General features: G+C 42.1%; 1 protein-coding gene across 1 annotated transcript; it reads left to right on the top strand.

Moving 5' to 3' along the window:
- The first annotated feature begins 78684 nt into the window (after nucleotides 1–78684).
- Nucleotides 78685–110371, top strand: IDS (iduronate 2-sulfatase). Its single transcript, XM_066248797.1, has 9 exons — nucleotides 78685–78898; nucleotides 79402–79538; nucleotides 80222–80399; nucleotides 83682–83770; nucleotides 87600–87800; nucleotides 89221–89391; nucleotides 92382–92508; nucleotides 95075–95248; nucleotides 105312–110371. Exons 1-9 carry the CDS (start codon nucleotides 78805–78807, stop codon nucleotides 105779–105781), a joined length of 1641 nt encoding a protein of 546 aa, XP_066104894.1. The 5' UTR covers nucleotides 78685–78804; the 3' UTR covers nucleotides 105782–110371.
- The last annotated feature ends 27226 nt before the right edge of the window (nucleotides 110372–137597 follow it).

The following is a 137597-nucleotide window of genomic DNA, read 5'->3' as shown; positions in this document are numbered from 1 at the left end:
TTTTGCCATTGTGCGAATACCATCAAGAGCTCTTAAAGGAACCTAGACAGTATAGCCTACAGCATACCTGGGCTATAGTCTGTTGCTCCTGGATACAAACCCGTATAGCATGTTACTGTACTGACTACTGTAAGCAATTGTAACACAGTGGTTAGTTAGCTCTTTATGTATCTAAATATAGAAAAAGTACAGTTAAAATACAAGAAAAATATTCAGAAAAGTGTACTTTTCTAGAGAACATTTACCATGTGTGGACCTTACAGCTCTTGAAGTTGCTGTGGGTGAGTCAGTGATTGAGTGGTGTGTGAATGTAAAGGCTTAAGACATTACTGTATGTTACTGTAGACTTTATAAACATGATTCCTCAAGCCCTCTCCCTTCATCCTTTCAACAAGTTCAGATATGGAATATCAAAGCTGTCAATGCTGCTCTGTGTACACAGATGCAGACTGAATGAATTGGAAAATTTGAGGAGAAACTGGCTGGGTAAAGTTCAGTGGTTTACAATGGCAGGTATGCCAGAAATTTCATGCCAATCCCGAAAGAGTTAACCACCCAAAGATTATAGAGTCTACATCACTATAAAAGTAATTATCTAGGGGACATGAAAGGTGGCCTGAGGATCAGTAGGAATAAGAAATCATGATGGGGAGATAAAGGAACATAGGGGATTGTCAGAGCAGTGTGGTTTTGGCTATTACATGTGGAAGCAGTGGTCAGATTTAGGAACTTTGTGATACTGATTTTGAAAATAGTTGTTTGGGAGATGACGTCAGAGTAATGGCAGGGTAGGAAGTGATATCGGTAAATCTCCCCCAAAACTGAACAAGATCTTCAACCAGAAACAGAAAAACCTATACTTGGAGCCTCCAGATGCTTCACAATATACCCGAAGGTATGGTCGAGTGAAAAATTGGCTAATATATAACCAAACCCCGAAGGAAATAGGGAGTAAGAAATGCTCCGCCTTCCTCACTAACCTAAACAGGGCGGCTTTCTCTGGTAACTGTGAATATAGAAACTGAGGCGGGCAAAGGGGATGAATAGATCCAGGCCGCGGTACAAACTGCCGAACCAGGCTGTGGCATGGAGATCCAAGCCGAGGAAAAACTGATCCTGTGGCAACCCGGGCAATACAAGCTAACACTCGTGCCAAACCCAAACAAAGAAAGACAAGCGGGGCAGCCATTTTACCCGATCTCCTGGTTGGTGCGAAGTTAGTGGGCGAGAGATTTCTTCCTAAGCCCCGGGAGTGGGTGTCCATGTTACCCCACAGAGAGGCCGAGTAAGAGGCCTTTCTATGGGCGGAAAGCTGAATCTCTAGGTAGCCCCAGCGCCCTGGGAAAGCCGCGCACGGGTGGGAGCGAGAACTAATTCCAATGGTGGAAATTTTCCGTGCTGGTGGGGGTTTCACTCAGAGGGAAACGCGGGCGTCCTCATATCCTGGTCTGCGCGCGCAGATAGGGAGTGAGAGATTCTTCCGAGTGACTCGGCAGTGCACGCCCGTGTTATCGCACAAAGGGGCAGAGTCAGGGGCCTTTGTGTGGGCCAAAGCGGAATCTCGGGCTGCCCCAGCGCCTTGCAAAAGCCGCACACGGGGACCGAGCGAGACTCAATTCCAACGCTGCAACTTTTCCCTGCGGTTGAGGGTTTCACTCAGAGCGTGAGACTGCCGGCCTGATATCCTGGTCTGCGCACGCAGACAGTGAGTGAGACTTTCCTCCAAGCGCCCCGGAAGTGGGTGCCCGCCTGTGTTACCGGACAGAGTGGCAGAGCCAGAGGTCTTTGAGTGGGCGGAAACCCCGCCTGATTATGCTAGCAGCTCTGACTGACTGAGCCTTACCCAGAGCCCTGTGCTGAGTGGAAATAGAGTGGGGAGTTGCCAGCTCTTTGAGCCTCGTACTATCCAGGCAGAGGCAGCAGCAACCCCATAGCTGGATTATCAGGCTACTAATTGAGGAAGGAAAGACTAGGAGAAAGGCTCCAGGAACACGGACTCTCTCACTGTCGGAGCCTATAAATGCTAATGAGCCTCGACTCCCAACGAGACTAAAGCACAATACATGACATTGCCATAGAGACTTATCAACTGCAAACATCTACCTGAGCATGCCAAAGGGGTAGAACCCGGGTACAGAGTCACCGACCAGGAAGAGGGAGAGAAAAGAAAAAGCAAGAAGATAACCTCTCAAAATCAAGAATAATCTGCAGATTTTATAACCTATCCCATTTTATTATATTTGTTCGTCTGTGTCTCTTTTCTTCTTTCTTGATACTTTTTTTCCTCCTCCAATTTGGCCGATTAACTCTCTGCCGGTCTTACTCTCTCCTCTCCTTGAACTACACTACCCATAAGTGTTACATCTCCCATTATCTTTTCTCTCCTCTTCCTTTCTCTCTAGGAGGGTTGCACTCCAAAACCCTTAACTCTCTCTCTCTCTCTCTCTCTCTCCTTTCTTTTAGTGGTTCCCTCTTTTTCTCTCTCTCTCTCTCTTTCTTTTCTCCCTCTATATTAGTTTCTTCCTTTCTCCTTTACATCTCCTCTCATTCAAACCTCAATAACAAACAAATTATCTTAGCTGGGACTCAAACTTATGTTTGTGGCATTTTGGGGGGTTTTTACTTCACCTTTTTAACTCACTAGCAGTGCTCCCATCCCTGGCTCTCCATTTTATCTAGTTCTTGTTCCACTAAATACAATAGTAATTTTTTTAATTTGTCCCCCCATTTTTCTGTTTTTCTCTTATTCCTCTCATCATAACTCTTAGACAACCAACACCTAAAAGCAAATCATTTTATTCTTGACCCAAATTTTTCCTTATTTGCTTTTTGTGGGTCCATACCCCCTTCTTTTTTTCTTTTTTTTCTTCTTTTCTTCTTTTTTTTGCCCGCTTATTACTTTTCCCCAATTCAGACCCTCCATCACAGGCATTGTTTGTTATAATTCACAGTTCACCACAAGATTTTCTCAAGAAAGAGGGGAGAGGAGAGGAGAGGAAAAAAGGAGGGGGGGAATAATTTCCTTTTTAAAAAAAATTTATATTTTATTTTATTTTTTTATTTCATTATTAATTTTTTTAAAAGAAAACAATGCTTTTCGATTTTTTATTTTTTTAACTTTTTATTCTTTATTAAATATCATTAATACTATCAACAAAACCACCCTCAGATGCCATTAAGGAAGAGAAAATCAAGTATCATGGATACAAAAGAAAGAGAGGTAACACAGCTAGATGAGGAAAAAATCTATGGAGAAAAAATTTAATATATTGGAAACCTTGGAGTTAAATGACAGAGAATTCAAGATAGAAATCCTAAAAATCCTCCGAGATATACAAGAAAACACAGAAAGGCAACTTAGGAAGCTCAGAAAACAACTCAATGAACACAAAGAATATATGTCCAAGGAAATTGAAATTATAAAAACAAATCAAACAGAGATGAAAAACTCAGTTCACAAGCTGAAAAACGAAGTAACAAGCTTAGCTAATAGAACAGGTCAGATAGAAGAGAGGATTAGTGAAATAGAAGACAAGCAACTTGAGGCACAACAGAGAGAAGAAGAAAGAGACTCAAAAATTAAAAAAAATGAGATAGCCCTACAAGAATTATCTGACTCCATCAAAAAGAATAACATAAGAATAATAGGTATATCAGAGGGAGAAGAGAGAGAAAATGGAATGGAGAACATACTCAAACAAATAATAGATGAGAACTTCCCAAGCCTGTGGAAAGAACTAAAGCCTCAAATTCAAGAAGCAAACAGAACACCGAGTTTTCTTAAGCCCAACAAACCTACTCCAAGGCATATCATAATGAAATTGACACAAACCAACAGCAAAGAAAAAATTCTCAAGGCAGCCAGGGAAAAGAAGAATACAACATATAAAGGAAGGCCCATTAGATTATCATCAGATTTCTCAGCAGAAACTCTCCAAGCTAGAAGAGAGTGGACCCCAATATTTAAAGTCCTGAAAGAGAGGAACTTTCAGCCATGAATACTATACCCATCAAAGCTATCCTTCAAATATGAAGGAGAAATAAAAACATTCACAGATACAGAAAAGATGAGGGAATTTATCATCAGAAAACCCCCACTCCAGGAATTACTAAAGGGGGTTCTCCAATCAGATACAAAGAACAAAAAAAAACAGAGCCACAAGTAAAAGCTCCAAGAGGAACACAATAAAACCAAATTTAAACTGTGACAACAACAAAAGGAAAGGGGGGGAGAAGGTGGAGATTAACAGTAGCAAAGGACGATGGAGTGCAAAAGTACTCACAAAATAGTTTGCTACAATGAACAGGGTAGGGACCCTTTTCATTACTCAAAGGTAACCACCATTGAAAAAACCACCACAGAAGCACATGAGATAAAAGAGATAGCAACAGAGGAAAGATGTATGGAATACAACCAAATAAAAACAAAAGATAGAAAAACGAAAGAGAAGGATCAAACAAGACACAAAACTAACAGAAAGCAAGATATAAAATGGCAATAGGGAACTCACAAGTGTCAATAATTACACTAAATGTAAACGGATTAAACTCACCAATAAAAAGGCACAGAGTAGCAGAATGGATTAAAAAAGAAAATTCAACTGTATGCTGCCTACAGGAAACTCATCTAAGTAACAAGGATAAAAACAAATTCAAAGTGAAAGGCTGGAAAACAATACTCCAAGCAAATAACATCCAAAAAAAACCAGGTGTAGCAATACTCATATCGGATAATGCTGACTACAAGACAGGAAAAGTACTCAGAGAAAAAAATGGCCATTTCATAATGGCTAAGAGGACACTGAATCAAGAAGACATAACAATTCTTAATATATATGCACCAAACCAAGGAGCACCAAAATATATAAGACAGCTACTTATTGATCTTAAAACAAAAACTGACAAAAATACAATCATACTTGGAGACCTCAATACACCGCTGACGGCTCGAGATCGGTCATCCAAACAGAGAATCAACAAAGACACAGGGGCCTTAAACAAAACACTAGAGCACCTGGATATGATAGACATCTACAGGACATTTCATCCCAAAGTGACTGAGTATACATTTTTCTCCAGTGTACATGGATCATTCTCAAGAATTGACCATATGTTGGGCCACAAAAACAACATCAGCAAATTCAGAAAAATCGAAGTTGTGCCGAGCATATATTCTGATCATAAAGCCTTGGAACTAGAATTCAACTGCAAAAAAGAGGAAAAAAATCCCACAAAAATGTGGAAACTAAACAACATACTTTTAAAAAATGAATGGGTCAAAGAAGAAATAAGTGCAGAGATCAAAAGATATATACAGACTAATGAAAATGACAATACGACATATCAGAATCTATGGGATGCAGCAAAAGCAGTGATAAGAGGGAAGTTCATATCACTTCAGGCATATAAGAACAAACAAGAGAGAGCCCAAGTGAACCACTTAACTTCCCACCTTAAGGAACTAGAAAAAGAAGAACAAAGAAAACCCAAAACCAGCCGAAGAAAGGAGATCATAAAAATCAGAGCAGAAATAAATGAATTAGAGAACAGAAAAACTATAGAAAAAATTAATAGAACAAGGAGCTGGTTCTTTGAAAAGATCAACAAAATTGATAAACCCTTGGCAAGACTTACCAAGGAAAAAAGAGAAAGAACTCATATAAACAAAATCCAAAATGAAAGAGGAGAAATCACCACGGACACCGTAAATATACAAAGAATCATTGTAGAATACTATGAAAAACTTTATGCCACTAAATTCAACAACCTAGAAGAAATGGATAAATTCCTAGAACAATACAACCTTCCTAGACTGAGTCAAGAAGAAGCAGAAAGCCTAAACAGACCTATCAGTAGAGAAGAAATAGAAAAAAAACATTAAAAACCTCTCCAAAAATAAAAGTCCAGGCCCTGACGGCTATACCAGCGAATTTTATCAAACATTCAAAGAAGACTTGGTTCCTATTCTACACAAAGTCTTCCAAAAAATTGAAGAAGAAGCAATACTTCTGAACAAATTTTATGAGGCCAACATAACCCTTATACCAAAACCAGGCAAGGATGGCACAAAAAAAGAAAACTACAGACCAATATCTCTAATGAATACAGATGCTAAAATACTAAACAAAATACTAGCAAATCGAATACAACAACATATTAAAAAAATAATACATCATGATCAAGTGGGATTCATCCCAGAATCTCAAGGATGGTTCAACATACGTAAAACGGTTAATGTAATACACCATATCAACAAAACAAAGAACAAAAACCACATGATCTTATCAATAGACGCAGAAAAGGCTTTTGATAATATACAACACAATTTTATGTTTAAGACTCTCAACAAAATGGGTATAGAAGGAAAATATCTCAACATGATAAAGGCCATATATGATAAACCATCAGCTAACATCATATTAAATGGCACTAAACTGAAGGCTTTCCCCCTTAAATCAGGAACAAGACAGGGTTGTCCACTCTCTCCACTCTTATTTAATGTGGTACTAGAGGTTCTAGCCAGAGCAATCAGACAAGACAAAGAAATAAAAGGCATCCATATCGGAAAAGAAGAAGTAAAGGTATCACTTTTTGCAGATGATATGATCCTATACATCGAAAACCCCAAAGAATCCACAAAAAGACTACTAGAAACAATAAGCCAATACAGTAAGGTCGCAGGATACAAAATTATCATACAGAAGTCAATAGCCTTTCTATATGCCAACAATGAAACAACTGAGAAGGAACTCAAAAGAATAATCCCCTTCACGATTGCAACAAAAAAAATAAAATACTTAGGAATAAACATAACAAAGAATGTAAAGGACTTATATAATGGAAACTATAAACCATTGTTAAGGGAAATCAAAAAAGATATAATGAGATGGAAGAATATACCTTGTTCTTGGCTAGGAAGAATAAATATAATCAAGATGGCTATATTACCCAAAGCAATATACAAATTTAATGCAATTCCCATCAAACTTCCAATGACGTTTTTTAAAGAAATAGAGCAAAAAATCATCAGATTTATATGGAAGTATAAAAAACCCCGAATAGCCAAAGCAATCCTAAAGAAAAAGAATGAAGCTGGGGGCATTACAATACCTGACTTCAAACTATATTATAGGGCCACAACAATCAAAACAGCATGGTATTGGCAGAAAAATAGACACTCAGACCAATGGAACAGAATAGAAAGTCCAGAAATAAAACCACATATATATAGTCAAATAATTTTTGATAAAGGGGCCAAGAACACACAATGGAGAAAAGAAAGCCTCTTCAATAAATGGTGCTGGGAAAACTGGAAAGCCACATGCAAAAGAATGAAACTGGACTACAGTCTCTCCCCCTGTACAAAAATTAACTCAAAATGGATCAAAGATCTAAACATAAGACCTGAAACAAGTACATAGAAGAAGACATAGGTACTCAACTCATGGACCTGGGTTTTAAAGAGCATTTTATGAATTTGACTCCACAGGCAAGAGAAGTGAAGGCAAAAATTAATGAATGGGACTACATCAGACTAAGAAGGTTTTGCTCAGCAAGAGAAACTGATAGCAAAATAAACAGAAAGCCAACTAAATGGGAAATGATATTTTCAAACAACAGCTCAGATAAGGGCCTAATATCCAAAATATACAAAGAACTCATAAAACTCAACAACAAACAAACAAACAATCCAATAAAAAAATGGGAAGAGAATATGAACAGACACTTCTCCCAGGAAGAAATACAAATGGCCAACAGATATATGAAAAGATGCTCATCTTCTTTAGCTATTAGAGAAATGCAAATCAAAACGGCAATGGGATACCACCTCACACCTGTTCGATTAGCTATTATTAACAAGACAGGTAATAGCAAATGTTGGAGAGGCTGTGGAGAAAAAGGAACCCTCATCCACTGTTGGTGGGAATGTAAAGTAGTACAACCATTATGGAAGAAAGTATGGTGGTTCCTCAAAAAACTGAAAATAGAACTACCTTATGACCCAGCAATCCCTCTACTGGGTATATACCCCAAAAACTCAGAAACATTGATACGTAAAGACACATGCAGCCCCATGTTTATTGCAGCATTGTTCACAGTGGCCAGGACATGGAAACAACCAAAAAGCCTATCAATAGATGACTGGATAAAGAAGATGTGGCACATATACACTATGGAATACTACTCAGCCATAAGAAATGATGACATCGGAACATTTACAGCAAAATGGTGGGATCTTAATATGATACGAAGCGAAATAAGTAAATCAAAAAAACCAGGAACTGCATTATTCCATAGGTAGGTGGGACATAAAAGTGAAACTAAGAGACATAGATAAGAGTGTGGTGGTTACGGGGGGGGGGGAGGGGGGAATGGGAGAGGGAAAGGGGGAGGGGGAGGGGCACAAAGAAAACAAGATAGAAGGTGACAGAGGACAATCTGACTTTGGGTGATGGGTATGCAACATAATTGAACGACAAGATAACCTGGACTTGTTATCTTTGAATATATGTATCCTGATTTATTGATGTCACCCCATTAAAAAAATAAAATTAAAAAAAAAAAAGAAAATAGTTATTTAACATGAAGGGGGTATGGACCTGAGGACTTGATAATTTCAGTTTGGAAACTTGATTTTGTCCCATTTACTTTCTCTGGCAAAAAGGGCTTTCTCTGGCATTGAATTTATGGAAGAAATATAACTTACCTATACTTTGCATCATTACAACCTGAAATCATTTCCAAAGTACAGGGACAGATTGGCTCCATGCGACTGCAGAAAGTTTTTACTTAAGTGGTCCTGGTATTTAATACTTGTTAAAGTAGCTCCTGTGGATCTGTGTCCTTAACAGGATCTTTAGTCCTCAACAAAGAATTTACAGCAATGTACTCTGAAGACCATCAGACTATATCTGGAAGGCCTGTAGTGCCCTCTGAATATGTCAAACTGAGGGGACAGGCTTTTCTGTGTTCAAACAGCTCAGTAGCTTACTGATTTTATGCACTCAAAAGTGACGTGTTTTAGATGAGAGGGAATCTATTGCCAAGACCCACAGATATTGCTCCTGTTAAAGAAGAAAATTCCTCCTGAACCACATATTCTTTCATTTCTTAAAGGAAGTTAAGCTCCATTATAATCTTATGGGACCACAATCCTATATGCTATCCATTGTTGACCAAAACATCATTCTGTGGCACATGGCTGTACAGGATATATGTTATAATATATATTATCATATATATAATGTAATATGTAATATTATTATATGTATTATATATAGCACATATATTTTTATTGATAGTGGTGCTAGTGATGGTAATTTTCCATGCTTCTTTGGGTTGCTAGTCTACATCCACAAGTAACCTCCTAAGAAAGGGTTGAATAGGTGGTAAGTTTTTCGATTCTTGAATGTCTGAAAACATCTTTATTATATTCTCATCCTGTTTGACTGTTTAGCAATGTATAAAACTTCACACTGAATTATTTTGAAAAATTTTTTAATTTCTGAAAGCTTTTAGAACCCTTTTTATCCTTGGTGTTCTGAACATTCACAGAAATCTGCATGATTGGATATGTTTTCATTCATTGTGCCACACACTTAATAAGCCATTTTATACTGAACTCAGTTTTTTTATTTAGCTCCGAAGTTATTTTTCTAATGTATATTTAATAATTTTCCCCTTCCACCTTTTCTTTTCCATTTCTATAACTTAAAAAGAGGTTGCTCTTCTTAATTGAATCTCATATTTTGTTTCCTATTTCCTACACTTATTATACCTATGTTATTGAGGCATAACTTACGTACAGTAAAATGTACAAATCTTAGGTATAGAGCTTGATTTTTTTTCATATGTAAACATTAATGTAACCACTGATCAGATAAAATATTTGGATATTTCCAGTATCCATGAATATTTTCTCATGTCTGCCTCATGTAACCTTATCATGTGATAAGGTACCAAGGAATTGCAAAAATTGTTAACATTAGTATTTTAAAACGAAGAGTCAGGTCCCCTTACCCCTCCTTTCTGAGGAAAAAAAAAACAAGAAGAAGATAGAGTTTATATGAAAACTTCCTCTTCCCCTTCCTTAAGAGCCTTTTGGAAACAATGTTTACATATATTAATTAAAATTTACTCTTCCTCCCTCCTGGAATCACTAGAGGGAGAGTGAAGTATACCTCTAGACAAAGATATCATGAGCCCATTCCCATTGCTTGAAAAACCTGTTTTCTGTAACATTTTATATGCTTTCTAATAATCATCCCTTTTGAAATTCTTTATATGTATAAAACTTGTAAACTGGCCCTGGCCAGTTAGCTCAGCGGTAGAGCATCGGCCTGGCGTGCGGGTGACCTGGGTTTGATTCCCGGCCAGGGCACACAGGAGAAGTGCCCATTTGCTTCTCCACCCCCCCTCCTTCCTCTCTGTCTCTCTCTTCCCCTCCCGCAGCCAAGGCTCCATTGGAGCAAAGATTGCCAGGGCGCTGGGGATGGCTCCTTGGCCTCTGCCCCAGGCGCTAGAGTGGCTCCGGTCGCGGCAGAGCGACGCCTGGAGGGGCAGAGCATCGCCCCCTGGTGGACAGAGCGTTGCCCCTGGTGGGCGTGCCGGGTGGATCCCGGTCGGGCGCATGCGGCAGTCTGTCTGACTGTCTCTCCCCGTTTCCAGCTTCAGAAAAATACACACACACAAAAAAGTTGTAAACTAAGCAAGTGGGGCTAATAAGCTATCCCCAACACTTTTAGCAAAGGTAATTTCATTTAGCTTCTCTCCTTATCCTAAGCTAAACATTCCATTTCCCACTATTGTGGCGACAGGGATAGGTGGTAGACCCTAGAAGATTTGGGGATGTCTTTGATATGTATAACATTTACTGCTACTGTGTTGATATGTAAAATATTTATCATTACTGTGTTATCTTGTGGTCTTGTGAACAAAGTCCTGTCAGGGACAGGTCTTCATTCCCTCCCTCGCTGGTGATCTTGGCAGGCAGGTTTGCCTTCTCCTCCCAGACCTGGGCCACTCCTGTCTTTCACTGCTTGGCCCTTCATGGTGCCCTGAAGACCCACAGGCTGTCAGAGGATATTGAGGACTTCTTGGGACTTTTCCTCCTCCTTCCCAGCAACTGTGCCTCTGCTGCTCCGACTATTACAGCAATCACTGGTCTCCCGGGGCTGGGGAGAGACTCCTTCTCAAGCTCTGCTTCTCCCCCAGCCTGCAATTCCATCCCCATAACTCAGCCTGTCTTCCATTTAGGAAGTCTCTGCCAGGGCCGCCATTGCATTTTGAGGTGACTATGCCATGGACATAGCCTCCTTTTTGGAGCTCAGGGCACCTCCCGAAAGTCAGCCTCCCTTTCCTGTCCTCCTGGTAGCACTCTGCAGAACTCCCGGTCCGCCATGGCCCTCTGAGCACTTGACTTCACAATGTGTTCTGCCTCTGCACCCCACCATGGTTGCCTCTTTGGCTCTGAGGTCCTGAGATTGTTCCAGTTTGCTCCCGACACAGGTTTTGTGGCAGCACCAGGCTGCTTGACTCAACTTCCTGGTTTCCCCCCTCTACTTCTTGGCAGGTGCCACTTCCTCCTCCAAGAACTGCCTGTGGCCCATCATCCACTGAGCTGCTCTTTTGCGTTTCGCATTGTGGACACACATTGGGAAGCTTGTGTGCTAATCCCGCCTTGGTGGTTTGTGTTTCAGATTCCTCCTCCTGCCTCTTAGGGACTGGTTTCTTCTTTGCAGACCTGCTTTGGACTCCAAATTGTGAGGGACCCCACAGGTCAGAGACTGTCCCACTGCCCTTCCTGCTGGAGGCTGCCCGCAACCTCCCATGAGAGGTCCCCTGGGAGGTGGTGCCCTTGCGTCTAGCACTCTGCCTGTGGGGAAGGGCTCCTTGTCTCTGTACTTCACTGGGTCACCACTTGGCCTTAGTTCTGGAATGTCCTGGAATGATGCAAGAGGCCCGGGGTAGGCTTGCAGTTGTGTGAAGGCAGCAAGCCTTGTTTCCTCTGCCCCAGCTCTCCCATTTGGATTCCTGAGCCTCCTGTGGCCTGTTTCAAGATGCGTGCACCACTGGCCCTGCCATCCTTTCTGTCCTCTGGGCAGCTCTGTTTGGTCGTGCCCCTCCTTGCACATGCCAGATCAAGTGGCCTAACCTGAGAGCCATATTTAATTCTGGTTCTGCCCTCCTGGCACTCCATGGCTATGGGAAGAAACTGCACCACAGGGAACCTGCAGATACAGACAGGTGACTTGGATGTATTGGTTAGGTGTGGGGCCTGCTCACAGAACATGGCTCAGCCAAGTCGGAAGCTTGGAAGTGTCTGTAAACTGGCACCCCCTCACTTGGGGGGGTACTCATTCCCACGTTTCCATTATTCCTGGTCTCTTCTTCTGAGTGTTCTTTACTCTCCTAGTCTCTGAACAAATAAGCTGGTGCTCCAGGCCCTCCCTAGCTTGTGGGTGGTTCTCCAAACATCATGCTGGGGCTCAGCCAACATACCACCCTGCTGATTTGTTGACAGCTAGGTTGTGTGGGACCTGGAGCATGCAGTGCCTTCACATAACCATGGTTACAAGCTTCTAGTGGGTGGACTAATTCGCCCTGTGCAGAAGACCTATTCAGCTGACTCTTTTTTTTTTTTTTTTTTTTTTTTTTGTATTTTTCTGAAGCTAGAAAGTGGAGAGGCAGTCAGAGAACTCCCACATGCTCCGGACCGGGATCCACCCTCATGCACACCAGGGGCGACGCTCTGCCCACCAGGGGGCAATGCTCTGCCCCTCCGGGGCATCGCTCTGCTGCGACCAGAGTCACTTTAGCGAGCCTGGGGCAGAGGCCTAGGAGCCATCCCCAGCGCCCGGGCCATCTTTGCTCCAATGGAGCCTCGGCTGCGGGAGGGGGAAGAGAGAGACAGAGAGGAAGGAGAGGGGGAGGGGTGGAGAAGCAGATGGGCGCTTCTCCTGTGTGCCCTGGCCGGGAATCGAACCCGGGACTTCTGCACACCAGGCCGACGCTCCACCACTGAGCCAACCGGCCAGGGCCTCAGCTGACTCTTGAGTGTCTGCATGGTCTCGGTGGACACTATGGAAAGGACACAAAGTGCATGAAGAATCAGGACAAAGGATGCTCATAAGCTGTTACCCAGAGGCAAGAACATTCACAATTATGTGTATTCTCCCTGTTCTTTTTCTATGGATCTTTTCTTTACTCAGCTGAGTTCTTGCTGTATTACCATTTTGTCTTCTTCCTGAATGATTCCTCAGAAGACATCTCACTGAGCTCAGCACCTCATTCTGGAGTCTGTTGGATGCAATTCAATTGGATGAAGTCCTGGGGCATCATTTCGGTGTCTTACTGCCATGGTACTGCAGGGTCCTACCACCTGGGCACCCAGGCACCTCCCTAGTTCATGCTTCCAGGTCTGAAAACTAACTCAAGGTCAAAACCTGTGCAAGGAATAATGATGTCTTTATTGGGGTAGCTGCCTCCTGTTGTCTGCTTTTGCTCTTTTTATTTTTATTTTCTGTCCTAGATTGTACCACTGCCACCACCCTATGTGAACCTCCTTGCTAATGGTGTTTATCATCATGAGCCTGTTTCTTGCTCTTCAGTGCCTCCCAGGACCTCTATTGGAGTTTCTGGGTAGTGGAGGTGTGGTCCCTTTCCTCCCTTAGGAGGGCCTGCACATCCTGGCTTTGTATGGTGACTTCACTCTGGTTGGGTCCTGCCTGGCAGTAGGCTGCCACCTTCTTGGTTTTCCTGATATCTTCCCAGTAGTAGCACTGCCAGTCCCTTCCTCCAGGGTTGGAGGGCACCTGTGGGGAAAGATAATGCATCACTTTTTGCTCCCTCAGGTGCGGGGTGAGTGCCTCAGCTCTTTTTGGGGAGTGTTGTGCTCCTGTCACAGATTCAGACTTTCAGAGAAATCTGGCGTGTCCATATCTTCTCAGGCCTTTGCCCTGATTACCCTGGTCCTTGTGTCATGGATGCACGTTTTCCCAGTTGGGCTTCTGGTGCTGGGCCTGCCTTGCTTGAATGTTCAACTGTCTTTGAGCATTGTTGAAGTCCAGGCACTCCAAGCAAATCCTGGCTTTGACCTTTGTCTGCCATCTGAGATGGGGACGACCTTATGAGCTATGGAGAGGAGTTGGGGCAGTCCCTTAGTTTTCTCTTTGTCATTCACCCTAAGCTTCTCATCCCCCTGCGGGCTATCAAAGCACAAAAGTGCCCTTTCTCAATTCACATATGTTCCACACACCTGGATTCTCTCACCTGCCAGGAAATTCCTCTTAGCCTTCAAGTCCAGTGAAGAGGTCCGACGTGACATTTCTAGCAGCTGTGCTGTTTGTCACGTTGTGCTCAGGCTGTCTGCAGAGCGCCTGTCCCCAGGATGGAGTCCTCATTTCCAGTGGGGTGGGTGCGGAGCATTCATGCACCATGACCCTACCTTTACATCCTTTTTGGGGACCACTCTAGAACCAGCCATCTTCAGTTGATTCTTTCAGGAAACCGATGCTGAGAGGGAGTTGGGAATCCAAACGCTTATTGGAGACTGATACCCACTGAGGGAACAGGGAGGAAGCAGGGATAGGCAAGATGTCCTCTAAGCCTGTGATGTCTACCTGACAGTCTCTACCAGCCCCTCAGGGAGCCGCACAGCCAGGGTCATCATCAGAGTTCCACACTGGGCTCAGTGATCAGCCCTCACAGCATCTGAGTACTTACAGTCTGTATTGAGGGAGTGGTTGAACCAGCAGCTGGAATTGCTATCCCAGGAATGGGTGTATGCCAAGTAGCACATATAGGGAAGCAGCCTCCTTTGCATGGGTAGAAGTCCACTCTACCCCATGGCCGGCATCTTGTGCATTGGGCAGTTCCTGGGCCAGGAAGAGCTTCTCTTCCCAGGGCCTGTATAAGCAGACATCTGAGTATCCCTGTCAACATGCCCAAAAGGAGAGCGAAGGTCTGGTTAGAATTGATTATTTTAGCTCACAGGTGCCCTTTAAGAGACTCTTTGAAGGTACTTGTACACAAGTGTGTATTCCTTTCTGTGTCACTCAGGGCTGGAGGGTGTACCTTTCAGTCAGACCTTTAAACTGCAGAATGTGAAACGAGGTTGAATTAGGTTAGGTGACAGGAAGAGAAAGAAACTTCTGGCTCAGGGCAAGATGATGTGGAAGGCTTCAGAGACAAGGGCCATTTGTACTGGACCTTGAAAATAAAAAGGGTCATCTTAGGTGTGACATGGGAGAAATGCTGCCTGAAAGGGCCAGATACATTCAGAGAACTGAGAATGTTCGTCTCTGGAGCAGACACTTTTGTGGTGTGTTCCCAATCTGGAATGAGGAATTCAGGTCTACTGCTTGATTGCTGACATAGGAGCTATTGAGATTTTGAAATGTTGTGATGTTTCATTTACTGCCTATTCAGGGGTGTGTGTGTGTGTGTGTGTGTGTGTGTGTGTGTGTGTTTTGCAAATGCTTGAGTTCTTTATCTACTCAGAGAAGGCTGGTCAGGCTCCCGTTCTGCGCAGAAGCAGCATGGCAGGAAACAGAATTTTTATTCTAAGGTTACAAACCTGGTATTGATTCCTGGAAACACCACTGCAGGAATGTGTCTGAGCAAATCGCTTTATTTGTCTGAGTCTGATTTTCTCATCTGGAAGATGAGTACTGAGTACAATGTAAAAATATCCCCCTAGGAAGCAATGATATTTTTCATTCTGTCTTATGGGGATGAGGAAAACATGGCATGAGTCATGTAGTAGCCATGTGTAAAGCATAAAGCACTCAACTACTAATTGTGATTGAAAAGATCTCTGTTTTCCCTAGAAGGATTTGTGAGGTAGAAAAGAACACAAGTGTGTGGCCTGTGTCATGAAGCCTGTAGATGAGAGATAGGCAGACAGTGGAAAGCGTCTAGCTTAGAAAGGATAATGAAGAACATTGACACCATCGAACCCTTGATCTAAGGTATGGCCTGCTTGGGGAGTCATGTACTCTCCATGGATTATGACCAAAGATTTTAGTGGCTTCTGAGGCCAATGGGAAGGTAGTGTAAAACTGACTCAAACTGAAAGGATTTGAGAAGTGAGGGTTGTATCAGTGCTAGGAATAAATAAAGCTTAAGCCTCTTTCCTTGTCCATGTGGGAAGCATTGTGAGCCCACTTCCTTGGATATTATAGGTACATAATCTTCTAGCTGTAATTCCATCATCCATAAAGTTTTGGTAACCAAAAGTGGTTTTGTAAGCTTGACAAATTCTTTTGATGGTAAAAGCCAAAATGGATGATACAAAGCAGTTTGTAGAATTCTGAATTTTCTTTATCTGACCCACATGGTGTTAATAGTTGTATGTTTCACTGCGGAGATGTCAATGTGTTTGCTAAACCCTGCAAAAGTTGTTACTGATGTGTTGTCTGTGCCCCTTGTCGTCTTTCTGATTCTGAAATTCACTTGGCCCCAAGAATTTTGGGTGAGGCATTGTGCACAAGTGAAACTAATTCCAGTAAGAGCCAACATTTGCTGAGGACTTCACAGAGGGCCAGGGTCTCAGTCATCAGAATTGCTCTTCCTGAGAGAGGCAGGACTGAGGTCCTGACCGAGTCATCTTAGGTGGCTGGATACCTCAATCCTGCTTAACTGCATTGAGATGTGAGATGTCCTTTGGGATCAACCACAGTTTCCATTGGTGGAAATGGGATGAAAAAGGCCCTTGGCAAGCATGGGTATGCGAGTCATTTATATCTGTTACAATCTGCTCACCATCTTGTTTCAGGAAATCCCCAGGCCTTTATGATTCTTAGTGGAGTCACATAAAGTCTGAGTCCAACCACACAATTCTGGGGTGTTGTGTGATTTAGAAGTCTCTGATTTTGAAATATAGCCTTCGTATATCTGTAGCCATAATGTCTTTCAGCTTCTTGGTTTATGTTTTAGAAACCATTCGTCTTTCTTTATTTACTTTTATTTTTTATTTTGCTTATTTATTTTGAGAGAGGCAGGGAGAGAGAGATACAGGAACATCAAGCCTTACTGGGGAATCAAACGGGTAACCTCCACACTCTGGGATGACACTCCAACCTACTGAGCTATCTGGCCAAGGCTTAATTTTTATTGATTTTAAGAGAGACATAGAGAGGAAGAGAGAGAGAGAGGAGGGGGAAGGGAAGCATTTGTTCCACTCAGTCGTGCAATTTTTGGTTTCTTCCCGTGTGTGCTGTGACTGGTGATCGAACCTATAACTTTGTTGTTTTAGTATGATGCTCTTAACCAACTGAGCTAATCACCCACTATCCATCTAATTCTGAAATACATACATATATTGATTTTTAGAGAGAAAAGAAAAGGGAGAGAAAAAAACACCAATTTATTGTTTCACTTATTTATGGCTTCATTGGTTAATTCTTGTGTGTGTGACCTGACCGAGGATTGAACTGCAACCTTAGTGTATCCAATGGATTTTCTTACCAAATGAGTTACCCAGCCAGGCAAAAACCATCCCATTCCTACTGGGAGTCACTGACTTCTGTTCCAATTTGAACTGGTTGCTTAGTATTTGTACAGACACGTTTAGAGACTTTTGTTGTTTAATTTCAGGCACTCTATGCTTGTGGCATATACTTGAATTCTTCCAATATCTCAGTTGTATTATCTGTTCAATGAAATCCTTTGATTTCCTGGAGATCTTGCTCTCAGAGTGTCTAATTTATATATATATATATATATATATATATATATATATATATATATATATCATTATACTTTTTTATATAAATCAAGTCTGGACTGGTTAATATTTAGGCCTGATGCTCAGTTACTGTACATGGAGGATTTTATATATATCCATATATGTGATGTATGTGATATATATGGTAATATACAAACATGCATCCCTTAAAGACAGGGATACATTCTGAGATGCTTAGTTAGGTGATTTTGCCATTGTGCAAATACCATCAAGAGCTCTTAAAGGAACCTAGACAGTATAGCCTACAGCATACCTGGGCTATAGTCTGTTGCTCCTGGATACAAACCCGTATAGCATGTTACTGTACTGACTACTGTAAGCAATTGTAACACAGTGGTTAGTTAGCTCTTTATGTATCTAAATATAGAAAGAGTACAGTTAAAATACAAGAAAAATATTCAGAAAAGTGTACTTTTCTAGAGAACATTTACCATGTGTGGACCTTACAGCTCTTGAAGTTGCTGTGGGTGAGTCAGTGATTGAGTGGTGTGTGAATGTAAAGGCTTAAGACATTACTGTATGTTACTGTAGACTTTATAAACATGATTCCTCAAGCCCTCTCCCTTCATTCTTTCAACAAGTTCAGATATGGAATATCAAAGCTGCCAATGCTGCTCTGTGTACACAGATGCAGACTGAATGAATTGGAAAATTTGAGGAGAAACTGGCTGGGTAAAGTTCAGTGGTTTACAATGGCAGGTATGCCAGAAATTTCATGCCAATCCCGAAAGAGTTAACCACCCTGATGTTGTACAAAGGTTATAGAGTCTACATCACTATAAAAGTAATTATCTAGGGGACATGAAAGGTGGCCTGAGGATCAGTAGGAATAAGAAATCATGATGGGGAGATAAAGGAACATAGGGGATTGTCAGAGCAGTGTGGTTTTGGCTATTACATGTGGAAGCAGTGGTCAGATTTAGGAACTTTGTGATACTGATTTTGAAAATAGTTGTTTGGGAGATGACGTCAGAGTAATGGCGGGGTAGGAAGTGATATCGGTAAATCTCCCCCAAAACTGAACAAGATCTTCAACCAGAAACAGAAAAACCTATACTTGGAGCCTCCAGATGCTTCACAATATACCCGAAGGTATGGTCGAGTGAAAAATTGGCTAATATATAACCAAACCCCGAAGGAAATAGGGAGTAAGAAATGCTCCGCCTTCCTCACTAACCTAAACAGGGCGGCTTTCTCTGGTAACTGTGAATATAGAAACTGAGGCGGGCAAAGGGGATGAATAGATCCAGGCCGCGGTACAAACTGCCGAACCAGGCTGTGGCATGGAGATCCAAGCCGAGGAAAAACTGATCCTGTGGCAACCCGGGCAATACAAGCTAACACTCGTGCCAAACCCAAACAAAGAAAGACAAGCGGGGCAGCCATTTTACCCGATCTCCTGGTTGGTGCGAAGTTAGTGGGCGAGAGATTTCTTCCTAAGCCCCGGGAGTGGGTGTCCATGTTACCCCACAGAGAGGCCGAGTAAGAGGCCTTTCTATGGGCGGAAAGCTGAATCTCTAGGTAGCCCCAGCGCCCTGGGAAAGCCGCGCACGGGTGGGAGCGAGAACTAATTCCAATGGTGGAAATTTTCCGTGCTGGTGGGGGTTTCACTCAGAGGGAAACGCGGGCGTCCTCATATCCTGGTCTGCGCGCGCAGATAGGGAGTGAGAGATTCTTCCGAGTGACTCGGCAGTGCACGCCCGTGTTATCGCACAAAGGGGCAGAGTCAGGGGCCTTTGTGTGGGCCAAAGCGGAATCTCGGGCTGCCCCAGCGCCTTGCAAAAGCCGCGCACGGGGACCGAGCGAGACTCAATTCCAACGCTGCAACTTTTCCCTGCGGTTGAGGGTTTCACTCAGAGCGTGAGACTGCCGGCCTGATATCCTGGTCTGCGCACGCAGACAGTGAGTGAGACTTTCCTCCAAGCGCCCCGGAAGTGGGTGCCCGCCTGTGTTACCGGACAGAGTGGCAGAGCCAGAGGTCTTTGAGTGGGCGGAAACCCCGCCTGATTATGCTAGCAGCTCTGACTGACTGAGCCTTACCCAGAGCCCTGTGCTGAGTGGAAATAGAGTGGGGAGTTGCCAGCTCTTTGAGCCTCGTACTATCCAGGCAGAGGCAGCAGCAACCCCATAGCTGGATTATCAGGCTACTAATTGAGGAAGGAAAGACTAGGAGAAAGGCTCCAGGAACACGGACTCTCTCACTGTCGGAGCCTATAAATGCTAATGAGCCTCGACTCCCAACGAGACTAAAGCACAATACATGACATTGCCATAGAGACTTATCAACTGCAAACCTCTACCTGAGCATGCCAAAGGGGCAGAACCCGGGGTACAGAGTCACCGACCAGGAAGAGGGAGAGAAAAGAAAAAGCAAGAAGATAACCTCTCAAAATCAAGAATAATCTGCAGATTTTATAACCTATCCCATTTTATTATATTTGTTCGTCTGTGTCTCTTTTCTTCTTTCTTGATACTTTTTTTCCTCCTCCAATTTGGCCGATTAACTCTCTGCCGGTCTTACTCTCTCCTCTCCTTGAACTACACTACCCATAAGTGTTACATCTCCCATTATCTTTTCTCTCCTCTTCCTTTCTCTCTAGGAGGGTTGCACTCCAAAACCCTTAACTCTCTCTCTCTCTCTCTCTCCTTTCTTTTAGTGGTTCCCTCTTTTTCTCTCTCTCTCTCTCTTTCTTTTCTCCCTCTATATTAGTTTCTTCCTTTCTCCTTTACATCTCCTCTCATTCAAACCTCAATAACAAACAAATTATCTTAGCTGGGACTCAAACTTATGTTTGTGGCATTTTGGGGGGTTTTTACTTCACCTTTTTAACTCACTAGCAGTGCTCCCATCCCTGGCTCTCCATTTTATCTAGTTCTTGTTCCACTAAATACAATAGTAATTTTTTAATTTGTCCCCCCATTTTTCTGTTTTACTCTTATTCCTCTCATCATAACTCTTAGACAACCAACACCTAAAAGCAAATCATTTTAATCTTGACCCAAATTTTTTCCTTATTTGCTTTTTGTGGGTCCATACCCCCTTCTTTTTTTCTTTTTTTTCTTCTTTTCTTCTTTTTTTTGCCCGCTTATTACTTTTCCCCAATTCAGACCCTCCATCACAGGCATTGTTTGTTATAATTCACAGTTCACCACAAGATTTTCTCAAGAAAGAGGGGAGAGGAGAGGAGAGGAAAAAAGGAGGGGGGGAATAATTTCCTTTTTAAAAAAATTTATATTTTATTTTATTTTTTTATTTCATTATTAATTTTTTTAAAAGAAAACAATGCTTTTCGATTTTTTATTTTTTTTAACTTTTTATTCTTTATTAAATATCATTAATACTATCAACAAAACCACCCTCAGATGCCATTAAGGAAGAGAAAATCAAGTATCATGGATACAAAAGAAAGAGAGGTAACACAGCTAGATGAGGAAAAAATCTATGGAGAAAAAATTTAATATATTGGAAACCTTGGAGTTAAATGACAGAGAATTCAAGATAGAAATCCTAAAAATCCTCCGAGATATACAAGAAAACACAGAAAGGCAACTTAGGAAGCTCAGAAAACAACTCAATGAACACAAAGAATATATGTCCAAGGAAATTGAAATTATAAAAACAAATCAAACAGAGATGAAAAACTCAGTTCACAAGCTGAAAAACGAAGTAACAAGCTTAGCTAATAGAACAGGTCAGATAGAAGAGAGGATTAGTGAAATAGAAGACAAGCAACTTGAGGCACAACAGAGAGAAGAAGAAAGAGACTCAAAAATTAAAAAAAATGAGATAGCCCTACAAGAATTATCTGACTCCATCAAAAAGAATAACATAAGAATAATAGGTATATCAGAGGGAGAAGAGAGAGAAAATGGAATGGAGAACATACTCAAACAAATAATAGATGAGAACTTCCCAAGCCTGTGGAAAGAACTAAAGCCTCAAATTCAAGAAGCAAACAGAACACCGAGTTTTCTTAAGCCCAACAAACCTACTCCAAGGCATATCATAATGAAATTGACACAAACCAACAGCAAAGAAAAAATTCTCAAGGCAGCCAGGGAAAAGAAGAATACAACATATAAAGGAAGGCCCATTAGATTATCATCAGATTTCTCAGCAGAAACTCTCCAAGCTAGAAGAGAGTGGACCCCAATATTTAAAGTCCTGAAAGAGAGGAACTTTCAGCCATGAATACTATACCCATCAAAGCTATCCTTCAAATATGAAGGAGAAATAAAAACATTCACAGATACAGAAAAGATGAGGGAATTTATCATCAGAAAACCCCCACTCCAGGAATTACTAAAGGGGGTTCTCCAATCAGATACAAAGAACAAAAAAAAACAGAGCCACAAGTAAAAGCTCCAAGAGGAACACAATAAAACCAAATTTAAACTGTGACAACAACAAAAGGAAAGGGGGGGAGAAGGTGGAGATTAACAGTAGCAAAGGACGATGGAGTGCAAAAGTACTCACAAAATAGTTTGCTACAATGAACAGGGTAGGGACCCTTTTCATTACTCAAAGGTAACCACCATTGAAAAAACCACCACAGAAGCACATGAGATAAAAGAGATAGCAACAGAGGAAAGATGTATGGAATACAACCAAATAAAAACAAAAGATAGAAAAACGAAAGAGAAGGATCAAACAAGACACAAAACTAACAGAAAGCAAGATATAAAATGGCAATAGGGAACTCACAAGTGTCAATAATTACACTAAATGTAAACGGATTAAACTCACCAATAAAAAGGCACAGAGTAGCAGAATGGATTAAAAAAGAAAATTCAACTGTATGCTGCCTACAGGAAACTCATCTAAGTAACAAGGATAAAAACAAATTCAAAGTGAAAGGCTGGAAAACAATACTCCAAGCAAATAACATCCAAAAAAAACCAGGTGTAGCAATACTCATATCGGATAATGCTGACTACAAGACAGGAAAAGTACTCAGAGAAAAAAATGGCCATTTCATAATGGCTAAGAGGACACTGAATCAAGAAGACATAACAATTCTTAATATATATGCACCAAACCAAGGAGCACCAAAATATATAAGACAGCTACTTATTGATCTTAAAACAAAAACTGACAAAAATACAATCATACTTGGAGACCTCAATACACCGCTGACGGCTCGAGATCGGTCATCCAAACAGAGAATCAACAAAGACACAGGGGCCTTAAACAAAACACTAGAGCACCTGGATATGATAGACATCTACAGGACATTTCATCCCAAAGTGACTGAGTATACATTTTTCTCCAGTGTACATGGATCCTTCTCAAGAATTGACCATATGTTGGGCCACAAAAACAACATCAGCAAATTCAGAAAAATCGAAGTTGTGCCGAGCATATATTCTGATCATAAAGCCTTGAAACTAGAATTCAACTGCAAAAAAGAGGAAAAAAATCCCACAAAAATGTGGAAACTAAACAACATACTTTTAAAAAATGAATGGGTCAAAGAAGAAATAAGTGCAGAGATCAAAAGATATATACAGACTAATGAAAATGACAATACGACATATCAGAATCTATGGGATGCAGCAAAAGCAGTGATAAGAGGGAAGTTCATATCACTTCAGGCATATATGAACAAACAAGAGAGAGCCCAAGTGAACCACTTAACTTCCCACCTTAAGGAACTAGAAAAAGAAGAACAAAGAAAACCCAAAACCAGCCGAAGAAAGGAGATCATAAAAATCAGAGCAGAAATAAATGAATTAGAGAACAGAAAAACTATAGAAAAAATTAATAGAACAAGGAGCTGGTTCTTTGAAAAGATCAACAAAATTGATAAACCCTTGGCAAGACTTACCAAGGAAAAAAGAGAAAGAACTCATATAAACAAAATCCAAAATGAAAGAGGAGAAATCACCACGGACACCGTAAATATACAAAGAATTATTGTAGAATACTATGAAAAACTTTATGCCACTAAATTCAACAACCTAGAAGAAATGGATAAATTCCTAGAAAAATACAACCTTCCTAGACTGAGTCAAGAAGAAGCAGAAAGCCTAAACAGACCTATCAGTAGAGAAGAAATAGAAAAAAAACATTAAAAACCTCCCCAAAAATAAAAGTCCAGGCCCTGACGGCTGTACCAGCGAATTTTATCAAACATTCAAAGAAGACTTGGTTCCTATTCTACACAAAGTCTTCCAAAAAATTGAAGAAGAAGCAATACTTCCGAACAAATTTTATGAGGCCAACATAACCCTCATACCAAAACCAGGCAAGGATGGCACAAAAAAAGAAAACTACAGACCAATATCTCTAATGAATTCAGATGCTAAAATACTAAACAAAATACTAGCAAATCGAATACAACAACATATTAAAAAAATAATACATCATGATCAAGTGGGATTCATCCCAGAATCTCAAGGATGGTTCAACATACGTAAAACAGTTAACGTAATACACCATATCAACAAAACAAAGAACAAAAACCACATGATCTTATCAATAGACGCAGAAAAGGCTTTCGATAAAATACAACACAATTTTATGTTTAAGACTCTCAACAAAATGGGTATAGAAGGAAAATATCTCAACATGATAAAGGCCATATATGGTAAACCATCAGCTAACATCATATTAAATGGCACTAAACTGAAGGCTTTCCCCCTTAAATCAGGAACAAGACAGGGTTGTCCACTCTCTCCACTCTTATTTACTGTGGTACTAGAGGTTCTAGCCAGAGCAATCAGACAAGACAAAGAAATAATAGGCATACATATCGGAAAAGAAGAAGTAAAGGTATCACTTTTTGCAGATGATATGATCCTATACATCGAAAACCCCAAAGAATCCACAAAAAGACTACTAGAAACAATAAGCCAATACAGTAAGGTCGCAGGATACAAAATTATCATACAGAAGTCAATAGCCTTTCTATATGCCAACAATGAAACAACTGAGAAGGAACTCAAAAGAATAATCCCCTTCACGATTGCAACAAAAAAAATAAAATACTTAGGAATAAACATAACAAAGAATGTAAAGGACTTATATAATGAAAACTATAAACCATTGTTAAGGGAAATCGAAAAAGATATAATGAGATGGAAGAATATACCTTGTTCTTGGCTAGGAAGAATAAATATAATCAAGATGGCTATATTACCCAAAGCAATATACAAATTTAATGCAATTCCCATCAAACTTCCAATGACGTTTTTTAAAGAAATAGAGCAAAAAATCATCAGATTTATATGGAAGTATAAAAAACCCCGAATAGCCAAAGCAATCCTAAAGAAAAAGAATGAAGCTGGGGGCATTACAATACCTGACTTCAAACTATATTATAGGGCCACAACAATCAAAACAGCATGGTATTGGCAGAAAAATAGACACTCAGACCAATGGAACAGAATAGAAAGTCCAGAAATAAAACCACATATATATAGTCAAATAATTTTTGATAAAGGGGCCAAGAACACACAATGGAGAAAAGAAAGCCTCTTCAATAAATGGTGCTGGGAAAACTGGAAAGCCACATGCAAAAGAATGAAACTGGACTACAGTCTCTCCCCCTGTACAAAAATTAACTCAAAATGGATCAAAGATCTAAACATAAGACCTGAAACAAGTACATAGAAGAAGACATAGGTACTCAACTCATGGACCTGGGTTTTAAAGAGCATTTTATGAATTTGACTCCACAGGCAAGAGAAGTGAAGGCAAAAATTAATGAATGGGACTACATCAGACTAAGAAGGTTTTGCTCAGCAAGAGAAACTGATAGCAAAATAAACAGAAAGCCAACTAAATGGGAAATGATATTTTCAAACAACAGCTCAGATAAGGGCCTAATATCCAAAATATACAAAGAACTCATAAAACTCAACAACAAACAAACAAACAATCCAATAAAAAAATGGGAAGAGAATATGAACAGACACTTCTCCCAGGAAGAAATACAAATGGCCAACAGATATATGAAAAGATGCTCATCTTCTTTAGCTATTAGAGAAATGCAAATCAAAACGGCAATGGGATACCACCTCACACCTGTTCGATTAGCTATTATTAACAAGACAGGTAATAGCAAATGTTGGAGAGGCTGTGGAGAAAAAGGAACCCTCATCCACTGTTGGTGGGAATGTAAAGTAGTACAACCATTATGGAAGAAAGTATGGTGGTTCCTCAAAAAACTGAAAATAGAACTACCTTATGACCCAGCAATCCCTCTACTGGCTATATACCCCAAAAACTCAGAAACATTGATACGTAAAGACACATGCAGCCCCATGTTTATTGCAGCATTGTTCACAGTGGCCAGGACATGGAAACAACCAAAAAGCCTATCAATAGATGACTGGATAAAGAAGATGTGGCACATATACACTATGGAATACTACTCAGCCATAAGAAATGATGACATCGGAACATTTACAGCAAAATGGTGGGATCTTAATATGATACGAAGCGAAATAAGTAAATCAAAAAAACCAGGAACTGCATTATTCCATAGGTAGGTGGGACATAAAAGTGAAACTAAGAGACATAGATAAGAGTGTGGTGGTTACGGGGGGGGAGGGGGGAATGGGAGAGGGAAAGGGGGAGGGGGAGGGGCACAAAGAAAACAAGATAGAAGGTGACAGAGGACAATCTGACTTTGGGTGATGGGTATGCAACATAATTGAACGACAAGATAACCTGGACTTGTTATCTTTGAATATATGTATCCTGATTTATTGATGTCACCCCATTAAAAAAATAAAATTAAAAAAAAAAGAAAATAGTTATTTAACATGAAGGGGGTATGGACCTGAGGACTTGATAATTTCAGTTTGGAAACTTGATTTTGTCCCATTTACTTTCTCTGGCAAAAAGGGCTTTCTCTGGCATTGAATTTATGGAAGAAATATAACTTACCTATACTTTGCATCATTACAACCTGAAATCATTTCCAAAGTACAGGGACAGATTGGCTCCATGCGACTGCAGAAAGTTTTTACTTAAGTGGTCCTGGTATTTAATACTTGTTAAAGTAGCTCCTGTGGATCTGTGTCCTTAACAGGATCTTTAGTCCTCAACAAAGAATTTACAGCAATGTACTCTGAAGACCATCAGACTATATCTGGAAGGCCTGTAGTGCCCTCTGAATATGTCAAACTGAGGGGACAGGCTTTTCTGTGTTCAAACAGGTCAGTAGCTTACTGATTTTATGCACTCAAAAGTGACGTGTTTTAGATGAGAGGGAATCTATTGCCAAGACCCACAGATATTGCTCCTGTTAAAGAAGAAAATTCCTCCTGAACCACATATTCTTTCATTTCTTAAAGGAAGTTAAGCTCCATTATAATCTTATGGGACCACAATCCTATATGCTATCCATTGTTGACCAAAACATCATTCTGTGGCACATGGCTGTACAGGATATATGTTATAATATATATTATCATATATATAATGTAATATGTAATATTATTATATGTATTATATATAGCACATATATTTTTATTGATAGTGGTGCTAGTGATGGTAATTTTCCATGCTTCTTTGGGTTGCTAGTCTACATCCACAAGTAACCTCCTAAGAAAGGGTTGAATAGGTGGTAAGTTTTTCGATTCTTGAATGTCTGAAAACATCTTTATTATATTCTCATCCTGTTTGACTGTTTAGCAATGTATAAAACTTCACACTGAATTATTTTGAAAAATTTTTTAATTTCTGAAAGCTTTTAGAACCCTTTTTATCCTTGGTGTTCTGAACATTCACAGAAATCTGCATGATTGGATATGTTTTCATTCATTGTGCCACACACTTAATAAGCCATTTTATACTGAACTCAGTTTTTTTATTTAGCTCCGAAGTTATTTTTCTAATGTATATTTAATAATTTTCCCCTTCCACCTTTTCTTTTCCATTTCTATAACTTAAAAAGAGGTTGCTCTTCTTAATTGAATCTCATATTTTGTTTCCTATTTCCTACACTTATTATACCTATGTTATTGAGGCATAACTTACGTACAGTAAAATGTACAAATCTTAGGTATAGAGCTTGATTTTTTTTCATATGTAAACATTAATGTAACCACTGATCAGATAAAATATTTGGATATTTCCAGTATCCATGAATATTTTCTCATGTCCGCCTCATGTAACCTTATCATGTGATAAGGTACCAAGGAATTGCAAAAATTGTTAACATTAGTATTTTAAAACGAAGAGTCAGGTCCCCTTACCCCTCCTTTCTGAGGAAAAAAAAAAACAAGAAGAAGATAGAGTTTATATGAAAACTTCCTCTTCCCCTTCCTTAAGAGCCTTTTGGAAACAATGTTTACATATATTAATTAAAATTTACTCTTCCTCCCTCCTGGAATCACTAGAGGGAGAGTGAAGTATACCTCTAGACAAAGATATCATGAGCCCATTCCCATTGCTTGAAAAACCTGTTTTCTGTAACATTTTATATGCTTTCTAATAATCATCCCTTTTGAAATTCTTTATATGTATAAAACTTGTAAACTGGCCCTGGCCAGTTAGCTCAGCGGTAGAGCATCGGCCTGGCGTGCGGGTGACCTGGGTTTGATTCCCGGCCAGGGCACACAGGAGAAGTGCCCATTTGCTTCTCCGCCCCCCCTCCTTCCTCTCTGTCTCTCTCTTCCCCTCCCGCAGCCAAGGCTCCATTGGAGCAAAGATTGCCAGGGCGCTGGGGATGGCTCCTTGGCCTCTGCCCCAGGCACTAGAGTGGCTCCGGTCGCGGCAGAGCGACGCCCGGAGGGGCAGAGCATCGCCCCCTGGTGGACAGAGCGTTGCCCCTGGTGGGCGTGCCGGGTGGATCCCGGTCGGGCGCATGCGGCAGTCTGTCTGACTGTCTCTCCCCGTTTTCAGCTTCAGAAAAATACACACACAAAAAAAAATTGTAAACTAAGCAAGTGGGGCTAATAAGCTATCCCCAACACTTTTAGCAAAGGTAATTTCATTTAGCTTCTCTCCTTATCCTAAGCTAAACATTCCATTTCCCACTATTGTGGCGACAGGGATAGGTGGTAGACCCTAGAAGATTTGGGGATGTCTTTGATATGTATAACATTTACTGCTACTGTGTTGATATGTAAAATATTTATCATTACTGTGTTATCTTGTGGTCTTGTGAACAAAGTCCTGTCAGGGACAGGTCTTCATTCCCTCCCTCGCTGGTGATCTTGGCAGGCAGGTTTGCCTTCTCCTCCCAGACCTGGGCCACTCCTGTCTTTCACTGCTTGGCCCTTCATGGTGCCCTGAAGACCCACAGGCTGTCAGAGGACATTGTGGACTTCTTGGGACTTTTCCTCCTCCTTCCCAGCAACTGTGCCTCTGCTGCTCCGACTATTACAGCAATCACTGGTCTCCCGGGGCTGGGGAGAGACTCCTTCTCAAGCTCTGCTTCTCCCCCATCCTGCAATTCCATCCCCATAACTCAGCCTGTCTTCCATTTAGGAAGTCTCTGCCAGGGCCGCCATTGCATTTTGAGGTGACTATGCCATGGACATAGCCTCCTTTTTGGAGCTCAGGGCACCTCCCGAAAGTCAGCCTCCCTTTCCAGTCCTCCTGGTAGCACTCTGCAGAACTCCCGGTCCGCCATGGCCCTCTGAGCACTTGACTTCACAATGTGTTCTGCCTCTGCACCCCACCATGGTTGCCTCTTTGGCTCTGAGGTCCTGAGATTGTTCCAGTTTGCTCCCGACACAGGTTTTGTGGCAGCACCAGGCTGCTTGACTCAACTTCCTGGTTTCCCCCCTCTACTTCTTGGCAGGTGCCACTTCCTCCTCCAAGAACTGCCTGTGGCCCATCATCCACTGAGCTGCTCTTTTGCGTTTCGCATTGTGGACACACATTGGGAAGCTTGTGTGCTAATCCCGCCTTGGTGGTTTGTGTTTCAGATTCCTCCTCCTGCCTCTTAGGGACTGGTTTCTTCTTTGCAGACCTGCTTTGGACTCCAAATTGTGAGGGACCCCACAGGTCAGAGACTGTCCCACTGCCCTTCCTGCTGGAGGCTGCCCGCAACCTCCCATGAGAGGTCCCCTGGGAGGTGGTGCCCTTGCGTCTAGCACTCTGCCTGTGGGGAAGGGCTCCTTGTCTCTGTACTTCACTGGGTCACCACTTGGCCTTAGTTCTGGAATGTCCTGGAATGATGCAAGAGGCCCGGGGTAGGCTTGCAGTTGTGTGAAGGCAGCAAGCCTTGTTTCCTCTGCCCCAGCTCTCCCATTTGGATTCCTGAGCCTCCTGTGGCCTGTTTCAAGATGCGTGCACCACTGGCCCTGCCATCCTTTCTGTCCTCTGGGCAGCTCTGTTTGGTCGTGCCCCTCCTTGCACATGCCAGATCAAGTGGCCTAACCTGAGAGCCATATTTAATTCTGGTTCTGCCCTCCTGGCACTCCACGACTATGGGAAGAAACTGCACCACAGGGAACCTGCAGATACAGACAGGTGACTTGGACGTATTGGTTAGGTGTGGGGCCTGCTCACAGAACATGGCTCAGCCAAGTCGGAAGCTTGGAAGTGTCTGTAAACTGGCACCCCCTCACTTGGGGGGGTACTCATTCCCACGTTTCCATTATTCCTGGTCTCTTCTTCTGCGTGTTCTTTACTGTCCTAGTCTCTGAACAAATAAGCTGGTGCTCCAGGCCCTCCCTAGCTTGTGGGTGGTTCTCCAAACATCATGCTGGGGCTCAGCCAACATACCACCCTGCTGATTTGTTGACAGCTAGGTTGTGTGGGACCTGGAGCATGCAGTGCCTTCACATAACCATGGTTACAAGCTTCTAGTGGGTGGCCTAATTCGCCCTGTGCAGAAGACCTATTCAGCTGACTCTTTTTTTTTTTTTTTTTTTTTTTTTTGTATTTTTCTGAAGCTAGAAAGTGGAGAGACAGTCAGAGAACTCCCACATGCTCCGGACCGGGATCCACCCTCATGCACACCAGGGGCGACGCTCTGCCCACCAGGGGGCAATGCTCTGCCCCTCCGGGGCATCGCTCTGCTGCGACCAGAGTCACTTTAGCGAGCCTGGGGCAGAGGCCTAGGAGCCATCCCCAGCGCCCGGGCCATCTTTGCTCCAATGGAGCCTCGGCTGCGGGAGGGGGAAGAGAGAGACAGAGAGGAAGGAGAGGGGGAGGGGTGGAGAAGCAGATGGGCGCTTCTCCTGTGTGCCCTGGCCGGGAATCGAACCCGGGACTTCTGCACACCAGGCCGACGCTCCACCACTGAGCCAACCGGCCAGGGCCTCAGCTGACTCTTGAGTGTCTGCATGGTCTCGGTGGACACTATGGAAAGGACACAAAGTGCATGAAGAATCAGGACAAAGGATGCTCATAAGCTGTTACCCAGAGGCAAGAACATTCACAATTATGTGTATTCTCCCTGTTCTTTTTCTATGGATCTTTTCTTTACTCAGCTGAGTTCTTGCTGTATTACCATTTTGTCTTCTTCCTGAATGATTCCTCAGAAGACATCTCACTGAGCTCAGCACCTCATTCTGGAGTCTGTTGGATGCAATTCAATTGGATGAAGTCCTGGGGCATCATTTCGGTGTCTTACTGCCATGGTACTGCAGGGTCCTACCACCTGGGCACCCAGGCACCTCCCTAGTTCATGCTTCCAGGTCTGAAAACTAACTCAAGGTCAAAACCTGTGCAAGGAATAATGATGTCTTTATTGGGGTAGCTGCCTCCTGTTGTCTGCTTTTGCTCTTTTTATTTTTATTTTCTGTCCTAGATTGTACCACTGCCACCACCCTATGTGAACCTCCTTGCTAATGGTGTTTATCATCATGAGCCTGTTTCTTGCTCTTCAGTGCCTCCCAGGACCTCTATTGGAGTTTCTGGGTAGTGGAGGTGTGGTCCCTTTCCTCCCTTTGGAGGGCCTGCACATCCTGGCTTTGTATGGTGACTTCACTCTGGTTGGGTCCTGCCTGGCAGTAGGCTGCCACCTTCTTGGTTTTCCTGATATCTTCCCAGTAGTAGCACTGCCAGTCCCTTCCTCCAGGGTTGGAGGGCACCTGTGGGGAAAGATAATGCATCACTTTTTGCTCCCTCAGGTGCGGGGTGAGTGCCTCACCTCTTTTTGGGGAGTGTTGTGCTCCTGTCACAGATTCAGACTTTCAGAGAAATCTGGGGTGTCCATATCTTCTCAGGCCTTTGCCCTGATTACCCTGGTCCTTGTGTCATGGATGCACGTTTTCCCAGTTGGGCTTCTGGTGCTGGGCCTGCCTTGCTTGAATGTTCAACTGTCTTTGAGCATTGTTGAAGTCCAGGCACTCCAAGCAAATCCTGGCTTTGACTTTTGTCTGCCATCTGAGATGGGGACTACCTTATGAGCTATGGAGAGGAGTTGGGGCAGTCCCTTAGTTTTCTCTTTGTCATTCACCCTAAGCTTCTCATCCCCCTGCGGGCTATCAAAGCACAAAAGTGCCCTTTCTCAATTCACATATGTTCCACACACCTGGATTCTCTCACCTGCCAGGAAATTCCTCTTAGCCTTCAAGTCCAGTGAAGAGGTCCGACGTGACATTTCTAGCAGCTGTGCTGTTTGTCACGTTGTGCTCAGGCTGTCTGCAGAGCGCCTGTCCCCAGGATGGAGTCCTCATTTCCAGTGGGGTGGGTGCGGAGCATTCATGCACCATGACCCTACCTTTACATCCTTTTTGGGGACCACTCTAGAACCAGCCATCTTCAGTTGATTCTTTCAGGAAACCGATGCTGAGAGGGAGTTGGGAATCCAAATGCTTATTGGAGACTGATACCCACTGAGGGAACAGGGAGGAAGCAGGGATAGGCAAGATGTCCTCTAAGCCTGTGATGTCTACCTGACAGTCTCTACCAGCCCCTCAGGGAGCCGCACAGCCAGGGTCATCATCAGAGTTCCACACTGGGCTCAGTGATCAGCCCTCACAGCATCTGAGTACTTACAGTCTGTATTGAGGGAATGGTTGAACCAGCAGCTGGAATTGCTATCCCAGGAATGGGTGTATGCCAAGTAGCACATATAGGGCAGCAGCCTCCTTTGCATGGGTAGAAGTCCACTCTACCCCATGGCCGGCATCTTGTGCATTGGGCAGTTCCTGGGCCAGGAAGAGCTTCTCTTCCCAGGGCCTGTATAAGCAGACATCTGAGTATCCCTGTCAACATGCCCAAAAGGAGAGCGAAGGTCTGGTTAGAATTGATTATTTTAGCTCACAGGTGCCCTTTAAGAGACTCTTTGAAGGTACTTGTACACAAGTGTGTATTCCTTTCTGTGTCACTCAGGGCTGGAGGGTGTACCTTTCAGTCAGACCTTTAAACTGCAGAATGTGAAACGAGGTTGAATTAGGTTAGGTGACAGGAAGAGAAAGAAACTTCTGGCTCAGGGCAAGATGATGTGGAAGGCTTCAGAGACAAGGGCCATTTGTACTGGACCTTGAAAATAAAAAGGGTCATCTTAGGTGTGACATGGGAGAAATGCTGCCTGAAAGGGCCAGATACATTCAGAGAACTGAGAATGTTCGTCTCTGGAGCAGACACTTTTGTGGTGTGTTCCCAATCTGGAATGAGGAATTCAGGTCTACTGCTTGATTGCTGACATAGGAGCTATTGAGATTTTGAAATGTTGTGATGTTTCATTTACTGCCTATTCAGGGGTGTGTGTGTGTCTGTGTGTCTCTGTGTGTTTTGCAAATGCTTGAGTTCTTTATCTACTCAGAGAAGGCTGGTCAGGCTCCCGTCCTCCGCAGAAGCAGCATGGCAGGAAACAGAAATTTTATTCTAAGGTTACAAACCTGGTATTGATTCCTGGAACCACCACTGCAGGAATGTGTCTAAGCAAATCGCTTTATTTGTCTGAGTCCGATTTTCTCATCTGAAAGATGAGTACAATGTAAAAGTATCCCCCTAGGAAGCAATAATATTTTTCATTCTGTTTTATGGGGATGAGGAAAACATGGCAGGATTCATATAGTAGCCATCTGTAAAGCATAAAGCACTCAACTACTAATTGTGATTGAAAAGATCTCTATTTTCCCTAAAAGGCTTTGTGAGGTAGAAAAGAACACAAGTGTGTGGCCTGTGTCATGAAGCCTGTAGATGAGAGATAGGCAGACAGTGGAAAGCGTCTAGCTTACAAAGGATAATGAAGAACATTGACACCATTGAACCCTTGATCTAAGGCAGGGGTCCCCAAACTTTTTACACAGCGAGCCAGTTCAGTGTCCCTCAGACCGTTGAAGAGCTGGACTATAAAAAAAACTATGAACAAATCCCTATGCACACTGCACATATTTTATTTTAAAGTAAAAAAAACAAAACTGGAACAAATACAATATTTAAAATAAAGAACAAGTAAATTTAAATCAACAAACTGACCAGTATTTCAATGGGAACTATGGGCCTGCTTTTGGCTAATAAGATGGTCAATGTCCGGTTCCATATTTGTCACTGCTAGCCGTAACTAGTGATATGACGTGCTTCCGGAGCCGTGACACGTGTGTCCGGCGTCACTGGAAGTACTACTGTACATGAGCGATGCCGCCACATACAGGACTCCAGAAGCACAGGATGCGGATGACCACTAATGAAAGAGGTGCCTCTTCTGGTAGTGCAGCGGGGGCCGGATAAATGGTCTCAGGGGTCCGCAGTTTGGGGACTCCTGATCTAAGGTATGGCCTGGTTGGGGAGTCATGTACTCTCCATGGATTATGACTAAAGATTTTAGTGGCTCCTGGGGCCAATGGGAAGGTAGTGTAAAACTGACTCAAACTGAAAGGATTTGAGAAGTGAGGGTTGTATCAGTGCTAGGAATAAATAAAGCTTAAGCCTCTTTCCTTGTCCATGTGGGAAGCATTGTGAGCCCACTTCCTTGGATATTATAGGTACATAATCTTCTAGCTGTAATTCCATCATCCATAAAGTTTTGGTAACCAAAAGTGGTTTTGTAAGCTTGACAAATTCTTTTGATGGTAAAAGCCAAAATGGATGATACAAAGCAGTTTGTAGAATTCTGAATTTTCTTTATCTGACCCACATGGTGTTTCACTGCGGAGATGTCAATGTGTTTGCTAAACCCTGCAAAAGTTGTTACTGATGTGTTGTCTGTGCCCCTTGTCATCTTTCTGATTCTGAAATTCACTTGGCCCCAAGAATTTTGGGTGAGGCATTGTGCACAAGTGAAACTAATTCCAGTAAGAGCCAACATTTGCTGAGGACTTTACAGAGGGCCAGGGTCTCTGGAGGTGTGTCCTCTTTCTAGCCCTCTGTCATCAGAAATGCTCTTCCTGAGAGAGGCAGGACTGAGGTCCTGACCGAGTCATCTTAGGTGGCTGGATACCTCAATCCTGCTTAACTGCATTGAGATGTGAGATGTCCTTTGGGATCAACCACAGTTTCCATTGGTGGAAATGGGATGAAAAAGGCCCTTGGCAAGCATGGGTATGCGAGTCATTTATATCTGTTACAATCTGCTCACCATCTTGTTTCAGGATATCCTCAGGCCTTTATGATTCTTAGTGGAGTCACATAAAGTCTGAGTCCAACCACACAATTCTGGGGTGTTGTGTGATTTAGAAGTCTCTGATTTTGAAATATAGCCTTCTTATAGCTGTAGCCATAATGTCTTTCAGCTTCTTGGTTTATGTTTTAGAAACCATTCGTTCTTTCTTTATTTACTTTTATTTTTTATTTTGCTTATTTATTTTGAGAGAGGCAGGGAGAGAGAGATACAGGAACATCAAGCCTTACTGGGGAATCAAACGGGTAACCTCCACACTATGGGATGACACTCCAACCTACTGAGCTAACTGGCCAGGGCTTAATTTTTATTGATTTTAAGAGAGACATAGAGAGGAAGGGAGAGAGCGAGGAGGGGAAAGGGAAGCATTTGTTCCACTTAGTCGTGCAATTTTTAGTTTCTTCCCTTGTGTGCTCTGACTGGTGATCGAAACTACAACTTTGTTGTTTTAGTATGATGCTCCTAACCAACTGAGCTAATCACCCACTATCCATCTAATTCTGAAATATATATATATATATATATATATATATATATATATATATATATATATATATATATATAGAGAGAGAGAGAGAGAGAGAGAGAGAGAGAGAGAAGAAAAGGGAGAGAAAAAAAACACCAATTTATTGTTTCAAAAATTTATGGCTTCATTGGTTAATTCTTGTGTGTGTGACCTGACCGAGGATTGAACTGCAACCTTGGTGTATCCAATGGATTTTCTTACCAACTGAGTTACCCAGCCGGGGAAAAACCATCCCATTCCTATTGGGAGTCACTGACTTCTGTTCCAATTTGAACTGGTTGCTTAGTATTTATACAGACATGTTTAGAGACTTTTGTTGTTTAATTTCAGGCACTCTATGCTTTTGGCATAAACTTGAATTCTTCCAATATCTCAGTTGTATTATCTGTTCAATGAAATCCTTTGATTTCCTGGAGATCTTGTTCTCAGAGTGTCTAATTTATATATATATAATTATCCTTCTGTATATAAATCAAGTCTGGACTGGTTAATATTTAGGCCTGATGCTCAGTTATTGTCCATGGAGGATTTTATATATATCCATATATGTGATGTATGTGATATATATGGTAATATACAAGCATGCATCCCTTAAAGACAGGCATACATTCTGAGATGCTTAGTTAGGTGATTTTTTCATTGTGCAAATATCATCAAGATCTCTTAAAGGAACCTAGACAGTATAGCCTACAGCATACCTGGGCTATAGTCTGTTGCTCCTGGATACAAACCCGTATAGCATGTTACTGTACTGACTACTGTACGCAATTGTAACACAGTGGTTAGTTAGCTCTTTATGTATCTAAATATAGAAAAAGTACAGTTAAAATACAAGAAAAATATTCAGAAAAGTGTACTCCTCTAGAGAACATTTACCATGTGTGGAGCTTGCAGCACTTGAAGTTGCTGTGGGTGAGTCAGTGATTGAGTGGTGTGTGAATGTAAAGGCTTAAGACATTACTGTATGTTACTGTAGACTTTATAAACGTGATTCCACAAGCCCTCTCCCTTCATCCTTTCAACTAGTTCAGATATGGAATATCAAAGCAGTCAATGCTGCTCTGTGTACACAGATGCAGACTGAATGAATTGGAAAATTTGAGTAGAAACTGGCTGGGTAAAGTTCAGTGGTTTACAACGGCAGGTATGCCAGAAATTTCATGCCAATCCCAAAAGAGTTAACCACCCTGATGTTGTACAAAGATTATAGAGTCTACATCACTATAAAAGTAATTATCAAGGGGACATGAAAGGTGGCCTGAGGATCAGTAGGAATAAGAAATCATGATGGAGAGATAAAGGAACATAGGGGATTGTCAGGGCTGTGTGGTTTTGGCTATTACATGTGGAAGCAGTGGTCAGATTAAGGAACTTTGTGATATTCATTTTGAAAATAGTTGTTTTACATGAAGAGGGTATGGACCTGAGGACTTGATAATTTGAGTTTGGAAACTTGATTTTGTCCCATTTACTTTCTCTGGCAAAAAGGGCTTTCTCTGGCATTGAATTTATGGAAGAAATATAACTTACCTATACTTTGCATCATTACAACCTGAAGTCATTTCCAAAGTACAGGGACAGATTGGCTCCCTGCGACTGCAGTAAGTTTTTACTTAAGTGGCCCCAGTATTTAATACTTGTTAAAGTAGCCCCTGTGGATCTGTGTCCTTAACGGGATCTTTAGTCCTCAACAAAGAATTTACAGCAATGTACTCTGAAGACCATCAGACTATATCTGGAAGGCCTGTAGTGCCCTCTGAATATGTCAAACTGAGGGGACAGGCTTTTCTGTGTTCAAACAGGTCAGTAGCTTACTGATTTTATGCACTCAAAAGTGACGTGTTTTAGATGAGAGGGAATCTATTGCCAAGACCCACAGATATTGCTCCTGTTAAAGAAGAAAATTCCTCCTGAACCACATATTCTTTCATTTCTTAAAGGAAGTTAAGCTCCATTATAATCTTATGGGACCACAATCCTATATGCTATCCATTGTTGACCAAAACATCATTCTGTGGCACATGGCTGTACAGGATATATGTTATAATATATATTATCATATATATAATGTAATATGTAATATTATTATATGTATTATATATAGCACATATATTTTTATTAATAGTGGTGCTAGTGATGGTAATTTTCCATGCTTCTTTGGGTTGCTAGTCTACATCCACAAGTAACCTCCTAAGAAAGGGTTGAATAGGTGGTAAGTTTTTCGATTCTTGAATGTCTGAAAACATCTTTATTATATTCTCATCCTGTTTGACTGTTTAGCAATGTATAAAACTTCACACTGAATTATTTTGAAAAATTTTTTAATTTCTGAAAGCTTTTAGAACCCTTTTTATCCTTGGTGTTCTGAACATTCACAGAAATCTGCATGATTGGATATGTTTTCATTCATTGTGCCACACACTTAATAAGCCATTTTATACTGAACTCAGTTTTTTTATTTAGCTCCGAAGTTATTTTTCTAATGTATATTTAATAATTTTCCCCTTCCACCTTTTCTTTTCCATTTCTATAACTTAAAAAGAGGTTGCTCTTCTTAATTGAATCTCATATTTTGTTTCCTATTTCCTACACTTATTATACCTATGTTATTGAGGCATAACTTATGTACAGTAAAATGTACAAATCTTAGGTATAGAGCTTGATTTTTTTTCATATGTAAACATTAATGTAACCACTGATCAGATAAAATATTTGGATATTTCCAGTATCCATGAATATTTTCTCATGTCCGCCTCATGTAACCTTATCATGTGATAAGGTACCAAGGAATTGCAAAAATTGTTAACATTAGTATTTTAAAACGAAGAGTCAGGTCCCCTTACCCCTCCTTTCTGAGGAAAAAAAAAAACAAGAAGAAGATAGAGTTTATATGAAAACTTCCTCTTCCCCTTCCTTAAGAGCCTTTTGGAAACAATGTTTACATATATTAATTAAAATTTACTCTTCCTCCCTCCTGGAATCACTAGAGGGAGAGTGAAGTATACCTCTAGACAAAGATATCATGAGCCCATTCCCATTGCTTGAAAAACCTGTTTTCTGTAACATTTTATATGCTTTCTAATAATCATCCCTTTTGAAATTCTTTATATGTATAAAACTTGTAAACTGGCCCTGGCCAGTTAGCTCAGCGGTAGAGCATCGGCCTGGCGTGCGGGTGACCTGGGTTTGATTCCCGGCCAGGGCACACAGGAGAAGTGCCCATTTGCTTCTCCGCCCCCCCTCCTTCCTCTCTGTCTCTCTCTTCCCCTCCCGCAGCCAAGGCTCCATTGGAGCAAAGATTGCCAGGGCGCTGGGGATGGCTCCTTGGCCTCTGCCCCAGGCACTAGAGTGGCTCCGGTCGCGGCAGAGCGACGCCCGGAGGGGCAGAGCATCGCCCCCTGGTGGACAGAGCGTTGCCCCTGGTGGGCGTGCCGGGTGGATCCCGGTCGGGCGCATGCGGCAGTCTGTCTGACTGTCTCTCCCCGTTTTCAGCTTCAGAAAAATACACACACAAAAAAAAATTGTAAACTAAGCAAGTGGGGCTAATAAGCTATCCCCAACACTTTTAGCAAAGGTAATTTCATTTAGCTTCTCTCCTTATCCTAAGCTAAACATTCCATTTCCCACTATTGTGGCGACAGGGATAGGTGGTAGACCCTAGAAGATTTGGGGATGTCTTTGATATGTATAACATTTACTGCTACTGTGTTGATATGTAAAATATTTATCATTACTGTGTTATCTTGTGGTCTTGTGAACAAAGTCCTGTCAGGGACAGGTCTTCATTCCCTCCCTCGCTGGTGATCTTGGCAGGCAGGTTTGCCTTCTCCTCCCAGACCTGGGCCACTCCTGTCTTTCACTGCTTGGCCCTTCATGGTGCCCTGAAGACCCACAGGCTGTCAGAGGACATTGTGGACTTCTTGGGACTTTTCCTCCTCCTTCCCAGCAACTGTGCCTCTGCTGCTCCGACTATTACAGCAATCACTGGTCTCCCGGGGCTGGGGAGAGACTCCTTCTCAAGCTCTGCTTCTCCCCCATCCTGCAATTCCATCCCCATAACTCAGCCTGTCTTCCATTTAGGAAGTCTCTGCCAGGGCCGCCATTGCATTTTGAGGTGACTATGCCATGGACATAGCCTCCTTTTTGGAGCTCAGGGCACCTCCCGAAAGTCAGCCTCCCTTTCCAGTCCTCCTGGTAGCACTCTGCAGAACTCCCGGTCCGCCATGGCCCTCTGAGCACTTGACTTCACAATGTGTTCTGCCTCTGCACCCCACCATGGTTGCCTCTTTGGCTCTGAGGTCCTGAGATTGTTCCAGTTTGCTCCCGACACAGGTTTTGTGGCAGCACCAGGCTGCTTGACTCAACTTCCTGGTTTCCCCCCTCTACTTCTTGGCAGGTGCCACTTCCTCCTCCAAGAACTGCCTGTGGCCCATCATCCACTGAGCTGCTCTTTTGCGTTTCGCATTGTGGACACACATTGGGAAGCTTGTGTGCTAATCCCGCCTTGGTGGTTTGTGTTTCAGATTCCTCCTCCTGCCTCTTAGGGACTGGTTTCTTCTTTGCAGACCTGCTTTGGACTCCAAATTGTGAGGGACCCCACAGGTCAGAGACTGTCCCACTGCCCTTCCTGCTGGAGGCTGCCCGCAACCTCCCATGAGAGGTCCCCTGGGAGGTGGTGCCCTTGCGTCTAGCACTCTGCCTGTGGGGAAGGGCTCCTTGTCTCTGTACTTCACTGGGTCACCACTTGGCCTTAGTTCTGGAATGTCCTGGAATGATGCAAGAGGCCCGGGGTAGGCTTGCAGTTGTGTGAAGGCAGCAAGCCTTGTTTCCTCTGCCCCAGCTCTCCCATTTGGATTCCTGAGCCTCCTGTGGCCTGTTTCAAGATGCGTGCACCACTGGCCCTGCCATCCTTTCTGTCCTCTGGGCAGCTCTGTTTGGTCGTGCCCCTCCTTGCACATGCCAGATCAAGTGGCCTAACCTGAGAGCCATATTTAATTCTGGTTCTGCCCTCCTGGCACTCCACGACTATGGGAAGAAACTGCACCACAGGGAACCTGCAGATACAGACAGGTGACTTGGACGTATTGGTTAGGTGTGGGGCCTGCTCACAGAACATGGCTCAGCCAAGTCGGAAGCTTGGAAGTGTCTGTAAACTGGCACCCCCTCACTTGGGGGGGTACTCATTCCCACGTTTCCATTATTCCTGGTCTCTTCTTCTGCGTGTTCTTTACTGTCCTAGTCTCTGAACAAATAAGCTGGTGCTCCAGGCCCTCCCTAGCTTGTGGGTGGTTCTCCAAACATCATGCTGGGGCTCAGCCAACATACCACCCTGCTGATTTGTTGACAGCTAGGTTGTGTGGGACCTGGAGCATGCAGTGCCTTCACATAACCATGGTTACAAGCTTCTAGTGGGTGGACTAATTCGCCCTGTGCAGAAGACCTATTCAGCTGACTCTTTTTTTTTTTTTTTTTTTTTTTTTTTGTATTTTTCTGAAGCTAGAAAGTGGAGAGACAGTCAGAGAACTCCCACATGCTCCGGACCGGGATCCACCCTCATGCACACCAGGGGCGACGCTCTGCCCACCAGGGGGCAATGCTCTGCCCCTCCGGGGCATCGCTCTGCTGCGACCAGAGTCACTTTAGCGAGCCTGGGGCAGAGGCCTAGGAGCCATCCCCAGCGTCCGGGCCATCTTTGCTCCAATGGAGCCTCGGCTGCGGGAGGGGGAAGAGAGAGACAGAGAGGAAGGAGAGGGGGAGGGGTGGAGAAGCAGATGGGCGCTTCTCCTGTGTGCCCTGGCCGGGAATCGAACCCGGGACTTCTGCACACCAGGCCGACGCTCCACCACTGAGCCAACCGGCCAGGGCCTCAGCTGACTCTTGAGTGTCTGCATGGTCTCGGTGGACACTATGGAAAGGACACAAAGTGCATGAAGAATCAGGACAAAGGATGCTCATAAGCTGTTACCCAGAGGCAAGAACATTCACAATTATGTGTATTCTCCCTGTTCTTTTTCTATGGATCTTTTCTTTACTCAGCTGAGTTCTTGCTGTATTACCATTTTGTCTTCTTCCTGAATGATTCCTCAGAAGACATCTCACTGAGCTCAGCACCTCATTCTGGAGTCTGTTGGATGCAATTCAATTGGATGAAGTCCTGGGGCATCATTTCGGTGTCTTACTGCCATGGTACTGCAGGGTCCTACCACCTGGGCACCCAGGCACCTCCCTAGTTCATGCTTCCATGTCTGAAAACTAGCTCAAGGTCAAAACCTGTGCAAGGAATAAAGTCGTCTTTATTGGGGTAGCTGCCTCCTGTTGTCTGTTTTTGCTCTTTTTATTTCTATTTTTTATTCTAGGCTGTACCACGGCCACCACCCTATGTGAACCTCCTTGTTAATGGTGTTTATCATCATGAGCCTGTTTCTTGCTCTTCAGTGCCTCCCAGGACCTCTACTGGAGTTTCTGGGTAGTGGAGGTGTAATCCCTTTCCTCTCGTAGGAGGGCCTGCACATCCTGGCTTTGTATGGTGACTTCACTCTGGTTGGGTCCTGCCTGTCAGTAGGCTGCCACTTTCTTGGTTTTCCTGATATCTTCCCAGTAGTAGCACTGCCAGTCCCTTCCTCCAGGGTTGGAGGGCACCTGTGGGGAAAGATAATGCATCACTTTTTGCTCCCTCAGGTGCGGGGTGAGTGCCTCAGCTCTTTTTGGGGAGTGTTGTGCTCCTGTCACAGATTCAGACTTTCAGAGAAATCTGGGGTGTCCATATCTTCTCAGGCCTTTGCCCTGATTACCCTGGTCCTTGTGTCATGGATGCACGTTTTCCCAGTTGGGCTTCTGGTGCTGGGCCTGCCTTGCTTGAATGTTCAACTGTCTTTGAGCATTGTTGAAGTCCAGCCACTCCAAGCAAATCCTGGCTTTGACCTTTGTCTGCCATCTGAGATGGGGACTACCTTATGAGCTATGGAGAGGAGTTGGGGCAGTCCCTTAGTTTTCTCTTTGTCATTCACCCTAAGCTTCTCATCCCCCTGCGGGCTATCAAAGCACAAAAGTGCCCTTTCTCAATTCACATATGTTCCACACACCTGGATTCTCTCACCTGCCAGGAAATTCCTCTTAGCCTTCAAGTCCAGTGAAGAGGTCCGACGTGACATTTCTAGCAGCTGTGCTGTTTGTCACGTTGTGCTCAGGCTGTCTGCAGAGCGCCTGTCCCCAGGATGGAGTCCTCATTTCCAGTGGGGTGGGTGCGGAGCATTCATGCACCATGACCCAACCTTTACATCCTTTTTGGGGACCACTCTAGAACCAGCCATCTTCAGTTGATTCTTTCAGGAAACCGATGCTGAGAGGGAGTTGGGAATCCAAACGCTTATTGGAGACTGATACCCACTGAGGGAACAGGGAGGAAGCAGGGATAGGCAAGATGTCCTCTAAGCCTGTGATGTCTACCTGACAGTCTCTACCAGCCCCTCAGGGAGCCGCACAGCCAGGGTCATCATCAGAGTTCCACACTGGGCTCAGTGATCAGCCCTCACAGCATCTGAGTACTTACAGTCTGTATTGAGGGAATGGTTGAACCAGCAGCTGGAATTGCTATCCCAGGAATGGGTGTATGCCAAGTAGCACATATAGGGCAGCAGCCTCCTTTGCATGGGTAGAAGTCCACTCTACCCCATGGCCGGCATCTTGTGCATTGGGCAGTTCCTGGGCCAGGAAGAGCTTCTCTTCCCAGGGCCTGTATAAGCAGACATCTGAGTATCCCTGTCAACATGCCCAAAAGGAGAGCGAAGGTCTGGTTAGAATTGATTATTTTAGCTCACAGGTGCCCTTTAAGAGACTCTTTGAAGGTACTTGTACACAAGTGTGTATTCCTTTCTGTGTCACTCAGGGCTGGAGGGTGTACCTTTCAGTCAGACCTTTAAACTGCAGAATGTGAAACGAGGTTGAATTAGGTTAGGTGACAGGAAGAGAAAGAAACTTCTGGCTCAGGGCAAGATGATGTGGAAGGCTTCAGAGACAAGGGCCATTTGTACTGGACCTTGAAAATAAAAAGGGTCATCTTAGGTGTGACATGGGAGAAATGCTGCCTGAAAGGGCCAGATACATTCAGAGAACTGAGAATGTTCGTCTCTGGAGCAGACACTTTTGTGGTGTGTTCCCAATCTGGAATGAGGAATTCAGGTCTACTGCTTGATTGCTGACATAGGAGCTATTGAGATTTTGAAATGTTGTGATGTTTCATTTACTGCCTATTCAGGGGTGTGTGTGTGTGTGTGTGTGTGTGTGTGTGTGTGTGTTTTGCAAATGCTTGAGTTCTTTATCTACTCAGAGAAGGCTGGTCAGGCTCCCGTTCTGCGCAGAAGCAGCATGGCAGGAAACAGAATTTTTATTCTAAGGTTACAAACCTGGTATTGATTCCTGGAAACACCACTGCAGGAATGTGTCTGAGCAAATCGCTTTATTTGTCTGAGTCTGATTTTCTCATCTGGAAGATGAGTACTGAGTACAATGTAAAAATATCCCCCTAGGAAGCAATGATATTTTTCATTCTGTCTTATGGGGATGAGGAAAACATGGCATGAGTCATGTAGTAGCCATCTGTAAAGCATAAAGCACTCAACTACTAATTGTGATTGAAAAGATCTCTGTTTTCCCTAGAAGGATTTGTGAGGTAGAAAAGAACACAAGTGTGTGGCCTGTGTCATGAAGCCTGTAGATGAGAGATAGGCAGACAGTGGAAAGCGTCTAGCTTAGAAAGGATAATGAAGAACATTGACACCATCGAACCCTTGATCTAAGGTATGGCCTGCTTGGGGAGTCATGTACTCTCCATGGATTATGACCAAAGATTTTAGTGGCTTCTGAGGCCAATGGGAAGGTAGTGTAAAACTGACTCAAACTGAAAGGATTTGAGAAGTGAGGGTTGTATCAGTGCTAGGAATAAATAAAGCTTAAGCCTCTTTCCTTGTCCATGTGGGAAGCATTGTGAGCCCACTTCCTTGGATATTATAGGTACATAATCTTCTAGCTGTAATTCCATCATCCATAAAGTTTTGGTAACCAAAAGTGGTTTTGTAAGCTTGACAAATTCTTTTGATGGTAAAAGCCAAAATGGATGATACAAAGCAGTTTGTAGAATTCTGAATTTTCTTTATCTGACCCACATGGTGTTAATAGTTGTATGTTTCACTGCGGAGATGTCAATGTGTTTGCTAAACCCTGCAAAAGTTGTTACTGATGTGTTGTCTGTGCCCCTTGTCGTCTTTCTGATTCTGAAATTCACTTGACCCCAAGAATTTTGGGTGAGGCATTGTGCACAAGTGAAACTAATTCCAGTAAGAGCCAACATTTGCTGAGGACTTCACAGAGGGCCAGGGTCTCAGTCATCAGAATTGCTCTTCCTGAGAGAGGCAGGACTGAGGTCCTGACCGAGTCATCTTAGGTGGCTGGATACCTCAATCCTGCTTAACTGAATTGAGATGTGAGATGTCCTTTGGGATCAACCACAGTTTCCATTGGTGGAAATGGGATGAAAAAGGCCCTTGGCAAGCATGGGTATGCGAGTCATTTATATCTGTTACAATCTGCTCACCATCTTGTTTCAGGAAATCCTCAGGCCTTTATGATTCTTAGTGGAGTCACATAAAGTCTGAGTCCAACCACACAATTCTGGGGTGTTGTGTGATTTAGAAGTCTCTGATTTTGAAATATAGCCTTCGTATATCTGTAGCCATAATGTCTTTCAGCTTCTTGGTTTATGTTTTAGAAACCATTCGTCTTTCTTTATTTACTTTTATTTTTTATTTTGCTTATTTATTTTGAGAGAGGCAGGGAGAGAGAGATACAGGAACATCAAGCCTTACTGGGGAATCAAACGGGTAACCTCCACACTCTGGGATGACACTCCAACCTACTGAGCTATCTGGCCAAGGCTTAATTTTAATTGATTTTAAGAGAGACATAGAGAGGAAGAGAGAGAGAGAGGAGGGGGAAGGGAAGCATTTGTTCCACTCAGTCGTGCAATTTTTGGTTTCTTCCCGTGTGTGCTGTGACTGGTGATCGAACCTATAACTTTGTTGTTTTAGTATGATGCTCTTAACCAACTGAGCTAATCACCCACTATCCATCTAATTCTGAAATACATACATATATTGATTTTTAGAGAGAAAAGAAAAGGGAGAGAAAAAAACACCAATTTATTGTTTCACTTATTTATGGCTTCATTGGTTAATTCTTGTGTGTGTGACCTGACCGAGGATTGAACTGCAACCTTAGTATATCCAATGGATTTTCTTACCAAATAAGTTACCCAGCCAGGCAAAAACCATCCCATTCCTACTGGGAGTCACTGACTTCTGTTCCAATTTGAACTGGTTGCTTAGTATTTGTACAGACACATTTAGAGACTTTTGTTGTTTAATTTCAGGCACTCTATGCTTGTGGCATATACTTGAATTCTTCCAATATCTCAGTTGTATTATCTGTTCAATGAAATCCTTTGATTTCCTGGAGATCTTGCTCTCAGAGTGTCTAATTTATATATATATATATATATATATATATATATATATATATATATATATATCATTATCCTTTTGTATATAAATCAAGTCTGGACTGGTTAATATTTAGGCCTGATGCTCAGTTACTGTACATGGAGGATTTTATATATATCCATATATGTGATGTATGTGATATATATGGTAATATACAAACATGCATCCCTTAAAGACAGGGATACATTCTGAGATGCTTAGTTAGGTGATTTTGCCATTGTGCAAATACCATCAAGAGCTCTTAAAGGAACCTAGACAGTATAGCCTACAGCATACCTGGGCTATAGTCTGTTGCTCCTGGATATAAACCCGTATAGCATGTTACTGTACTGACTACTGTAAGCAATTGTAACACAGTGGTTAGTTAGCTCTTTATGTATCTAAATATAGAAAGAGTACAGTTAAAATACAAGAAAAATATTCAGAAAAGTGTACTTTTCTAGAGAACATTTACCATGTGTGGACCTTACAGCTCTTGAAGTTGCTGTGGGTGAGTCAGTGATTGAGTGGTGTGTGAATGTAAAGGCTTAAGACATTACTGTATGTTACTGTAGACTTTATAAACATGATTCCTCAAGCCCTCTCCCTTCATCCTTTCAACAAGTTCAGATATGGAATATCAAAGCTGCCAATGCTGCTCTGTGTACACAGATGCAGACTGAATGAATTGGAAAATTTGAGGAGAAACTGGCTGGGTAAAGTTCAGTGGTTTACAATGGCAGGTATGCCAGAAATTTCATGCCAATCCCGAAAGAGTTAACCACCCTGATGTTGTACAAAGATTATAGAGTCTACATCACTATAAAAGTAATTATCTAGGGGACATGAAAGGTGGCCTGAGGATCAGTAGGAATAAGAAATCATGATGGGGAGATAAAGGAACATAGGGGATTGTCAGAGCAGTGTGGTTTTGGCTATTACATGTGGAAGCAGTGGTCAGATTTAGGAACTTTGTGATACTGATTTTGAAAATAGTTGTTTGGGAGATGACGTCAGAGTAATGGCGGGGTAGGAAGTGATATCGGTAAATCTCCCCCAAAACTGAACAAGATCTTCAACCAGAAACAGAAAAACCTATACTTGGAGCCTCCAGATGCTTCACAATATACCCGAAGGTATGGTCGAGTGAAAAATTGGCTAATATATAACCAAACCCCGAAGGAAATAGGGAGTAAGAAATGCTCCGCCTTCCTCACTAACCTAAACAGGGCGGCTTTCTCTGGTAACTGTGAATATAGAAACTGAGGCGGGCAAAGGGGATGAATAGATCCAGGCCGCGGTACAAACTGCCGAACCAGGCTGTGGCATGGAGATCCAAGCCGAGGAAAAACTGATCCTGTGGCAACCCGGGCAATACAAGCTAACACTCGTGCCAAACCCAAACAAAGAAAGACAAGCGGGGCAGTCATTTTACCCGATCTCCTGGTTGGTGCGAAGTTAGTGGGCGAGAGATTTCTTCCTAAGCCCCGGGAGTGGGTGCCCGTGTTACCCCAGAGAGGCCGAGTAAGAGGCCTTTCTATGGGCCGAAAGCAGAATCTCTAGGTAGCCCCAGCGCCCTGGGAAAGCCGCGCACGGGTGGGAGCGAGAACTAATTCCAATGGTGGAAATTTTCCATGCTGGTGGGGGTTTCACTCAGAGGGAAACGCGGGCGTCCTCATATCCTGGTCTGCGCGCGCAGATAGGGAGTGAGAGATTCTTCCGAGTGACTCGGCAGTGCGCGCCCGTGTTATCGCACAAAGGGGCAGAGTCAGGGGCCTTTGTGTGGGCCAAAGCGGAATCTCGGGCTGCCCCAGCGCCTTGCAAAAGCCGCGCACGGGGACCGAGCGAGACTCAATTCCAACGCTGCAACTTTTCCCTGCGGTTGAGGGTTTCACTCAGAGCGTGAGACTACCGGCCTGATATCCTGGTCTGCGCACGCAGACAGTGAGTGAGACTTTCCTCCAAGCGCCCCGGAAGTGGGTGCCCGCCTGTGTTACCGGACAGAGTGGCAGAGCCAGAGGTCTTTGAGTGGGCGGAAACCCCGCCTGATTATGCTAGCAGCTCTGACTGACTGAGCCTTACCCAGAGCCCTGTGCTGAGTGGAAATAGAGTGGGGAGTTGCCAGCTCTTTGAGCCTCGTACTATCCAGGCAGAGGCAGCAGCAACCCCATAGCTGGATTATCAGGCTACCAATTGAGGAAGGAAAGACTAGGAGAAAGGTTCCAGGAACACGGACTCTCTCACTGTCAGAGCCTATAAATGCTAATGAGCCTCGACTGCCAACGCAACTAAAGCACAATACATGACATTGCCATAGAGACTTATCAACTGCAAACCTCTACCTGAGCATGCCAAAGGGGCAGAACCCGGGGTACAGAGTCACCGACCAGGAAGAGGGAGAGAAAAGAAAAAGCAAGAAGATAACCTCTCAAAATCAAGAATAATCTGCAGATTTTATAACCTATCCCATTTTATTATATTTGTTCGTCTGTGTCTCTTTTCTTCTTTCTTGATACTTTTTTTCCTCCTCCAATTTGGCCGATTAACTCTCTGCTGGTCTTACTCTCTCCTCTCCTTGAACTACACTACCCATAAGTGTTACATCTCCCATTATCTTTTCTCTCCTCTTCCTTTCTCTCTAGGAGGGTTGCACTCCAAAACCCTTAACTCTCTCTCTCTCTCTCTCTCTCTCTCTCTCCTTTCTTTTAGTGGTTCCCTCTTTTTCTCTCTCTCTCTCTCTTTCTTTTCTCCCTCTATATTAGTTTCTTCCTTTCTCCTTTACATCTCCTCTCATTCAAACCTCAATAACAAACAAATTATCTTATCTGGGACTCAAACTTATGTTTGTGGCATTTTGGGGGGTTTTTACTTCACCTTTTTAACTCACTAGCAGTGCTCCCATCCCTGGCTCTCCATTTTATCTAGTTCTTGTTCCACTAAATACAATAGTAATTTTTTAATTTGTCCCCCCATATTTCTGTTTTACTCTTATTCCTCTCATCATAACTCTTAGACAACCAACACCTAAAAGCAAATCATTTTATTCTTGACCCAAATTTTTTCCTTATTTGCTTTTTGTGGGTCCATACCCCCTTCTTTTTTTCTTTTTTTTCTTCTTTTCTTCTATTTTTTGCCCGCTTATTACTTTTCCCCAATTCAGGCCCTCCATCACAGGCATTGTTTGTTATAATTCACAGTTCACCACAAGATTTTCTCAAGAAAGAGGGGAGAGGAGAGGAGAGGAAAAAAGGAGGGGGGGAATAATTTCCTTTTTAAAAAAATTTATATTTTATTTTATTTTTTTATTTCATTATTAATTTTTTAAAAGAAAACAATGCTTTTCAATTTTTTATTTTTTTTAACTTTTTATTCTTTATTAAATATCATTAATACTATCAACAAAACCACCCTCAGATGCCATTAAGGAAGAGAAAATCAAGTATCATGGATACAAAAGAAAGAGAGGTAACACAGCTAGATAAGGAAAGAATCTATGGAGAAAAAATTTAATATATTGGAAACCTTGGAGTTAAATGACAGAGAATTCAAGATAGAAATCCTAAAAATCCTCCGAGATATACAAGAAAACACAGAAAGGCAATTTAGGGAGCTCAGAAAACAACTCAATGAACACAAAGAATATATGTCCAAGGAAATTGAAATTATAAAAACAAATCAAACAGAGATGAAAAACTCAGTTCACAAGCTGAAAAACGAAGTAGCAAGCTTAGCTAATAGAACAGGTCAGATAGAAGAGAGGATTGGTGAAATAGAAGACAAGCAACTTGAGGCACAACAGAGAGAAGAAGAAAGAGACTCAAAAATTAAAAAAATGAGATAGCCCTACAAGAATTATCTGACTCCATCAAAAAGAATAACATAAGAATAATAGGTATATCAGAGGGAGAAGAGAGAGAAAATGGAATGGAGAACATACTCAAACAAATAATAGATGAGAAATTCCCAAGCCTGTGGAAAGAACTAAAGCCTCAAGTTCAAGAAGAAAACAGAACTCTGAGTTTTCTTAAGCCCAACAAACCTACTCCAAGGCATATCATAATGAAATTGACACAAACCAACAGCAAAGAAAAAATTCTCAAGGCAGCCAGGGAAAAGAAGAATACAACATATAAAGGAAGGCCCATTAGATTATCATCAGATTTCTCAGCAGAAACTCTCCAAGCTAGAAGAGAGTGGACCCCAATATTTAAAGTCCTGAAAGAGAGGAACTTTCAGCCATGAATACTATACCCATCAAAGCTATCCTTCAAATATGAAGGAGAAATAAAAACATTCACAGATACAGAAAAGATGAGGGAATTTATCATCAGAAAACCCCCACTCCAGGAATTACTAAAGGGGGTTCTCCAATCAGATACAAAGAACAAAAAAAAAACAGAGCCACAAGTAAAAGCTCCAAGAGGAACACAATAAAACCAAATTTAAACTGTGACAACAACAAAAAGAAAGGGGGGGAGAAGGTGGAGCTTAACAGTAGCAAAGGACGATGGAGTGCAAAAGTACTCACAAAATAGTTTGCTACAATGAACAGGGTAGGGACCCTTTTCATTACTCAAAGGTAACCACCATTGAAAAAACCACCACAGAAGCACATGAGATAAAAGAGATAGCAACAGAGGAAAGATGTATGGAATACAACCAAATAAAAACAAAAGATAGAAAAACGAAAGAGAAGGATCAAACAAGACACAAAACTAACAGAAAGCAAGATATAAAATGGCAATAGGGAACTCACAAGTGTCAATAATTACACTAAATGTAAACGGATTAAACTCACCAATAAAAAGGCACAGAGTAGCAGAATGGATTAAAAAAGAAAATTCAACTGTATGCTGCCTACAGGAAACTCATCTAAGTAACAAGGATAAAAACAAATTCAAAGTGAAAGGCTGGAAAACAATACTCCAAGCAAATAACATCCAAAAAAAACCAGGTGTAGCAATACTCATATCAGATAATGCTGACTACAAGACAGGAAAAGTACTCAGAGACAAAAATGGCCATTTCATAATGGCTAAGAGGACACTGAATCAAGAAGACATAACAATTCTTAATATATATGCACCAAACCAAGGAGCACCAAAATATATAAGACAGCTACTTATTGATCTTAAAACAAAAACTGACAAAAATACAATCATACTTGGAGACCTCAATACACCGCTGACGGCTCTAGATCGGTCATCCAAACAGAGAATCAACAAAGACACAGGGGCCTTAAACAAAACACTAGAGCACCTGGATATGATAGACATCTACAGGACATTTCATCCCAAAGTGACTGAGTATACATTTTTCTCCAGTGTACATGGATCATTCTCAAGAATTGACCATATGTTGGGCCACAAAAACAACATCAGCAAATTCAGAAAAATCGAAGTTGTGCCGAGCATATATTCGGATCATAAAGCCTTGAAACTAGAATTCAACTGCAAAAAAGAGGAAAAAAATCCCACAAAAATGTGGAAACTAAACAACATACTTTTAAAAAATGAATGGGTCAAAGAAGAAATAAGTGCAGATATCAAAAGATATATACAGACTACTGAAAATGACAATACGACATATCAGAATCTATGGGATGCAGCAAAAGCAGTGATAAGAGGGAAGTTCATATCACTTCAGGCATATATGAACAAACAAGAGAGAGCCCAAGTGAACCACTTAACTTCCCACCTTAAGGAACTAGAAAAAGAAGAACAAAGAAAACCCAAAACCAGCCGAAGAAAGGAGATCATAAAAATCAGAGCAGAAATAAATGAATTAGAGAACAGAAAAACTATAGAAAAAATTAATAGAACAAGGAGCTGGTTCTTTGAAAAGATCAACAAAATTGATAAACCCTTGGCAAGACTTACCAAGGAAAAAAGAGAAAGAACTCATATAAACAAAATCCAAAATGAAAGAGGAGAAATCACCACGGACACCGTAAATATACAAAGAATTATTGTAGAATACTATGAAAAACTTTATGCCACTAAATTCAACAACCTAGAAGAAATGGATAAATTCCTAGAAAAATACAACCTTCCTAGACTGAGTCAAGAAGAAGCAGAAAGCCTAAACAGACCTATCAGTAGAGAAGAAATAGAAAAAAAACATTAAAAACCTCCCCAAAAATAAAAGTCCAGGCCCTGACGGCTATACCAGCGAATTTTATCAAACATTCAAAGAAGACTTGGTTCCTATTCTACACAAAGTCTTCCAAAAAATTGAAGAAGAAGCAATACTTCCGAACAAATTTTATGAGGCCAACATAACCCTCATACCAAAACCAGGCAAGGATGGCACAAAAAAAGAAAACTACAGACCAATATCTCTAATGAATACAGATGCTAAAATACTAAACAAAATACTAGCAAATCGAATACAACAACATATTAAAAAAATAATACATCATGATCAAGTGGGATTCATCCCAGAATCTCAAGGATGGTTCAACATACGTAAAATAGTTAACGTAATACACCATATCAACAAAACAAAGAACAAAAACCACATGATCTTATCAATAGACGCAGAAAAGGCTTTCGATAAAATACAACACAATTTTATGTTTAAGACTCTCAACAAAATGGGTATAGAAGGAAAATATCTCAACATGATAAAGGCCATATATGGTAAACCATCAGCTAACATCATATTAAATGGCACTAAACTGAAGGCTTTCCCCCTTAAATCAGGAACAAGACAGGGTTGTCCACTCTCTCCACTCTTATTTACTGTGGTACTAGAGGTTCTAGCCAGAGCAATCAGACAAGACAAAGAAATAAAAGGCATACATATCGGAAAAGAAGAAGTAAAGGTATCACTTTTTGCAGATGATATGATCCTATACATCGAAAACCCCAAAGAATCCACAAAAAGACTACTAGAAACAATAAGCCAATACAGTAAGGTCGCAGGATACAAAATTAAATACAGAAGTCAATAGCCTTTCTCTATGCCAGCAATGAAACAATTGAGAAAGAACTCAAAAGAATAATCCCCTTCACGATTGCAACAAAAAAAATAAAATACTTAGGAATAAACATAACAAAGAATGTAAAGGACTTATATAATGAAAACTATAAACCATTGTTAAGGGAAATCGAAAAAGATATAATGAGATGGAAGAATATACCTTGTTCTTGGCTAGGAAGAATAAATATAATCAAGATGGCTATATTACCCAAAGCAATATACAAATTTAATGCAATTCCCATCAAACTTCCAATGACGTTTTTTAAAGAAATAGAGCAAAAAATCATCAGATTTATATGGAAGTATAAAAAACCCCAAATAGCCAAAGCAATCCTAAAGAAAAAGAATGAAGCTGGGGGCATTACAATACCTGACTTCAAACTATATTATAGGGCCACAACAATCAAAACAGCATGGTATTGGCAGAAAAATAGACACTCAGACCAATGGAACAGAATAGAAAGTCCAGAAATAAAACCACATATATATAGTCAAATAATTTTTGATAAAGGGGCCAAGAGCACACAATGGAGAAAAGAAAGCCTCTTCAATAAATGGTGCTGGGAAAACTGGAAAGCCACATGCAAAAGAATGAAACTGGACTACAGTCTCTCCCCCTGTACAAAAATTAACTCAAAATGGATCAAAGATCTAAACATAAGACCTGAAACAAGTACATAGAAGAAGACATAGGTACTCAACTCATGGACCTGGGTTTTAAAGAGCATTTTATGAATTTGACTCCACAGGCAAGAGAAGTGAAGGCAAAAATTAATGAATGGGACTACATCAGACTAAGAAGGTTTTGCTCAGCAAGAGAAACTGATAGCAAAATAAACAGAAAGCCAACTAAATGGGAAATGATATTTTCAAACAACAGCTCAGATAAGGGCCTAATATCCAAAATATACAAAGAACTCATAAAACTCAACAACAAACAAACAAACAATCCAATAAAAAAATGGGAAGAGGATATGAACAGACACTTCTCCCAGGAAGAAATACAAATGGCCAACAGATATATGAAAAGATGCTCATCTTCTTTAGCTATTAGAGAAATGCAAATCAAAACGGCAATGGGATACCACCTCACACCTGTTTGATTAGCTATTATTAACAAGACAGGTAATAGCAAATGTTGGAGAGGCTGTGGAGAAAAAGGAACCCTCATCCACTGTTGGTGGGAATGTAAAGTAGTACAACCATTATGGAAGAAAGTATGGTGGTTCCTCAAAAAACTGAAAATAGAACTACCTTATGACCCAGCAATCCCTCTACTGGGTATATACCCCAAAAACTCAGAAACATTGATACGTAAAGACACATGCAGCCCCATGTTTATTGCAGCATTGTTCACAGTGGCCAGGACATGGAAACAACCAAAAAGCCTATCAATAGATGACTGGATAAAGAAGATGTGGCACATATACACTATGGAATACTACTGAGCCATAAGAAATGATGACATCGGAACATTTACAGCAAAATGGTGGGATCTTAATATGATACGAAGCGAAATAAGTAAATCAAAAAAACCAGGAACTGCATTATTCCATAGGTAGGTGGGACATAAAAGTTAAACTAAGAGACATAGATAAAAGAGTGTGGTGGTTACGGGGGGGGGGGGAGGGGGGAATGGGAGAGGGAAAGGGGGAGGGGGAGGGGCACAAAGAAAACAAGATAGAAGGTGACAGAGGACAATCTGACTTTGGGTGATGGGTATGCAACATAATTGAACGACAAGATAACCTGGACTTGTTATCTTTGAATATATGTATCCTCATTTATTGATGTCACCCCATTAAAAAAATAAAAAAAAAAAAAAAGAAAATAGTTGTTTAACATGAAGAGGGTATGGACCTGAGGACTTGATAATTTCAGTTTGGAAACTTGATTTTGTCCCATTTACTTTCTCTGGCAAAAAGGGCTTTCTCTGGCATTGAATTTATGGAAGAAATATAACTTACCTATACTTTGCATCATTACAACCTGAAATCATTTCCAAAGTACAGGGACAGATTGGCTCCATGCGACTGCAGAAAGTTTTTACTTAAGTGGTCCTGGTATTTAATACTTGTTAAAGTAGCTCCTGTGGATCTGTGTCCTTAACAGGATCTTTAGTCCTCAACAAAGAATTTACAGCAATGTACTCTGAAGACCATCAGACTATATCTGGAAGGCCTGTAGTGCCCTCTGAATATGTCAAACTGAGGGGACAGGCTTTTCTGTGTTCAAACAGGTCAGTAGCTTACTGATTTTATGCACTCAAAAGTGACGTGTTTTAGATGAGAGGGAATCTATTGCCAAGACCCACAGATATTGCTCCTGTTAAAGAAGAAAATTCCTCCTGAACCACATATTCTTTCATTTCTTAAAGGAAGTTAAGCTCCATTATAATCTTATGGGACCACAATCCTATATGCTATCCATTGTTGACCAAAACATCATTCTGTGGCACATGGCTGTACAGGATATATGTTATAATATATATTATCATATATATAATGTAATATGTAATATTATTATATGTATTATATATAGCACATATATTTTTATTGATAGTGGTGCTAGTGATGGTAATTTTCCATGCTTCTTTGGGTTGCTAGTCTACATCCACAAGTAACCTCCTAAGAAAGGGTTGAATAGGTGGTAAGTTTTTCGATTCTTGAATGTCTGAAAACATCTTTATTATATTCTCATCCTGTTTGACTGTTTAGCAATGTATAAAACTTCACACTGAATTATTTTGAAAAATTTTTTAATTTCTGAAAGCTTTTAGAACCCTTTTTATCCTTGGTGTTCTGAACATTCACAGAAATCTGCATGATTGGATATGTTTTCATTCATTGTGCCACACACTTAATAAGCCATTTTATACTGAACTCAGTTTTTTTATTTAGCTCTGAAGTTATTTTTCTAATGTATATTTAATAATTTTCCCCTTCCACCTTTTCTTTTCCATTTCTATAACTTAAAAAGAGGTTGCTCTTCTTAATTGAATCTCATATTTTGTTTCCTATTTCCTACACTTATTATACCTATGTTATTGAGGCATAACTTACGTACAGTAAAATGTACAAATCTTAGGTATAGAGCTTGATTTTTTTTTTCATATGTAAACATTAATGTAACCACTGATCAGATAAAATATTTGGATATTTCCAGTATCCATGAATATTTTCTCATGTCCGCCTCATGTAACCTTATCATGTGATAAGGTACCAAGGAATTGCAAAAATTGTTAACATTAGTATTTTAAAACGAAGAGTCAGGTCCCCTTACCCCTCCTTTCTGAGGAAAAAAAAAAAAAACAAGAAGAAGATAGAGTTTATATGAAAACTTCCTCTTCCCCTTCCTTAAGAGCCTTTTGGAAACAATGTTTACATATATTAATTAAAATTTACTCTTCCTCCCTCCTGGAATCACTAGAGGGAGAGTGAAGTATACCTCTAGACAAAGATATCATGAGCCCATTCCCATTGCTTGAAAAACCTGTTTTCTGTAACATTTTATATGCTTTCTAATAATCATCCCTTTTGAAATTCTTTATATGTATAAAACTTGTAAACTGGCCCTGGCCAGTTAGCTCAGCGGTAGAGCATCGGCCTGGCGTGCGGGTGACCTGGGTTTGATTCCCGGCCAGGGCACACAGGAGAAGTGCCCATTTGCTTCTCCGCCCCCCCTCCTTCCTCTCTGTCTCTCTCTTCCCCTCCCGCAGCCAAGGCTCCATTGGAGCAAAGATTGCCAGGGCGCTGGGGATGGCTCCTTGGCCTCTGCCCCAGGCGCTAGAGTGGCTCCGGTCGCGGCAGAGCGACGCCCGGAGGGGCAGAGCATCGCCCCCTGGTGGACAGAGCGTTGCCCCTGGTGGGCGTGCCGGGTGGATCCCGGTCGGGCGCATGCGGCAGTCTGTCTGACTGTCTCTCCCCGTTTTCAGCTTCAGAAAAATACACACACAAAAAAAAGTTGTAAACTAAGCAAGTGGGGCTAATAAGCTATCCCCAACACTTTTAGCAAAGGTAATTTCATTTAGCTTCTCTCCTTATCCTAAGCTAAACATTCCATTTCCCACTATTGTGGCGACAGGGATAGGTGGTAGACCCTAGAAGATTTGGGGATGTCTTTGATATGTATAACATTTACTGCTACTGTGTTGATATGTAAAATATTTATCATTACTGTGTTATCTTGTGGTCTTGTGAACAAAGTCCTGTCAGGGACAGGTCTTCATTCCCTCCCTCGCTGGTGATCTTGGCAGGCAGGTTTGCCTTCTCCTCCCAGACCTGGGCCACTCCTGTCTTTCACTGCTTGGCCCTTCATGGTGCCCTGAAGACCCACAGGCTGTCAGAGGATATTGAGGACTTCTTGGGACTTTTCCTCCTCCTTCCCAGCAACTGTGCCTCTGCTGCTCCGACTATTACAGCAATCACTGGTCTCCCGGGGCTGGGGAGAGACTCCTTCTCAAGCTCTGCTTCTCCCCCAGCCTGCAATTCCATCCCCATAACTCAGCCTGTCTTCCATTTAGGAAGTCTCTGCCAGGGCCGCCATTGCATTTTGAGGTGACTATGCCATGGACATAGCCTCCTTTTTGGAGCTCAGGGCACCTCCCGAAAGTCAGCCTCCCTTTCCTGTCCTCCTGGTAGCACTCTGCAGAACTCCCGGTCCGCCATGGCCCTCTGAGCACTTGACTTCACAATGTGTTCTGCCTCTGCACCCCACCATGGTTGCCTCTTTGGCTCTGAGGTCCTGAGATTGTTCCAGTTTGCTCCCGACACAGGTTTTGTGGCAGCACCAGGCTGCTTGACTCAACTTCCTGGTTTCCCCCCTCTACTTCTTGGCAGGTGCCACTTCCTCCTCCAAGAACTGCCTGTGGCCCATCATCCACTGAGCTGCTCTTTTGCGTTTCGCATTGTGGACACACATTGGGAAGCTTGTGTGCTAATCCCGCCTTGGTGGTTTGTGTTTCAGATTCCTCCTCCTGCCTCTTAGGGACTGGTTTCTTCTTTGCAGACCTGCTTTGGACTCCAAATTGTGAGGGACCCCACAGGTCAGAGACTGTCCCACTGCCCTTCCTGCTGGAGGCTGCCCGCAACCTCCCATGAGAGGTCCCCTGGGAGGTGGTGCCCTTGCGTCTAGCACTCTGCCTGTGGGGAAGGGCTCCTTGTCTCTGTACTTCACTGGGTCACCACTTGGCCTTAGTTCTGGAATGTCCTGGAATGATGCAAGAGGCCCGGGGTAGGCTTGCAGTTGTGTGAAGGCAGCAAGCCTTGTTTCCTCTGCCCCAGCTCTCCCATTTGGATTCCTGAGCCTCCTGTGGCCTGTTTCAAGATGCGTGCACCACTGGCCCTGCCATCCTTTCTGTCCTCTGGGCAGCTCTGTTTGGTCGTGCCCCTCCTTGCACATGCCAGATCAAGTGGCCTAACCTGAGAGCCATATTTAATTCTGGTTCTGCCCTCCTGGCACTCCACGGCTATGGGAAGAAACTGCACCACAGGGAACCTGCAGATACAGACAGGTGACTTGGACGTATTGGTTAGGTGTGGGGCCTGCTCACAGAACATGGCTCAGCCAAGTCGGAAGCTTGGAAGTGTCTGTAAACTGGCACCCCCTCACTTGGGGGGGTACTCATTCCCACGTTTCCATTATTCCTGGTCTCTTCTTCTGAGTGTTCTTTACTGTCCTAGTCTCTGAACAAATAAGCTGGTGCTCCAGGCCCTCCCTAGCTTGTGGGTGGTTCTCCAAACATCATGCTGGGGCTCAGCCAACATACCACCCTGCTGATTTGTTGACAGCTAGGTTGTGTGGGACCTGGAGCATGCAGTGCCTTCACATAACCATGGTTACAAGCTTCTAGTGGGTGGACTAATTCGCCCTGTGCAGAAGACCTATTCAGCTGACTCTCTTTTTTTTTTTTTTTTGTATTTTTCTGAAGCTAGAAACGGGGAGAGACAGTCAGACAACTCCCGCATGCGCCCGACCGGGATCCACCCGCTCGCCCACCAGGGGCGACGCTCTGCCCACCAGGGGGCGATGCTCTGCCCCTCCGGGGCATCACTCTACTGCGACCAGAGTCACTTTAGCGAGCCTGGGGCAGAGGCCTAGGAGCCATCCCCAGCGCCCGGGCCATCTTTGCTCCAATGGAGCCTCGGCTGCGGGAGGGGCAAGAGAGAGACAGAGAGGAAGGAGAGGGGGAGGCGTGGAGAAGCAGATGGGCGCTTCTCCTGTGTGCCCTGGCCGGGAATCGAACCCGGGACTTCTGCATACCAGGCCGACGCTCCACCACTGAGCCAACCAGCCAGGGCCTCAGCTGACTCTTGAGTGTCTGCATGGTTTTAGTGGACACTATGGAAAGGACACAAAGTGCATGAAGAATCAGGACAAAGGATGCTCATAAGCTGTTACCCAGAGGCAAGAACATTCACAATTATGTGTATTCTCCCTGTTCTTTTTCTATGGATCTTTTCTTTACTCAGCTGAGTTCTTGCTGTATTACCATTTTGTCTTCTTCCTGAATGATTCCTCAGAAGACATCTCACTGAGCTCAGCACCTCATTCTGGAGTCTGTTGGATGCAATTCAATTGGATGAAGTCCTGGGGCATCATTTCGGTGTCTTACTGCCATGGTACTGCAGGGTCCTACCACCTGGGCACCCAGGCACCTCCCTAGTTCATGCTTCCATGTCTGAAAACTAGCTCAAGGTCAAAACCTGTGCAAGGAATAAAGTCGTCTTTATTGGGGTAGCTGCCTCCTGTTGTCTGTTTTTGCTCTTTTTATTTCTATTTTTTATTCTAGGCTGTACCACAGCCACCACCCTATGTGAACCTCCTTGTTAATGGTGTTTATCATCATGAGCCTGTTTCTTGCTCTTCAGTGCCTCCCAGGACCTCTACTGGAGTTTCTGGGTAGTGGAGGTGTAGTCCCTTTCCTCTCGTAGGAGGGCCTGCACATCCTGGCTTTGTATGGTGACTTCACTCTGGTTGGGTCCTGCCTGTCAGTAGGCTGCCACTTTCTTGGTTTTCCTGATATCTTCCCAGTAGTAGCACTGCCAGTCCCTTCCTCCAGGGTTGGAGGGCACCTGTGGGGAAAGATAATGCATCACTTTTTGCTCCCTCAGGTGCGGGGTGAGTGCCTCAGCTCTTTTTGGGGAGTGTTGTGCTCCTGTCACAGATTCAGACTTTCAGAGAAATCTGGGGTGTCCATATCTTCTCAGGCCTTTGCCCTGATTACCCTGGTCCTTGTGTCATGGATGCACGTTTTCCCAGTTGGGCTTCTGGTGCTGGGCCTGCCTTGCTTGAATGTTCAACTGTCTTTGAGCATTGTTGAAGTCCAGCCACTCCAAGCAAATCCTGGCTTTGACCTTTGTCTGCCATCTGAGATGGGGACTACCTTATGAGCTATGGAGAGGAGTTGGGGCAGTCCCTTAGTTTTCTCTTTGTCATTCACCCTAAGCTTCTCATCCCCCTGCGGGCTATCAAAGCACAAAAGTGCCCTTTCTCAATTCACATATGTTCCACACACCTGGATTCTCTCACCTGCCAGGAAATTCCTCTTAGCCTTCAAGTCCAGTGAAGAGGTCCGACGTGACATTTCTAGCAGCTGTGCTGTTTGTCACGTTGTGCTCAGGCTGTCTGCAGAGCGCCTGTCCCCAGGATGGAGTCCTCATTTCCAGTGGGGTGGGTGCGGAGCATTCATGCACCATGACCCTACCTTTACATCCTTTTTGGGGACCACTCTAGAACCAGCCATCTTCAGTTGATTCTTTCAGGAAACCGATGCTGAGAGGGAGTTGGGAATCCAAACGCTTATTGGAGACTGATACCCACTGAGGGAACAGGGAGGAAGCAGGGATAGGCAAGATGTCCTCTAAGCCTGTGATGTCTACCTGACAGTCTCTACCAGCCCCTCAGGGAGCCGCACAGCCAGGGTCATCATCAGAGTTCCACACTGGGCTCAGTGATCAGCCCTCACAGCATCTGAGTACTTACAGTCTGTATTGAGGGAATGGTTGAACCAGCAGCTGGAATTGCTATCCCAGGAATGGGTGTATGCCAAGTAGCACATATAGGGCAGCAGCCTCCTTTGCATGGGTAGAAGTCCACTCTACCCCATGGCCGGCATCTTGTGCATTGGGCAGTTCCTGGGCCAGGAAGAGCTTCTCTTCCCAGGGCCTGTATAAGCAGACATCTGAGTATCCCTGTCAACATGCCCAAAAGGAGAGCGAAGGTCTGGTTAGAATTGATTATTTTAGCTCACAGGTGCCCTTTAAGAGACTCTTTGAAGGTACTTGTACACAAGTGTGTATTCCTTTCTGTGTCACTCAGGGCTGGAGGGTGTACCTTTCAGTCAGACCTTTAAACTGCAGAATGTGAAACGAGGTTGAATTAGGTTAGGTGACAGGAAGAGAAAGAAACTTCTGGCTCAGGGCAAGATGATGTGGAAGGCTTCAGAGACAAGGGCCATTTGTACTGGACCTTGAAAATAAAAAGGGTCATCTTAGGTGTGACATGGGAGAAATGCTGCCTGAAAGGGCCAGATACATTCAGAGAACTGAGAATGTTCGTCTCTGGAGCAGACACTTTTGTGGTGTGTTCCCAATCTGGAATGAGGAATTCAGGTCTACTGCTTGATTGCTGACATAGGAGCTATTGAGATTTTGAAATGTTGTGATGTTTCATTTACTGCCTATTCAGGGGTGTGTGTGTGTGTGTGTGTGTGTGTGTGTGTGTGTGTGTTTTGCAAATGCTTGAGTTCTTTATCTACTCAGAGAAGGCTGGTCAGGCTCCCGTTCTGCGCAGAAGCAGCATGGCAGGAAACAGAATTTTTATTCTAAGGTTACAAACCTGGTATTGATTCCTGGAAACACCACTGCAGGAATGTGTCTGAGCAAATCGCTTTATTTGTCTGAGTCTGATTTTCTCATCTGGAAGATGAGTACTGAGTACAATGTAAAAATATCCCCCTAGGAAGCAATGATATTTTTCATTCTGTCTTATGGGGATGAGGAAAACATGGCATGAGTCATGTAGTAGCCATCTGTAAAGCATAAAGCACTCAACTACTAATTGTGATTGAAAAGATCTCTGTTTTCCCTAGAAGGATTTGTGAGGTAGAAAAGAACACAAGTGTGTGGCCTGTGTCATGAAGCCTGTAGATGAGAGATAGGCAGACAGTGGAAAGCGTCTAGCTTAGAAAGGATAATGAAGAACATTGACACCATCGAACCCTTGATCTAAGGTATGGCCTGCTTGGGGAGTCATGTACTCTCCATGGATTATGACCAAAGATTTTAGTGGCTTCTGAGGCCAATGGGAAGGTAGTGTAAAACTGACTCAAACTGAAAGGATTTGAGAAGTGAGGGTTGTATCAGTGCTAGGAATAAATAAAGCTTAAGCCTCTTTCCTTGTCCATGTGGGAAGCATTGTGAGCCCACTTCCTTGGATATTATAGGTACATAATCTTCTAGCTGTAATTCCATCATCCATAAAGTTTTGGTAACCAAAAGTGGTTTTGTAAGCTTGACAAATTCTTTTGATGGTAAAAGCCAAAATGGATGATACAAAGCAGTTTGTAGAATTCTGAATTTTCTTTATCTGACCCACATGGTGTTAATAGTTGTATGTTTCACTGCGGAGATGTCAATGTGTTTGCTAAACCCTGCAAAAGTTGTTACTGATGTGTTGTCTGTGCCCCTTGTCGTCTTTCTGATTCTGAAATTCACTTGGCCCCAAGAATTTTGGGTGAGGCATTGTGCACAAGTGAAACTAATTCCAGTAAGAGCCAACATTTGCTGAGGACTTTACAGAGGGCCAGGGTCTCAGTCATCAGAATTGCTCTTCCTGAGAGAGGCAGGACTGAGGTCCTGACCGAGTCATCTTAGGTGGCTGGATACCTCAATCCTGCTTAACTGCATTGAGATGTGAGATGTCCTTTGGGATCAACCACAGTTTCCATTGGTGGAAATGGGATGAAAAAGGCCCTTGGCAAGCATGGGTATGCGAGTCATTTATATCTGTTACAATCTGCTCACCATCTTGTTTCAGGATATCCTCAGGCCTTTATGATTCTTAGTGGAGTCACATAAAGTCTGAGTCCAACCACACAATTCTGGGGTGTTGTGTGATTTAGAAGTCTCTGATTTTGAAATATAGCCTTCGTATATCTGTAGCCATAATGTCTTTCAGCTTCTTGGTTTATGTTTTAGAAACCATTCGTTCTTTCTTTATTTACTTTTATTTTTTATTTTGCTTATTTATTTTGAGAGAGGCAGGGAGAGAGAGATACAGGAACATCAAGCCTTACTGGGGAATCAAACGGGTAACCTCCACACTCTGGGATGACACTCCAACCTCCTGAGCTATCTGACCAGGGCTTAATTTTTTTTTTTTTAGGTACAAAAGTAAATATTTATTGAGAATTAGAAAATAAATTATTACAACAAATGGAATAGTTTAAAAGCTGAGAAATACCATTAGAATCACAAAATCCCCAAAAGATAATATTTTCATTAATTAACTGCCTGAATGACCTGTATAATAATTATTATTACATTTTTTGGCTGCATACTCTTTTGTTACTTTTATTATAACTTTATATTGTTTTAGTAGATGGAAAAGAAACAAATTTTTTTTCTTTTAACATGGTCAGATTTGTTTTTATTAGTAATGTTAATGTCACATTCATATTTAAAATTATTGTCAATTTTGTACAAATCTCTATTAAATTTCTGCCGTATATGACCTGTAAGGAGAATTATCTAGGGACTGGCTTTCAACTCTGTATATTTAAAACCTTGTTTCTCCTCTTCAATCCATTGAACAGAGCTTAATTTTAATTGATTTTAAGAGAGACATAGAGAGGAAGGGAGAGAGAGAGGAGGGGAAAGGGAAGCATTTGTTCCACTCAGTCGTGCAATTTTTGGTTTCTTCCCGTGTGTGCTCTGACTGGTGATCGAACCTACAACTTTGTTGTTTTAATATGATGCTCTTAACCAACTGAGCTAATCACTCACTACCCATCTAATTCATATATATATATATATATATATATATATATTGATTTTTAGAGAGAGAAGAAAAGAGAGAGAGAAAAACACCAATTTATTGTTTCACTTATTTATGGCCTCATTGGTTAATTCTTGTGTGTGACCTGACCGAGGATTGAACTGCAACCTTGGTGTATCCAATGGATTTTCTTACCAACTGAGTTACCCAGCTGGGGAAAAACCATCCCATTCCTATTGGGAGTCACTGACTTCTGTTCCAATTTGAACTGGTTGCTTAGTATTTGTACAGACACGTTTAGAGACTTTTGTTGTTTAGTTTCAGGCACTCTGTGCTCTTGGCATATACTTGAATTCTTCCAATATCTCAGTTGTATTATCTGTTCAATGAAATCCTTTGATTTCCTGGAGATCTTGCTCTCAGAGTGTCTAATTTATATATAATTATCCTTGTATATATAAATCAAGTCTGGACTGGTTAATATTTAGGCCTGATGCTCAGTTATTGTACATGGAGGATTTTATATATATCCATATATGTGATGTATGTGATATATATGGTAATATACAAGCATGCATCCCTTAAAGACAGGCATACATTCTGAGATGCTTAGTTAGGTGATTTTGCCATTGTGCAAATATCATCAAGAGCTCTTAAAGGAACCTAGACAGTATAGCCTACAGCATACCTGGGCTATAGTCTGTTGCTCCTGGATACAAACCTGTATAGCATGTTACTGTACTGACTACTGTACGCAATTGTAACACAGTGGTTAGTTAGCTCTTTATGTATCTAAATATAGAAAAAGTACAGTTAAAATACAAGAAAAATATTCAAAGAAGTGTACTTCTCCAGAGAACATTTACCATGTGTGGAGCTTGCAGCACTTGAAGTTGCTGTGGGTGAGTCAGTGATTGAGTGGTGTGTGAATGTAAAGGCTTAAGACATTACTGTATGTTACTGTAGACTTTATAAACATGATTCCACAAGCCCTCTCCCTTCATCCTTTCAACAAGTTCAGATATGGAATATCAAAGCTGTCAATGCTGCTCTGTGTACACAGATGCAGACTGAATGAATTGGAAATTTTGAGGAGAAACTGGCTGGGTAAAGTTCAGTGGTTTACAATGGCAGGTATGCCAGAAATTTCATGCCAGTCCCGAAAGAGTTAACCACCCTGATGTTGTACAAAGATTATAGAGTCTACATCACTATAAAAGTAATTATCAAGGGGACATGAAAGGTGGCCTGAGGATCAGTAGGAATAAGAAATCATGATGGAGAGATAAAGGAACATAGGTGATTGTCAGAGCAGTGTGGTTTTGGCTATTACATGTGGAAGCAGTGGTCAGATTAAGGAACTTTGTGATATTCATTTTGAAAATAGTTGTTTAACATGAAGAGGGTATGGACCTGAGGACTTGATAATTTGAGTTTGGAAACTTGATTTTGTCCCATTTACTTTCTCTGGCAAAAAGGGCTTTCTCTGGCATTGAATTTATGGAAGAAATATAACTTACCTATACTTTTCATCATTACAACCTGAGATCATTTCCAAAGTACAGGGACAGATTGGCTCCATGCGACTGCAGAAAGTTTTTACTTAAGTGGCCCCGGTATTTAATACTTGTTAAAGTAGCTCCTGTGGATCTGTGTCCTTAACGGGATCTTTAGTCCTCAACAAAGAATTTACAGCAATGTACTCTGAAGACCATCAGACTATATCTGGAAGGCCTGTAGTGCCCTCTGAATATGTCAAACTGAGGGGACAGGCTTTTCTGTGTTCAAACAGGTCAGTAGCTTACTGATTTTATGCACTCAAAAGTGATGTTTTTTTTTCATGAGAGGGAATCTATTGCCAAGACCCACAGATATTGTTCCTGTTAAAGAAAAAAATTCCTCCTGAACCACATATTCTTTTATATCTTAAAGGAAGTTAAGCTCCATTATAATCTTATGGGACCACAGTCCTATATGCAATCCATTGTTATGTGGCACATGGCTGTACATGATATATATTATAATATATTATCATATATATAATATAATATATTATGTTATATTATTATATGTATTATATATAGCACATATTTTTATTGATAACGGTGATAGTGATGGTAATTTTCCATGTTTCTTTGGGTTGCTAGTCTACATCCTCAAGTAACCTCCTAAGAAAAGGTTGAATAGGTGGTAAGTTTTTCGATTCTTGAATGTCTGAAAAAGTCTTTATTATATTCTCATCCTGTTTGACTGTTTAGCAATGTATAAAACTTCACACTGAATTATTCTGAAAAATTTTTTAATCTCTGAAAGCTTTTAGAACCCTTTTTATCCTTGGTGTTCTGAACATTCACAGAAATTTGCATAACTTGGATATGTTTTGTTCATTGTGGCACACACTTAATAAGCCATTTCATACTGAACTCAGTTTTTTTACTTAGCTCTGAAGTTATGTAAAGCCAGGAGCCAGGGCCACCATCACAGCTTCCTGGCCCATGCAGGTTTGCATTGGATTCAGACAGTCAGTAAAGAAACAACAGAGCCAAGAACTGGTGGGCCATTATGTTTAATCCTATCTTGCACCCGGCGGGCAAGTAAAAAACACACTCTGGGCTCCAAAACCCACTCACATTCAGTGCTCACAAAGCTACTGACTTATCCGAGTTTCCTAGAAGCAAAGGTTTCTAGCTCTCCAGAGTTTATTCACCTCTCTTCCCCATCTCCTTCCTTCTCCTTGCACAAACTCTGCACAAACTGGCTGCTCACTTAGCACTCCACCATCTTGGCTGCTTCTCCTGGCCTCCTCCACGTGGCCTTTCTCTGGTCTCCTTTCTGCTCTCTCCTCTAATGATAATCTCAGGAACCAAGAGAGCAAGCTTCCTTTCTGCCCCCATTTTATCGTGTAGAAATCAAAACCTTTAATCCAATATACAAAATAGGGAAGTCTCTAATACAAAATCACTTCTGAGGCATGATTGGATTGTACCACCCCACATCAAAAAGGGTGGGAAAGGCTTAGTTCTAAAACCAAGCCCCAGGCTATAAGGATCCTGCCTGCCCACAGCCCGCCCCCAACACACATTAATATCACCTGGGCGATGGCTTCCACGTGGGCAGTGCCATCTTTAACAAAGTGAGCATAATATATATATTTTATCTGCCCAACAAGTTATTTTTCTAATATATATTTAATAATTTTTCCCTTCCACCTTTTCTTTTCCATTTCTATAACTTAAAAAGAGGTTGCTCTTCTTAATTGAATCTCATATTTTGTTTCCTATTTCCTACACTTATTTTACCTATGTTATTGAGGCATAACTTACGTACAGTAAAATGTACAAATCTTAGGTATAGAGCTTGATTTTTTTGCATATGTAAACATTAATGTAACCACTGATCAGATAAAATATTTGGGTATTTCCAGTATCCATGAATATTTTCTCATGTCCCCCTCATGTAACCTTATCATGTGATAAGGTGCCAAGGAATTGCAAAAATTGTTAACATTAGTATTTCAAAAGGACGAGTCAGGTCCCCTTACCCCTCCTTTCTGAGGAAAAAAAAAACAACAAGAAGAAGATAGAGCTTATATGAAAACTTCCTCTTCCCCTTCCTTAAGAGCCTTTTAGAAACAATGTTTACATATCTTAATTAAAAAATTACTCTTCCTCCCTTCCTGGGGTCACTAGAGGGAGAAGTATACCTCTGGACAAAGATATCATGAGCCCACTCCCATTGCTTGAAAAACCTGTTTTCTGTAACATTTTATATGCTTTCTAATAATCATCCCTTTTGAAATTCTTTATATGTATAAAACTTGTAAACTAAGCAAGCGGGGACAAGCTAGCCCCAACACTTTTAGCAAAGGTAATTTCATTTAGCTTCTCTCCTTATCCTAAGCTAAACATTCCATTTCCCACTATTGTGGTGACAGTGATAGGTGGTAGAAGCTAGAAGATTTGGGAATGTCTTTGATATGTAAAACATTTACTGCTACTGTGTTGATATGTAAAATATTTATCATTACTGTGTTATCTTGTGGTCTGGATGCATAGGAATGTTTTTCCTTTTAATAGATCCTATAGATACATGCTGTAAGCTTATCAGTAAATTACTTTTGTACCATGCTCCCCCTCCTTTTTTTTCTCCGTGACCAGTATGTGATCATGTCTATATAATTAGCCTCAGAGCTAGATTCTGGGCTGCATGATTTGGGTGAGCTATACTCCATGTATGCCTTTTCGGCTTAATATTAATATTAATAAAAGTTCCTCCTGAAATTTCTTCCGTAACCTGCCTTGGTGTCTCTATATAACCTGTGGACTACACTACTTTATAACAATCATATTAGATTAGTTTTGCTGTTCTTCAACTTCATATAAAGCTAGTTAAACATTATGTACTGTCTTTTGTCTGGCTTCTTTCAATCAACATATTTTGGGAATTCAACTATATTGTTGCGTGTATTGGTAGCTCTTTCTTATTGCTGCATTGCATTACATTTTGTGACAATATTACAGTTTGTCTATTAAAATTATTGGATACTGTTGAAGTTCATTTTGGTGGCTTCTAGTTTGGAACTACTATGAATATTCTTGTACATGTCTTTTGGTGACCATAAGTACTCGTGTCTGTTGGGTATATGCATTGGAATAGAATTGCTGGTTCATAGGGTAGGCAGATGTTGAGCTTTAGCTTTAGTAAATACTGCCACAAATTTTTCCAAGGCAGTTGTATCAATTAACAACTCCATCATAAGATGTATGGAAGTTTGAACTGCTCCACATTCTTGCCAGACACTTGGTCATATCCTTTTTTATCTTTCTATTCTACATTTCACAAGTTTCTTTCAATTTGATTTTTAAATTATTTTACTGGATTTTTAATTTTGCAATTGTAGTTTTAATTTAAAGAGATCTTTCATGTTCTACTGTAATTTTTGTAGTAATTCATTTTTGGTTTATATATTCAAAATCTTCTCAAATTTTTCTGAGGATAATAAAATTTATTTTTGTTTGTCCTCTTTTAATCATTTTGCCCCTTAATCATCTTTTTCCTCCAGGGGCAACTTTGCGAATTGTTTTTCTTGATAGTTCTCTGTCATCCATTACCTGAGTGGTTAACTCTTCCACGGACCAGCATGGAATTTCTGGCTGAGTGAAACCTGTCTGCCAACCAGTGGTTGAAAAACAGTGCTATACACCATATTCAAATATTTGACCTTTGTTATCTGATTACGCTTAAGATTAAGGCTGACTGGTTGCTCTGTGTACACGAGTGGGGCTTAATTAGCAGGCTTTGTGTTAAGATAAAGAGTCAATGTGCTCATGGAAACAACCAAAAAGCCCTTCAATAGAAGACTGGATAAAGAAGATGTGGCACATATACACTATTGAATACTACTCAGCCATAAGAAATGATGACATCAGATCATTTACAGAAAAATGGTGGGATCTTGATAACATTATAAGGAGTGAAATAAGCAAATCAGAAAAAAACAAGAACTACATGATTCCATACATTGGTGGAACATAAAAATGAGACTAAGAGACATGGACAAGAGTGTGGTGGTTACCAAGGGTGGGGGGGGAGGGAGGACATGGGAGGGAGGGAGGGAGGGAGAGAGTTAGGGGGAGGGGGAGGGGCACAGAGAACTAGATAGAGGGTGACGGAGGACAATCTGACTTTGGGCGAGGGGTTTGCAACATAATTTGATGACAAAATAACCTAGACATGTTTTCTTTGAATATATGTACCCTGATTTATTAATGTCATCCCATTACCATTAATAAAAATTTATTAAAAAAAAAAAAAAGAGTCAATGTGCTGATAGTTTTTTAGGGGCCCTCCAAATATCATAATATAGAGAATATTTTTGTGGTTTCAATACCCACTCCTACTTTCTAGTCCTTCCTAGATATTTTACTCAATTTCTTTAGAGAAGAACTCTTTTTTCTTCTTTTTTTCATTCTTGGGTTAAATACTGGCTTTTAAGCCTTCTGGGTGAAAGTACCATCCATATAGACATTTCAGTTAACCTCTGGTTCACTTCTTATTCCTGCCCTCTGTCATCTTGGCTATCTCTGAGTCTTTGAGAGACTATCTAGGCTAATTTTGTTTCCTCCTTAGTTGAAGTCCTCTTTGGAGGTATTCTAGACTGCCAGCTTCATCAGTCTTGATGTGGAAGTTTCCAGAACCTTGGTGGAATTTTTAAGCCATTGCAGATCTTCCACTTTTTAAAAAAATAATTATTATTATTGAGATAAAATTCACATAACATAAATGTAACCGTTTTAAAGTGAATGATTCAGTGGCATTTAGTATACTCACAATGTTGTATAACACCACCTTTATCTAATTACAAAACATATTAATCACCTCCAAAAGAAACCCCATACACATTAAGCAGCTGTTCCTCAGCCCCTCTCCCCAAACCCCTGGCAAACACCAATCTGTGTTCTGTTTCTATAGATTTACCTATTCTGAATATTTTTTTTTATAAATGGGAATTATACAATATGTGACCGTTTGCATCTGGCTTTTCTTCAATTAGCATGATGCTTTTAATAGTCATCCATGTTCTAGCATGTGTCAATACTTCATTCGTTTTTATGACTGCATGATATTCTAGTTTATGTATATATCACACTTTGTTTTTTCATTAATCTGTTGTTGGACATCTTGGCTAGTTCCACCTCTGACTATTGAGAATAGGGCTTGTATGGCCAGTAGATGTGGCCACCATCACAGCCACCTGGCCCGTGCAGGTTCACGTTTGATTAAAAAAGATGATAATGAAACAATGGAGCCAAGAACTGGTGGGCCATTACCTTTAATCCTAGTTTGCACCCAGCGGGTGAGAAATACATACAGTGGGAAAACACTTCCCTTTCCATTCAGGGCTCCCAAAGCTGCTGACTTATCTGAGTATTCCTAGAATCAAAGGTTTCTATCTCACCAGCCTTATTCACCTCTGCACAAACTCTGCACAAACTGGCTTCTCCTTCAGTACTCCACCATCTTGGCTGCTTCTCCTCTGCAATGCTAATAGCAGGAACTGAGAGAGAGAGAGAGAGAGAGAGAGAGAGAGAGAGAGAGAGATCCTAGTCTGCCTCATTTTATATTGTAGAAAATTAAAGCCTTTAAGCTAATATGAAAATAAGGCAGTCTCTGATACAAAGCCACTTATCTGAGGCATAAATGGGATTTCTCATAAGAGTGTACCACCCCACATCATGCAACAGTCAAGGGTGTGGGGAAAATCTTAGTGTTGAGAAGATCTTAGTACTAAAAGGGTGGGAAAGGCTTAGTCTTAAAACTAAGCCTTACTTGAACACAGGCTCACCAGCTTGAGTTCAGGGTCACTGGCTTGAGCATGGGATCATAGACATGACCCCATGGTCGCTGGCTTGAGCCCAAGGTTGCTGGCTTGAGCAAGGGGTCGCTTTTTCTGCTGCAGCCCCCTGGTCAAGGCACATATGAGAAAGCAATCAATGAACAACTAAGGAGACTAAACAACAAAGAATTGATGCTTCTCATCTCTCTCCTTTCCTGTCTGTCTGTTTCTGTCTCTCTCTCTGTCTTTGTCACAAAACAAACAAACAAACAAACAAACAAACCCACCAAGACTTGGGTTTTACCAGAAGCTGGCTGTCCCCAGCAAGTATATTTAAGTCAAACTCTGACCTGTGTGCCCATGTGAGTTATGGGAAGAGCTCCCATAAATGCTTTCAGTAATGTACTATCTTTGTTCCAAATTACTTTGGCCCTTTGAAAGTTATTTCTTCGATCATTTTAACTATGTGTAATCACTGCTTGACATTTGTTTATGGATTTTCCCCCAAAGTAATAATGCACTAGTTTTGTTTTGTTTTGTTTTTTGTTTGTTTTTATTATTTTTTATTTTTTTTACATAGACAGAGAGTGAGTCAGAGAGAGGGATGGGCAGGGATGGACGGACAGGGGCGGAGAGAGATGAGAAGCATTTGTCATTGGTTTTTCATTGCGCGTTGCGACACCTTAGTTGTTCATTGATTGCTTTCTCATATGTGCCTTGACCATGGGCCTTCAGCAGACCGAGTAACCCCTTGCTCAAGCTAGCGACCTTGGGTCCAAGCTGGTGAGCTTTTGCTCAAACCAGATGAGCCTGCACTCAAGCTGGCGACCTTGGGGTCTTGAATCTGGGTCCTCTGCATCCCAGTCTGACGCTCTATCCACTGTGCCACCGCCTGGTCAGGCATGAAAGAAAGGATTCTTTTTAGGCCAGATCTTTTGGGATGAAGGGAATAGCAGGGATCTTATCAGGCAGATCACTTCCTTAGTATTGATCAGGAAATTCTAGACTGGTAGGTCAGTGGCTTTCAACCTTCTTACACTTGGGGACTGGTAACTTAGCCAGCCAGAAACGGATACATGCGATGAATAAAGTTACCTTACTGTGCATAACAGTGCAACATGGTACAAGCTGGTGCTTGATTCCTGAACTCCACCTGTATGATGCATTGACTACTACATAAGTTTGTCCAAATGCTTTTTGTCTCTTGTGCATGGTTTGTAAATGCTCTACACAAGGCAAAAGGTGTTCAAATGAGCCTACAATTTCCAAAGCTATCTAAGACAACCCCAGTAGTATTTTCATCAGTGACACAGGCTGATAAGTGGCCATCACCCTGAACATAAGCAAATTTCACTAAGATTGTTGGGTCTATAATCTTTATACAACATCAGGGGTGGTTAACTTTTTGGCGGACTGGCGTTTGAAAAACACAGGTTGGTTGTAAAGTTTTAGTTATTGACATGGCTGAGCAAAGGTGATTGCATTTTGGCCTGTTTCTTTTCCTCACACTACTTACTCACAGCCATTGGAGTCCCCAGTGTCACTGTAGGTCAGCAGATTGTCATCCACTACATTAACTAAATGCATAAAATGCTCATGCCCTAATACGCACATTTTTGGGAAGTGGTCTCATAATTCGTCATTTGTGAGCTTGCAAATATTTTTCTTAAAATATCCTGCACATCTCAATTCTGAACGTCGTGTACAAACAGCACAATGGTTGGAACCAACTGCTGGCAAACTGCTTTGCCTTTAACTTTTGTCATGTTACCCAGAATAGAGAAGTGGATTTGTTTACTTGGTTCTCACTGTGGAACATTCTTTGTCTTCCAAGGAATATATGAGAAGAATTCCTGTATTAGAACATGAAGCTCTGAACAGTGCCCTGCTGGAGTATTTAGACCTGATGACTGAGCTCCAAGAGGAAATTGCAGGGAGAGGAGGTGGCCTGTGTTGTGGCACTGTAAGAAGGCAGTTGTTTTGGTGGGGGACAGTCCTTCGTCTCTGTTCAGAGAGCCTGGGTCTTAAAGCAGTCAGTTATGGAAGAGGCTGGTGTGAGAACAGTGCGGAGCCCATTGGCAGACCTCCACCCTCTAGGAGTGAAAGAGGCCTTTGGTGTTTAATTCTCAAATAAGCCCCAAACTGGAAGCAACCACAGACAAAAAGGGGAAACGAATTAAACTATGGTACAGCTGCACAGTAGAAAGGAGCTTATGATATTTTGATGAGTGGGAGGAAGAAAAGGTTTCAGCATGCCATGTTATTTCATTTATACAGAGTCTAAAGTCAAGCCAAACTGATTCTGAAGTGACAGGTCAGAAAACTCGTGGGGGATGGAAGGTCGGTGGGGCAGAGGTAAGGGAGTTTTTGGAACAGGTCCTTACCTTGATCTATCTGTGGTCCTTAGCTGTCTGCATGTCTAAAAACACCTAAATTTTGTGCTTTTTACTATATGTAAATTATACCTCAATAAAAGTCATTGTGTACACAAAAAAACAAAAAACAGACTTAGGCTTATAAGGACCCTGCCTTCTTACAGCCTGTCCTCCACACCCAATGAAAACTATAAGCGAGCAAACATATACATCATATTTACAAACTTATTCGACCTACAGTGCTGCTATAATCATGTATGTACAAATATTTATTTGAACATCAGTTTTCAATTCTTTTGGGTATATACCTAAGAGAAGAACTGCTGAGCCATATGGCAATTCTATATTCAAGTTTTTGAGGAACTGCAAAACTGTTTTCCACAGCAGTTTAAATCATTTTACATTTTCACCAGCAATGTAGGAGGGACCCAATTTTTCCACCCTCACCAACATGTTATTTTTAATGTTGATATTAGTCATCCTAGTGGGTGTGAAGTGCTACTTCACTGTGGTTTTGATTTGCAATTCCCAAATAACTAATGAATTTGAGCATCTTCTCCCATTCTTTCTTGTTGTCATGTTATATTATTTTTGTTTCTTCGTGATTATTTTAAAAGGAGGAAAAGTGGTGAACACAGAGACATGCCATCTAAATCCTCTTCCAATGAAGGCCTTCCTGCCCCAGTTGCTGAGAGGGCTCCTCTTTAGTGCTGTCTGCCTCTTCAGGGCTTGCCTCAGTGTCAGAGAGCCAACTTTCCCAAGATAAAACCCCTCCTAGTATAGCCACATTTAATGACTTATTAAAGTGATATGTAAATATCTGCCCATCTCAGCCAAACTTGAGACAACTCTGAGGGTTATTCTAGCTCTAGACAGCCCCATGGGGCAGCCAAGGCCTGTATTACAGCTCATCTGATCCATCTGACTAGTCTTGCTATCTTTCTATCTTTTCCACTCCATAATAAACACCCTCCTGCACATTCAATGTTTTAGTGTCAGCATTCTGATGAACCCAACATGAACTGGAAGTAGAACTAATCATTATTCCTCCAATTTTCAGAAAAGTATTTAATATTTGCTTATATATTTTATATAGTAAAATTAGGAATGTTTGCTTTCGGTATCCCTCTTAAATCTCATTAGGCTCTGAGCTACAGAGCAGTGCCAATTTGAGACATCAGAGACCTAATTTTATGATGCTCTCAGCCAAATAATTTAGTTTTTGTTGAAACTAAGCTACTTCCTTAAACACTGCTCAATGGGCCCTGACCTGTGGTGGTGCAGTAGATGGAGTGTTGACCAGACCTGGAATGCTGAGGTCACTAGTTCAAAACTGGACCTCTCTGGTCAAGGGACATACAACAAGCAAGCAATGAACAGCTAAAGTGAAGCAACTATGAGTTGATACTTCTTGCTCTATCCTTCCTTTATTTATTGACCCCCTATTGTAGGGTCAATAAATAAAATCTTTAAAAAAAACTGCTCAAAGGATTGAAACTACTGTGTGAATGCACCTGATGTTAAGGAGAGCATTTCACCTTCTCATCTGTTGGCGTGTTTAAGTACTTTGAAAAAAATACCATCTTTGAAATATCAATAGTGGGAGTTAAGGGTGTCTATAGCAATCATAGCTGCTTTGTGTTCCTTAAATTGAATTATGTGTCCAAAAAGTCAATTATCAGCTTTTGTTTTCACTTCTCCTGCATCATCATCTCATCATCATCTCCCTTTATTTCTCCCTTTCACCTTTTAAGCCCCTGGTGGTTGCCCTGCAAGTTCAAGCTCAGTTGTGTCTGTGCTTCTTGAGCTTTGTTGGAAACTTGAAGACATGCCCATTTCCCTCAAGTATTTCTTTGATTTTAGTCATGGCTAGATTGAGGACAGAGAGATTATCTTTTTCTCTACAGAATTGTGTTGCCATCACATACCCTGGGGGTGCCTGTGGATTGGTCTTAATGGGTATAATTTCTGAGGAATTATTCAAACCTGCTCTCATGGACTCTTATGGCATCAGTGCTTTCGTAACTGTAAAAAGCCACTTCCATGTCCACTTGAGTTTTATTGGGTCACCATAGGAAAGGATCTGACTTTGGGGTCAAATGTCTATTCATGTTATGAATGAATAATATATTATGTTCATTTTATATTGCCATTGTAACAAGTTCCTACAAATTTAACAGCCTAAAAAATAGAAATTTATTAGTTTACAGTTTTGTGGGCCAAGAATCCAGACTGGATCATCTATTCAGGGTCTCACAAGGCAGCAGTTGAAGTATTGGCCTGGCTATATTCCCTTCTTAAGTTTGAAGTCCTTTGTCAAGCTCATGTGGTTGTTGGCTGAATCCATTTCCTTGTGATTCTAGGACCAAGTTCTTATCTTCTTAATGGCTCTTCGCTGGAGGCTGTCTTCAGGTCCTTAATGTCACCCACAGTTCCCTGCCATATGGCTCTCTATGAGCAGTTATAATATGGCTTTTCAAAGATCAGTAAGATAATCTCTCTAGTCTTTGCTAGCAAGATGGACTCATATCTCCATCATAATGTAGTCACAAGTGTGACATTCTATCTCACCTTCACCATATTCTATTGTTTAGAAGCACCTAGTCCACCCACACCCAAACGTAGGGGATAATACAAGGGTGTGTGGTTGACTCAGGGTCACCTTATTGTGCCACAAATGTCAATCAATACTAGCTGTTGACCAACCTTTATTAAAATCTAAACTCTCCCAGAAAGATACAGATATCTGGTCTCTCACCTCTCAATTAGAGGCCTGGCTATTGTCAGAACAGGCTTTCCAGCTTCCCCTCCTTTGAGGACTCCAATGCCTCAGCAACATGCCAAAGGCTCTTGAAAAGTGTTGGATTAGGTGACTGTCTTCATGTCAGTTGTTTCCTCTGGGGAAACACTTTCTTTTACCAAATCAAAAGTCCAACTGTGTTATGGTGATCAGATTATGCTTCTGTCCCTCCTTCTGACAGACTGCACTCCTGGGGGAGGGTAACAGGCAAGGACCATTCTGCCTCCTTATTCCTCATGTATTCCCCTGCCTGTGCCCCTGAGCCTGGATAAGATGATACTAAGTGCACAAAAGAACAGACTTTTTTAGAGGCAGGAACTCTGTGTGACCTTTGCCTCATTCTCTGCTTTGGTCAACTCTGATGTATACTGATTTTTTTTCTTTTCCTCATTATGAAATTTTTAAATGGTATTTTGATAAGGGTAAGCATATAATTAGGTCCTTAGTTTATAAGTTAATAGGAGGCACCTGTTGCTATGAGAAAGTATTATAGATGCAAAGGAAAGAGGAAATGAGAATAAGAAGTTTTTAAAGCACCCACGGAGTCCTCATTGACATGTCCTGAGACATTAAAGCCGTACTTTGGGGAGAGAAAGGGCAAGACCCTGAGCAGTCATCAATACAAGGGAAGTGTCAGGATGAGGAGGGACAGTTGAGGGACCACCTAAAGCCTGACAGCTTGGACCCTTGGCTAATGCTGGCCCACCATAAGGGGCTCTGGCCTGGTGAGGGCAAGCAGAGGCTGGCCCTTCCTGGGGTGACACTAGCCAGGCTCCAGCATAAACAGCCACTCATGCAGAGGCACAGAGAAACAGCAAAACAGGTGTTGCAGCAGTGGCAGCAGGCTGCAGGCAGTAAACATACTCTGGTTACTGCTTGAGGAGGCACACCTCTCGATGAAAGCTACCTTGCTCCTCTATTTCCTGGCTGTGTGTCCTTCGTCAAGTGATTCTGTCTCTTTGAGTTTAATTTCTGGATTTATAAAATCAGAATGATAGCAGCATCTACCTCACAGTGTTGCTGTGAGGAGAAAATTGGCATGTTGCCTAGGTCATAGCAAGCCCCCCCAAACAATACTAATGTTTATGCATCCCTTAATTTAAAAATAAGACAACAACAACCTCCAATCTGCCTGGCATTGTATTAGGTTACTTCACTGGGGAGTTGGAGGTGAGTCAGAGGAAAGATGGGGACTGTAGTGTCCTTTCCAACCTTCAGTCCCAGGCAGACAGTGAATGATTCTTGTCAGAGAAGTATGACCTTCACTCCTCTCATCTCCTATAAACAGCCAGCCACATCCAGCCTCTGTGACACCTAACACTGTCAAGCATGCTCCAAACAATGGCTGGAGCATCCTTTTTGCAGACATCCACCTAACTTGCTCCCTCACCTCCTCGGAGCTTTCGTTCAAATATCACTTTACTGGCCACTCCCACCGAAAATAGCAACTCCTCCCCTCCAGGCCATACATGCCCACTGACATTCAATGTTCATTTGGTCACTTATTGTCTGCAAGCTCCAAACTCCCATGCTGCCAATGTTTGGTATACACATCTGTGGTACTTAGTATTTGTTGAATAAATGCATAGGAAAGGGGGTCAGTATATCTGGGTTTCACTGAAATAGAATGGCATTTGGGGTGGTCTTTAAGGAAAAGTGACTTCTATAGAGAGAAGAGGGAAGGGGCCAGAGGAAAAGCATAGCACAAGCAAGGGCAAAGAGGGAGGTCACTGCTAGTTAAGGACACTGGTTGCATCTCAAATCTTTGAAAACACCTGGAAAGATTCCCTGCAGCAGCTCTCTAAAAGGATCGCTGTCAAAGCTCTCTCTCGCCACCAGGCTCCGCCCCCAAGAAGCTGGGCAGGGAGGAGGCACGCAGGCGCAGTTGCGCTCTAGCGGTGCAAAGCCTGTGGGTCCAGAGGCCCTGACGGGCCGCCTGAATCGGTGGCTGCAGCGCCTGAAGCCCTGCCCTCTGTCGCAGCTTGTCACCGTGGCCCTGGAGCGACCTCACTGAGGTAGAAATGCCGCCGCCAGACCGGGGCCTGCTCTGGCTAGGCCTGGTCCTGGGCTCCTGCACCTCTCTTGGGTCCACTGCGGTGGGAAACAATGCCAAAGGTAATGCCTGTGCCCCTGCCCAGATTGGGGGCTCTCTTCCTCCCTCCCAACTCCTCTCCATTATTTCCTCCCTAAATCTATTCTTTCCTCCTTCACGCCCTTTCTCATAGTATTCCTTCTTCCTTCCTTCCATCCTTCTATTCATTCTTACATCCACCCTTCCTTTCTTCCCACCCAGTCTTTTCTTCCCTCTATCCGTACTTCTCTCCCTTCCTAAATTATTCTTTAGTCTATCCTTCCCTCCCTCTCGCTCCCCCTGTCTCTCTCTTGGTCTCTTCCTTTATCCCTCCTTCATCTGGGCTTGAAGCGATGGCCAAAGCTATCCCTGTCACCCAGGACTGGGGCTTTCTCTGTCCACCCACTCCCACCATCCCTGGCTTGGTTAGCTGGATTGTCAAGGTGCAGGGTACAACCTTGAGCCTTTCAGTACCCTAGAACCTGTCATGAGTGGGGGTTCAGTGTCAGTGCAGATCATCTCACTGAAGCCCCACTCTCCTGTGCAGATGCTCTGAATATCCTCCTAATCATCGTGGATGACCTGCGCCCCTCTCTGGGCTGCTATGGGAACAAACTCATAAGGTCCCCAAACATCAACCAACTGGCATCCCGCAGTCTCCTCTTCCAGAATGCCTTTGCCCAGGTATGTCGGGTCCTTTAGGTGTGGTTGTGAGCCTTATGCAATGAGAGTTGGTGAGGGGTGGGCACCTCAGCAGTTGTTAGATGGCACTGATTGTGCCAGACATCTGCTTATTAGAGGGAAGCATAGTCTGGAAAATGGCGATTGAAATAATCTGGTTGTTTACTGACAAGGAAGATTGTGCTTTTAAGAGTTCCCCTCCTCCTTGGGTACAGCGTTTACCCTGGCCCCAATGTCCTCAGGATAGTCCTGGCTAGCTTTCTTCCCCCAAAAGGAGGTGGCCTGATACTGAGAAAAAAAGGGTGCTGCAGAATGCTACCCTCAGACCTGGACCTGCCGACTAACCTTGAACTAGTGTCAACCAACTTGCCAGGATGGCACACCTTCCTGAACCCCCTCACAGGGCCATTCCCAGGACCCTTGCCTGCTTGTGCACCTGTGAGACACTATTGTGTAGAAGAAGTACACAATCATCTGCTGGTTTGAGGGGCTAAGTCCTTCCCTCTCTCTTTCCTGGGAGACATTTCTGGTGACTAAGTGAGCCCTAAATCCCACGGTCTGGCTGTAAGATCTGCATGACTCAGCAGCCAAGCTGTTTGCTGAGGATTGGGAGGTTGCCTGGTTACGATTTAGCTCCTAGACTGTTTTCCTCTGATGTTGTTTCCTCTGCTTTTACTCCTTAACAGCAAGCAGTGTGTGCCCCGAGCCGTGTGTCCTTCCTCACTGGGAGGAGACCTGACACCACTCGCCTGTATGACTTCGACTCCTACTGGAGAGAACAGGCTGGAAACTTCTCCACCATCCCACAGTACTTCAAGGAGAATGGCTACGTGACCATGTCTGTTGGAAAAGTCTTTCACCCTGGTACTGCGTGCTATCCAAAGTCTGAGTTCTTTTTTGTTTCATGCCCAAGCATGGGGGATCCTGTTCTGGGGTTGGGGCTGTCTTTTCAGAGGCCTCTTGGGACTGGGTGGACATCCCGTTATTCACTGTTGATTTTTTACAAAATCTTACTTCTCAACCTGGCTTCATGTTCTCACCCAAAGTGAAAAAAGGTAGAAGGAGGTTTTCTTCTTTTTAGGAACTAGTTGTGGTGCTGTTTGGTTCCTTCAGCTCATGAGGCAGAAGATGTGCACTGGATGGGGAGGTAACAGTGGTGGGTGAGATTCTAGCTATGTGCCTGACTCTTTGTACCCCAGAATCCCTGTCAATAAAGTTAGGGGTTAACGGTTAGAACATCTGAGGATGTCCCATGTGACTAGCTGTTGTTGCTGTCTTGCCCAAGGAAGGGGCTGCTGCTGAAAGTCTGTGAATTATGTCAGCAAAAGCAGTGTGATCTGGTGCCCAGGACCTATAGGCTGTCAGGGGCTGCCAGTTGTGACCTTTAACACTGCCTGTTAAACTGGCTCTCTTTAATGTCAAAATGAAAATGCTGAAGCACAACTCTAAGGTTTTTTTTTTTAACATACAGAATAATTTCATGATTATTTGACAAAAAGATGGAAAAAAAAAGAAAGTATGAAATAAATGCAAGTCACTTGTAATCATGGCACCTTGTGGTGAGCTGTATTCTGATGTCTACCCTATTCTGGACATATTATTTTTCTGATTGAAGATTATTCTGTATATAAAATTTTATATCTGTATTTTTTTTTGTATTTTTCTGGAGCTGGAAACGGGGAGGCAGTCAGACAGACTCCCGCATGTGCCCGACCGGGATCCACCTGGCACGCCCACCAGGGGGTGATGCTCTGCCCATCCTGGGCGTCGCTCTGTTGCGACCAGAGCTAGTCTAGCACCTGAGGCAGAGGCCATGGAGCCATCCCCAGTGCCTGGGCCATCTTTGCTCCAGTGGAGCCTTGGCTGCGGGAGGGGAAGAGAGAGACAGAGAGGAAGGAAAGGGGGAGGGGTAGAGAAGCAGATGGGCGCTTCTCCTGTGCTCCCTGGCTGGGAATCGAACCCGGGACTTCTGCACACCAGGCCGATGCTCTACCACTGAGCCAACCGGCCAGGGCCTTATATCTGTATTTTTAAATAAACTTTTTCACTATAGTTACTCTTGATGAAGAAATTTTAAAAGATTATTAATTGATTTTTAGAGAGAAGAAAGGATAGAGAGAGACAGAAATATAGATCTGTTCCTGTATGTAACCTGACCAAGGATCAAACCCACTATGCCTGTGCTTTGGAACAACGCTCTAACCAACCAAGCTTTCAGGCCAGGGCCATGCAAATATTTTAAATATTAGCAGAGTAGTCTAACATACAGATGTATTGTATGTTAGTTCAAGTTTTCTTTTTCAGATCTTTCCTGTCACACATACAGCTGGGATTAATATCTCTGGAGGTAGAGTGAACTGCTGTTGGGCAATACCACCAGGATTCTGGGCCCCTAGGTTTCAGTCCCAGCTCTGCCCCTTCTTAGCTATCAGTTGACCTTGAGCAAATAATTCATCCTCTGAGTCTCATATTCCTTTCCTGGGGAGCTGGAGTCATAGATCCCCTGATTACCTTCCAGGGAAGCATCCCAATGCAGGTATGAAAGTGCATTGAAAACCCAAATTCTATATGGCTCACAGTGCTTATCATTACAGGCAATGACTTGAATGTTTTCAATAGCTTTCCTTTTGCTCATTGCATACATCTGTAGGATCAGCAGCCGCCTTCTGGAACACAGCTGGTCAGTCTAGGTTGAGGGTAACTTATGGCTGGGCCAACTCAGGCCCAGGTTTGAAGGTGAATCTGTCAGGAATCATGTGCAACCAAAAGCCCACCATCAGAACTTTCTGCAATCAGTACTCATATCACCCCTTGTCTGAGTACAGCTGGAGATAGTTTTAGGGAAAGGAGAAAATATAGTAGAGAGGAGACCATGTTTCAGGGAGGGAGGCCAGACAAGACTTGAGTGGTGTTGCTTGGCTTTCTTCCTCCTGATAGTTAGTTTTTGGGATCAGGCTCTAAGCACTGTGTTAACCAGAGAACAAAAACTCACCTGCAGTCCTTGTGGAAACACATTTTTCAACTGAGTCTTTGTTCTCAAGACTTTGTTCTGTCAGGGAAGAACCTGTCAAGGATGTTAGCAGCCACCACTGAGTGAATGCTAGATAAATGTCAGTTAGGCAGTCTTTTAATCCTCTTCAAATCTTCAAGAGCAAGCAAGGTGGGTTTTTTATCAGTCATCATTTCCTGAGGAGGAATTTCAGGCTCATGTAGGTCAAGTACCTTGCCCAAGGTTACACCAGTACTAAGTGGCAGTTCCAGGATTTGAATCCAGGTCTGTCAGTGGCCTCTGCTGTATCCACTGTGCTTATTGTGCTGATGCACCTTCTACCCACTGCCCTGTAATGTGTCACTGTTCTGTGGCTCTAATGCACTTCCTTCTATGCTCCTCCTGGCTAATCCCCATAGGTAGCACTTCCCTTAATTACCCTTGAAAGCCTTACTGACCCCTGGAAGCCCTTGCTGCCCACCATCACTGGACCCACGTCACCTCTGTGCCTGGGGTGTCCCACCCTCACTTAACACAGTACTTTTACTCTCTAGATAGCTGGCAGTCTTTTCTTGGTTTTACATGTTGTCATTTTGTCTTTCCAAATAGGCTGTTAACTACTGAGTTTAGGACTAGGTTTATACTTCATGAATGACCACTGAACCTGGAGTTCTAAGGCATGGATTGTAGTGCCAGCTCATTTGTCTAATATCTATTTGGCATCAGGCAGGGCACCAACATTCTCTGAGCCTCCCTTTCCCCACCTGGCCCATGGTGATGCCAGTGCCTCTGCCGCCTCCTTCATAGGGCAAGTGAGAGGCTGCAGCTGGGGCTCTGCAGGGTTGTGTTGCTGTTAACAGGCTAGCTTACCTCATCCTTTTAGGTTTCTTCCTCAGCCTAGCATGAGCTACCAGGGCTTTAGAGACCAGGAAATCAGATGCTTAGTACTCAAATAGAAACCTAGAGAAAATTGACTTTAGTGGGGACTTCATCACGTGGCCTAAGCTCTTGATCTTATAGGTAAAACAACAACAAAACTTAGTATCAAAGAAGTGAGATGATACTTCCCTGTTTACAAAGTTTTAACTTTGGATGAAGAGGACATTGAAAGACCCTTCATGTTTTATTTACTGACTTTCTTTTTCCCCCCCCTCAAGGAATATCTTCTAATCATAGTGATGATTCTCCATATAGCTGGTCAGTTCCACCTTACCATCCTTCCTCTGAAAAGTATGAAAACACTAAGGTAAGTATATGAAAGGGTTGCAGTTATGCAGAGGAAGCACTTTTTCTCTGTCTACTAATTTAAGGGTCACTGTTGTGTATACTATACCTTCTTTCAAGCTGGTTATCCATTGAGGTTTGTGATTATGACTTGACAGAGACATGTGTTTAGATCTTTGGCATTAGGTCCAATAGGAGAGGTGGTTTTGTTTTAGAAGTTGGTGGGCATGTCTTTTTTTTTTTTTTCATTTTTTCCAAAGCTGGAAATGGGGAGGCAGTCAGACAGACTCCCACATGTGGCCGACCAGGATCCACCCAGCATGCCCACCAGGGAGCGATGCTCTGCCCCTCTGAGGCGTCGCTCTGTTGCATCCAGAGCCATCCTCAGCGCCCGGGTCATCTTTGCTCCAATGGAGCCCCGGCTGTGGGAGGGGAAGAGAAAGACAGAGAGGAAGGAGAGGGGGAGGGGTGGAGAAGCAGATGGGCGCTTCTCCTGTGTGCCCTGGCCGGGAATCGAACCCGGGACTCCTGCACGCCAGGCTGACACTCTACCACTGAGCCAACCAGCCAGGGCCGGGCATGTCTTGTTCTGGAACCTTATATTCTACTGTGTGAAACTCATTTAATGGCTCCTTGGTGCTCATTCTGGATAAGGTTCTGAGCTGAGGGTTGTAGGGGATGGAGAGTCATGGAAGGGAGAAGAGAGACCTGTGCTGCAGCAGTCTCAGCCCAGATTGAAAAAAGGCAAATAGTCTGCCTGTCTGTTTTAGGCTTAATGGATATAGTTAGGTGCTGAGAACTTTGATGAGGGTTTAAAATTTTTAGAGCATTGTGGAATAAAAAAGGAATATACAAAGAAAATCTTCATTAAGAGGAATCCCCAATGTATAGATGAAACTAAAACCCATATTTAAGAAATTCAGAAAACCAGCTACAGGACTGAGGAATGACATACATGCTCCTTGAAAATTTTTGAAGATATCATGTGGAGAAGTATGTGGATTTGTAGGGTTTGCTGTGGTGGAGAGGAGTATTTTAATTCTTGACAACTTTCTATTTCAGAATACAGTTAAAGCTAAGGGTTCTGGACTTTGGCTTGTGGCTTGAGTGTTAACAAAATGAGATTGGAAGACCCCATCTAAATCCTTCCACTCCCTGAAGCCATCTTGCTACTTTTTAATGTCCTCTGAAATGTGCCAGGCCCCTGGCCCCTACCATGTGCATTTGTTTTCAAAGTGGTGGGTCTGGGCCCTGGCCGGTTGGCTCGGCAGTGGAGCATCGGCCTGGCGTGTGGGGGACCCGGGTTCGATTCCCGGCCAGGACACATAGGAGAAGCGCCCATTTGCTTCTCCACCCCCCCCCTCCTTCCTCTCTGTCTCTCTCTTCCCCTCCCACAGCCGAGGCTCCATTGGAGCAAAGATGGCTCGGGTGCTGGGGATGGCTCCTTGGCCTCTGCCCCAGGCGCTAGAGTGGCTCTGGTCACGGCAGAGCGACGCCCCGGAGGGGCAGAGCATCGCCCCTGGTGGGCGTGCCGGGTGGATCCCGGTCGGGTGCATGCGGGAGTCTGTCTGACTGTCTCTCCCCGTTTCCAGCTTCAGAAAAATACAAAAAACAAAACAAAACAAAACAAAGTGGTGGGTCTGACTGTACCAAACCCCCCATGAGTGCTTCAGATTCTGTGGAGAGCAGGTGCTGGGAGTCAGGTGCTGGGCTGTCTAGCCCCAGGGCAGGGTAAATGATGTAGCCTATGGAAGGCAGCTGCTGCTACACCTGGGTCTTGAGGTCGCAATCATGGTCATAATAATTGACTTTGGCCTTTGACCACCGTGGCCACTTTGAGACATAAAGCAGCAGGTTCCATTCTATGCAAGGTGGGGTTGAGGGTCTGGGAATTCCATGGGTTATCACCTCATCTAATTGACTGGGATCCTGTCATTTATAAGCTGTAATCTGTCTTTGAAATTGAAGACATTATTGCTTTTGTTAAATTTTTTTTTTTGTATTTTTCTGAAGCTGGAAACGGGGAGAGACAGTTAGACAGACTCCTGCATGCGCCCGACCGGGATCCACCCAGCTCTGCCCACCAGGGTGCAATGCTCTGCCCACCAGGGGGCGATGCTCTGCCCACCAGGGGGTGATGCTCTGCCCATCCTGGGCGTCGCTATGTTGCGACCAGAGCCACTCTAGCGCCTGAGGCAGAAGCCACAGAGCCATCACCAGCGCCCGGGCCATCTTTGCTCCAATGGAGCCTCGGCTTTGGGAGGGGAAGAGAGAGACAGAGAGGAAAAAGAGGGGGAGGGGTGGAGAAGCAGATGAGCGCTTCTCCTGTGTGCCCTGGTCGGAAATCGAACCCGGTACTTCTGCACGCCAGGCCGATGCTCTACCACTGAGCCAAACGGCCAGGGCCTTGTTAAAATTTTTGAGATATAATTATATACTCTAAAAATGACCCTTTAAAGTATATAGTTCAATGTTTTTTAGTAGTGACGGAGTTCTGAAACCATTACCAAAACCAATTTAATACCATTTTTATTACCCCATAAAGTAATCCTGTGCCCTTTATCATTCACTCTCCATTTCCTCTCAACCTCCAGTCTGGGGAAACAACTGATATACTTTATGTTTGGATTTGCCTATTCTGGACAAAGTGTGTAACTGGAATTATATAGTATATGCCTTTTGTATCTGGCTACTTTTACTTAGCATAATGTTATTGAGGTTCAACTATCTTGTAGCATGAATAAGAACTTCATTACTTTTTATAGACAAATAGTATTCCATTGTATGTTTGAACATATTTTATTTGTCCATTTGTCATTTAAAGGACATTTGTGTTGTTTTTACTTTTTGGCTACTATGACTAAAGTGGATATAACATTCATGAACAGGTTTTTGTATGAACTTAAGTTTTTACTTCTCTTGGGTAGATTTGGTAGGACAGTGTTTGTGTGGACATAGCATTTATTTATTTATTTATTTATTTATTTATTTATTTATTTATTTCAGAGACAGTGAGTCAGAGAGAGGGATAGACAGGGACAGACAGACAGGAACGGAGAGAGATAAGAAGCATCAATCATTAGTTTTTCATTGTGCGTTGCAACACCTTAGTTGTTTATTGATTGCTTTTTCATATGTGCCTTGACTGCGGGCCTTCAGCAGACCAAGTAACCCCTTGCTGGGGCCAGTGACCTTTGGTTCAAGCTGGTGGGCTTTTGCTCAAACCAGATGAGCCTGCGCTCAAGCTGGGGACCTCGGGGTCTCGAACCTGGGTCCTCCGCATCCCAGTCCGACGCTCTATCCACTGTGCCACCGCCTGGTCAGGTGATACATATTTTTTTGATCATTAGTTTATTTGGGTTTCTTTTAACTGTGACCTAGAGATAGAGGCTTAGCAGCAGGGATAAAAGTACTGGATTTCTGACCCCTCCCTTGAAAAGAAGAAAATACTTCTCTATTTTATTTCTACTTTTTATGGCCTGTCTTGAGTAACTAATACTTAATGTGCTGCTGATCTGAATGTTAGATACATGGTGTGTGTAACATTCATGACTTCTATTTCTTGCACTTAAAAGTTGACTTTAGGCTCCGGCTAGGCAATTCACTGAATAGAACATCATTCCAGTGCACCAAGATTGTGTGTTCGATCCCTGGTCAGGGCACATCTGAGAAGCAATCAGTGAATGCACAACTAAATGGAAAAACTAAGTGGAAAAAAGAGTTGATGCTTCTCTCTCTGTCTCTCCCTCTTCCCCTCACCCTTTCTCCCTTCCTCTCTCTTTCTCTCTCTCTCTCTCAAATCAACTTAAAAATTAAAAAAAACCCTGACTTTATATGTTTTATTTTGAAAGACATGTAGGGGGCCAGATGGAGAACTTCATGCCAATTTGATTTGCCCTGTTGATGTGGCTGATATACCTGAGGGTACCTTGCCTGACAAACAGAGCACCAAGGAAGCCATACGATTGTTGGAAAAAATGAAAACATCTGCCAGTCCTTTCTTCTTGGCCGTTGGGTATCACAAGCCGCACATCCCCTTCAGATACCCCAAGGTGAAGAGCTGGCTGAGGGCTGATCCAACCTAGCGATGACAGCTGTGTTGTTTGTTAAAGGAGGGATTTGTGTAGCGAAGGTGGCCACATCCTGCCATCCTCGCTCACCAGGGATGCCTGATGGCACTAATGTACTCAGAAGTGTGAAGATGAGATTCAGAGGTTAAGGCTAAGTAGTAGATTTAGAACATATAAGAATACTTTCCTCTACTGGAGGGTTTCATTTCATTTCCTTGAACTTAGTGAACAAATGTTGGGTTGGTTGGTGAGATTATCATAGAGAATTGAGTCAGAGCTGCCAAAGCCTGAAAATAGGGGATAGTCCTTGTGACACACTTCCAGGGAATGTGACTTCCTCTTTAGTAATTGCCTTTCCCCCAGATCCTGTGAGGTCAGACCACTTACAGGACACTGCATTTCTTGTTGGAACCTAAAATCCTGTGCTTACATGTATGATTTAGAGCTTGTAATCTCTTTAAAAAATATTTTTTTTCCAATTTTACCCTATCATGCTATCCCCGGGCCTGAGCAGCCCATTCTTTTGACTTTGAAAAGAATGTCTCTTACTTATGATGAGAATCAAGACCATAATGTGGAGTGAGTCTCATTTCTGCTTCTTATGCAGAAAAGAGTTAAAGTAGCAGGCATGACTATCATCCTTTGGAAGTCCTGCTTATAAGCTTGGCCCTTGGATGGGAACCTGGATCTCTGGAGTGTTCCTACCATTCCAAGAACTGATGAGTGACTCAATATACCTAAACTGTTTATGCAAACCTCTGCCTTCCTTCTTAGAGTCTGGAAGTTTGGTATGTGCAGGCAGAGGGTGCCTGGGTGACCAGCCCCAGTAAAAACCCTGGGTACCACTACCCCTGGTAGTGGTATTTCACAGAACTTGTTGCTGCGGGGATTAAGTACATCTTATTTGACATCATCAAGAGAGGACTCTGGAAGCTTGTGCCTGGTTTTCCCAAGACTTCATCCATGTGTCTTTTTCCCATTGACAACTATTTGGTCTCCTTTTACTGAAATCAGTCGTAGCCACAAGTATAACTGTGCTGAGTCCCAGTGAATCACTGAACCCAAGAGTTGTTTGGGGAACTCACAATACCTCTCTACACCTTTTATAATAGGAGGAGTACTGGGGATAAGAACAGGAGGGCATGATTTGTATGAGGAAAGAAAGCTGTCGCTACTCTGTAGAAAATAAACCATATTATTTCATTACCATTGGCATCTTGTGGGAGTGCTTTAAGTTCTTGACTTTTCATGTGGGGGGGCATACCTGAGCAATGTTAGTGGGCCATCATGTGAATGCACCACAGGCTTAGAAAAAAAGGCAGTATAAATACCGTTAGAGTCTCAGCCTTGTACCTTTACCAAAAGGGTGACAACCTGGTGACTTTGTGTGCTTTCTCCCAAGGAGTTTCAGAAGTTGTATCCCTTGGAGAACATCACCCTGGCTCCTGATCCCCATGTCCCTGATGGCCTCCCTTCTGTGGCCTATAACCCCTGGATGGATATCAGGCAGCGGGAGGACGTCCAAGCTTTAAACCTCAGTGTGCCCTATGGCTCAATTCCTGTGGACTTTCAGGTACCAAGGACATATTTTGGGGGAGTATTGGAGACTTATGGCATGATGTCACTGGTGATACCATTTTTCTCAGTGGATGCTACTTCATCCATTATGTCTTACTAAGAACATTCTCTGTGCAAAGCATCTTTCAAAGTGCTGGTGTTGGGGGTGGTCTGGAGGCATTTAGGACATGAAAAGTGCTGGATGGATAAAGAATCTTCCAGTCAATGTCTCCACTTCCAAAGAAAGGGGAATCTAGAGATTTGAAGACTTACTGGATGTGGGCACAGAGGTTGGGAAGAGACCTAAATGATCAACAGTAACTCATGGGAGATGCTATTTAATCTAGTTGACAGTTCATCAGTTATAGGGTGGTGGGCAACTCCTATGCATCCCAGAAAACTCAGTTTACTGGTACTTGCAGATCCCCTCTTCAGGCAAGCCAGCACGAGCACACACATCTCTCTCGGGGGTAGCTTGGTAAATAGGGTCTTGGCTGGGGCACCAACATGGCCGGTGCCATCCAATTGCAACATCTGGTTTCCCTTTGCCATGGTGTGGGGATGGAGCAGATATGGAGTTAGAATCCTCACAGTGACTCATCAGTTACCCTCTCCTTGTGCACAAGACATACTGACTAATGCTATTTCTGGAATATTCCACATTTAGTCCTGCCTTTCTGTTACCATGAGAACACTCCAACAGGCAGTCTACAGTGGAAGGAAGGAGACCATTTATTCAAAGTGTGCTTTCTGGACCACCTGCAGCAGAATCACCATGATGGCTTTTTAGAAGCACAGACTCATGGTCCACTCATATTTAGGGAATTCAAAGGTAGAGTTGGGGCCCAAGAACCTGAATTTCTAAATAAAGTACATACACAGTTGACTCTGATGCACACAGAAGTTTTAAGAACCACTGCTATTGGGTATAGTTTACAGAAAAATATAATATATAGGTACCTCTTGCTATTCATACATATTTTACCACTGAGTTTGGATAGCAAGAGTTTGGGTGGTAAGGGATGTATGTCCCTCACACCCATTTGATACCTGAGTTTCTGATGGCAGTTGTGAGAGTTTGGAAAGCAGTAGATTCATGAGTTAGTTTGGAAAGCAGTAGATTCATCTGTAGGGGTTTTAATAGAGAGGTTGCTTGAATTGCAGCTTTGAGGCTGTACCTGGGTACCTTCTTAGTGATTGGTCTCTTAAAATTACCCTTTATAAAATGGACTGTGTGCCAGGAAGAATGCTCAGTATTTTTTGTGTGTTCTCCGATCTTTTGGTCTCCATGGGAACCAGATGGGGTACCTGCTGTCTCTGTTGTCTAGGTGAGGAAATTAAAGACAAAGAAGTGTGGTGACTTACCCCAAGTTGTATGACTACCAGCACCTCTTCTCAAATGCTACTCCTTTGTGAAACCTTCCCTGATATCCCCAGGCTGACTTGAGGGCTCATTCTCCCATGTTGTCCCTGGGCCCTACTAGTAACATGTGCATGTTCTAATGTTCAAGCTTGTGTCCTCACTGGACAGGTGACTCATTAAGGGTAAGGACTACATCTGCTTCTTTCCCAGCATAGGAAGGAGGGCATAGTCTTGAATAGGAAACAGCAACCCTCCAGGAGAATCAAAATTCCCCAAGTTGTGGACTGAAGGCTTTTATCTAGTAGAACACTGAAGTAGGCCAATGTTTAGAATAATCCTCCTAGAAAGTGGTTAGTTAAATGGATAACTGTCGTCTTTACCTCATGGGCAGAGTGGATGAGTCCTCACCGGAAGGAAGAATAGAAGCCAGCAGGTCTAGCTGATAAGATGGCTAAGCACATGGTGGAAACTATGGTTACTCTGATATATCAGTGGCCTCCTTATTTCTCAGCCTTGGTGGGGGTGGGGTTCATAATTTTTGAAATATTTGTGAACAAGGCTGGGAGGGAGCGATCCCAGATGGGACTGTGGCTCTTTTACATCAATGCTTGGCCTGCCTGCTCCCAAAGTCTCTCTTGGGTTTAGGGACCATGGACAGTGGGGTGCACTCTTATCCCTCCTTTGCTCTCTTGCCTGCTGGGACTTAGAATTGAGCCATACATGGCAGCCACCGCCCATGAGGATAAGCAGTTGCCATCTTCTGCTTGGTTAGAAAATGGTCAGAGGAAAGGCCCTACCCACTGCTATTGTTATGTGTTGAATTGTGTCCCTCAAAAAGATACTTTGAAGTCCTGAACCCCAATTGCTCAGAATGTGACCTTATTTTGAAACTGGGGTTCACTGGAGATGTAACAAGTTAAGGTGAAGTCATGTTGGAGTAGGGTGGGCCCTGATTCAGTCTGACCAGCATCCTCATGAGGAGAGAGAGACACACATGGAAGAATTCCATATGATGATGGAAGCAGATTGGAGTGCTATAGCTACAAGGCAAGGAATGCCAGGGACTTCCACCACCACCAGAAGCTGGAAAAGGCAAGACTTCCCTTGAGCCTTCAGAGACAGAAAGGCTCTGCAGACACCCTGATTTCAGACTTCTGGCCTTCAGAACTGGGAGATGATATATTTCTGTTGTTTTAGGCCCCCTAATCTGTTGTCATTTGTTACAGCAGCAACAGGAAATGCGTACAGCTTTATGGTATCTTTGGTGTGACCCTTAGCAGAGTTTAGAGGGACTGAGGGATCAGTTTCTGTGTACATGGTCATCTCCTGGGCCTATAAGAGTAAGTGAAGGAGACAAAAAGGAACAGTGTGTGGCAAAGAAGTGGCGTTTACATCTGCTGTGTCCAAGTGAAAGCTGATCTCCTTAAAAAAGAATCTTACGTATAGACTTGCAGATTTCACTATGACTATGGGGCGAAAGGATGTAGATGGTATAGAAATGAATGTCATCTTTTGGCTGAGAAAATCAAGGACATCAGCAGACGGATGTGTTTAGGAAGGATATTCAGGTGAACAGTATGTCTGTATACTACCGCCATTTAAATCTCAATCCCTCTCATTATTATTATTATTTAAATTTGTAGCGGAGAATTATCCAGAGCTATTTTGCCTCTGTTTCTTACTTGGATACCCAGGTTGGCCACCTTTTGAGTGCCTTGGATGATCTTCAGCTGGCGAACAACACTATCATTACATTTACTTCAGATCATGGTAAGCATTTTGAAATACCCTGGTGAGTCACTCAAAGTCTCTGAACTTTTCTGTGAAATGTGATTTTCTAGATTGCCATAAATATAGGCATGTTATTTTTTGGGAGTCAGTGATGCCCTGAATCTGGGGTCTTGGAGTGCTTTTATGCCCACCTTGTTAGCCTTGGGACTTCTCTCCGTGTCTCTGTGGGTCAGAAGAGCATGTTGGATGCTTGAGTGATGAAGGTAGGTGGGTGGGGGAAACTTGTAGCAGTCTTTTTTTTTTTTTTTTTTTTTTTGCTTGGTGAACTCAGCAGGAACCCTCCATTTGTGGAAAGCCCTTTTATCTTCCCTTTTAGCTTCCATTTTAACTAAAGGTTTGAAGAACTTTTTATTGGTCTTAGGAGGATCTAGAACATTCCTGATAAAACCCAGTAAGGCCCTCAGATCTGCCTCTAGCCCTCCACCCCAGCGCTGCTGCCCTTTCTGTCAGGAGCCTAGGGTTCACGACCCTTATTTTTTCTAAGGCAGTTTCTCACTTTTCCCCAAAATGGAAATACCTTCTTTTCTAAATTCTTTTTAAGTTGAAAATTTTCAAACATGCCCAAGAGGAAAGGATAAACAACAGCTCCTTGGTCTCCATCTTCCTCTTCCCCAGGTATCTACTCATGGCAGTCTTATTCATCTCACCCTTCCCCACACCCCCACTCCTGAATTATGTTGAAGAAAATCTCAGGTTGTTCAGTTTTATGAATAGTACCTTTAAAATTTTTTGTATTTTTGGAAATATAACCATACTACTATTATCGTACCTAGGACCAGAAAAATAATTATTTAATATCATCTAATATGAAACACAACAATGTTAGAACATAGCATGCCCATTGTAAAAGGAAGAAAAAAGTATACAGAACATATCATACAGGGCCAAATCACCCTGCCCTTTTATCCCACCTGCTCAGGTGACAGATATGGGGCCATCTACCAGCCTTTGGTTGAGCATATACATGTGGGTATGGGTTATGTGTGTGTACATATATAATAGTAATGAAACAAGGCAGGATTGATTTGCTGTGTGCTGTTTTGTTCCCTGGTTTTTTATGACTTAACAATTTCATAGTCTTCTGTGTCATTTCTCACAGATGTACCTTATGCCTTGTAAAGGTCTGTATTCCTTATAGATGGTGGTGTCATAATTTTTCAGTTTCCCTAATGACCTTCCATCCACTTCAGACCTCTCTTTTCAGTGCCCAGTTTCCTCTTTCAGTGCTAACACAACCCACCACATAAAGGGAAGGCCTACTTTGAAAACTCTCTTTGCTCTGAGGCAGGTGCAGTAGATTACAAATGGTTCCTCTCAAAGGGCTCTCCCAGGACATCCTACATCCAGATTCCAAAAGCCTTCTCGAATGCTTGCATAGCAGCTTCTTATGGCTTTGGTTATTTTGTAACACACAACAGTGAATGTACAATCTTTGTCATACATATATTTATTAAGTGAGAGGAGGGAGGCAGAGAGGGAGAGACAGACTACCACATATGCCCCAACCAGGATTCATCCAGCAGGCTCCCAACCAGGTGAGGCTCTCCCCAACTTGGCCTCTGCTCCATTGCTCAGCAACGCACTATTTTAGCACCTGAAGTGAGGCCATGGAGCCATCCTCAACGCCCAGGAATAACTTTGCTGGTCCCGTTTGAGCCATGACTGTGGGAGGGGAAGAGAGAGAGAGAGAGAGATAGAGGGGGTGTGGAGAAGCAGATGATTGCTTTTCCTGTATGCCCTGACTGGGAATTGAACCGGAGACTTCCACATGCTGGGCAACTCTACCCCTGAGTCAACCGGGCAGGGCCATTTTATATTTTTTTTTCAAAAAAAGTACTCAAACTTTAAAAGATTAGAAATTTATAACTTGGAATAAAGTTATCTTTTGCAAGGGATATTTTAAATCTGGGTTAAAGGTGGTTTTTAATCAAGGTTAAGGATTCGGAATCAAAAGTTATATTGTTCTGGTCTATAGTATGACTTAAAAGTTATACAAGCTGTTATTGTCTTTTTTTTATTTGAATAATTGTGCCACACTTTCACAGCTTATTTTTGGTAGTACAAACCCAGAAGTGAAAACCAGAACTGTGAAACTTGAGGTAAGATACATAGTTACAAGATAAGGCAGTGGTGACAATACATCTATCAGGGTCTCTGCACAGTCAAGAGTGAGCCCATCTTAGCAGGGGAGGTGGGTCTGGGGGTGGGGCACTGATCCATTAGAGCCCAACCTAAATGCATATTGCTAGTTGCTTGCTAAAAGAAGTTACTTTAGTTTGGGAATTTATTATTATTTTTTCTTTTTTAAAAATGTATGTTTTCTTTAAAAGTTTACCTCAATCAAGATAAATGTCTAATTTCCAATAAAGCAATATTCAGGGGCTATCAGCATTTTTGTGGTAATTCTGGAGGGATTTTTTTGTAGGTGATGGGTTTTTGCTTCTAGTGAATTTTAATAATAACAGGAAATTAAATTGTGTCTAAAATGAACAAACTCTATGTTATTATTTCATTTTCTGTCATTCTATGCTTTCTTATGAATCAGGGTGGTCTCTAGGTGAACATGGAGAATGGGCCAAATACAGCAATTTTGATGTCGTTACTCGTGTACCCCTGATGTTCTATGTTCCTGGAAGGACGGCTCTGCTTCCGAAGGCAGGCGAGAAGCTTTTCCCGTACATCGACCCTTTTGATTCCATCTCAGAATTGATGGAGCCAGGTATACATATGCTAAAGTGGATGACTGCTGACACTAATAGCTTCTTTAATTTTTATAAACCACCTTACCAAATCATACTCTAGGGGCTTACCCTGTCCACCCTCCTGCCCAGTGTTGGTATTCCTATGCATATTTCCTGGGTACTTTCCATGCTCTGGGTCAGGGAGGAGTGGCAGGGCCAGAGTTGACAAGTGTGATCCCTGTCCATGAGGAACCATGGATGACGGGAGCTTGGAGGGCATCCCCAGTATGAGGAGGGCTTTCATGCAGGTGACAGCCAACTGCAACCTACTCCAGAGCACAGGGGAAGCGAGTAGTATTCTCAGCCAGAGAAAGGGCTGTCCCCTACACACACATACACACACAACCCCTACGCACACACACCTCTGTTACCTATACACACTTTTGGCAGGGACTTGGCCCTTTTGTGAGAGAGAGACATTTGCCATTTTGGCAGCTCATCAGTCTAGTGAACAATTAGTTCTGTAATATTACCAGGTGATTTTCCTTCTGCCCTCTCTAACAATGAAGGTCAAGTTTACTTTGTCTTCCACATTCCAGTTCTTTCTAAGCTTTGAAAAAAACATAATCTTCTCTTGTCTAGGCTGAAATCCCTAGTCCTTCAGTTGTTCCTCTCAAGATAGTATTAGACCTATGGTTATACTAGGATTATCCTGGTCTCCATCTTCCAAAATGCTCCAGTTTGAGAAATTATTTATAGAAATGTCTTTTGGGCAAGATATACTCCCTGCTGCATAGGGCAACCTGAATTTTTTTTGTGTGTGTGAGTTGTCTCTCGACTGCTCAGTGAAAAGATGAGGTCTGTACATTAGACAACATTTGTTCTTTCTGGAGTACTTTTTCTATGAACTCTGCTAAAGCAGGTTACCCCCTTTCTGGAGTTCTTTATTTAGTCCATCTTTAAAATCTACATTCTGTACTTTATATTGATTCTTGTTTAAATTTTTCCTGGTTTTAGACCATTGTTCTTGGCCTTTCTGGATCTGTCCAAGTTTGCATACTGCTCCATTTGATTTTCTGCACATTTGACTTTTGTGTCCTGTATATTCTGTCTTCTTTCATGTCACTGATAAAAAGTTAAAAAATTTATTTATTTTATTTATTTTTTTTAGTAATTTTATTTTTTAATGGGGCGACATCAATAAATCAGGATACATATATTCAAAGGTAAGTCCAGGTTATCTTGTCATTCAATTATGTTGCATACCCATCACCCAAAGTCAGATTGTCCTCTGTCACCTTCTATCTTGTTTTCTTTGTGCCCCTCCCCCTCCCCCTCTCCCTCTCCCTCTCCCCCCTCCCCCCTGTAACCACCACACTCTTATCAATGTCTCTTAGTTTCACTTTTATGTCCCACCTATGTATGGAATAATGCAGTTCCTGTTTTTTTCTGATTTACTTATTTCACTTCATATAATGTTATCAAGATCCCACCATTTTGCTGTAAATGATCCGATGTCATCATTTCTTATGGCTGAGTTGTATCCCACAGTGTAAAACCACATATATATAGTCAAATAATTTTTGATAAAGGGGCCAAGAACACACAATAGAGAAAAGAAAGCCTTTTCAATAAATGGTACTGGGAAAACTGGAAAGCCACATGCAAAAGAATGAAACTGGACTATAGTTTGTCCCCCTATACTAAAATTAACTCAAAATATATTCAAAGATCTAAACATAAGACCTGAAACAATAAAGTACATAGAAGAAGACATAGGTACTAAACTCATGGACCTGGGTTTTAAAGAGCATTTTATGAATTTGACTCCAAAGGCAAGAGAAGTGAAGGCAAAAATTAATGAATGGGACTACATCAGACTAAGAAGGTTTTGCTCAGCAAGAGAAACTGATAACAAAATAAACAGACAGCCAACTAAATGGGAAATGATATTTTCAAACAACAGCTCAGATAAGGGCCTAATATCCAAAATATACAAAGAACTCATAAAACTCAACAACAAACAAATAAACAAACAAACAATCCAATAAAAAAATGGAAAGAGGACATGAACAGACACTTCTCCCAGGAAGAAATACAAATGGCCAACAGATATATGAAAAGATGCTCATCTTCATTAGTTATTAGAGAAATGCAAATCAAAACTGCAATAAGATACCACCTCACATCTGTTAGATTAGCTATTATTAACAAGACAGGTAATAGCAAATGTTGGAGAGGCTGTGGAGAGAAAGGAACTCTCATACACTGTTGGTGGGAATGTAAAGTAGTACAACCATTATGGAAGAAAGTATGGTGGTTCCTCAAAAAACTGAAAATAGAACTACCTTATGACCCAGCAATCCCTCTACTGGGTGTATACCCCCAAAACTCAGAAACATTTATACGTAAAGACACATGCAGCCCCATGTTCATTGCAGCATTGTAAAAGTTAAAAAATTTAAAGGCATGATTATATCCCTCTCTTTACTTGGAGAAATCTTTAGACAGGTTGACCATGTTTTTTAAAACTTTTGTTGGGAGATGTTCAGCAATTAAAAATTCATAAAAGTGTACTGTCATCCAGTTTATTTACAGATTTTATATCTATCCTGCATCTCTTTCTTGAACTTTGGTCTTGGATTTTCAACAGCCTCTCTTACCTAGACAGTCTCACATGCCCAAAACTAAATTTCTAACATTTCACTTCAAAGCTTTCCTTTGAAATTCTTCCCCTTCTCAGGAAATTACAGTAGTCTTTCCAGCCAAAAACTCATGGAGGCATTCTCTTTTTTCTAATTTTTAATTTTTCAAAATTTTATTTACAAAATTAACATAGTGACATTGATCAATAAGAGTATATAGGTTTTAGGCGTACATTTCTAGAGCATTTGAACCATTGATTATGTTGTATACCCATCACCCAAAGTCAAATCATTTATCATCACCTTATATTTTTCCCTCTTTACACCTTTTGCCCCCCTCCCCCTCCCCATTCATCTACATCCTCTTCTGCTCTCCCATAATCCGTTCACCCTAGTAACCACTTCACTTTTATTTATGTCCATGAGTCTCAGTTTTATATCCCACCTATGTGTGAAATCAAACAGTTCTTAGCTTTTTCTGATTTGTTTCACTCAATATAAAGTTCTTAAGGTCCATCCATATTGTTGTAAATGGCATTATGTCATCAATTCTTATGGCTGAGGAGTATTCCATTGTATATATGTACCACATCTTCTTTATCCAATCCTCTATCTAGGGACACTTTGGTTGTTTCCATGTCTTGGTCACTGTGAATAATGCTGCGATGAACATGATGGTGCATGTGTCTTTACGTACCAATGTTTCTGAGTTTGGGGGTAGATACCCAGGAGAGGGATTGATAGGTCATATGATAGTTCTATTCTTAATTTTTTGAGGAACCACCATATGTTCTTCCATAACGGTTGTACTACTTTACATTCTCACCAGAGGTGATTGAGGGTTCCTTTTTCTCTACAGCTTCTCCAACACTTGTTATTACCTGTCTTGTTGATAATAGCCAATGTAACAGGTGTGAGGGGGTCTCTCATTATAGTTTTGATTTGCATTTATCAAATAGCTAGTGAAGATGAACATCTTTTCATATATCTGTTGGCCATTTGTATTTTCTCTTGGGAGAAGTAACTGTTTAGTTCCTTTCTCCATTTTTTAATTGGATTGTTTGCTTGTCTGTTGCTGAGCTTTGTGAGTTCTTTATATATTTTCGATATTAACCCATTATCAGAACTGTTGTTTGCAAATATAATCTCCCACTGAATTGGCTGACTCTTTGTTTCTTTTGCTGTGCAGAAGCTTTTCAGTTTGATATAGTCTCATTCATTTATTTTTGTCTTTACTTCCCTTGTCTTTGGTGTCAAATTCATAAATTATTCTCCCACAGTGAAGGTCCATGAGTTTAGTACCTGTGTTTTCTTCTATATAATTTATTGTTTCAGATGTTATGTTTAGGTTTTTGATCCACTTTGAATTAATTTTTGTGCAGGGGGACAAACTATAGTCAAGTTTCAGTCTTTTGCATGTGGCTTTTCAATTTTCACTGAACCATTTATTGAAAGGGCTTTCTTTTCTCCATTGTGTGTTTTGGCTCCTTTGTCAAAGACTATTTGTTCATATATATATGGCTTTATTTCTGGGCTCTTGATTCTGTTCCACTGGTCTGAATGTTTGTTTTTCTGTCAATACCCTACTGTTTTGATTATCATGGCTGGTTCGTGAAAATATTTTCTGACATTAAACCGGTCTGTGGCCCAAAAAAGGTTGGGGACCACTGATTTAAGGCTGATATTTCTTTAGTGATTTTTCTGTTTGGATAACGCTGGGGAACAAAATTTTTGTTGCATCCACAAAAGCACTTGTTCTTACCTAATTTGAGTGTGCTGATCTCAAATCTGACATTAGTTTTTCTCTGTAAGCTAGTTTTTTTGCAATTCAAGATTTTAGGTTTTCATCTTATTGTAAAATTTTCAACATTTAGTTTAACATAATGAAGTAGAATGTCTTCTTGGGCATCATTTTTATGAAAATATAATTTATATAATACAGTAAATATACTATTATGCTAAAATATATGATTGCATCAGAATTTGTCTACAATTTCAAAACAACATATTAAAACACTTATTTTAATCATAAAATTTGCGCAAAACTTATTTAAATTCTATTCAGGCAAAATTTTGCATTTGTAGTTCTTGCGTTTGTGTACTTGTTCAGAACAGTCTTGTTTGATGCTCTAGAAGTAGTCTGCTCATCACTAACAGCTCCATGATTTTCAGGAAACTTATCAAGGTGACTGTTCAGGAAATGAATCTTAATGCTCATGTATCATCCAATGTCGCGGAAAGCCAACAGCATCCTTTAAACAAGAAGTTCATAGTTTTCTGCTTTTTTGTAGCCAAGGAAGTTCTTTGTAACTGCCACAAAAGACTGTCATGCTGCTTTCTCCTCCTTATTCATCTTCCTGGCAAAGTCTTTGTCATGTATGAGGGTTTGGATTTGAGGTCCATCAAATACACCTGCTTTTATCTTCTTGAAAGACAAGGCAGGAAAAGCAGAAATAATATGTTGAAAGCATTCACTTTCTCTATTCAAAGCCTGAACAAACTGCTTCATTAAGTCAAGTTTGATGTGAAGTGGGAGAAAAATGATCCTGTCTCGATTAACTACAGGTTCATTTACAATATTTTGCATGCCTACTTCCAGAGCTTCACATTTCGGCCACTCCTTCTGTGTCCAGTGTTTCTCCCGAGCTCGGCTGTCCAACAAACTCAGAAGGCAAGGATACTTTGGGAAACCTCTCTGCTGTCCTAGCAGGAAGTTTACCATCTTAAGATCCACACAAATAATCCAGTTATGCTCCTTATAGTTCAGAAAGTCGAGGACAATTTTTATGTCATTATAATCTTTTCGCAGATGAGTTGAATAACCAGTTGGAACCGCTGAAAATAGGCAATATATGCACATGTCACAAATGATGAAATATTCTGCCTTTGACATTGAAGTGTGTAACAGCCACATATATAACAGTAGGTATCAGGACTGTTCTTACATTTACAGCTACTGGAAGAAGCCATGATTCAATCTTAAAACAAAATAAGAGGGTGTTTTTATCAGGTAATAATTTTTTACATTTAAAAACAACTGCAATTATGTAAAAGAGATGATTGTAAAACATTGATTGCCTTGTGGTTATGTTCAATCCAAGAGTTGTTGCCCTTTAACTCCAATTTAAAAACCAATGCATACCATTAACTGTAACAAAAAAAATTAAAATTGGATAAAAACTAGAGGATCCACAAAAAAACAGATTTCAGATTTGGAATCAGCAATGCAGAAATACTGTGTATAGAAAAAATTCTAAAACCTCATGCAACAGAAAATGAAATTGTACCCCAGTGTTATCCTTGTTTTTATTGTGACATTGTTTTTTATTTGTAGTTTTGATTTGTGTTCTTTGTGTTTGGTCAAATAACGCCCTTGAGTATTTTTTTGTTGTGGGGTTTGTTACCTGGTGATAAATTTCCTCAGCAAAGTCTGCAAAAGTTTTTATTTTTCCTTCATATTTGAAGTATAATTTTGATGGATATGGTATTCTTGGCTGGTAACTCTTCTCTTCAGTACTTTGTTTGTGCTCACTCTCTTCTGGCTTGTAGAGTTTCTGCTGAGAAGTTTAATGATAACCTAATGGGCTTTCATTTATATGTTATAGTCTTCTTTTCTCCAGCTGCCTTGAGGATTCTTTCTTTGTTGATTTTTGAAATTTTTATTATGATGTATCTTGCAGTAGATTTGTTTTGTTTGAATTAAGTTGGCATCCAGTTTGCTTCTTGGATTCAAGGCTCTAAATCTTTCAATAGGCTTGGGAAATTCTCATCAGTTTTTTGTTTGAATAGGCTCTTTATTTCTTTCTCCCTGTCTTCTTCTTCTGATATTTTTATATTGCTCTTTCTGGTAGAGTGAGACAATTCTTTAGTGCTCCCTAATTTTTTTTTTAATTCATGAATCTCTCTCCCCTTCTCTCTGTAGCATTTCTAGTTGTCTATAATGTCAAAGATTTTTTCCTTTATCTGGATTGTTCTGTTAGTTGAACTTGCTATCTCAGTTTTCAGTTAATGTATTGAGTTCTTCATCTTTGTTTTTAAAGTTTCAGTCTGCTGGGTGAGCTGATTAAGTTGCCTATTGGTGTTTTCCCATTATTGAGTATTTTTAGAACTTCTGTTTAGAATTCTTGATCACTTAACTCCATGGTTTCCATGTGATTAAGGTTTTTTGGTTTTTTTTTAAGTTTCTTTCTGAGCAACATTTCTCTCTTGTGTGGCCATACTATTCATTTTCTTCCTCCTTGGTGGCATTTGAGAGTAGTATTGTTAAGAACTCTAACAGAAAGAAAAAACAACTTAAATGAAAAATACAATTTAAAATATATAAAAATTAGAACAATAATGACAAGTAAAGAGGAAAAAACACAGAAAACTAAGATCAGGAAAAAAAACTAATAATACACCTACAAAAAATATGAATAGAATACAGTGGTCCCTCTTCTATTGTAGGGGTTAGGTTCCAGAACCCCCACGATAGACAAAAATCTGTGAAGTAGTGACCTTATATTTATTTTATTATATATATTAAGGCTTTATCAACCTTCCCCCCACACTTATAAACCTTACCAACACTGTTATTAACCTTTCCCACACTCTTACAAACACTTCCTGTGCTCTTAAACACTTGCTACACTCTTAAACCTACATAGTTTTAACAACATATAAAATTCTATATGGGTACTCACCAGTGAATACTAATGTTTTAATTAATATTTTTAAAGCCCTGGCTGGTTAGCTCAGTGGTAGAGCGTTGGCCTGGCGTGCAGAAGTCCTGGGTTGGATCCCCAGCCAGGGCACACAGGAGAAGCGCCCATCTGCTTCTCCACCCCTCCCCTTCTCTCCTTCCTCTCTGTCTCTCTCTTCCCCTCCCACAGCTAAGGCTCCGCTGGAGCAAAAGTTTGCCCGGGCGCTGAGGATGGCTCTGTGGCCTCTGCCTCAGGCACTAGAATGGCTCTGATTGCAGCAGAGCAACGCCCCAGATAGGCAGAGCATCACCCCCTGGTGGGCATGCCGGGTGGATCCCAGTCGGGCGCATAAGGGAGTCTGTCTGACTGCTTCCCCGTTTCCAGCTTCAGAAAAATACAAAATATATATATTTTAATATTTTTTATATTGTTTTCAATTTTTTAGGCTAGAAAATGCTTATTTTACCACAAAATAATTAAAATAATAAATATATAAAAATACCTATATACCACCAAATCCTGCAATATAGCAAAAAATCCGTGATACAAAATTAGATATATGTAATTTAAAAATCTGCGATACAGTGAAACCACAAAAAGTGAACTGCGATATGGCGAGGCACAACTGTATATAAAAACTATAGAAAGTTAAATTCAAAAGAGAAAAAGAAAAAAAATGAGAAAAAAGTGAAAAGGAAAAAATGAAAAAATAAAGAAAAAGAAATTTGGGTTTTGAGAAATTACTGGTTTCTTCTAGTAGGTGTTACTGAATTGTAAGTTTTAGCTCTGTGAAATTCCTGGGCTGTCCTCTACCTAGATGTTGCTGTCACAATGATATAGGCAGGTCTACTGTCACATTGGTGTGTGGGGCATGCTATGAGGGCTTTAAAGCTTTGGCTTCACTGCTTCAGCCTTCTGACTTTATGGCTCTAGCAATGGTGACCTCAGACCTCCTGATGCACTTTTCCACATCTCAGTGGACTAGGGCCCTGGTCAGCAAACTGTGGCTTGTGAGCCACATGCGGCTCTTTGGCCCCTTGAGTATGGCTCTTGCACAAAATACCATGTGTGGGCACTACCTCGATAAGGAATGTACCTACCTATATAGTTTAAATTTAAAAAATTTGGCTCTCAAAAGAAATTTTAATCTTTGTACTGTTGATATTTGGCTCTGTTGACTAATGAGTTTGCTGACCACTGGACTAGGGGACCAGAACTGGAGAACCTGTATTCTTCAGGGGAGAGAGTAGCTCTGGAGAGCTAACTGTGGTGTTTGTTTCTGCCACTCTCTGTACCCGTGAGGTGAGGTAGGTGGGATCTGGGAGGCTAGCACACCACATTTCAGTTTTATCTGTCTCTGCTGATAGCAGGCTGCAGGCAGACTTGTGTCACTGGCCATGACCCCATGCTCTGCCACTGCTTTGGTTTAGTATTTCCCTCTGTGCCCCTCTATCTCATAGCTCCTCCTGGAAGAAGGAAACCCAGTTACTCTGGATTTCCTTCCCTGTACCCCTCAGAACAAGCCCAGACAGACTGAGCTTCCCTCCTCCTCAATGTCCAATAGAAAAAAAAATAACCCAGTCACTCTGGGTTTGTCTCCTCTCAAGAGCTGACCATGAATGTGTTTTATCTTCCACTCTGCTTTTCAACCCATCCCACCTTTATTCCATTCGATGTGTGGATCTTTCAGGCATGCTTGCGAGTCCATCTGTAGTTCCTTTGCTGCAATATAGTTGTTCAATTTGTTAAAATTTCAAGGGGAGAAATCAGGAGTATCTCTCACTCTGCCATTATCCTGACATCATCCTCTCATGGAGTCATTTCAACCCCTGTCTTTTTCTCATATTCCATATGCAATATACTGTGTGTCAGCAAGCCTGTTGCTCTCCATTCAGAATCTGTTCATAATATTTCTCACCATTTCACTGCCACCACTGTGAACCACGCTGCCACTATTTCCTGGTGGATTACAACAACAGCTTGCTAAGGTCTTCCAAATGTACCCATAATCCCCTAGAGTTTTTCTTCTTCACAGCAGCCAAATGATTCTGTTAAAACCCATATCAGATTGTGATATAGGCCTGCTCTCAAGCCTTTTATGTACTCCTTTCTTACTTTGAGCAAAAATCCTTACAATTGCAGCAAGGTCTGCTGTGATCTAGTCCACTTTATCTTTCTAACCATATATTTTACAAGTGTCCGTACCAGTTGTCTTGTGAAACAACCCAAAGGCTAGAATTGTCTGACTGCTTACTCATGATTAGATTTTGGTAAAACTTTTTAACACATCCTCTGTATGTGAGGTTCTGTGATCCCATTGCATCACTTTGAGGGTACTTTCTGGTAGCCTGTACCATTATTAGTGATGACAGGTTTGATCACCTGGTTAAGGTCACGTCAGCCAGATCTTCCATTATTAAGGTAATCTATAGGATCATACTATGAGAGTCAGACTTCCTTAACAGACTTTTATCCAGTGGTTTGGTCTTCCACTGATGATATTTGCTTGAATCAATTATATAAACTGATTCTTTCAAAATTTCAGTAGTTTTTAAAAGTGACAATAGGCTGAGGTCCCTTTCATTTTGCATCCTGTTATTGGGTGAGGTGCTAATTTTGCATTGTTTCTAAAATTATTATGCTAAAATAAATGTTGTAGAAGGAAAAAAGACTGGTTAAGCTGTGGAGCCCAGATATTCTCGTTTACTCATTCTGCCTGGCTGTGGTAGGATTCTGTAATATAACCCATTCTTCTGGATCTTTTTCTCCTTCAGGCCAGCAAGCCATAGACATTGTGGAACTTGTCTCTCTCTTCCCCACGCTCGCGGGACTTGCAGGATTGCAAGTTCCACCTCGTTGCCCTATTCCCTCATTTCACGTGGAGCTGTGCCGAGAAGGCCAGAGCCTTCTGAAGCATTTTCAATTTCATGACTTGGAAGAGGATCTGATTTCCCATGGTGGTAATCCCCGTGAGTCCATTGCCTACAGTCAGTACCCCCGGCCTGGAGACTATCCTCAGTGGAATTCTGACAAGCCAAGTTTAAGAGATATAAAGGTCATGGGCTATTCCATACGCACTATAGACTATAGGTATACTGTGTGGGTTGGCTTTAATCCCCATGAATTTTTGGCTAACTTTTCTGATGTCCATGCAGGGGAACTATATTTTATGGAGTCTGATCCTTTGCAGGATCATAACATGTATAATGAAGGGGGAGACCTTCTCCAATCACTTACACCTTGAGTTGTACCAATACAGAGGGCAAGTGTGTGTGTGTGTGCGTGTGTAATGTGCTTCCTTCCAGCTGTTGAAAGAAAGAATACAAGCTCATTATTTTGTGAGTACCCTTGATATTAGAAGTAGTTCAAGGGGTATGCATTCAAGACCTGAATCAATAATTTGACCTAAGAATATATAACAGCCAAATCTTTTGATTTGGACTTCATTCATTTATAATTGGTAATTGAACTGGGGCTGGGCTGAACCTTTTCATACCCCCTTTTTTTTCAACAGTCATAACTTATTTATTGAATGACTAAGTACAGAGTGGGCAAACAAAAATTATCATGCCTTTAGATATCAAGACCATAATAACAAAACATAATACTATATTCAAAAACTACTTTTAATTATTTGTGGAATTTAGTGCATTTCAAAAAGTAAGCATATATCAAATTAGGTTTGACACTAAATTCCTGGTTCTTTTGTTTATAATTTAATAATTTGTCTTATTTAGCCTAATGTATTAAAAGTATTGGCCCTGGCCGGTTGGCTCAGTGATAGAGCGTCGGCCTGGCGTGCAGAAGTCCCAGGTTCGATTCCCGGCCAGGGCACACAGGAGAGGCACCCATCTGCTTCTCCACCCCTCCCCCTCTCCTTCCTCTCTGTCTTTCTCTTCCCCTCCCGCAGCCAAGGCTCCATTGGAGCAAAAGATGGCCTGGGTGCTGGGGATGGCTCCTTGGCCTCTGCCCCAGGCACTAGAGTGGCTCTGGTTGCAACAGAGCGATGCCCTGGAAGGGCAGAGCATTGCCCCCTGGTGGGTGTGCCAGGTGGATCCTGGTCGGGCGCATGCGGGAGTCTGTCTGACTGCCTCCCCGTTTCCAGCTTCAGAAAAATACAAAAAAAAAAGTATTATGTCAACATGTAACTAGGTTTCTTTTTAAAATATAAAGTTAAATAATAATATTAGATGCCAAGCCCTTAAAATCTTTTAATTTTTGTTTTTAAGAACTCAGAATTGAATATCTAAAGATAAAATATATATGAAGTGATTAATGTGGAATTTGTACATAAAATAATAAATAATGTTCAGTAAACTAGAAGCATGACATATTTGAGAAATTCAGTTAAAAATTTTTAGAGACTTTCTGACTCAAATAATAATTTTTTAGTATATAATATGACCCTTGAACCCAAAGCCCGTCTGTTAAAAGACATTGTTATTTATAATAGAAAACATTTAAAAGCATAACTGTATCCATGAACTGAGTTACCCACAACCATATCAGTGTTCTCCTCAGGAGTATTTGGTTACAGACATCCCTTTACCTGGGAGGCAAGAAATATTCTACTTTTACTTACTGATTAAAGACAACATGAATTTTATTTAAGTCTAAATTATTTTGAGAATTGTGAAAACTTTTCATTAGTAGGTCATTTTTAATCCCCCAGAATGTAGTTCTGTATTCCCTAAATATGAAAGTAATCAGAAAGACCTTTAAATGATAAAGCATTTGTACAGAGAGAAATACTAAAAATTACTCACTTTGATACAGGACTACGTTTACTTAGAAAGTGGTTGACTCTTCTGATGACTACTGTAATTGGTCAGCTTCAGCATGTTGTAAATACAAGTTGTGAATACTCCATTCTTTTTAAGGTAGTGTAAAGCTTAGCCTATGTCATCTTAAAGATATTATATTAAAGATTACTTCAAATCAGTAAAATTTCAGAAATTTTTTTGTTTTGCCTTTTTTTTTTTTTTTTTTTTTTTTTTTTTACTAAATAGTCTACAATAGAAGTATACGGTAACAGAACAATCTTCTAAGTGATTAAGTGACTTCGTCTTCTGGCAACATTTCTACTTCAGGAGTGAAGGCCTTACTTATCTTCTCTGGTCCTCAAGCTCCTCTATCTCATGAAAGCCTCAGCTTTACATGTACATGGTTTTCCTCAGCCTTTTCTTTCTCCTTCTTCATACTCTTTATGGCTCTTATCATTTCCACTAAGATTTTTACATTCCAGTCTAAATTTCTCATGACATATTTTCAGTGTATGTAGCTTTATCTCCTACTTTACAGTTATATTCATTTTTGACCTAGAGTTTTATTTCACATTCATTTGTTGCTCCTGTTGGCTACATTACATACATTTCTTAATTTTTTTCTCACTTTATTTCTTGAAACACAGTTTCATTATTAAAGATCTCCAAATTCTGGCCCTGGCCGTTTTGCTCAGTGGTAGAGCATCGGCCTGGCGTGTGGAAGTCCCGGGTTCGATTCCCGGCCAGGGCACACAGGAGAGGCACCCATCTGCTTCTCCACCCCTCCCCCTCTCCTTCCTTTCTGTCTCTTTCTTCCTCTCCTGCAGCCGAGGCTCCATTGGAGCAAAAGATGGCCCAGGCGCTGGGGATGGCTCCTTGGCCTCTGCCCCAGGCGCTAGAGTGGCTCTGGTCGCGACAGAGCGACGCCCCGGATGGGCAGAGCATCGCCCCCTGGTGGGCGTGCCGGGTGGATCCCGGTCGGGCACATGCGGGAGTCTGTCTGACTGCCTCCCTGTTTCCAGCTTCAGAAAAATACAAAAAAAAAAAAAAAATCTCCAAATTCTGCTCTTGCTGAACTGTGCCAGAACAGTGTAGTGACGTGCACGTTGAATATCCATCTGCCATTTTGGCAATAATTTACCTGCATCTGGGTCTGTGTCTACATGGAAGTGTTTCTGTCTTATCTTTACTATGTAAGGAAATAGCCTCAGAATGCTGCAGCTCTCCTTAGAGTGTTTTGTCTGTGGCTTCTTTTTACAAATCTCTCATTTCAGAAATGAAGGCTACATTTCACGTTTAGTGGCATGCTCTTCTAAATTATCTTATAGGATATGGTTGATTTTTTTGTTTTTGATACTGAATCCAACTTAGAGCCACTTTTTCCTTCCTTTTGCATGTCTCCAACACACACTAAGATGAGCAGCCCACTTCTGGTTTTCTGATATCAAAGCTAACTATAACTTGACTTAGTTTAGGTAAACCACATCTTTTCTTTATCTGTCCCCACTGAACTGAACACCTTTTATTAATGGTTCCCCAGTGAATTTATGTGTAGAAAGCCCCATTTGACTTGACCAGGGGTTATTTTATACAGTTCACTTGTTCACTTGAAACCATAACAAGTAATCCCAGAAATTTTGAATGGTCCCAATTCAGTGGTTCACAAATATGAGGGTTCATCAGAGAACCACTTGAAGTGCTTGTTAAAATCCTGTGTGTTGGGCCCTGCCTGCAAATGTTCTGATTCAGTGCATGTGAATGAGGCCTGAAAATGTGCATTTCTTACAAATCATGCTACTCCTCTAAAGGCCACACTTTGAGAACCACTACCCCTATATGTGTGTTGTCCAGTAGTCACTAGGCACATGTGACTATTTAATTGTAAATTAATTAAAATGAAATAAACATTTCAAAAGCAGAAACTCAGTTTCACTTGCCATATTTCAAATGCTTAATAGCCACATGTGGTTGGTTAGTGGCTACCATGTTGGACAACATAGATCTAGAATCTTTCTGTCATGACAGAAAGTTGACTGAATGGAGCTGATCCTTATTAACTCTGAATTTGATCTAGATCCACCTGGTTGTTGATAAGTTCTTCCTGTGGGCTGATTCTCTACCCTGTGTTTGCCTGCAAAGCTATGTCCAGAGGAGAGTGGAATATGTTTGGTTTAAGCATAGCATAGGGAGTTCACTCTGGCAATCAGCCTCTTTTTCTCCACTCCGATGTCCATCACCTCAGCCATTCTCACCTTCTTCCCAAGTAGTTCATCCGCACCCCCCTCTTTCCTCCCTTGTTCCAGAAAAAAATCCATAGTCTTCCTGAAATCCCACTTTGATCATGCCCTTTTAAAACACCGTTAGTGCCTACTACTGAGTCTATACAGACCTCCCCTGAGCAGTCAGAGTCTTCCCTGACTCCACGAAACCCCTTTCCTTGGTTGACCAGTTTGCATACTGGTCCCTCACTCTCCTTTGCCAATCCCTGCCTCCCCGTCCAGTCTTAGATTTTCCCTTCTCCCTTCAACAACCATTCATGATCATTCTTCACACTCTGCTCCAAGGCTCCCATCTCCAAGAGGCTGACTTTTTGTGACTCTAGACTACATTCTGAGATGAAATGCGCATTGCTAAAGAATCTTGTGGTCCCCGTTATTTAAAATATATTTTTGTTGATCATAAAGTTGTGCTAATGATAGAAAAATTGGAAGATAGAAATATACTAAAAGGTAAGAAAATGCATTAGTATTTTATCCCAAGATAACCACTTAATATCTTGTCTTTATGGGGGTGTGAATTTTTACATGGTTGTGATCAAACTATGTGCTTTATTGTGCAATTTTGTATTTTTGCTTTTTCCCCACTATTATATGTGGTTATTACAGATTTTTGCAGTGATGCTTTGTAAGGCTTTATTATGTAGTTTTTATCAATTTACATAACCTCTCAATTATTCAAAGTTTAGGTTATTTCCAAATTTTTAGTATTATAAGTAATGCTGTGGTGAACAACTTTTTGAATAAAATGTTTTTATGTATTTCAAGTTACTCTCGTAGAATAGTCTTTCAGTGCCATATTGTCAAAAGCTTCTCTATTTTGCTCCTCTTCCCAATCTCCTGCTACCTTAGGGTAGTAAACCTGAAAAATAAAGCCAATAAGCATACAAATAAAAATCATAAAGCCAACAAAGACCTTGAAAACCCACCTCTAATGATAGATCAAAGCAGTATTCTGTTTTACCTTCTAATTCTTTACTTATTGGTGACTTTGATCATGTTCTCACTGTACAAACACATTGGGCATCTGTATTTCTAGCATGTGAATTTGCCTTTTAATTTTGGTTATAGCTTTCACATTTTAAGTAATGAAATAAATTGCTCTTTTTTAAATCTGGTTTTTGTTCCTTTCTTTTCCTGTTAAACCTGGAGACCTCTCTCAATCTGGAGATTGAATATTCAGATTCCTTTGCTTTTATTGTGACTTGGTTTTATGCTTGATTTACCCTGTCTCTCCACCCTATTATCAAAATAACATATGCTCTGTGGAAAATGGTGTTGATGATGTGTGCATTTCTTTCTGCTCTTTTCCACATACATATATACAGATACGGACATTTTTATCTTTACATAGCTGAAATATACCACACACAATTCTGTATCTTGCTTTTTTGATCTAAAAAAAGTGTGATTTTCATGACATTGACAGTTCTTGGTTAACAGTTACAATGACTATAGCACCCTTCATACACTAATCTTTCTTTTCACCAAAATTCTTAAATTTTGGTATGCATTTTTAAAAATTGTAATTGAATACATGTAACTTGAAATTTACCATCTTAAACATTATTAAATATACAGTTCAGTGGCAGTAAGTACACTTGTATTGTGCTGCTGTCACCTTTATTCATCCACAGAACTCCTTTTCTCTTGCAAAATTGAAACTCCGTTCTTCTCCTCCCTCTTTAACACTTGGCTCCCACCATTCTATTTCTTATGAATTTGGTTAACCTAGGAACCTCATATAAGTGGAATCATGTAGCATTTGTCCTTTTGTATCTGACTTATTTTACTTAGAATAATAATTTTAAGGTTCAGACATGTTATATCATATAGTAAAATTTCCTGTGTTTTTAAGGGCTGATTAAAATCACTAAGGCTTGAGATCTAATGTATTTGTCACCTACTAGGAAGCCAGAGTTAGGATGGGGGAAAAGAGAGGAGTAAGGGCCTGAGGTAGACAGCTTTTAATTTTTTCTGTCTATACATGTTAAGGGCCATTGATTAATGTGAATATGATTTGGAGTAGGATTGAGATTGACATTTACACAGCGCTTATCTTTATTTTCATTTTGGGTGTGTTTTGGAAATAAACTTTTACATGTAATTTATACTCAAAACTCATCATTTACTTGACAGGTTTTATGAATTCCTCTCTTCCATGCTATTACAAAGGTACCCTTAGCCTTACCTGTGCTGGCACAGTGGATAGAGTCGACCTGGGACTCTGAGGTCCCAAGTTTGAAACCTGAGATTGCTCGCTGGGGCATAGGCTTGTGGGCTTGAGTACAGCCTTGCCTGCTTGAGTGTGGGATCGTTGGCTTGAGAATGGGGTCTTCAGTGTGATCCCAAGAAGCTGGCTCAAACGCAAAGGTTGTTGGCTTGAAGCTGAAAATTGCAGGCTTGAACCCAAAGTCAGTGTCTTGAGCAAGGGGTTACTGGCTGGGCTTAAGTCCCTTGATCAACATGTATGAGAAGCTATCAGTGAACAACTAAAGTGAAGCAACTACGAGTTGATGCTTCTTATATTTCTTCTCTCCCTCTCTCTCTCCCTTCCTGTCTCTCTCTCAAATCAATAATTTTTTCCCTAAAATGGTACTCATATATGTGTTAAGGGAAAGATTTGCCATTATCATTGTGTGTGCAATCCTTGCTGTTTTAAGACTGCTTGATGCTGCCTTAAAATAAGTGAAACCATTTAACAAATCTTGATATTGTGCCTGACCTGTGGTGGCGCAGTGGATAAAGCATCGACCTGGAAATGCTGAGGTCGCCAGTTCGAAACCCTGGGCTTGCCTGGTCAAGGCATATATGGGAGTTGATGCTTCCTGCTCCTCCCCCCTTCTCTCTCTCTCTCTCTCCTTTCTAAAATGAATAAAAAAAATTTTTTTTAAAATCTTGATATTGTGGTACAGGTTTGTCCCTTCATACTATCCAACCTGTTCCCACACATGTGGGGACAGGGCAGGTGTGGTGTGGGTTTTGCAGAGGAGTGAAATTCTTTCTTGATGGTAGGAGGTGAGTTGGTCTGGAGTGTAGAAGTGCCTTTCTGAGCAGTGATATTTCTCCTAGCTTGCCCTGCAATTAGAAAGTTCTTAGAAAGAAGAAGGAAGTGTGATCAATCAGGTGGACCTCTGTTTAGGGAAGCCATATATGCAATAGCAACCACTTAAAAGAGGGCTGACTCGTCTTCTTGAAGGAAATTTGAGAGTACCTGGGGTCCCAAATGGAGAAGTCTCTACTTAGTGCCTTGACTTAAATTTACTTTGATGAGCCTTGACTTATCTTTTTCTACCTTTCATTATCGATGGCTGAGTAAAGATGACATAAATTACGAGATATATCAAAGATAGGCTGGAAGTATTGGGTGAATCAAAGCAGGTAAATATGTCCAGTGTATTTGCTGACTTGTTTATTGTGACTAGATAATATATAAACATGGTATAAAATTTGAAAGGCACATGCATGTATACAATATGTCATTTTCTCTTCCATCCTATCCCCAGCTATCCTGTTATCCTCAGAGGCATGTATAGTGACTAGTTTCATTTGAATTGGTGAAGTTTGAGAAGGATAAATGTAGTCCAAACAGGTTCACCCCAGAACCAAGGTGCTATGAAGGGATGACCCAAGGGAGCAGTGTCATGCATGAATACCTTTAGCATTTTGGTCAATAGCTTAGTATGGGGACTTAGTGTGACATAGCTGCGAGGAAGTGAAAGAAACTTCGGGCTACAAAAATGGATATTCATGAGGAGGGAAGTAGTCAGCTCTTAATCCTACACAGTCGGCCAGTTCCTAGACAATTTTGTTTAGCTAAGGACCCAGAGATATCATAGAAATGTGGACTAATAGGAGATCCAACACGGCATGTGTCAACAGCCTAAGGAGGAATGTTCAACTTGGGAGAGAAAAGGCATGGGAGCATGTAAGGGGGTGCTAATGGGGGGCAGAGCATGGCACTATCTTGAAATCTCTAAAGAACCATCATAGGCAAGAAAGATTGGATATGCTCTGTAATGGACCCAAGGAAAGAACCAGCACCAGAGGCTGCAGGAAACAGATGGCAGTTCAGTGAATAATAGCAGCTCATGGTTGGTAGGGTTTTTTTCCAGTTGTGGTGAACTTTCTGTCACCTGAAGTATATAAGCAACATCCAGGATGTTTGTTGTCAACAGGAGTTATTCTACTCTCGCGATATTTGGCAAAGTCTGGACTCATTTTTGGTTTTCACAAGTGGGGGCAGTACCACTCGCATTGAGTGGGGACAAGCTAGGCATGATAGAAAGCATTCACAGGACAGCCCCCACAAAAAAACCATCTGACCCCAAATGTCAGCAGTGCCAAGGTCAAGAAAATCTGACACGAACAATCATTTTCTAGACCAGGACTAACTACTAATACCCCATCTGTCTTAGACTTCCATGATTTGGGGAATACATACTCAATTATTAAAATAATGTGCTGACTATATAAAATGAGTAGCCCTGAAAACCTGTTTCTCTCTGTTTGTCCTTCACCTTCCACTGCAACCACCTAACCATCATACTTTGTTAATCTTTTTTTTTATTTTTTTATTTTTTTTAATTTTTATATTTTTACAGAGAGAGTCAGAGAGAGGGATAGACAGGGACAGACAGACAGGAACAAAGAGATGAGAAGCATCAATCATTAGTTTTTCATTGTGCATTGCAACACCTGCGTTGTTCATTGATTGCTTTCTCATATGTGCCTTGACCTCGGGCCTTCAGCAGACCGAGTAACCCCTTGCTTGAGCCAGCGACCTTGGGTTCAAGCTGGTGAGCTTTTGCTCAAACCAGATGAGCCCGCGCTCAAACTGGTGACCTCGGGGTCTCGACCCTGGGTCTTCCGCATCCCGGTCCGATGCTCTATCCACTGTGCCACCACCTGGTTAGGCTCTTTCTGTTAATCTTTACTAAAACAAAAAAGGGAGCTAGGTAAGAATATGCTATGAAGACATGTAGAGTTAGAAAAACAATTAGAGACAGCAAGGCACCTTAGGGTGAAAGCCCTGAGTGGATGAGAGCGCAGGGGTCTCACTGCACTGAAAACAGTGCATATTGAAAATAGCAAAAGAGCAGGATAAGGTTCAGTAACAGAAAATGTTTAGGCTTTCAGAACAGAGATTAGCATGTTCTTTGTCCTTCGCCCCCTGAAAACTTCAGCTGTCTACTTCCTTGAGTTATTTGTACCTGCTAATAAATATTTGAGTAAGGCTGGGGATGGGACTTCAGTCCTTTGGTCTGCTTACCAGGGCTGTTGCCTCCCTCAGCCCCTCAGATCATGTCATCTGGACTCCGAATAGTTTATTGTCACTGACTCAAATTCATCACAGAGAAATTAGAAAAATAGTCCACAACAAAGACAGTAATCTACCACTGTTAACCTGGCATAGCCTTTCCTATGCATAATATATTAAACAATTTTAAATTATATCTGTTTAGTGCATCCTATTTTACAACCTTCTCTTCATGCTGCATGATTTCTAAGGGTTTTCCCAACTCCAACTTTCTATGACATGTAAATTTGACATAAAAATTGCGTGTAAACATGCGATGCTATTTCTTGGAGGACAAAACTGAAAACCTGAGAGTTTCCTTCCTCTCCCATGAGAGCTTACAAATGTGAATGTTTCTACAGAATTTAACATTAAATCTGCTGCTTTTCCTAGCCTTTACTTTCATGACTACTGGTCACAGGTCCTAGAGATCCCTGCCACCCCATGGGTGTAAACATTCACCAAAAGACCATGTGTAATATATCCTGAACCTGTCCAGACATCTTTCTCTACCCATACCATTCCATGCCACCATCTCCTATCGCTTGGACACCTAACCACTTCCTCAGTGGTCTTTCACTCCTGCTGAACTGCAGTTCAGTTCATACAGTTCTCAAAATTATCTTTGCAAGATGCAAATTGGATCATGTTGCTACCCACAGTTTGTACTTCCTCCACCCCCAAATATAGTGTTCAGTGGCTTCCTATCAAAACGAAGACAAGCAGAAAACACTTCAACCTGGCCTTTGTGTATACCCTTCATGATTTGGCCCCTACAGACCTGCTACATCTTTGTCCTGACTTCTGTCTTTAGTGTCTGCTTGACCCTTCCGAAGGACATCCTCCCCTAATGCCTTTCACTAGGTTAGGTTGCAGCATACATATACCACTTCTTAGCCCTCAGCTCATTTGTACTTTCACATTTATGTTAATACTTCATGTGTGTTTTCCTCCAGTAAGCTCCTGGGGGCCAGTGTCTGTTTCTGCACTATTAATCTTCTAGTCTTTAGCACATGGTAACCCCCACAACAAATGTTAGTGGAATGAATGAGTATAACATAACTCTAAAGGGTTACGTTGTAAAAATGGAATTTCCAGGTCAAAGGCATGTATAGAGAATATTTGTCATGATTTTGGTTACCAGCATCACAAACATCTTGCTCTGCTGGGAAAATTCCTGATGTTATTATTTTGGGTGGGAAGCAGAGTCCATTTGTCAATGTAGAGGTATAAAATGCCAGATGGCCACTTTTCTTGTAGCGCTCTTGTAGCTAGAGAGCAGGTATGTGTCCCTGACCCAGCTAAGCTGATGCTCTCTTCCCCGATTTGTGAAGCAGAAACCATGGTACCTCTATCCTTGTGGTAGGTAGCAATGGTGGCATGGCACAGCATGTAGGCTTTGAGCAACAGTGGGAGAGTAGTGGCCACTAGTGTCCAGCAATGACAATGGTATTGTCAGTGCCAGACTGTTTTTGTGGTGTGATTTCAGCTGTGGTTGTGGCCTTGTCCTATATGTCCCTATCTGGGTCTGAGACTACAGTCTTACCTGGGAGTCTGAGTTACTCAATACCTTTTAATTAATTAATTGTGTTTACATAGATTCTAGTGTCTCCCCAAAAGCATCCCCCCTCTCCCGTGTTCCCCCCAACATTTCCCCTCCCCCCTCCCAACAGCTCCTTCCCCCCTTCCCTTCAGGTTTAATTCCATTCCTCAGTTCACATTGTTCCTTGGATTCCTCAAATGAGTGAGGCCATATATTTTTCTTTCTCTGCCTGGCTTATTTCACTCAACATAATAGTTTCCAGGCCCATCCATCTTGCTGCAAAAGGTAATATTTTCTTCTTCCTCATAGCCCCATAGTATTCCATTATATATATGTACCACAGCTTTTTAATCCACTCGTCCACTGATGGACACTTGGGCTGTTTCCAGATTTTTGCTATTGTGAACAATGCTGCCATAAACATGGGGGTGCATTTTTTTTTTTTAGTCGGTGATATGGTGTCCTTGAGATATATTCCTATAAGTGGGATAGCTGGGTCAAAGGGCAGATCCATTTCTAATTTTTTGAGGAATTTCTATACTGTTTTCCACAGTGGCTGTACCAGTCTGCATTCCCACTAGCAGTGCAGGAGGGTTCCCCTTTCTCCACATCCTCGCCAGCACCTGTCATGTGTTTTGTTAATGAGCGCCATTCTGACTGGTGTGAGGTGATATCTCATTGTGGTTTTAATTTGCATTTCTCTAATGATTAGTGATGTTGAGCATTTTTTCATCTGTCTATTGGCCATCTGTATGTCCTTTTTGGAGAAGTTCAATACCTTTAAAAAATCAAATCCAAACCCTTTTTTGCTTAAGTTAACTAGAGTCAGTCAAGCAACTAGGGCTCCCAACTAATGTAGTATGCACATTAGACAATCTTGAATTTGGTGCCAAACTGGCCTCCAAAGTGGTTGCACGAATTGACAGTCCCATCAGCAGAACACCCAGTGTTTGAGTTTATATCTCTATTCTAGTACTTCTTTTGTTACTTTTCAATGACCTAGTTCGAAAGAAGGGAGATATTCCTTATTCATTCTCTATGCTGTTTCTAACCCAGTGCCTGCAATATTTTAGGTACTTACATGTTCATTAAATGAATGAACAAAACTTTTTTAAAAAAAAATGTATGAGGAAGACGAAACTAAATTCAGGGAGTTAGAGTTGGGAGGATGCCCATCCAATTCCTTATTCCAGGAAAGGAGCTGAAATCCAGAGGAGAGAAGCCAGTCAGCCAAGGATTTGCAGCTAGCCAAGTGGCAGCAGGTCTCAGACCCAAGTCCACTAAGTCTACGCTATGGTCACCTCTAAGTCCAGTTCTGTGTAGCAGCTGCTGCAAAGGCTGCAGCTTGGGAAACCTTCCTCTTGGGTCTCCCCACTCAGGAGGTAGGTTTCAGCTGAAATGGTGACCAAATAAGCCAACTAAAAGCTGTGGAGCTGCCAGAAAATCGACTGGAGAAAGGCTGGTGACCATCTGTTTTGAAAATTGCCTATGCTGTAAATGGAAGTCACCAGTATATGTATGAATGTAACAATCAGTTGTGAACCCCTCCATGGCCATATTTTTCATTTCCCTTCTTTCTTTGTATTGCTTTCAAATCAAAGAGAAGCTGTGGCAGAGAACCTCTTCCTCCGAGCTACATATATGACTTGAACAAGGTTATGGCAGTCTTATGTTTTCAATAATGGATCCATTGTGCCTCCTTTTGTTGGACATGAAGGGAGATGGCTGCTAGGTTGAAGTCAAGAGGCAGTAGGTAGAGGTGGGGTCCTAAGTTCTAATTTAGTGGTTTTACCTTTCCCATACCCCCCAACTATCCATTTCAGCATTAAAAAAAAACAAACAAAACAACGGTAGAAGAATCAGTTCTGAGCCCAACCATTTCTCATTCTATTAAAGGTGTTTTTTGTTTTGTTGACTTTTCCACAACAACAGCTTGTTAGTTGAATAAAAGTATTCACAAAGCCGAGTTCATTGTGAAGAGACCCTCTGTAAAACTGGATCAGCAGATAGGTTACATGTAGGCAGGCAAGAAGAAATACAGCCCTAGGGGGAGCTTCACAGCAGCAAGAAGAGCTTTGTTTCCAAGTAGTGCACTTGGACTTCCTTTGGGCGGCGATCCTTCCACATCTTCCAGGTCCCAGGGCGGTGACTGGCGCTGGCGCTCCAGTAATGAGCGGAGGGCTTCTAGCCCAGAGCTGAGATTTTGTGCGGTTCCCCAAGAAGCCAGTAGAGGCCGTTGTGGCACCAGGAACGCACAGAGTGCGACCAGCTGGCGGAGGGTGCTTCTAGGAATAATGACTCACATTCACACGACAGTTCTGGAATTCTAGTCCAGAATTTTAAGCACATTGTTAGGAATTAACGAGAATAAAGGACACGGCAGATGAAATGCAGGTCCCTGATCCCCTGGGATTGTTTTCTAACTGCTTTTCTAATTCATTTACCCCCTTCTAGGACCGGGTCTCATTTGTATCCCTCCATATGCAGGCTTTATATACGATGTAGAGACAATCCTTCAAAAATAGCATGAGAGGAAGTGTCACGACTGCAGCCTGTAATATTTATCCCCAAATACTTTTGCAAAGCATGATATTACACTGGTTTCTCCGTCAACAAGTACTGTTGGCAGGTGCCAGGCACCAAGTAAGCTGCAGAAATAGGGCTGTGGGATAAAATCCGGCCACCCAGATAATATAAATTTTAAAATAACAATAAATAATTGATTAAGTAATGATTTGTTATTTCCTGGAAATTCTAATTTAACTGGATGTCCTGCATTTTGATTTGCAAACTCTGGCCACCTTACACAGGAGGGGTGACCCGAGGGGACTTGGAAACTCGGAGTCTTCAAGGCTGAAGCCCTTGCACAGAGTGTTCTAATCCCAGGTGGATGGCAGTAAGTGCATTATGTTCAGGCAGAGAACGAATGGACTGCCAGACCTACCTAGTGGTAAGGAGTCTCGGAGGAATGGGCTCACTTACTAAGAAGTGGAAACTAGGGGTAATGTTCTATTGATCCTTCTTTGGTCAGGCCCTACCCCCAACATCTGTGCAGGCACATCAACTTCAGAGGGCTTGATTCCCAGACTCATTGAATTCAAGTAATGGTCACATGTGTCCTGGCTGTGAGAAACCCTGTGTATACACACTGTACTGATATAGGCCCCCACAGCAGGCTTGGGGTTGCAAGTGGGATTAGTAGTAGATTTAACTCTGGGAAGCCAGAGAAGGAGGTACAGCCAGCAAGAGGCATTTGCATTGTATTATAGGTGTCTCAGGTATTTTGAACGTGGAGCTCTTAAAGTCTCTGAGGTCCCAACACATAAATTTTCACCTCTTCTGACTCTTCACAAAGCTTTCTGATCTGGTTGGAGGTCTCCAGGATTCAGTGAGGACATTCATTTCCTGGTTTGGTAAATAAACCAGATTTCCTGAGGAACCCCCAATCTATGGATCCCTCATATGGATCTACTTGGATCTCCAGGTGGTCCCAGAGAAATCCTGGGAGAGATCTGTAATAGCCCACACAAATAGATGATCCCATTCTGCCACCTGAGAGCTGGATTACCTAGTGCAAACCATTTTCCCTCTCTGGGCCTGTTCACTTGGGAGAATGGGAGCTCTCAGTGAGCAGGTGCTGAGAACATGACATGTCTGGGCAGGTTCTAGTATCAGCCCACATGTCTTCTCTTTATCCAAAATTTATGAGGCCAGGGAGAAGGTGGGATCCACTTGAAAGTAATAAATCTGCACATCCCAGGCAACCACTGCTGGAGTAGAAACATTTAAGAGGGAAGTGCATCTGATTAGGGGATTCTTTTGAAAAAAATTGCTATTTAATAGAATTATTACTTTGCAAGTATTAAAGTCAATGGCAATTGTTTGGAACATTTTTTCATTGTTTGCTTAGGTTGCCTGACCTGTGGTGGCGCAGTGGGTAAAGCGTCGACCTGGAAATGCTGAGGTCGCCAGTTCGAAACCCTGGGCTTGCCTGGTCAAGGCACATATAGGAGTTGATGCTGCTTAGGTTGTGAGCACCTGAAGGTTAAGAAATATGTTCCCATCTCTGCCATCCCAGTACTGAAATTCAAGCCCTGACTCTGACTATTACCTAGGGGGTGACCTGGGACAAATCTCCCTGGCCCTAGGTTTCCCCATCCAGGATATATCATCCTTCCCTGCTGTCATACTCTAGAGTCCTGAGAAAGGCCAGCTCTTCTATGCATGGGAGCTATGTTCATTGTAAGTGGTAATATACAATCATACATTTATTTTCTTTCTAATTTTTTCTAAAACTAGACCGAGATGGGTTTAACATCAAACCTTACTCAAACACACATTTCCTGAGTTCCTTGCACTGGCAGGGTCCTAAAACTGGCATGGTACTGGGCCAGACTATAGTTTGCAGGCCCTATCCAAGGTGAGGGGGCAGAGCTAGAGGAGGTTATCTGACAGAACGGATGGAGACAGGGGCTTACTGTGCAGGTCATCACCTCCAGGTTTGGACCTTGATCTGAATAGCTGGCCTTGCCCTGGCATTCACATGTGCACAGCCTAGGGGAACACGATTTCCTCAAAGGGTTCTAGCCTTTAGAAAATGTCACCTGCCTCATTGCCCTTCGCACTCAGTATTTAGAGCTGCCACATTTCTCCCATGTTACCTGGCTTTGTTTCTTTCATAGCTTCCACCAATTTCTGAACTTAAACTATGTTTTTGGTAAGAAGTCGTTGCACATTTTCACTACTGGAATATTAGGTCCAAAGAGCAGAGACCTTGTGGTATCTTATTTACCACTATATTCTCAGAATGTAGAACAGAGTTTCACAAGTGTTTGCACAGTATCTGTTGCATCACTCTGATCACTGTTGAGGGATGTGAGAGAAACCATGGCAGGTAAAAATGGGCCCTGATTTAGGAGTGTGAATTCTGATTTCACCCAATGCTAGCTCTGTGGCCTTAGGTAAGTTCATTAACTTTTTTGAGCCTAAATCAGTCTCTTCATGTGTAGAGGGGTGACACATCCTGCCTATCTCACTGGGTTGCTTTTAGGATTTGATCATACCATGTGAATTGTCCAACTGTCTCAGCCTAAGTACCAGGGTGGCTATGCTGCTGCAATACTGTCCTGCATTTAGACAGTCCTTGACAATGGGGGATCAGTAGGGATGCTGACATTAGGACACTGTTTTCCTAAACCCTGGTCTAGATCACTTCAGATTTCTTTTTCATGGTCTCATCAAAGTGACCTTGTGTAATGCTGGTGTTTGAGGCCAGGCGGCTTCTCATTGAATTTGGGCAGACAGTAGAGGAACTGAGGAGCTGGACAGCGTTGGGCCATACACATTTGTTGGAGGCTTGTAAAGACAGGTGAGTGAATAAGCAACAAAAGGAAAAGAACTAATAAACAAAAGAAAACCTGTTTTTCAGGTGAGGGCAAGGGAGCAGAAAAACCACACCATGCGTTGGTGGGAGAACAATCTGGGAGAATGACTCCTGAAGGAAGACACCTGTAGCCTTACATAGACTATCCACACATGGTGCTGCCACGAGCTCACACACAAGTCAGGCAAAGTGTTTGCATCCAGTAAACCAGCGGACAAGCCGAATACAGCTATTTTCCTCACATTCCACCCCTTTAGGGTTGCTTGCCACACAATCTACAGGACAGGTATCTTTCAGGATGTTCCCTGTGTGAGGAGTGAGGTACATTACAGAAGCAGTACAGATGACAGCAACAGAATTACAAAGCCACAAGCTATAGGTGAAATGTAAGACTGGTCAGCAGCACCAAGAGAGGCAAATCTTTCTCTTCTGATAGAATACAGGCCAGAGTTCTGTCTGTAGACAGCACGGTAGCTGGTATCAGAGGCCGCCCCGGACAGACATACCAAACCTTATTGGCCTGTACACCAGGATCTGCTGGTTCTATGTGTAGTAAAATTGGAGAACTCATTACTGGACATAAAGAAATTACAAGGATACTCTTCATAATGCGGTCTCCCTGAGCACTCAAGGCATAATACACTTCTATCTTAGGCGGCCAGGTGCTATTTGCCCAGGTAGTTAACTGAAGGTCCACCTCTAGGCCCTTTCCCCATGGTGCCAACAAGGCTACCCAGCATAGGTGGGGGGCTTGTACAGACAAGGGCCATGTCCATTGAAGCCATTGGCCTTTAAGGAGGGCTGTTGGGGCACACAGGAGCATATTGTCCTGCTCTCCAAAGCCCAGTCTGAGTAAAGCATCCTTGGTGCATATGGAAACTGGATGGGAGCAGCTCCCCAGTATAGGAGGGCCTTCTCTAGAGCTGGGCCCCCATGTCATGGTCTCTCATTCAAAATCCAGAGTACTTTCTGTAAGTGGCATATCCATCCAGTAAGGGAGCTGGTGCCTCCCTCTGTCACAGTCCCTGCTTTAAGAGTAGATTATACCTCTCAATGATACCAGAGGCCTTTGGGTGGTAAGAAATATGGTGCTGCCCTGGCCGGTTGGCTCAGTGGTAGAGCATCGGCCTGGCGTGCAGAAGTCCTGGGTTCGATTCCCGGCCAGGGCACACAGGAGAAGCGCCCATCTGCTTCTCCACCCCTCCCCCTCTCCTTCCTTTCTGTCTCTCTCTTCCCCTCCTGCAGCGAGGCTCCATTGGAGCAAAGATGGCCCAGGTGCTGGGGATGGCTCCTTGGCCTCTGCCCCAGGCACTAGAGTGGCTCTAGTCGCAACAGAGCGACCCCCCGGAGGGGCAGAGCATCGCCCCCTGGTGGGCAGAGCGTTGCCCCCTGGTGGGCGTGCCAGGTGGATCCTGGTCGGGCGCATGCGGGAGTCTGTCTGACTGTCTCTCCCCGTTTCCAGCTTCAGAAAAATACAAAAAATAAAAAATAATAAAAAAAGAAATATGGTGCTTCCAGTCCACCCCCAGCTCTTGAGCCCATTGCCTCACCATAGAACCAGTGAAACAGGAACCAATGTCACTTTCAGGGCCAGCAGCCACCTGTACACAGCACTCATAGGGTATAGAACCTGTGTAACTGCCCTCTGGTCTGGGTTACGGGTGGGGTAAACAGCAAGCAGACCAGTGGCAGTATCTACAAAAGTGCATATTGTTACCCATCTGACCTTGGTAAGAGTCCAATGACATCTATCTGCCACTATGTCAGTGGAACACAACCTCTCTGAATTTTTCCTGGTGATGTCAGTTGTCTCTTAGGGTGCTCCTTGGAACACGCTGCACATTGTTTGTAAGCTGCAAGTACCTCTTCATAGGACACAGGCAAGGTCCATGCCTTAGCCCACATAGTTTTCTGTTCTGCATGGAACAGTGGGACCACTATACCGCATCACTTGCAGGTGCAGTCTCCAACCATCACACCCTTGCCAAGGTGTCTGCCTCATCATTCCCAGGATGGGCTAGAGGGGCATGACCTGTGACATAATATACTGTCACCTGCTTCTGGTGTCCTATTTCCCATAAGTCCTGCCACATGGCCTGACTCCATAGCGAATGGTGCTTTACCATCCACTGGTTAATGTGCCAAGTAGCAATCCAAAGGGTCAATCCATGATAGACAGCCCAGCTGTCGGTGCAAATCATCAGATGTGAAAGTTCATTATGGGCAACTAGCCATATGGCTCTTAATTCTGCCCATTAGCTGCTCTGGCCTGTAACTATGTCCATCTAAATAGTCTTAATGGTTTGATGGAAGGCTATGGCTGTCCACTTTGCAGGTTGGCCCCTGCTAGAATCATCAGTGTACCAGGCATCCTTGAGGATGGGCATCCATCCCTCCTGCTAGGAACTGAATTCAGGTTCTTTCTCCTGATCCCTAGCTGCACCTAACTCAGGGCACATAGGTGACTGGACTCAAGGCTTCCTGCAGTTCTCCCTTCAATGAGCTGGTGCTAAGAGCATATCATTGTTGCAAATATGCACCCCATTTTTCCAGGGTGGAATTTTGGGCTGTACCACTACATGGGTTGGTTGCCCAATCTCTAACCCATCCTGCAATAGGGTATATTATCTTGATCGTAACTGGCATTGTGGTTGTAATACTCTCAGTGGTCAAGAGAGCAGCATACACAGCTGCCAACTGTTTCTCCATTTTTAATGAGTGACGGACTTTAGCACCTTTCCACAAATGCAACTAATACCCAATAGGTTGCCATAGTGCTCTGTCTGCTGCCACAAGCCCCATCCAAACCCCTCAGAGGTTACATGGACACCTAGCTCTCAGGGCCTGGAAGGATCAAACACATTCAAAATCTGTGCTACCTTTGCAGCTCTCTTAGCTGCTGCAAACACACTTTGTGTCTGCTCAGTTCAATCCCAGTGAACCCCCTCCCAAATAAGGTTATATAAGTAGCATAGTAACTGATCCAAATGAGGTATGAATACTCACCAATACCCTAACACAATGGTTCCCAACCTTTTTTTGGGCCATGGACAGGTTTAATGTCAGAAAATATTTTCATGGACCGGCCTTTAGGGTGGGACGGATACATGTATCATGCGACCGAGACAAGCGTCAAGAGTGCATCTTAGACAGATGTAACAGAGGGAATCTGGTCATTTTTAAAAAATAAAACATCATTCCGACTTAAATATAAATAAAATGGAAATAATGTAAGTTATTTATTCTTTCTCTGTGGACTGGTACCAAATGGCCCATGGACTGGTACTGGTCCGTGGCCTGGGGGTTGGGGACCACTGCCCTAACAGACCTAGGTGTTCCTGTAACTGTTTTACTGTAGTGGGAATGAGGAACACTTGGATATTATCTATATCTGCATCGGGGATATCTTTTGTCTTACCCGACCAGACAACTGACAAGAATTTAACAGATATTCCAGGACTTTGTAATTTGCCCTTGTTGACCACCCAGCTGCACACTTTCAAATGGGATAGCAGGGTAGGGACTGCCTGCTTCAATTCTGGAAGAGTCACTAGGTAGCATAATGCCATCGATATAATGGTACATACACACCACCTCTGGCTGTTTTCATTTAGCCAGTCCAGCAGCCACCAGCCCATGGCACAAGGTGAGGCTATGCAAATAGCCCTGGGATAATACTGTAAAGCAGTAGTCCCCAACTCCCGGGCCATGGACTGGTGCTGGTCCCATGGGCCATTTGGTACCGGTCTGCAGAGAAAGAATAAATAACTTACATTATTTCTGTTTTATTTATATTTAAGTCTGAACGATATTTTATTTTTTTAAATGACCAGATTCCCTCTGTTACATCCGTCTAAGACTCACTCTTGATGCTTGTCTCGGTCATGTGATACATGTATCTGTCCCACCCTAAAGGCCAGTCCGTGAAAATATTTTCTGACATTAAACCAGTCTGTGGCCCAAAAAAGGTTGGGGACTGCTGCTGTAAGGTTCCATTGTCTTCCTTCCCAAGTGAAGGCAAATTGGTCTTGACTCTTTGCAGCGATATTAAAAAAAAAAAAAGACATTAGCCAAATCTGCCACAAAGTGGTATGTCCCGAACTTATGACTTACCCCATCTATCAGGTTAGCTATCGAGGAAACAGCAGCATGCAAAGGGAGAACAACTTTAAGTTCTCTGTAATCTACTGTCATTCTCCAGGTTCCACCTGGTTTGCGCACAGGTCATACTGGGGAGTTGTAAGGGCTGTGTACCAGCAGGATGATCCCCACCTTTTCTAGTTCAAGGATCATCTCTGGGACTTCTTTATAACTGTCTGGCAGGTGATACAGCTTTGTGCTAGTCACATGCCAGGGAATGAGTAATTGCAAAGAGGAATGTTCTTCATGTCCTCGCAACACTGTCTTCAAAACCGGTTCCATAGCTGGAACTCCCAGGCTCTCGTTTCCAATCACAGTCCTTTTAAGACATATACCCCCAAAATATATTTAAGAAGAGGAGGTACATAATATACCTTATATGGCTTATGAGGCAGTCTGCTTATCCCCAGTGGAATAGTTATTGGCTTCATTTGGCCAGCATAACCATCAATGGCCACTGAAGTACCAGCAAACCATTCTGGGTTCCCATAGAAGAGGGAAATTCTGCATGTGTATCCACTAAGGCCAACACCTGTCGTACATTGGAAGGGAACCAGTAGATTGCCAGTTCCACATAGGGTTTCCAGTTCCCGCCCTTTCCTGTTAGATGGGTTGATCGGCTTTCTCCCTATTTAAACTGGAACAATGGGTCTTGGGAATCTTCTTCTCCCTCAGCATTGCTCATCATATAGTCTTATAATTAACTGGCTGCCTACACACAAACTGTATTATTGGTAGCTGCTGGAGCCTTTTGTCTCAGTGGTTGGAACTTCTGTTCTGGTTTAAGCTGCCACCAAAGCTCCAAAAGAACTTTATTAGATTTGCCATCTAATTTCTCCTTATCTGCCCCAGCTTCAATCAAACCTATCCACATCTGAGTTTGGGTAACCTTTACAGGCTCGTTTCCCTTGTTAGTCAGGGGGCAGCATGGGCAGCATCCCTCCAGCTCCCCCAAATCTGCTACCATCTGCATAACCATGTTGCTGAACTGCTCCACATAGGGGCCCAAGATAGCCACTAGTGACCCAAAAGGGGCAGATGGGGAGCTTCAGAGAATAAGTTCCCTCATTTCTGCCATAAACACTTCTTCATCTGGACCACAGGACCTTGGGTTGAAAGCAGCATTCTTCATATCTAGTTCCCAAAAGACCTTTTCTAGCTCACTAGAGCATTGCCACCTATTCAATACTCCTGGCAAGTCTCTGGCGTTCTGCCGGACTATATGAATGGCAGCCATCACCCATTCTAATAAGGTATATTTCCCTGGATTGTCATGGCAGTTCTGAAGTTGCTTCCTTAAGGAGAAGTATGTGGTAATGGTGGCCAGTTTTTCCATCTCTGTTCCGGAGAGCATGATGCCATCCACTTGTGTGTCCCACAACCACAGCAACCAGGCTGCCAGGGGCTCAGTAGGTTTTTGTCAGATTTGCACCCCTAACTCCTTCAGCTATACCCAGGTGTAAGGACAGACCAGAGAGTGCTCCACTACCTATGGAGGGGGCTGTGCCTGTCCCTGAGTGACTCTTGGCTGCAGGGACTTTTCTTTCTGGATGACCACTGGCTGGGCTCTAAGCCTGCAGATGGCAGCTTCAGCCAGATCCTCCTGGTCCTAAGAAGAGGAGGAGTTGGAAATGCCTGCTCACACTGACTCAGAGCCACTCCACTAGCAAGGATGCTACTTTTTTTTCAGTGACTGTTTCAGCTCCTGTGGCTGCCAGCTCTCAGCCTGAAGCTGAGATTCCAGCTCTTGAACCTATAGTTTTGTCTCCACTGTCAGTGCCAACATTCTGCTTCCAGGGCAAACTGGAGCTCATGGATCTGTAACTCCTTCTCCAGAGATTGTTGTTTCAGCTCATGCTGTTGTTGCCACTTGGTCTGCAGCTCAACCTGGAGCTTTTGACTTCAGGCAGTTTCTCACACAGAGCTCTTGGTTTCCTCTTGCAGGGTTATAAAAAATACTCAACCCATGGCCCCCAAGAGGAGAGCTATGGGGAACCATACACTGTAGAGCAGTGGTCCCCAACCCCCGGGCCACAGACTAGTAGCGGTCTGTGGGCCATTTGGTACCAGTCTGCAGAGAAAGAATAAATAACTTACATTATTTCCGTTTTATTTATATTTAAGTCTGAATGATGTTTTATTTTTTTTAAATGACCAGATTCCCTCTGTTACATCCGTCTAAACCTCACTCTTGACGCTTGTCTTGGTCACATGATACATGTATTCATCCCACCCTAAAGGCTGGTCAGTGAAAATATTGTCTGACATTAAACCAGTCCGTGGGCAAAAAGAGGTTGGGAACCACTGCTGTAGAGCAACAACCACTCCTCTACCCCACCCTTCAAGGGTGTTGGCCGCTCCATACCATTCTGACCTGAATCCTGCCAGCTGCGCCAGATGTAAGACTGGTGGTTGTGGCCATGCAGATTCAGATTGAGTTTGGGAAAATGGTAAAGGAACTTTTGAGCCAGAAAATAGTGAGCCATACCAATTCATTGGAGGTTCACAAAGACAGGCATGCCAAAAGAAGAAAGAAAAGGAAAAAAAAAGGAAAACGTGCTTTTCCAAGTGGAGGGCAAGAGATCAGGAAACAAACCGCACCTCAGTGGCAGAGTGTGATCTGATCTCATTACCCCTGAGGGTAAGCACTTATATCCTTACAATAGTGCTATCATGTGCTTATGCACTAATTGCACAAAGTGCTTGCAGCCAGTAAACCAGTGAGCAAGCCTAACAGCTATTTTCCCCACAGGGAGTCAGGAGGAAAGAGTCACCCTATTAGAACAATTGTATAAGGCTCTTTTTACCTTTAATTTTTTGAACATTTACTCATCTGGACTTTGCAGCTGAGGGGCATTTTGTACCAGCTGAGCAATGGCCTAATGATATGGATATGACTCCTTGATGACAAAGCAAAATGCTTCACATTAATGTGACTGTTACTTAAGGTGACCAACTTTTTTACAATGAAAAGGAAGACAAAAATAAATTGAAGAAAACAATATTGTAAATAAAAGAAACATTTTACTCATTGCAACATAACACACTATAATATGATAAATGCATAATAAAAACATTTGTAATATTTTATAGTATAATTATGCTTATATGCCTATTAATTTTTAATAATAATTGTAAGATAATATCTAAATGAGTACTTTTACATTGAATGAATATTTTTATCAATGTATCATCTTATAATCATATATTGGAAATACCTGAACAAGAAATATCTTTCATATTGAATTTTATGGCAAGTGCTGCAGCTAGAGTATAAACATTCAATCTCAATTTCTCACTTGTCCAAAAATCATTAGCAATTGAAAAAACTCTTTCAACTGCTGCATTAGTTCCAGGGCAGCACAATGTAAATTAAACAAGAATAAATAAATTTTTACATGGAATATGTTCATTTTTGAAATGGATGATTATTTCCACCCATCTTTTATTAATTTCGATGTGTTCATTTTCCCATCGTATTAATTTTTCAGAATTTAAATATACACTCAGTCTTCTAATTTCTTCAATGTTATCTATTTTGATGTCTGGCATTTCTTTAGATAAAAACTCAAGACAAGATTCAATATCTGTCTAATATACTTGCAATAAAGTAAAAAAAAACATTGAAAACTGTTATTTCCCATGATGTTTGTTTCAGACCATTCTTCAATATATTGAAAACATGTCTGGTAGAAATTCTGCACTTCTTTGATAAACTTTTCTGTTATGCCCGGATTTGATTCCTCTAAGTCTGACAATTTTTTTTTTATAATTAAAGAAAGAAATTTTTCTTCAAAACGAGATTTATATTGAAGGATAAAGTCATTCAAAATAAAAATAACTTCCACAGCTGAAATGTGTTCACCTTCAATTTTTTTGAATTGTTTTGTGAAAAATAGATGCTTGATTATGTACAAAATACATTAATATCTCAGATATTTTATTATTGAAAAAATGATTCCAGGACTTTAGGAAATGTGTCTAAACTTAAAAAATATGTATGGAGAGGCTCAAATAATTGTAGAACACACTCTATAGCATGTGTTAGAGCAAGAACTTTTGAATATCCTAAAAGATTTTTGTATTCAACTTTTGCTTCTTCACAAAATTGTTTGAAAGTAACAACACAAATGATAAAATGACTAAAATGCAAATAAATTGTAGTTACTATTACTTCTACATCAATTGGTATGGCACATGATACTGTGTTGATTGCATTTAATAAAATATGTGCATTACAACCTATTCCTAATACTTTCTTTTGGAGTAACTCTTGTAATTTTGCATATACATTATTCACCCCTTTGCATCTTCACTCACCAAAATTTGTATTTGTATTATCAGCTGTTAGTGCAACAACTTCAGATTTCAAATTGTTTTCATTTATTACTCTATACATGGTTTGACAAAATTTCAGAAGTTTCACACTGTTGGGCAGATAAAATATATTATGCTCACTTTGTTAAAAATGGCGCTGCCCACGTGGAAGCCCATCTCCCAGGTGATGATATTAGTTGCCCTTATGCTTGGAATGGGTGTAATTATATTAATGTGTGTTGGGGGCGGGCTGTGGACAGGCAGGATCCTTGTAGCCTGGGGCTTGGTTTTAGGACTAAGCCTTTCCCACCCTTTTTGATGTGGGGTGGACTTTGTATCAGAGACTTCCCTATTTTGTATATTGGATTAAAGGGGTTTTGATTTCTGCAGTATAAAGTGGGGCAGACCAGGAGCTTGCTCTCTCAGTTCCTGAGATTAGCATTAGAGAGGAGAGCAGAGAAAGGCACTTGGAGGAGAGGGGAAGCAGACAAGATGGTGGAGAGCTGAAGGAGAAGCCAGTTAGTGCAGAGTTTGTGCAGAAAGAAGGAGATGGGGAACAAAGGAGAATTAGACTGATAAGGTTGGAAACCTTTGATTCTAGGAAACTTGGATAAGTCAGTGGCTTTGGGAGCCCTGAATGGAAAGGGAAATGTTTTCCCACTGTGTGTATTTCTTGCCCGCTGGGTGCAAGCTAGGATTAAAGCTAATAGCCCACCAGTTCTTGGCTCCATTGTTTCTTTATCAACTCTCTGAATCCAATGTGAACCTGCATGGGCCAGGCAGCTGTGATGGTGGCCATGGCTGCTGGCTTTACACACACTCAGTGGATTCTAAATTTAAAATTTTTACTTAAGTGCCCTTGATAGCATTAAAATATCTTATTATTATTGGGTACAATTTAATTTCATCATGATTTGATGCATCAGAAAAAATGGTTATAAATGTTGCAGTTTCCAAGTCCTCTGTAGGTATTTTGTCACAGTGATTTTTAAATACTGATTTCAAAATAGCCTTGTATTTTGTCCTGGCACATGAAAATTTTGCATTGTGAAACTTTTTCAGTAATTTAGTTGTACAGTCCATACTAGGAAAACTTTGTGAATTATGGTATGAAATGCAAATCTTCCCTCCATTGCAGCCAACTGTTTTTCATCTTCAGAATAATTTGAATTTTTTAAAAAAACTTGTTACTTTACAACTGGAAACTGATGCATCTAATAATTGCTTATGTTTGTTGTTGGTCAAGTGTTTCATTACCACTGCTCTGTCCCTAACTGCAATACAAAATTCTTTGCTGCAAATATAGCAGAAAACGGTGGTATCTTTCTTTGATATGAGGAATGGAAATTTCTTTTTAAATTTATCATTGAGGTGACATTTTCTTTTTTTAATTTTTTCATCCCTTAAATGAAATTTAAAATTAAAAATAAAATATAGAGCTACACGAATGATACAAGCATATTAGGAACTGAAAACATTACATCATGGTAGGTGAATTTTTCGCAAGCTAAGTTAACAGAACTAAATATCAAACAAAACCACTAATTTGGAGTGATATTTGGGTGTATTTATCATTTTCTAATTAAAAAACATCTGTTTTATGCAATTATTTAGTCAAAATGCATTATTAACAAATATGGTTTGAGGTTAGATTTCCACTTTAAAACTCAACTTTTGGGGAAATACTTGTAACTAAAATTAAACATATTTGGAAATTATAAAATAGATAATGAATTAATAAAATGTGAATTATGCTTACCTATCTATGATTGAATATTCACTGAAAAAAAATTTTGAGTCTACAATGTCTTATGTGCCACATCTTGTTTCAGTAAGAAGTACACAAAGCCATTTGCATGACTGGTATATTGCATTCTCTTTCAAGGTCTCCTGTGCAGAGTGCATGCACCTCATAATCGCGTCTCACTGCACTGTAATGATCCTTGATGAATCATCATGTCAAATACATCACTTCACACACAATGGATCAACTCTGCATTGATCACATATGGACATTTACAGATTATTCTTCCAATATCAAAAAGGAGGACATGTAGGAGAACACATTTCAAGGGAGGATGGAACTTACAAAAGAAGGACTGTCCTCCCTAAAGGAGGATGATTGGTCACCTTACTGTTACTGCTTCTTTGTTCTGTTTTTACTATTCCCGCTTTTTTAGCTTCTGTAAACCCACTTCCGCATTCTGCATACCTTGTAGCCCCACCCAACTATATGACCTTAAAACCTCAAAGATCCTGCTATTCAAAGCTCAGACTTAGTAGAATTAACTCCCCTGAGCCCACCAGTGTAATAAACTGGTTCTCCAACTCTCTGAGTGCCGTTTGGCTTTCTGCACATTAGGAAGCTCCACTCTGTTCTTCCACAGCATTTGGTTCCCTAACTGGAAAGCCAACCATACTGGAACCTTGTGCCACCAGCAACAAAAGCCATCAGATGGTGAGGACCTTCTGTGTGAATGAAGTGGCACTACCTGACATTTTGCACGGGACCTCTTTCCTGGAGGATCCCCCATGCCTGGATGGTAACTGAACCTGACTGGACTTAACAGAGATGGACAAACCTTTTTGGGATGCACTTCTGGACAAGGTAAGGTCCTGGGACCAGTTCCGCAGTCTGGTCTGTCTCTAAAAGGAAGGGAAGCTTGGTCATCTCCCACGGTTTTAGGATTGAGATACCAGATAGGGATTTCCTGGGGAAGGGAAGGAAATGTTGTAACTTCTGAATGCATGTGTGAGTGAGTGAGAACCTATTTGTGGTTCCACAGCATAAGCTACAAAGTCCGAGTGGCTCATAACCTACAGTTCCATGGCAGTGGCATATGGAATAATGGTGATTCACTTCTCATAAGAGGTGACCAGGCTCAGGTTTATATGAGTATACCTTAGCCGAGACATGCCTAAGTTCTCATGAGAGATGTGGCCAGATGAGCATCTGAGTGGTCCTTGAAGAAGGAGCACTCAACCTTTGTTTGTCTTGTGGTACTAGACACAGGGAAAACAGAGGTAGAAATGGGGTCCAATCAGTCAAAACCCACCATCTTGGACTGCATGCTTAGTAATTTAAGAAAGGGATTTTCTGATGAATGAAATATGAAATTAACCCCTGAAAGTTCTGTACCATTGCAAACTGCAATGGCCCACCTTTCAGGTTGGGTGGCCATCAGAAAGAAACTTAGATTTGTCAATGGTTTAGGCAGTGTACTGGATCATGATGGGTAATACCATCCACCCAGATTAGTTTCCCTATATGGATTCCTGGTTACAGATAGCACAGAACCTGCCCCCATGGGTTCAGTTCTGCATTAATAAAAAGGGACAGAGTAGAATCCTAATGGCCCAAACTCAGTCCTCAAGGGGACTCAGGTAAAAAAAAAAATTATCAAGGAGACCCAGAAGAGGACCTCACACCTCCACCTTATGTCCCAACTTCCCTGCCAGCACCAGCTACCATGTGCGAGAGTCCATCACTGTCAGTCTCCCCGCTGCACAAGCCTGAGTCTGAGAAGCCAGACCAGGAACCCATTGGGAGATGCCTGTGATCAGCCCCACAAACATTCACCTACCAGATGCCTCTCTGGGAGACCTGTGCCCCCCCAAGTGAAAGATGATGATGTCTCTCTTGGGCCTGGGCAGCCCATCTTATATTATCAACCCTTCACCACCACAAACCTTTTGAACTGGAAACACCACATGCCTTCCTATTCTGAGAAATCTCAGGCTGTCATAGATATCTTAGAGTCCCTCTTCCAAACTCACCAGCCCACATGGGATGATTGCCATTAGCTGATTTTCACTGTGTTCAACACTGAAGAGTGAGGGAAAATCCTGACTAAAACCTGGAAATAGCTACAAGATCAGGAACCCTCGATGTGGAAATATGGGTAAAGGCTGTAGCCCCAGACACCAAACCAGAGTGGGACTTCAACACTAAGGGAGGAAGGAATTCCCTACTTCTGTACCATGAGGCACTTCTCCATGGAGTCTGGACAGGGGTTAAGAAGCCCACCAATATGTCCAAACCCACCTCTGTGAATCAAAAACCTGACGAGCCTCTTACTGATTACTACAAATGACTCCGCAAAACATCGCAAGTCTACACCCTGTTTGACCCAGAAGCAGCCGAAGATCAACAAATGGTCAATGCCACCTTCATAGTCCAACCATATCCTGTCATCCACCACAAGCTCCAGAATTTAAAAGGCTTTGCTGGAATGAATGCCACTCAGTTGTTAGAGGTCACCAATAAGGTCTATGTTAATCAGGACTGGGAAGCTTGGAAAGATGCAATAACAGAATGAAATAAAAAGTCTCCCTCCTGGCTGCAGTCCTTGGGAACCCTGATCTGGAAAAGGCCTGGACCTCCAGGAAGGGTGGAACAACAGGATGCCAACCCCTGAGAAGTGATTAATGTGCATATTGCAAAAATATCGGACAATGGAAAAATAAATGCCCCAACTGAAAAGCAGCCTCTGGTCTCACTGACAAAGCCACTCAGTCAAGAAAAGGAATGTATCAACCAGAACCAGTGGTCCAGAACTTGATCGGGCTAGCTGAGGTTGATTCCAACTAGGTAAGACTGGGCTTCATAAAATTAGTCCCCGGAGTCCATGGTCAGCATTATGGTAGAGTGCTAGCCAATGATTTTTATGGTGGACACAAGAGAAGAACACTTGGTAGTCACCATGCTGGTCACACCTTTTACTGAATGGGAGGCCACCATAATTTGAGCCATAAGTGCTCAAACTGCTCATCCCTTCTGTGGGTCTCGGAAGTGCCAACTCAGGGGATATCAGGTTGTTGATGTGTTTCTGTAACTGCCTGAGTGCCCTATCCTTTTTTTGGGAAGGGCCCAGTTGACCACTCTGGGAGTCCAAATAACTTTTACTACTGGAAAATCTGCCAGCCTAATTTTAAGAACACAGGATACCCTGATAAAGTCTGTAACAGTTCCAAGAAAGGCTGAATGGAAACTCCACACTCAGGAAATAAATAAGTCCTCCTGAACTACTAGAGGAGTTCCCACTGGTGTAGACTTAAAAGAACGCCCCTACCCCAGACTAGCTAAGACCCATGCACCCTCTTAAGGTAGATCTAAATCATGGAGCCATCACAACAAGGCAAAAGCAGTACCCAATGCCCAGGGAAGCTCATATTGGGATACAGGAACACATTAAGAGACCCAAAGAAGCCGGGATTCTAGTAATGTGTCAGTCCCCTAGGAACACACTTCTACTACAAGTGAAAAAGCCAAATGGAGGTGAGTACTGGCCAGTCCAGGATCTGAGAGCAGTCAATAGCACAGCTGTTACTCTGCACCCAGTAGCACCCTATACCCTCATGAGTCTCCTTCCTCTTAGAGAAAGTTGATTCACCTGCCTGGTCCTTAAGGACTCCTTTTGCCTACGATTGGCCCCAAAGAGCCAGCTGTTGTTTGTGTTCGAATGGGAAGAACATTACAGGGGCAATAAAATTCAGCTAACTTGTACATGCTTGCCTCAGAAATTCAAGAACTCACCCACTCTGTTTGGTGAAGCTTTGGCTGCTGACCTCATGACCTTTCCAGGGGAAGAAATAAATTGTGTCCTACTACACTATGTAGTTGATCTCCTCCTGGCCAGTGACTCCCGAGAAGATTGCTGGAGAGGCACAAGAATTTTGATACAATCGCTGACCAACACAGAGTATGAAGTATCATGGAAAAAGGCCCAAATATGCCAGCTCTGGGTTTGATATCTTGGGTTCACCATCACTGAAGGACATTGCCCTCTAGGGCCTGAAAGGAAGCAAACCATCTGCTCAGTCCCTTAACCTGACAACAGAAGGAAGCTCCAAGAGTTCCTTGGAGGAATGGGGTTCTGCTGCATCTGGATCCTTGGGTTCTCAGGAAAGACAAAGCCCTTATATGAATCACTCAATAGGCCAGAAGAGAAACCTCTAGACTGGGGAAAAAAAACCCAAAGAAAAAAACAAAAAAACAAAACAGGAGACAGCATAGCAAGAAAGAAAGAGACTGCTTGGCAGGGCCCTGGTGCTAGGACTGCACAATGTAAATTGTGAATTCAATCTTTTTATATGCAAGAAAGACCATGAAGCACTAGGGGTCCTCACCCAGACTGTCAGGCCATGGCAGAGATCAGTGGCCTATTTGTTTAAACAACTTGACCCAGTGGCCACTGGTAGCCCTCTTGTCTCCAGGCACTAGCTGTCATGGTGATGCTAGTCAGGGAGGCTGAAAACTAACCATAGGCCAGAACATCCATGTGAAAGTCCCGAATGTGGTGACAACCTTGATGAATAGCCAGGGGTTCTGGTGGCTAACCTGTGCCAGCATGGCCTACTCTCAGGCATTACTTTGTGAAAACTCACAGGTGACATTAGAAACAGTGTACACACTGAACCCAGCCACATTCCTCCCCACTGAGCCCAGGCCTCCACATCATGACTGAGGAAACCACGGATGAAGTCTGTTCAAGCCTACCCGATTTAACAGACACCCTCCTTATTAAACCTGAACTGTAACTGTTCATAGACAAGAGTAGTTTCATCCAAAATGGGAGCTGGAAAGCTGGATATACAGTGACCACCTAGAACTGGGTCATCGAGGCAGAGCATTAACATAGAAATGGTCTGCTCAAAGGGCAGAACTATGGGCGCTAATCCAAGCACTACAATATTTAGAAAGGATGAAGGTCAACATCTTCACTGACTCTAAATATGTCTTCACAAACCTACATGTGCATAGGGAAATTTATAAGTGTTGGGCAGATAAAATATATTATGCTCACTTTGTTAAAGATGGCGCTGCCCACGTGGAAGCTGTCACCCAGGTGATATTAATGTGTGTTGGGGATGGGCTGTGGGCAGGCAAGATCGTTGTAGCCTGGGGCTTGGTTTTGGGATTAAGCCTTTCCCACCCTTTTTGATATGGGGTGGTACAATCCCATCATGCCTCAGAGAAGTGACTTTGTATTAGAGACTTCCCTATTTTGTATATTGGATTAAAGGTTATGAATCTACAGTATAAAATGAGGGCAGAACGGGAGCTTGCTCGCTTGGTTCCTGAGATTATCATGAGAGGAGAGAGCAGAGAGGACAGCAGAGAAGGGCCACGTGGAGGAGGCCAGGAGAAGCAGCCAAGATGGCGGAGTGTTGAGTGAGAGGCCAGTTTGTGCAGTTTGTGCAGGGAGAAGGAAGGAGATGGGGAACAGAGGTGAATAAGGCTGGTGAGCTAGAAACCTTTGATTCTAGGAAACTCGGATAAGTCAGTAGCTTTGTGAGCACTGAATGTGAGTGGGTTTTGGAGCCCAGTGTGTGTTTT

Source organism: Saccopteryx bilineata, chromosome X (assembly GCF_036850765.1).
Source record: "Saccopteryx bilineata isolate mSacBil1 chromosome X, mSacBil1_pri_phased_curated, whole genome shotgun sequence".
NCBI lineage: Eukaryota > Metazoa > Chordata > Mammalia > Chiroptera > Emballonuridae > Saccopteryx > Saccopteryx bilineata.
The sequence above is the reverse complement of the archived record's forward strand: the minus strand, read 5'-3'. Positions and strand labels throughout refer to the sequence as shown.

Excerpts from the sequence above, each read along its gene's own strand:
- IDS (XM_066248797.1), top strand. The coding sequence starts at position 78,805 with ATGCCGCCGCCAGACCGGGGCCTGCTCTGGCTAGGCCTGGTCCTGGGC. Across the intron at positions 78,899-79,401 it reads GGTGGGAAACAATGCCAAAG|ATGCTCTGAATATCCTCCTA; the intron begins GTAATGCCTGTG and ends TCTCCTGTGCAG. Across the intron at positions 83,771-87,599 it reads AAAAGTATGAAAACACTAAG|ACATGTAGGGGGCCAGATGG; the intron begins GTAAGTATATGA and ends TTATTTTGAAAG.